Below are 144,179 nucleotides of genomic sequence, written 5' to 3'. Positions count from 1 at the left end.
ACATCAACAGAGGCATCTGTCTGTCCTTGCAGCTGTAGGGCCTGTGTGCCAGACTCTGCTCTCAGAGCAAAAGTAGGACAGGGGGCAGAGAGCACGCTCCTCCCTTCCTCGTGAAACTGGCACTCAAAGAAGACTGTGTTCTTACCACTGCCACAAAAGCTGACTCGTGATATGAACCTTTACCCAGCCCGATGCCATGTCTAGGATTGCTGTGGAGCTCACCATGGTAATTTATAAAGCTTTCACTGGCTAACTTTTGAAAGTGGATCTCTAGGCCTTTCTTCCACTGAAAAGTCTTTCCCTTTATAAGAACACACAAGCCTCTTCGCTACACATGAGGCACACTGGCCAGGAGTCAAATACGAGTCTCCCCCATGGAAACTGCACCGAATTGGGTGCAGACAAGTAAACTCGTCCAACAGGATAATTTGTTGCCAATACAGTTTGGCCGGGTTTATAAAAAAATATCAAAGACTGTCAGTGGTTACTAGAGGGAGGTGGGTGGGAATAAGGAGATGTGTTCATTAGGGGCATGGAGTTTCTCATTAAGATACTGAAAAAGAGTGGAACTGCAGAGTGACGATTATGGCACGATGTGATGAATACAATTATTTGTCGTTGAGTTATACAGGTAAAAAATGTTTTAGGAAAATTCATTAGCTTTTCATTTCACTTTTTGAAGTTGATACAATACTTTTTGAGAGAGATGTGTATATGTGTGTGTATAAATACCCATATAGTCACTGTATGTATGCATATACGTACGCATATATAGTCACCGCCATTGAGTTGATGCTGACTCATAGCTCCCCTATGGGACAGGGTAGAACTGCCCCCATGAACTTCTGAGACTGTAGCATTTGATGGGGATAGAAAAGTTCTATTTCTCCCGCTGACCTGCTGGTAGTTTCAAACTGCTGACTTTGAGGATCTTAGCCCAAGACCTAACCGCTCCATCATCAGGGTGTGTATGTGTGTGTGTTTATATTTGTTTGTCAATATCTATTTTATGTGTTATATTCATAAATACATTATACTGTCATTATGATCTATTGTATTTATATACTTTGTCATATGTTTGCATTGAACACGGGGTATCAAAGGCATGCTATCGCAGCCCCTAGTGATTATCAGTGTTGGAGTGCCCGTCGTACCCCTCAGCCACGGCACCCTAGGAGTAACAAGGCCTCGGTGGCATGGCAGTGGCAGTGGAGCGCCTTTGGGGACAGATGTCACAGCCCAGGCAATGAACAACGAAAGGACTGCTGTCACAGTCATACATAGACCCCCATGGAGCAGTAACCAGCAGCCACACTGCCTCAGTGTGCTGTTCACAGAAAGACTATAGAAGGAACAGCTTCAAAAAAAAAAAAAGAAGAAACAGCTTCCTGCGTCATGTGACTCTCAGGTTGTTCCAAGAGCAGCTAGCTGACTGGCTCCTTAATGAGTTGTAGACTCCTAAGAAAAAATAGTATATGTGTCACTTTTTGAACAAGAGCCAGGTAAGTCATTTAGCCACCTTTTATCCACCTTTCATCTACCCAGTGGCCAGATAGGGCAGCAGGTGCTGTGAGGAAGGAGCCCAAACTGACTGATAGAGACTGCTCTCACCTACTTGGGTCCTTCACCAAACTGCACCTGCTCTGCTCATCTCATGGTGCAACCTGCCAGGCCGGCTCCTCTTGGTAAGAGTTGACAATGTTACAAAGTCATTATCAGGTTCCTGGTGCCCCAAGAGAGAAACTCTGTAGCCCCTAAGAGGAGCGGGGCAGCTTTGAGCTCCAGATAAGCCAATTCCTTAGGATCATCAGTCATTCTTCTACCTTCAAACTCGCAGTAACTGTACTTCTTCTCTACCCCTGCACCAAATTTCCTTATTCTTGTGACTGGCATAGTGGGTTACAGGTTGGGCTTCTAACTGCAAGATCAGTAGTTCAAAACCACTAGCCATCTCATGGGAGAAAGACGGGGGTCTCCGTAAAGACTGGAAACTCATGGGGACTGCTCTGCTCTCCTATCGAGTTGCTAGAAGTCAGATTGACTAGATGGCAGTTAGTTTGAGTTTTGAACTTTCTTACCAAGGACAGAATTCTAAAGCTTCTGGAATAAATGCCCAGGCAATTTGCTTCAGCGGAGGCATTCCATCCCTCTCAATTTCTCCTCTTGGCAGCCAAGCCCACACCCTGATTTTTCCTGAAGTATATGGCTCGAAGAATCTTCCATTATTTATTTTATAAAAATAAAACACTATCCGTTTGTTCAGCTTAGTGGTACAGCCAATAAGTAAGAGCTGGCAGTCGGTAATGGTGCCAATAAATCACAGCTCAGTCATGAACAAAAATTCCCACGGGACATCAGTGGGAGCACTGGTTGGATTTTTTTTTTAAATAAGAAGCTAGAGATCACCTCCAGAGGTTTTGTTTTAATGAGTCTGCAGTGGGAACAGGGGTGGTTGGGAGACTCGGCATCAGGATTGTGTTTAAAATCCCCCAGGTGATGCAGAGATGTGGCCCGTGTTGATACCTGATAAAGTAGTAAACCAGCTCATCTCTGCCTTTTCCTTCAAGAGTATGTGTCTGAGAGGCCGCGATCAGGAGTGAGACAGGATGGAATCACATCTCGTTCCTTCCATGGAGTCTGTAGAGTAGGGACCAGCTTGATACTGACACAGGAGGGACTGTTCCGTCTCTAGGCAAATACGTGGTAGAGGACAAATTGTCTTCGACTTGTACACTTGTAACTAGCAAGTCTTTTAGACTCCAAGGAAGCCATTATTTTATCATACACGTCACTTCCTGGAAACCCCCAATCCAGTTGGAGAAATGAGTATGACCTCATGAGCTAACCCACCAGCAACTCACAGTAACTCTGGTTAGTGGACAGAAGTTCAGAGGACACTGTATGTTGTGGTAAGACAGGGCTTCCAAATAAGACAAGACCACCTGCGCTAATGGAGGATGGAGCATACAGAAGGCAGTGGGGTGAGTGCAGGAGGTGGGAGTGCTTCCTACCAAGAGGAAAGGTTTAAGGAAAACACAAGTAAAAGAATTATACAAGGGGCTGCCCCCCCCAAAAAAGCAGAATTTTTCTTCAAAGCTATGCATTAAAAAAATTGACAGAGGTTGTACACTGGTGTATATGGGAGCTGGAGGCACAGGGAATCCAGGGTGGATGATACCTTCAGCACCAGGGATGTGAGGGGCAATACTGGGAGAGTAGAGAGTGAGTGAGTTGGAAAGGGGGAACCGATTACTAGGATCCACATGTGACCTCCTCCCTGGAAGACGGACGGCAGAGAAGGGGGGGAAGGGAGACTCCGGATAGGGCAAGATATGACAAAATAACAATCTATAAATTATCAAGAGCTCATGAGGGAAAGGGAAGCAGGGAGGGAGAGGGGAAAAAAAGAGGACCTGATCCACAGGGCTTAAGTGGAGAGCAAATGCTTTGAAAATGATTAGGGAAAAGATTGTACGGATATGCTTTATACAATTGATGTATGTATATGTATGGATTGTGATAAGAGTTGTATGAGCCCCTAATAAAATGTAAAAAAAAATGTTTTTAAGAAAACATCCTAAATAAATAAATAAATTTTTTAATTAAAATAAAATTAAAAAAAATAAAACATCCTATCACCTTCAAAGAACTCTCCATTACACTTAATACATTTGTCAAATCCGCAATTCCATTCTTGGCAACATTTTCAAACTCATCTGTTTGGATGACTGACTGCCCCTCCTCATTTTTTTTCCCACCTCTTCTACAAAGTCAAATTGTTGTCCTTTCATGTCCCTCTTCATTAACGGAAACAAAAAGAAGTTGCATCAGATCAGGTAAGTAAGGTGTGTGGGGCAAGAGAGGCATGCTATTTTGCCCAAAACTGGCGCACTGAGAAGGTTACATGAGTAGGTGCATTGTTGTGGTGGCAAAACTTGTCCCCTGTCTGCCACAAATCAGGGTGTTTGTTTGTTTTTTGTCACACACTGTTATGCAATCGTTTCAGAACCTCTAAATAAAAAGATTGATTAACCATCTGACCTGGTGGAATAAACTCCAAATGTACTATGCCACTCACATCAAAAAATAAACAAATGAGCATCATCTTCAACTTGGATTTCACTTGACAAGCTTTTTTGGGTGAGGTGATGATGATGCCTTCCACTGGCTTGAGTAATATTTGCGTTTCAGGGTCATAAGAATAGCACCATGCTTTGTCACGAGTGATGACCTTGGGGGGAAAGTCTGGGTCTCTTCAGAGCTGTTCTTTCAAGCACAGCATGTTGCTGGTCCACGCTTTTTCCTGGTCAGTCAGAACCCAAGGTACAAATTTCAGAGATCCTTCTCATTCCTAAACTTTCTGTCAAAATCCGCTGAACCAAGCTCCAAGATAATCCAGATAACATCCCCATCTCTTCAATGGTCCTGCCGTTGGTCTTCTAGCACAAGTGCACACATTTTGTTGGCTTTTTCATCCATTCAGGAAGTTGGATGTCTAGAACGAGGTTTGTCATCAATCATCATTTCATCATTTTTGAAATGAGAAAACCACTCATACATTTGAATTTTTCCCATCGTGATATCCTTGTAAGTTGTGCTCAGCATCACAACAGTTTCTATGACATTTTTTCTGAGCAGGGAACAAAATTTCAGCCACACACTGTTCTTTTAAATTGACTCGCACAAAAAAAAAAAAACCCAATGTTTAAGTGAAACTGCTTTTATAACAAAAACTCACTGTGACCTAAGAGATCCTTCCCAGGAGATGCCACTGGGTGCACTAACTCAGAGCAAGGTTCTTGATGCTTGTCTCATAGGACCCAGCAGAGCTTTTTCTCCAGTTTTTTTTTTTGGGGGGGTACCCCTTTATATAACTGTATGAGGAAGAAGATTATGGAAGATATGGAAAGTAGTGCTTTTGTGATCTGATCCTGTTCTCACTAACCACTCTGCCACCCCTTTATGAGGGACTTTGTCGTTACTTCTCTGAAGTATCTTGTCTGGTCCCTCATGACCCAAGTGGACACTTGCAGTTAGGGGAATTTAACAGTAATGGGAGGATCAGTTGTTGAAAAATCATTCTAAACTATCACTACATCATATTTAACCAATTTAAGAAAGGCTCCTTGTTGCTGCCAAGTGCCATTGAGTTGGTTCTGAGACATAGTGCCCTAGCACAACTGAAGGACACATCGCCTGGTCCTGCACCATCCTCACAGTTGTTCCTATTCTTGAGCCCATTACTGCGGCTGTGACGTAAATCCATCTCCCTCTCTCTTTCACTCCCCTTCTACTTTATCAAGCAGGATATCCTTCTTCAAGGACTGGTCTCTCCTGCGCATGTCCAAAGTATGTAAAACAAAGTCTCTCCATCCTTGCTTCTAAGGAGCACTCTGGCCTTACGTCTTCCAAAACAGATGTTTGTCCATTTTGCAGTCCATGGTACTTTCAATAGTCTTCTCCAGCGCCACAATTTAAATGCATCAATTCTCCTTTGGTCTTCCTTATTCAATAGTCAACGTGCATATGCATATGAGGCAACTGAAATACCATGGCTTGAGTCAGGAGCACCTTAGCCCTCAAAAAACATCCTTGCTCTTCAATACTCTAAAGAGGTCTTGTGAAGCAGATTTACCCAATGAGGTGCAACATTTGATTTCTTGACTGCTGTTTCCATGAGCATTGATTGTGGATCCAAGTAGGACAAAATTCTTGACAACTTCAAACTTTTACTCATTTATCATGATGTTATCTCTTGGTCCAGCTGTGAAAATTTTGGTCTTCTTTCCATTGAGTTATAATCCATATTGAAGGCTGCAGTCCTTTATCTTAATCAGCAAGGGCTTCAAGTCTGCCTCACTTTCAACAAGCAAGGTATGTCGTCTGTGTCATTTATTAATAGGTCTTCCGCCAATCCTGATGCCAAGTTCTTCTTCATATAATCTAGCATCTCTAATGACCTGCTCAGCATACAGATTAAATAAGTATGGTGAGAGGACACAACCCTGAGATACACCTTTCCTTATTTTAAACCAGGCAGTATTCGTTTGTTCTGTTCTCACAACTGCCTCTGTATTTCTTTACAAGCTCCCAGGAGCACAATAAAGTGCTCTGGGATTCCCATTCTTCTTAAGGCTGTCCATACTTTGCTATGATCCACACAGTCCAATGTCTCTGCATAGTCAATGAAACACAAGCAAACTCCTTAGTGTTGATAGTTTCCAAAGCACATTAAATTGTCTTTGTGTTTTAAAATGTCTTGTATTACTGAGATTCTTCAAATCAAGATACAAACATTGCACTTAATTGACCTGCCATTTAAGTGTCTTCTTTTCATCTAAAAATTACGCCCTACACTAACCCCCTTTTTTCTGTGTCATCTCTCTCTTTTTAAGACATCATCTCACTCTTCTCATTGAGTTTTCCACATTCTGAATTTATCGGATTACATCCTCATGTTAGGTCTAATATATAAAAGATTACAGACAAGGAGGCTTACCTGAGTAATATTCACAAAAGGGATAATGTGGCCATTCGTTTCATTAATCTCTCCGTTTCTGGTTTGAGGAGAGTAGCAAAAGAAGAGGCAACTAATTCCATTTCAAGCTGGCTCGGATTTCCAGACTTTTGAAGTGCAAAGAGTGAGGAAGAAGGGGCGACATCTGATTGGCCAAAAAGGAAGGAGAGAAACAAGTGATCAATGATTCTGAGTTAAACTGGCCAGAAGAGGTGGAGAAAAATGAAAACTGAAGAAGAAGAAGAAAAAGTGTTTGCAGTTGACTCTCTCCCTGGTCAACAAGTCATTGCCTGGAAAAGTCAAAGACTTGCTCAACCTCCAGCGGCCTTCCGTTACAAGTAGAAACCACCAGCAGCCACAGTGGAACCCAGCCCTGTTTGGTCCACAGCTTTTAAGAAAGCAAGAGTGTCGGAAGGGTTTATAGGGATACAAGTGTGCTCCTGGCCCAACACACTCACCTGACTTCCTCTTGTGAACATACAAGACCAACGGTGCCATCACACTGTGAACTGAGGGCCTACTGTCCAGTGCAGACTCATGGAAACAAGACATCAGGAGGTGGGATCCCTGACTTCTCATTAAAAAAATCAAACCAATGCGTCCGGAGCCATGAGGCCTGGCCATTACTTGGAATTTATTAGGACCTGCCTGGAGCCATGAGGCCCAGCCATTACTTGGAATTTATTAGCCTGAGCTCTGGGTAATCTTCTACCACAGCCTAAGTGACACAGCACTGCAGCTCTAAGCTTGAACAAACAGGTGTGATGCTCTTTAGATAAGCACCTGTGTCCTGCATCCCCTTGATTGGGTAAAAGACTGTCCTCCCCTGTGCTTGATTTGCATAAACATGTCACTCCTCAGCGTACTGAATTGAAGACTGTAAGCCCTTACTGACTCACGGGCAGGGCGCGCTCCCCTGAACTCCCTGATTGGCCTGTTGCCAAAGTAGCCTAATTTGCATGTGCAGCGGATGCTTCCCCCCTTGCTGGCTGATATAAGCTGTAACTCTTTGTTCATTAAAACAGGACTTGATCAGGATACTGTCTTGTCCTCATTCTCCATGCCTCTTGTACCCCACCAATTCCCACTCTCTCCTCCAGGATCCATGTTGAATGTCCCGCGGGACGGGACACCAATGCTTCCACCCATGCAGCCACTGGACCTGGCACAGAAGTAAATTAGCAACGGATGAGAAACTTGTCTTAAAATGTGTGCAGCCCAATGGCAATCTGTGAACTACTCCCCAATCATTAAATGCAGTCTGGGTGGGGATCATTGACTTTCAGTCCAAAAGGAAGTTCTCCCTTCTCAAGAACACCTTCAACTATACAACGCGCAACATTGTAAATTCACTGTGTTTTCCTCTGTGACTGAGAATTGATGAAATCTGACTTTTCAAATTCCCCTAGGTGGTACAAAAAGTTCTTCCGTGTAATCACCTGCTAACCAAAAAGGTCAAAGGTTCAAGGCCACCCCGAGGCACTGCTAAAGAAATCCCTGAAGGTTAGCTTCCTAAAGGACATTCATTGAAAAGCCCTTGGAGCATAGTTCTCAATTGCAATTGATTGATTAACAACACTATTGGGGGGGGGGGGAGCCGCCTCCCGCACCCTCCCCAGGTTACTCGACCCTCTAATTGCTTGACCTTCAGGATGGTGTGCTGTGGTACAAAGGTGTGTGGGGGGGGTGGGCTTTTTTCAATGTTGTGTCATCAGATAAAATGACAAAATTAATCACTAGGAAAGGTCTTGCCCTTCTCCACAGCCTGCACCGTGTTCACAGAGGTAGGAGTTATGGAAAGGAAGAGGGGGCAGGGGAGGAAGGGTGTCTGTGCTCAATTCTAGCCTTCCCCCTAACTCAAGTCCCTCCGATCTTGGTTCCATGCACTCTCTAAAGAATGAGGTACTTAAAATCATCACTAAGGTCATCTCAAGCTGTAGTATTCTACAGTCATAATTAAAATGTCCCGAGAAAACACTCTGTCTAAAAGATTTTGTTGTTGTTGTTAAATTAAACTGCAAAGCTAATGATCACTTCTTAATTCGTGTCTTTTGTAACCTTTATGTTGTTTTCCCCCCTAGGAGCCTGGTGGTGCTGTGGGATAATCATTGGGCTGCCAGCCTCAAAGTCAACAGACAAACCCACCAGCCAATCGGCTAGAAAAAGGCCAGTCTGTCCGCTCCTGGAAGGACTTAGCCTTGGAAATCCTAAGGAGCAGTCTTACTCTGTCATAAAAGGTTCCTATCCAAAAAAGGAAAAAAAGAAAAACTTTTTAAAAGGTCTCTGTGAGTTGGAATGGAGTGGATGATGGTGGATTTGGTTCTGGTTTTGATGTTTTTCCTTTTTTTTAGAAACCAAAGTGAGTATATATTTTAAATATAAAAAGAAATCACAATAAACCAGAATCCTTTCATAAACAGAAATTTAAATTTTAACAAATACTACAAACATCCCGAAATCCAGAAAGATGGCATAGTATTTTTGCGAAATAACTGCCTGACACAGCTATTTTCTTTATTGACTTGTTTGTTTTGCTTCTTCTTTCTATTAAATTTGCCGCCGAGATAAACCGAGGCCAGGCCAGAGAGAAGGAAAAGGAGACGTTTATTCTGCGCTTCCAGGGAGATTCAAGGACTCCAGCAGGGAGTCAGAGAATCCCTGTTTATCTGTATTGGAGAGCCTGGTTTTTTAAAGCCGATTTGGGGGATGAGGGTAAAACAATAAAGGGAGTGGTTAGAAACCGCAGGTGGGCAAACAGGGAGGGAGAGGGATGCGCTGCAGCTGCCCCCATCCATAAAAATTCCGAGGTAGTGTGGTGTTTTGATCTTTCCGTTTGGCGAGGCAGATGGTTCCTTGATCTGGGGCTCTTGGGAGTTAGCTGTCTTGGTTTGATTGGCTTCTTCTAATGTCCTCCGACCAGTACCTGACTCAACGCTTTCTTCAATTGCCCATTCTGGAGAGGAAAGAATTTTTTTGTGTTTATGCTCAATTGAGGGTATGGCAACCAGAATTCTGTTCCCAGAATTCTAAACACATGAAACCCCAAACAATGCCTTGAAACTTAAGTATAAACATCTGAGTCATCTGGGGATCTTGTGGAAATGCAGATTTTTATTAGCTAAGTCTGGATGGAGCTTGGGATCCTTTAAGCCACCAGATGCTGCTCACCCTGCTGATCTAAAAATCACAATTTCTCTGTTGCAAGATTCTAGAAGAAAGGGCATGGATGGCCAAAATGAATGGATCTGAACCCAATATGGCCACTTACTAGCTATGATCTCAGGCAAATACTTAACCATCTTGAACCTTGAATTCTGTTTCCATAAAATGGAAATATCCATACCTACCTCCTTGCTCTGTTGTGTGAATTACTTAGATCCTATCTGAGGTATCTAGTGTTACTCTCACAGAAATATGACATATAGGTAGCTTTAATAAACAAAATGTATTTTCTCAGTTTAGGCAGTTAAGGTTCTAACCCACAGCACCACCTGTCGGGGAAGGCTTTCTCTCTGTGCTGACTAGAAGATCCTTATCGCTTAGGACTGCTCTGCTTGGACTACCTGCAGGTGGCAAGACTTCTCTTCCTCCAAGTCTGCTTCTTGATTACTTGTTTAATCTCTTTTAAATCTCAAAAGAAATGGACTCAATCCTGGGACTGAGAACTCAGGACCCTAGTCTCAGAGGACACCAACATTAATTGGCATTCAGAAAATATCCTACATCCTACATTGGTGAGTAGTAACTTAAAAGTAGGATCTTAGAAGCTCATGAGCAGGTCAATTAGGAGGAGTATGAGGTGACGGGTGAGAGTAATAAGAATCAAAGGCACATGGAAATAATTAGTCTCGCTGACTAATGGCTCACATTAACTTCAGTCTCCATGACCTTCAGACCAGAAGAATAGATGGTGCCCTACGACCAGCACCAACTGCTCTGAAAGGGGACACATTAGAAAGTCGTGGATAGATTAGAGGAAAAAATATGGAACAAACTCAAAATCATATAAAAGGCCAGGATTACTGGATGTATAAATATTTATGGAATCCCCAAGATGATGGCCCCTTAGTTCTCCCTTCAGGTTTGGGAATAAGCTCACACTTATGGCTCAATTTTCAACCAAAATAAAAATAAAAACACCACACAATTCTATAATGGAAAATAACACTAAGGAGATTCCATGTCTTAGAATAATCAACTATTTAAGATCAAAATGACAGCATTGACCCAAGGTCAAAATTCAGAAGTGTTGGGAAAGTAGGGAAGTGGAAACAGGAAACAGAAAGAAAGTGGGAGGAGATGTTTCATTGTGTTTCATTTCTTTCAATGAGATGAAACAAAATGGGTATGAGTTGATTAGAAAACAGGTCTGCTCTGTAAACCTTCACCCAAATTCACACACACAAAAAAAGATTTAAAAAACAATATAAGAGAATATCAAACACCTGGCTGTTTTGGATTTATGAGTTGGAAGGATTAGGGTCATAGTTTCCTGGGATATTCTGATGAACTGGCATAATATTGTTCATAACGTTATGTCCTACATGCTAGTTTTGGTGAGTAATCTTAAAAAGCTTGTGAGCAGTCATCTAATATACATTTGGGGGGAGTAAGAAAGGAAGAAAAAAATCCAAGACTCAAAGAATAAATTAATATCGAGGGCAAATAGTCTACTTTAACGATGGCTTTAGCTACTTTGAGACTGGAAGATGTAGATGGTGCCCAGTTACCATGACCTACTATTCTAATCAGGATCACAATAAATGGGTCCCGATGGAATTGGAGAAAAATGTGGAACAGAGCATTAAATTACACACACTCATACATATATACATACATACGTACATTTAGACAAACATGCATATATACATATGTACATACATATATACCCTAGATCATCTGGACTAATTGAAACTGCAGGACTCCTGGAGCTATTTCCTGTGTTACTCTTTAAACCTTTAACCCAAACTAACTTTGTAGCTAAATAACAGATCGCTTCAAAGAAGACTGAATATTGTGCTCATTTAAAAAAATCAATCATAAGAGAGTATCAGACCAATTAAAAATTAATTTAAAACAAACATGAGGGGCAAGGAAGCTAGATGGGCAAAAATGGGACAACCAGAATGTAAATAATCAGAATGTTGATCATTGTTAAAACGTAACCAGTGTCACTCAACAAATGGTTGAATGTAAGTCTAAATTTATCTTTAAACTTACACCAAAATCACAATAAAATGTTATTTTTTTTAAACTATCGACTCAAAATATACCCCACAATAATCCTGCTTCATTAACATATCAAGGCAACAACATTCCCAGTGGAATTATAATCACAGTCACAGAGGTTAGGATTTACAATACACGTATTTGGGAAGCACAAATCAATGCTTAACAGAGACCTTGGATAATCAGTGTGGTGGTTGACCGATGTGTAGGGGTAGCACAAATGGTCTGGGCTCAACTACTGTCTAAAGTAGCGGTTCTCAACTGGTGGGTCGTGACCCCTTTGGGGATCAAATGACCTTTTCACAGGGGTCGTCCAATTCATAACAGTAGCAAAATTACAGTGATGAAGTAGCAATGAAAATATTCTTATAGTTGGGGGTCACCACACTCTGAGGAACTGTATTAAAGGGTCACGGCATTAGGATGGTGGAGAACCATCCTGAAGAAGAGAAACCTGAAGATTAGTACTCTTAAAGTCCATGGAAGAGCTCCACCTGCTAACACATATGCCAGCTATAATTAGAATCAACTTGACAAAGCGGAGTTTTTTGGTTTGGGGTTTTTTCATTATGAATTAGGTGAAGGTTTGCAAATTAGCAGTTTTACATTCAACAATTCCCATGCATTTTGTTCTAATTCCGTGATTGCAATCCTTTTAATGTATCATAACTTAGCCTACTTCTTCCCTGTGCTTCCAGAGCTCCCCTTTCCTAACCTGCAGAACTTTGTCCTCCAGTAAATGCTGCCCTTCTGATCTTAAATGTCCCGTTATTCTAAAACAAGGATGAATTCAGTTCCAGACCTCAAGGATGACTAATGACCATAATTTGGAAGGTTCTACCCATTTCTATGTGACCAGTAAACCTTGTCTCTGACGATTTCATGAGTTCGGTTCCACATTTTTCATCCATTCTGTCCAGGAGCTTCTAATGTGATCCTCTTTCAGAGCACTTGGCAGTGGTAGCCGGGCACCATCTACCTTCTGGATCAAGGTTGTAAAGACTGATGCTTGCATGGTCCATTAATCCATTGAACTAATTGTTTCCATGTATCTTGCAATTTTCCTCACTCTTCTTTCTCCAAGATGGAAAGATAAAAATAGTTGTACTTTAGATGGCTGCTCATAAGATTTTAAGTTCCCAGTTGCTACTCATTAAGGTAGAATGCAGAGCATCATCGCTGTAAACTATGTTATTACGATTGACTTTGGTATCCCCTGAGACCATGGCCCTTACCCCTGGGCCCGTGACTCATTTGCTCGAGGTGTTTGGTTATGTATAAGAAGTTTTCATAACTTTGCCTCCTGAATGTTCCACTCATTCATGGATATGTTTGTAGCAAATGTAAATCCCCATATATAAGTATCCATATATAAGTATCAATTTGGGGTGGTTACATAATCTTGTGTCAACCTGATAGAGTGAAGGGGTAGATTCTCGCCTATCAATTGGGTCACAGCCTTATGGTACCTCCTTGTTGGCAAAGCCTGCTCACAAGGGTCTTGTGGGAACCTACCCTCTCTCTCTGCTTCACCTTCATGTTGATGAGCCACTTCGAGCCATGCTGGTGGGAGCCAGAGCCCTGGAGATGTGTCCACCGCCATTGGACACAAAATGCACCCACTGGCCTGTAATCTTCCTGAAATTCTGCATCACTGAGTGTGGCCATGTGAGTCTGAAGAGGAATTTATTGACCGACATCAGATTGATGGACTAATATTGGACTTATGAAGTAGTATTGGACTTATGGACTTGATCTGGCCTGGGCTGGGATGTTTTCTTAATAATAAAGCTTATATATATATATATGCTTTATTATATATATACATACATATATGCATACGCATACGCATACGCATACACATACACATACACATACACATACACATATACATATACATATGAGTGTTCCTTGATTTGTTTCTCTAGTCAACCTGATTTAACACACAAATATATATATTCCTATTATCCCCAAAACTTGTTCCACCTGCATGTCTACCTAAGCACCTATTCATATATCACCACTATTGCAGGATTGTGTGTATGACATTATTTTCCTCTTGTGCCTTTAACTCTGGCAGAACTCTCACTGTCTTTCCCTACTTCCATTATTTTTTGCCAGGCTCCCTTTCACAGTATGGCTCTTTCCCCTTCACCTAAGTAAGCACTTGTCAACCCTGTAACACACTACTTTCCCTCTTTCTTTACCCTCCTGTTGCTGGAGTCCATCCAAGAATGCTTCTTGTAGTATGAAAACTTTTCTTGACTTTTTACAATTGTAGTGTCATACAATATTTTGTCCTTTTGGGATAGATTACTTTCACTCAACATGATGTCCTCCAGGTGTATGCATTTTATGTTTTTCAGATTCATCATTATTCTTTAATATCTTGTCGTATTCCACTGTATATGATTACCAAAGTTTATTTATCCACTCTTCCATTTGGGGTCATTTAGATTGTTTCCATTCTTTTGCTAGTGTGACTAGTACTGCGATGGACATGGGTGTGCACATATCTATTTCTTCCGTGGCCCTTATTTGTCTAAGACATATACCAAGTGGAAGGATTGAGGGTCATGTGGTAGTCTATTCCCAGCTTTTGAGGAAGTACTATACGACTGTCCACAAGGTTATGCCATTTTACGGTCCCACCTGCAGTGTGCGAGGGCTCCGTTCTCTAGACGCTTGCCAGCATTTGTTGGTTTTGTTTGTTTGCTTTTCAAACTTTACTAACAATGTTGGGCCGAGATGATAGCTCATTATTGTTTTGTATCTCTCAAATGGTCAGTGATGGTGAGCACATCTTCCAGTTTGTTGGCCGCTTAAATATCTCCTTTGGTGACATGTCTGGATTTTCTTAAAGTAGACTCCTTGTCATTTTCTTATTGAAGTTTTGAAGTTTATTATACATTTTAGACATTTTTCCCTTTTCTGATATGTCCTTGACAAAAAAAAAATTCCAGTCTGTGAGTTCTCTTTTTAATCTTTTGGTGAAATTTTTTTATGCATATAAGTGACTAATTTTAGGAAGTCATTTGGTTTGTCTTTTGATATTTGTGTGCTTTTGTTATGTTTGATAGTATATTTGTCATGTGTCAGGATCCCTAAGAATGTCCTCATTTTTTCATTGAGGGTATTTGTAGTTATAGGGTTACATTTGGGTCTCTGTTCAATCTTGCGTATGTTTCTAATTGTGGTGTGAGATAGGTGTCTGTATCTACAAATGAATATCCAGTCTTGCCATCACCACTAGCTCAGAAGAATTTCTCTTCCACATTTAATGTGTCAGTCCTTAGTCAAAGGTCAGGTATTTGTAAGTGACTGGATTCATTTCTGGGTCCTTAATTCTGTTCCACGGGTATGTGTATGAATCACCTTCCCAGTACCAGGTTGGTTGGTTTTTAACGGCTGTAGCTGTGTCGTTGATTCTGAGATAGAGAAGTGAGATGCCTCCTACATTGTGGTTCTTCTTTAAGAGTGTTTTATGTATCCACCGTCTCTTTCCTTTGCACATAAAGTTGCTATCATCTATACTCGTGTATAGGCCAAGTTTTTCAACACATTTTTAAATGCAGTTTTTGTGGTAAAATTAGTTGCCTCGACTGATATTCGGGTTGACTTGTACACGAGCACATACGGTAGTTTTTCCATCTCTTTAAAGAATGATGCTGAAATCTGGATTAGGGTAGAGTTATATCTGTAGCTTGGTTTGCCGAATATTCACATTTTCACAATGTTAACTTCCATGGTATACGCTTCCATTTGTCTAGGTCTCTTTGGGTTGGTTCCTTATAGTTGTGTTTTGTAGTTTTCTTTGCACAGATATTTTGTGTCTGTGGTTATATTTTTTTCTAAAAATTTCATCTTTTGGGTGGCTATTGTAAATGATAATATTTTCCTGATTTCTTGACAAGCTGGCCCAGACTGAAGTAGAAAATCTAAACAGACCCGTAACAAGAGAAAAACTGATCAGGTTATTAAAAAAAAACTCCTAACAACATACCAAGTTAGCAAGGATAGGTAAACATCATAAAACAATGTTATCTATCACATAGATAAAACATAGGAAAAGAGTCACATGAGCCTATTAATTGATACAGAAAAGGCATCAATTTCAAAGCTTCTTTGTTAATATAACAGATTTCTGTAGATTGTTTTTATACCTGGCCACATTGCAGACTCCTTCTATTAGGTCCAGCAATTTTTGTATGTATGAAATCATTATCTGAAAATAAAGATAATTTTACTACTTCTATGCCAATTTTGATGTCTTTAATTGCCCTTCCTTCCCTTATAGATCGCACAAAGACTTCAAGCATAATTTTGAATAGGTATGATGATCAAGGACACCCTCATCGGGTTCCTGTTTGCAAGGGGACTGTCCCCAGCTTCTCTCTGTTAAGAGCAATTTTGACCATTGATTTAATATATATGACCTTTATTATGTTGAGTATTTCCTTTATATCCCGATTTTGTTGAGTGCTTTTATGAGGAATGGGGGTTACAGTGAGTCTAATGCCAGCAGTGTTCCTCCTAGACACCCAGAGTTTTTTAGAGATCACGTCCAACAAGGAGGTCACTGGCCTGTCTCTGTCTGGTGTGGATATGAATCCCACCTTCCACAGCTGAGACAAGCCCACGGATCATAGAAAATGCAGGATGGGAGAGTAGGCAAGACATGTAAGGGGGCAAAGAAACGGTCAGAACAAAGAACACCAGGGCCAAGGAGGGACAATGGTAGGAATATTTCCGGCAGAGGTCAAAATCAGGGATCTAAGGGACAGCAAGGGAACATACACACTCACTCACCTCCCTTCACCCTTTACTCATCCTGAAAGCTGGACGTGAAGCACACAGTAGGATTGTTTTTTAAAAGAAACCAGATCATCTGTGTCAAAACCCTGCCTTTTAGAAAATATTTCCCAACCTGTTTTATTATATAAAATTCTGAACATATACAGAAGTATAAATAATACTATAATTAGCCCCCAACTTCCCACCACCCAGCATAGCAATTATCATATACAATTTAGTTTCAAGTTCAAAGGCAGTAGCTCAAATGTGAGTTAAATGTTCAGAAGACCGCAGCCAGCTCAGCTTGACTACTATGACCGTTGGACTACATTGATATCTGGAAAGTTGACAAGATAATAATGTTCACCAAGGAGCCCACGTCTGAAGCCCTCTGAATGGAGTCAGGGGAGGTGTGGCATGCCCAGTGTGCCAGGGTCTCAGAACTGAGGGTGCTTTGAACCCAGGGAAGGGCATCCATCAAAGTGACAGGATTGACTTTTTTCTTCTTGATCTTGCTACTCCTCCTTCCTTTGCACGTTGGGTCCAAGCGGTGCCTCTACGCCCTGGGTCGCTGCATAGCCCATCATGATTCCTCTCAACACTTACCGCGAAGAAAGCAGCCGTTGCTGTCAAGTCAACTCTGATTCGTGGGACTCCCGTGTGTGCCAGTGTAGAATCATGTTCCACGGGTTTCTGTTTGTTTTTATTGATGGGGTTGAGAATATACACAACAACATATATACTGAGTCAACAGTTTCTACATGTACCAGTTGGCGGCACTGATTACATTCTTCAACTTCTGCCACTTTCACCCTACTTTTCTAAGTTGCCCCCCCATTAACATAGATTCCCCACCCTCTAAGATTTTTATCTAATCTTTTAAGTTTCTGTAGTCAATTTGATCTCATATAGATAGTTCTTTAAAGAGCATAATGCTCAAGACAAACATTGAACTCTTACTTTGTTTTAAAAAGACTTTAAGGGATATTCTTGGTTTAAGGATTATCTCTGGGCAACGGTTTCAAGGGTTCGTACAACTTTCATGGCTCCAGGAAGTCAGAAGGTCATGACAATGTAAAATTCTGTTTTACATTTCCCCCCTTTGATCAGGATTCTTCTGTAGAATCTGTTATTTAAATGTTCAGTAATGATAACCAGGCATGATCCAGCTCCGGTTTTATAGCAAGGGAGTCAATTAGTTACACGTCCTGAGTATCCTTTCTATTTGTGATTCTCCTTTGTTTATTGCTGCAGGCAAATAGAAAATAATGAGTGTGCCCTTATAAGCTTTTAAGATCTCATGGACTAGCCAACCAACTAGGGGATAGAATGGACGCATTCAACATGTGATTAGATCAATTAACTGGTAAGTCCCATAAACCTAAACCCAAAATGCAAATCCCATGAGCAACCTCAGAAACTCATCTTTTTGTTGCTGTTATAAACGTATCCATCATGCAACTTTGGCTGATTCAACATTTTATACGTGAAAAACTTATTGATGCAGCTACGTTCTCGGCTATACAGCCCTATCCTAATGAATATAAAACCTCCATTATCATTAACCCCTCTCTTTCTCTTCCTTCCCACCTCTGATAAGGACGACTAAACTTTGTTCCCTATGCAATTGCCTTTTCTTTTCTCTTAATGTAAGCTCATATAACATTTGTCCTTTTTGTGATTCATTTCTTTCACTCAGCATAAATGTCTTTAAATGCCATATTGTAGCAGATAGCAAGATTTCTCTTCTAATACTGAGCAGTATTCCATTACGTACATGTACCTCAGCTTCCTCCCTTTCCCTGTCGATGGACATTTGGACTATTTCCACCTGTTAACTATTGTGAATAATACTGCAATGAGTTTAATGTACTCTTCTCCCATTGAGTCTCTGTTTTAAGTCTTTTGGGCCTACACCAAGGAATGAAATTACAGGGTCATGTGGTAGTTTTAGTGATTTGAGGACCACCACTCTGTTTTCCACCATGGAGCTGCCATCTTGCATACCCTCCAATCAAGAGTGAGCATTTTGAGTTCACCACACCTTTGCCAATATTTGGTATCTGCTATTTTGTTTTGGTTTTGATCTTACTCTTCCTGGTAGGAATGAAACAGTATCTCATTGTGATTTAATTTGCAGCTTTCTGATGAGTAATGATGCTGAGCATTTTTTAAGTTTTTTGGGGGAAGGGGCATTTGGCGATATTTGTAGGTGAAATGTATATCCAAATCCTTTGCTTTTTTAAAAATCTTTTTGTTGTTAAATTGTCCAATGTTGAATATTAGATTCTTATCAGAGATGTGGTTTCCAACGATGTTCTTCAAGTAACTATCTTGTCTTTTCACACTTTTGGTGAAGTCTTTTGGTTTTTAATTTTGATAAAATCCCATTTACTTATTTTGTCTTCTGCTGTTTGTTCATGGTTATCATAATATATACTCCATTGTGAAAGGCTGTGGCTGACAACTCAGCCCTGCATTTTTCCCTAATAGTGTCACGGTTTAGTCTACACATTGGTTTCCTAATTCCACCACCTGTCTGTCCATCTGTTGCACTATGGTGGCCTGTGTGCTTTTGTGATGCTGGAAGCTATGTCACTGATATTTCAAATGACAGCAGGGTTGCCCAGTGTGAATACGTCTCAGTGAAGCTTCCAGACTAAGAAAAAACAATGAAGAAGGACTCAGTTCCACACTGCAGAGGAAGTGGCCACAGGAAACCTTACACATAGCTTTGAAACATTGTCAGACACTGAAGACCTAGTAAATGGAAGCAGAGCATTGTCAGAAATAGTGGCAAAGGACGGGCACTCCAAATGTGGCTAAAAAGGTGTCGCTTTCTTGGAGTGGAGTTGATCATGGTGACATGAATGGAGTAAAGCCTGTGGGAGTGGAGCCATGGAGGAATCTTTATTGGCTGATGGGGTACAACTGAAGGTAAGAAAAAACAGCTGCAAAAATCTGACAATTATCGGAACTTGAAATGTGCAAGTATGAATCTAGGAAAATTGGTGGCTGTCAGAAATGAAGGGGAACACATAAGAACCAATACCTTAGACATTAGTAAGCTGAAAATAACTGGTATAGGCCATTTTGAATCAGAAATTCATATGATTTAATATGCTTGGAATAACACAATCAAAAGGAATGTTGTTGCATTCTTTATCCAAAAGAACATTTCAAAATCAATCTTGGAGTCTAATTCTGCCTGTGATAGGATTAACTCTATCTGCCTTCAAGGTAATCCAATCAATACATCTATTATTCAAATTCATCCATCAACCATTAAAGCTAAAGATGAAAAGTTGGAGAATACTACCAATGACTTTAGTCTGAAATTGATCATATATGCAATCAAGATGTATTGATAATTATGGCAATTTGAATGCAAAGTTGGAAATGAAGAAGAAACTATAGTTGGAAAATATGGTCTTAGTGATAGAAATGAGGCTGGGAATTGCATGATAGAATTTTGCATGACCAATGACTTGTTCATAACAATTCTTTTTTTTCAATAACACAAGATGACTGTACACATGAACTTCTGCAGATAGAATACAGAGATATCAAATTTATTACAATTATGGGAAGAGACCATGGAAAAGCTCGATATCAGCAGCCAAAACCAGGCCAGGGGCCAACTGTGGAACAGGCCATCAATTGTTCATATGTAAGTCCATGTTGAAGCTTAAGACAATTAAAACAAAACCTTGAGAGCTAAAATATGAGCTGAAGTCTATCCCACCAGAGATTTGAGAACATCTCAAGAACAGATTTGACACATTGAACATTAATGATAGAAGACCTGCTGAGTTATGTGAAAACATCAAGAACATTATCCATGAAGAAAGCAAAAGGTCATTAAAGAGACAGGAAAGAAAGAAAAGATCAAAGTGGACGTCAGAAGAGACTCTCTAACTTGCTCTTAATCATTCAGTCGCTAAAGCAAACGAAAGAAATGATGAAGTCAAAGGGAGGAATAGAAAATTTCAAAGGGCAGAACAAAAAGCAAAGCCAAATATTATAATGAAATGTGCAAAGGCCTAGACATTTTTTTAAAAAACTAAAAAGGAAGAGCACTCAGCACATCTTTAAACAAATAACTCAAGAAAACACCCATTCCTACAGTTGCAATGTTGAAAGATTCCACGGGCAAATAATCGAGTGATTGGAGAAGCGCCAGAAGGAGAAGGAAAGAACATGCAGAGCAGTACCCAAACAGCTAGCTGACATTCTAGCGTTTCAGGGGGCGGCACATGAGCAAGAAGGATGGTGCTGAAGGAGTAGGTTCAAACTACACTGAAGCATTAGCCTGAAACAAGACCCCAAGAATTGATGGACTACTAATTGAAATGGTTCCACAAGCTGATGAAACACTGGAAACATTTATTGCCCTACACCAGGAAATTTGGAAGACAGATACTTGGCCAACTGACGGGAAGACATCCATATTTGTACCCATTCCAAAGCAAGGTGACAAAGAATGCTTAAACTATAGAACAACAGCACTGATAGGACATGCCAGTTAAATTGTGCTGACGATGATCCAACAACGGTTGCAGCACTACCTTGACAGAGATCTGCTAGGGAGATTCAGGCTGGATTCAGAAGGTCAGAAGCAAAGGATATCAGTGCTGATGTCTGATGGGTCTTGGTTCTAAGCAGCAAATAACAGAAGGGTGTTTACTTGTGTTTTATTGACTATTTCAAGGAATTCGACTGTATAGATCATAACAAACTTTGGATAACCTTACAGAGAATGGAAATTCCAGAAAACTTTATTGTGCTCATGAGGAACTTGTACATGGATCAAGAGACAGTTGTGACAACAGGACAAGAGAATACTGATGGTTTAAAATCAGGAAAGTTGTGTGGCAGAGTTGCATCCTGTCACAGTACTATTCAACCTGTATACTGAGCAAACCATCAGAGAAGCTGGAGTTTATGAAGAGCTCGGAATCAGGATTGGAGAAAGGATTGTCTTAATTGCCTTTAGAGTCTACAACCTGAGATATGCAGATGACACACTTAGCTTGCTGAACGAGAGGAGGAACTAAAGCACTTATTGATAAAGATCAAGGATTGAAGCCTTCAGTATAGATTGGGACTCACTATAAGAAAAAATCCTCACCACTAGACCAATAGGTGACATTATGGTAAATGGAGAAAAGATTGAAGTTGTCAAGGATTTTGTCTTGCGTGGGATACACAAGCAATGCTCATGGAAATGACACTCGAGAGATCAAAAGATGTATTGCATTAGGTAAATCTGTTACATAAGACTTCTTTTTAAAAAAAAGAAAATGATTAGGGCAAAGAATGTACAGATGTGCTTTATACAATTTATGTATTTATATGCATGGATTGTGATAAGAGTTTTATGAGCCCCTAATAAAATATTAAAAAAAAGAAACCCAAAAAAAGACTTCTTTAGAGTACTGAAAAGCATGGATGTGACTTTGGGGGCTAGGATGTGCTTGACCCAAGCCATGGATTTTCAATTGCTTCACCTGCATGTGAAAGTTGGACATTGACTAAGGAAGATAAAAGAAGAATTGATATTTTTGAATTGTGCTAGAGAAGAATATTAAAAGTACCACAATCTGCTTGAAAAACAAACTGATTCATCTTGCAGTAAGTTTGACCAGAGTGCTCCTTAGAGACAAGAATGGCAAGACTTCTTCTTATGTACTTTGGACCTGTTGTCAGAGGAGACCAGCCCCTGGAGCACGACACCAGGCTTGGTAAAGTGGAGGGCATCGGGAAAGAGGAAGGCCCTCAACAAGATGGATTGACACAGTGGCTGCAACAATGGTCTCGGGCAAAGGAACAATTGAGATGTCTCAGCATTGGGCAGTGTTTAGTTCCATTGTGCAGAGGACCCTGTGGGTTGAGACTGACTCAATAGCATCTAACAACAACAATGCAATTTTAATTAACTTTCGAGCATGGGATGAGTAATGGAAATTGGTTCATTTTTCTGCAGTGTCATTTATTGAAAAGACTCCTTTTTTCCCCATCAAATGGATTTAGTACCCTTGTAAAAAAATCAGTTACTAGAAATTGATTAGATTTATTTCTCTCTACTTTTATTGGCCTATGAGTCCATTATTATAACAGAACTAAGCTGTTTTGGTTAATGAAGCTGTATACGACTCTTGACAGTTTACAGTGGAAGATTTTTTAAAAGTAGATCGCCAAGCCTTTCTTTGGAGTTATATTTGGATGGATTTGAACCTCCTATCTATCAGTTCATTGCCAAGTATGTTCTGTTAACTGTTTGTACTACCCAATGACGCCATGCTTTGGAAACACTTGAGACCACCTTGCATGATCTTCTCCTCTTCCAACGGGGCCCTGACTGATGCAGACCCCAACCATTCCCAGATCTCCCCTTCCCCGGCACATCTCAGGTGCCTCTGAAAAAAGACCTATTCCCTATTCAATGAGCTCAAGGAATAATTCCATAATCCTATTAAAAGACGAAATCGAGATGAGAGACAGAGCTTGTAAGGGTTTCGGTAACACTCCTGAAATTTATCTCCTGCTTGCAGTCGTTGTACTTTTGAGTACCATTGGTTAAAATTTGCGTTGAGGAGATTTTAACGTTGGTGGGAGGAATTTTAAGCCAATAATTGAAATGCTTAAATTAAAACATGAAATTCTATTTCTAGTGTTGACATTTTCTCTGTATGGACTACATGTATGGCTATGACCAGCCTGGGCTGTGTTGTTTTGTATAAGTGGCAGGTAAATGCTTTTAGCCACCTCCCTTGGTGTATAGTTAGTAATAAAAGTTGTTCCTAAAATGATGTTGTGGTTTTGTTTCAACTATGGGACCATATTGGCTTAATATTGGGTTAATATTGGCTACTTTCTCGAGGTTAAAAGTGTTACTAATGCAGAGTGTCATGAATTCGTTTTCCCCAGGCTGTTTGTTTAGGGATTCCATGTCTCTTGAACAAATCGCTCAGCTGTTAATGAAAATACAATATTTCATTAGGCGGGCTTGGGAAGGTATGTGATGTTCTGAAACAAAGTACTGGACTCTGGACTACTAACTCACAGATGTTTTGATCAATTTAGTTGTATGTTAGAATACTGATTTTTATATGGCAACTTACTATTTTCATTGTTCTGTTTGCTTGCTTTCTTATTTTTTCTTATGAGCTATTAAGTATTCCTTACTTTTTAATAAATCTGTCAGAACTGAAAAATAAGAGAGATTTAACAAGGAGCTTTTCATCTTGTCAACAACCAGCTACCCTGACCAACAGGAATGGGCAGGAGCGCTGGTCCCATAATGGTCACGAGGTAGCTGCAAGAAAAACCATCAGCAGCTCCTCAGGGGAAGATGGGACTTTCTACTCCGGTGGACAATTACAGTCTCAGAAACACTCAGGGGCAGTTCTACCCTGTACTATAGCATCACTATAGGTCAGTATTGACTTGATGGCAGTGAGTTTGCTTTTTGTTTTTAAAGTTTGCAGACAAATGTCATGGAAAGATAATGGAATTTTTCCACGAATTTTTTGAAGTACCTTGGTATGAGATTTAAAAAAACATAGATGCTTCATATTAGGAAGTGGGGTGCACCCCCACCTCCACTTACAAAAATACCCATCAGCTCACCAGGATGCAAAGAACCAGTGGATAAAGAAAAGTAAGATGAAAAGCAATAGCTTCCTGAAGAGCTGGCCCCATTACCAAGTGGACAGCACCTTGTTCCCCCACCAGAAGAATTCACTTCAGAGGATAGCACTGAGGCTATAGCTCAAGGAGAGAGACTTTCTGATCAGAGCACACAGGAGCCAACGAGGGGGGAAGGAGAGGAAAAAAAAAAAAAAGAAAAAGTGAAGCACATTCTGGCTTACCAAGCCCCGAAGACAATGTTTCTGCTCAGAGCAGCAATGCACAGAGATGACCACAGAGCCGGCCTCACCATGAGACACAGTGTTCCTCATTGACCCATAGCACCACTGGGGACAACACTAGAGACACAGTGGAAATTGTGCCCGCCCTGAGGCCACTATGCTGAAGCCAGCCACTGAAGGCGTGCAGCAGAGCAGCAAGGGGAGCAGAGCAGTGAAGTCCCTAGGGATAGATGTGGGGCCACGGCATGGCACCCCATCAGACTCAACTGGAAAGCACTCGTAAAGGACAACAAATAGACCTTGAACTATTTATAGGGTTTTTGTTGTTGTTGTTGTTGTTGCTATTGTTTTATTTTCTATTGTTGCTTCATTGTACTTGGTTTTGTGTTGGTGCATATTGTTGTCGCTGCATGTCTATCTGGAAGGGAGAGGTGAGATAAACAAGGCGGAAGAGAGAACAAAGGGATGACAGTTCCAGGGGGACATGGTAAAGGGGAAGACAGATGAAAGAAGTGGGTGTTAACAAATCCAGGGACAAGGGAACAACAAGGGATCCTAAATCAGTGGCAAGGAGAGTGTAGGAGGTCTGGCAGGGCTGGATCAAGGACAATGTAACTGAGAGGAATTCCTGAAACCCAAATGAAGGCTGAACATGATAATGGGACAAAAGGAAAGTACAGAGAAATAGAGAAAAGAACTAGGAGGCAAAGGGCATTTATAGAGATCTAAATGCAGGCATATACAGATGTAAATATATTTATATACAATGAGGGGGAAATAGATCTATGTACATATATGTATAGGTTTAGTATTAAGGAAACAATGGTGAGTGGGCCCCTACTCAAGTACTCCATCAACACAAGAACACTTTGTTCTAACAATTCAGTAATCTGAGATGCTCACCTGCCTGGCACAGTCACCAAAGACAATGGGTGCACAAGCAAATGTGGTGAAGAAAGCTGATGGTGCCCCGCTATCAAAAGATATAGAGTCTGGGGTCCTATAGACTTGAAGATAAACAAGCGACCATTTAACTGAGAAACAACAAATCCCACATGGAAGAAGCACACCAGCCTGTGACATCACAAGGCATCAAAGGGAGCAGATATCAGACATCAAAGACCAAAAAAAATCATATCATTGTGAATGAGGGGGAGTGCAGAGTAGGGGCCCAGGGCCCATCTGTGGGCAATTGGACATCCCCTTGCAAAAGGGTTGTGGGGAGGAGACGAATCAGCCAGGGTGCAGTGTAGCAATGATGACGCATACAATTTTCCTCTCATTTTTGAATGCTTCCTCCTTCCCACTATCATGATCCCAATGCTACCTTACAAATCCTGCTGGACCAGAGGATGTCCACTGATTCAGATAGGAATCCAGGACAGATGAACCCCTCAGGACCAGTAGTGAGAGTGGCAATACCGGGAGAGTGGAGGGAAGGTGAGGGATAAAGGGGGAACAGATTACAAGGATCTACACATAACTTCCTCCCTGGGGGTGGGGGGGGTTGACAGTGAGGACGTGGGTGAAAGGAGACAATTGATGGTGTAAAATATGACAAAATAATAATAATTTATAAATTTTCAAGGGTTCCTGGGGGAGTGGGGAACAGGAAGGGAGGGGAAAAAATAAGGAGTTGATACCAAGGGCTCAAGTAGAAAGCAAATGTTCTGAGAATTATGAGGGAAACAAATGTACAAAAGTGCTTGACACAATGGATGCCTGTGTGGATTGATAAGATTTGTACAAGCCTCCAATAAAATGATTTAATTATGTTTTTAAAAGAAGAAAAGCAATAGCCTCAACTAATCAAAACAAGCCCAAAGTAACCACCTATTCGAAGCCCACAAAAGTATGAAGCCAAAAGGAAAATTAATGTGCCAGGGTAGGGATACAAAAGTAAAGTAGCAGTATGCAGCACTGATGAAAAAAGGTTAGGAAAAGATATTCAAAATGAAAACATGGGTGTGGAAGGCCTAGGCTACATTTTTGGTCTTCGCCAAAGGTATAAGTACAAATTTGTGTTGCTCTACAAGCTTCACGGGTATCCAAGGCCTTTGGCTGATGCCAAAGAATTTAGTTGGAGTTTCCCCCTGGTGATGTATCTGGGTGTGCAGAGGCTTAGTTTGTATGAAAAAGGAGCAGTGGAGTATTATGATGTCAAGACCACTCAAGAAAGTCCCATCAAACCCACCAAATAGAGAAAATCAGTTCAGGGGATGGGGATCATCTCTCCCATCAACTGTGGTAGATAATGACTCCCACCCCACATGCCAGCCGTGTCTTTTGTAAATTTTAACTTCCCTCCCCTGGTCAGTCCAGACCCCCAGCTTCCAGTGCAGCCCTTTCTCTGGCAGCTGCATTCACCGGGGATTAGGTACTGGCCCCTACTGTCTTATTACCATTCACCCAGAGCTAGGTCAGCAGGTCCATTCCCTGGGCCAAATAATTCACAAATTGTAGGCAAAGAGCTATGTTTAATCTTGCTGGGAAAAATACAAAGACATAGGGTAAGATCCAAGCTTCTGTACCCTCAGCAACATACCAGCATGAAGCAGAGAATGAACACAGAGATCTGCGGGGCTGGCCCCAATCCTAGCGATGCTGACCCCTCCCCAGAAGATTGCACTACAGAGAACAGCTTTGAAGATACAGCCCAGGGAGAGGGACAGGTCTGCGCAGACCACACAGGAGCAAATTGAGAGAGAGAGAGAGAACAGCATCTTGACCCACCAAGCCCCAAGGACAACACTCTTGCTTGGAGCACACCACAAGACACTGACCCACGGCCCTGCAGGGGACAGAACTGGAGAGAGTGTGCAGGAATTGTGCCAGATCTGACCCCCTCCACACCACCCTTCCCCCTCTCCCCCCTCCACACCACACACCCCCAAGTGAGAAGGGAGCACAACAGACAGGCAAGGATAGCAAAGCAAACAAGGAATTTGCTTTGAGGAATCCTGAAAATTCCCCAAGGAATTTGAGGACTCCTGAAAATAGACTTCAGACTGGGAGGGCAGGGCTTGGCAGCTCATCACACTGCATCAGAAAACATACATAAGGGTCCGCACACAGACCTGGAACTATTTATAAACTACTCTTCTTCTTCCACTTCTTCTCCGTGTCTATCTATATAAGATAGGCAAGATAAACAATCCCGAGGAGAAAACAATGGAACTGATGGTTCATGGGATGCGGGGGGCAGGAGAGGAATGTGGGGGAAAGGGGAAAGGAGAGGGGGAGGCAGGGGAAAGGGAGTGGGGACCCAAGAAACCCAGGGACAAGGGAACAACAAGAGATCTAAAATCGATTCAAGGAGGGTGTAGAATGCCTGGTGGGTTTGACCAAGTGCAATGTAGGTGAGAGGAATTACTGAGAGCTGAATGAAGGCTAAGCATGATAGTGGGACAGTAGGAAAGTAAAAGGGAATAGAGGAAAGACCTAGAATACAAAAGCCATTTATAGAAGCATAATATAGGCATGTATATATTGATATATAATGAGAGAGATATAGGTCTATGTACATATATTTATAGGTTAAGTATGAAGGTAGCAGACAGACATTGGGCCTCTACTCAAGTCTTCTTTCAACACAAGAACACTTTGTCCTAATAACCTGGCATTCTGTGATGCTCACCTTCCTGAAATGATCCTTCTAGTCAAAATGTGTGCATAAGTAAATGTGGTGAAGAAAGCTGATGGTGCCCAGCTATTAGAACTTATAGCACCTGGGGTCTTGAATGCTTGAAGTTAAAAAGCAACCACCTAGCAGGGAAGTAACAAAGCTCAAATGGAGAAAGCATACCAGCCTGTGTGATCATGAGTGGTTGAAAGGATCAGGTATCAGAAGACCCAAATCAAATCATACCGATGTGAACAAGACAAATCAGAGTGGAGACCCAAAGCCCATCTGTAGACAATTGGACATTCCCTCACAGAAGGATCACAAGAAAGGGACAAGCCAGCCAGGGTACAGTATAGCACCAACAAAACATACAACATTCCTATAGTTCTTTAATGCTTCCTTCCCCCACCCCCCATCATGACCCCAGTTCTTTTTTTTTTTATCATTTTATTGGGAGCTCATACAACTCTTATCACAATCCATACATATATCCATTTGTGTCAAGAACATTTGTACATTTGTTGCCATCATCACTCTCAAAACATTTGCTTTCTGCTTGAGCCCTTGGTATCAGTTCCTCAGTTTTCCTCCCTCCCATCCCATTTCCCCCTCCTTCATGAAACCTTGATAATTTATAAATTATTATTATTATTTTGTCATATCTTACACTGTCTGATATCTCCCTTCACCCATTCTTCTGTTGTCCATCCCCCAGGGAGGAGGTTATATGGAGATCCTTGTAATCTGTTCCCCCTTCCTACCCGACCTTCCCTCCACCCTCCCAGTATCGCCACTCTCAGCACTTGTCCTAAAAGAATCATCTGTCCTGGATTCCCTGTGTTTCCAGTTCCTATCTGTACCAGTGTCCATCCTCTGGTCTAGCCAGATTTGTAAGGTAAAATTGGGATCATGATAGTGGGGGAAGGAAGCAGTTAGGAACTAAAGGAAAGTTGTGTGCTTCATCGTTGCTACACTGCACCCTGACTGGCTCATCTCCTCCGTGAGACCCTTCTGTAAGGGGATGTCCAGTTGCCTACAGATGGGTCTTGGGTCCCCACTCTGCACTCACCCTCCCTAACTCATCACAATGATTTGGTTTTCATGACCCTAGTTCTACCTTAAAAATTCAGCTAGACCGGAACATGCACATGGTTCAGATAAGAGTTCTTGACACACGGAATCCAGGAAAGATAAACCCCTTAGGAAAAATAATGGGAGGAGCAATACCATAAGGGTAGAGGGATGGTGGGGGGAGAAGAAGGAGAAAGGGGGAACTGATCTCAATGATTGACGTCTAACACACACACCCCCACCACCCAGGGGGACGAACAACAGAAACATAGGTGACGGGAGACAGCGGATGGTGTAATATATGAAAATAATAACAATTCATAGTTTATCAAGGGGTCACAAGGGTGGGGTGGTGGGCGAAGGAGAGGAAAAAGAAGAACTGATACCAAGGGCTCAAGTGGAAAGAAAATATTTTGAAAGGGCCGTTATCAGCCTCACCGCATGCACATAATAAGTGACATTATGCCTGCTTAGGCTTCATCATATTAGGTCCCCAGGTGACCCTTCTTTGTCCAGGCGCCCCACGCATGGCCCCTACGTGGTCTGGCGCTCTTTCACAGGGGGTGGGATGGGAATTGTTTACCACAGGGCAGTACTTTAGCTTACAATTATACCATACTAAGGAGCACATTTTCCAAGAGCCTTCACCCAAGCTGTGATATTTTCCACTGCCTCATATTCCTGTAAAAGTGGGACACTGAATACGGAAGACCGGAGAAGAATCAATTCATTTGAATTGTGGTGCTGGAGAAGAATATTGAAAGTACCTTGGACTGCTAAAAAGACAACAAATCTCTCTTGGAAGAAATATGGCCAAAGTGCTCCTTAGAGGCAAGGATAGCGAGACTTTGTCTTACATCTTTTGGACATGTTGTCAGGAGAGACCCATTCCTGAAGAAGGACACCATGCTTCGTAAAGTAGAGGGGCAGCAAAACAGAGGACGGCCCTTGACAAAATGGATGGACCCAGTAGTTGCCACAATGGACTCAAGCACAGGAACAATAATGGGCATGGCGCAGGACCCGACAGCGTTTCATTGACTGCTCTGGGTCGGAACCGACTTGATGACACCTAACACCAACAAAGAGCCCCTTTCAGGTACACGCACACATATGTATACCCACACACATACTTACATATATATGCATGCCCCTATTCAAGCACACACTTATACATTTCATACCACCATACCATTGCTTATGATGACTGTTTCCTGTCCCTAAAGACCTATTCTCTTCTGCCATTTAAATTTAGATTTACATTGATGATCGCCAAAGCTGTACTTACCATTCCCTCCGTACCCAGCTGCCTACCCATCTGGGGTAGGGGAGTGAAAAAGAATGCTTGTAGACAGAGGCCCTGGCAAGTGGGCCAAGGATCCCCCCCATAGACAAGCTCTGTACAGAAATGTTCTATCAGCCTCCTCTCCTGCAGCATCCCTCCCCGATGTCCCTGGGATTGCTGGTTCTCTGACACTAGATGACTCTGGAGTGCATTAGGACTTAAATTCTGAACAGTGGGCATGCAAAAGGCTCCATTTACAGGGAAATCCCTAACTCTATTTTTGAGTCTCCACAGAGATTCAACCTCCTATGAATTCTTTCTGAAACAGGAAAAGCTTGGCCCTCAGGCAGAGTATAATTGAAAGTGGACGGCTACCGCAGCCCAGGGAAGGGCAGTCTCACCCTCAGGGACTTGCCTGGTGTGCCCTTGATGGACATTGAGGTACTAAGATCACATCGTGGTGAGTCATACCCTGAGTGCCTTGGTCAGAGGGTCCTGAATCAATCCTGTAAGTTTCTCCAATATGTAACCATGTGCGTATCCCAATCGTGGTCCCCGTCCTGCTTCCGTCATCCCATGACAACTATGATGACTTCACCAGCCCCGGTTTTGATGTCGTGAAGTTTCCACTCTTATCTCATGCTGATGGTCTCCCTCGGCTACATGATTTGTCTTGTTTTTGTTGTCTTGTCTTTGTCTGGTTTAAGAATTAATGTATATGTTTCTATAATGTTTATTTCTATTAAGACTCTCTTTTCACCCCTAAAGGAATCCTGGTGACAAACGTAGTGTGTTCTATATTGAGCTGCTAACCAAAATGTTAATGGTTTGAACCCACCAGCTGCTCTGCAGGAGAAAGATGAGGCTCCTGAAAGATTTAAAATCTCAAAAACCCAAAGGGACAGTTCTACTCTGTTTGATAGGGTTGTTGTGAGTCAAATGACAGTAGGTTTGATAGATATAGATAGATGATATAGATGTAGATGTAGATATAGATATACACACATATGTGTGTGCATATATATGTGTGTGTGTATGTATATATATGTATATACGTGTGTATATATAACAGGGATAAAAAGGTTCCTTCAGAATAACAACTGGCACAGGCATTTGGAGGGCTGTCTCTGGCTCTGAGGATGGCCTCACCATCATCCATGTTAAACAGTCTCTTGGAGACAAGCTCCCTAATAGCAAGGTCCTTGACCTGCACCTCTGAGAAGGGCGATCAGTGGACACACAGAAACCGCTCTCAGACCCAACAGGAAGTTTGCCTCCTGACCCTTAGCATCGTCAGGAGAGGGAAGACAATCAGTCTGCATTGAGTCTATAATCCAGACACCACGCTGCACAGAGATCTGCCAGCTCAAGTCCACCAGGAGCACACATGTACCCAAACCCAGTTGGACTGACTTATTTGTTGCCGCAAGGAAGAGTACACACCAGGGGTGGCACAACTCAAAATGTGGGAGTTGGGAGAAAGTGACCTAACGAGTCTCATCTGACTCACAGGACAGAGTCAAATGGCCCCCATACAGTTTCTGAGAGCAGAAAGCCGCATCTTCCTCTCTCTGAACAGCTGGTGGCTTTGAACTACTGACTATGTGGTTAGCCATCCCATGCTTAACCCACCAGGGTGCCTCCACTTACAGAACCAAGGAACTAGAACCCATCACAGAATTGGTCAGAATATTTAAACAAAGTTGCTGCTGGAAGTCACTGGTTTGAGCCTAAGAGCACACAAGTCCTTGTAGACATAGTATTATGTAAGTTCATCTGCTGACATGTCTAGAACATGCGGGCCTCCATGAGCTGATGTTGAGAGACTGTGAATGTGGATCGTTTCTTTTGCATGCCATGGCTTGGTTCAAAATGTTTTCTTTGAAAGTCAGAGGATATTTTTTGCAAGACGTGGTTTCTGTTTTCATTTTCAGTCCCTCCATCTTGGCCTACCTGTTAGCAGAAGGTGTTTGTTGTTGTTGTTGTTTACTTTATCTACCTCATTTATTCCTTTTCATAAGTGTAAGTAGTGAGTTTGGGGTTGACCCCGAAGCAACCTGGGCTTTTTCCCAACACGTTCTTAAAGGTTAAGACAGATCTTTGAAAATGTGCCCAATCGATTTCCCACAATTTCATGACAAATGTAATTCAACATTGCAGGGCCTCAACTGTCTTCCAAGCATTGTGAAATACACAGATAAATACAGACCTACAGAATGAATGAAATGTGTATAATAGAGTCTACAAAGTAAACCATTTTGCTGATGATGTAATAGATATTCGTTGGGCTGCTAACTGTGAGATCAGCAGTTTGAGACCACCAGTGTATTCTTGGGAGAAAGATGGGGTTTTCTACTCCTGTAAACAGTTAAAGTCTTGGGGACTCGTGGGGGCAGTTCTACCCTGTCCTATAGGGTCACTATGAGACAGCATGAACTTGATTGATGTCAGGGAGTGTGGTTTGGGTTTTGGGGAAAGTAAATAATCATGATACTAATTGCTTAAAATTCATTGACAAGGAAAAGTACCTTTTCATTGTTATTATTATTATCAAAATTAAAATAGGAACATTACTAGAAAAATTAACTCATTGACTTAGATTTATCTGATATATAAATGATAAGGTTGCTCTTCCCTAAAAGTCTATTTAGATAAAGCAGAAAATGCAGAAAGCAAAAAACTCTTCATATATGTGTGTCATACTTTGGAGCCAGAGTGAAGAGAATTTTTCTGTATAGGACCAGAAAGTAGGTATCTTAGGGTTTGTGGACCTGACACGGCCGTAGACAGTACACAAAGGCCAAGGCCGTGTTCCAATACAACTGTATTTATGAACCTTCAATGTTGAATTGAACATACTCTTCACAGGTTATGAAACATTTTTCTGGTTCTAACCTCTCAAGCGATTTATTTCTGTAAGCACCATTCTTGGCTCATAGTTCAAGAAACTGCAGGCCAGAGAACTTGGATAACTTTCCAAGGTCACAAAAGAAAGGTCATTCTGTCTGCAAATTAGTCCCAAGGCCAATGAAAGGCTCAAGGGCACAAAAGAAAGATACCCCCCCCCCCCCCCCGCTTTCCGTATTCACACCAAATTTCCTTTCTAAAGGTTTGCTTCATACTTCAAGGGCTCCTTTTGCCCAAGTTCCTTAGCAAGCCCCTTCCTGCAAATATGCACTTATCTCCCGAGCATCACCTGCGAAGGCCATCCCTGAGTCTGTACCTCAAGTTGCCCTCCCAGTCCTTGAAATTTATATTCCATTAAGTTGCATGCGTCTGTGTTGTTTTGTTTTTCACAATCGTCCTTTCTAGTTACAGGCTGTGAATTTTCCCTCTGCTGAGTCTTATAGTTGACTGTTTTTCAATATATTTGTAGGGCTCAAGGAGGGGGGGGGGAGAAAAAGCAATTTCTTCATTTGAAAATCCTGACATTTATTAGCATAATAAAGCCCTCAAGATGAAATTGCAGTTTTCCAGACAGTAATTTCATTTGCAGGACAACGTATGTGGAATTTGTTTTAAAGCCAGGTAAAACTTAGAATATATGAGACATGTAGAAAGTGCAGGTCCCAAATAAAATAAAATAAAATTGTTAGAAATGGGACACTTGGCTGTTGTCTCCCACATGTTAATTAGGAGTGACAAGAACAACAGCTCAGAGCACCAGGCACTCAACCCATCTTGGTCTGCTTTTAAAGATGCTGCTAGTTCTTGAAGTTTCTTCTAATACCTTGAGAATCATCATGACCCAGTGCCCTGACATGTCACTGCTAAGTGTGAGGTGGTTGCTGCTATTGTGAGTGTTGTAGGCAATGCCTTTCATTTACACTGAGCTTTTCCATGTATCATCTAACTGGCCTGCCAGGGTACCTACTGAGGCAAACAGAAGATTCCTCTACTCCCTTGGCACTTCAAGGACTGAAGGTCCACTCTGAGCAGTCCTGTAAGTGCCATTTCTCAAGGTTCAATGGCTTAAATAAAGCCACTAAAGCTTGGTTACTCTGAGCCTTAGTGTAAAAAATAAGGTAATTTTAATAAGAATTGATGCATTTGAATCATGCATCATGCTTGTGAAAAATATGGAACGCACCCTAGGTTGTCAGGAGAACAAACACATCTGTCTTCGAAGAAATAAAACCAGAAGCGAGAATGGCAAGACTTCACCCCACACACTTTTGACATGTTATCAAGAAGGATCAGGCCCTGGAAAAGGGCATGATGCTCGGTGAAGTAAAGGGTGAGAGCGAAGGAAGACCTCAGCAACTGACACAGGGGAGGCAACAATGGCCTCAAACACTGCAAGGATCGTGAGGACGGCACACGGCCACGCAGTTGTCCTGTGTACCTAGTGTTGCTATGAGCAGAACCAACCCAACAGCATCTAACAACAGCAACAATAGAGCTTTAAAGCTCTTTAGAATCCAGAAAACAAGCACCCTCCTTGACCTCGTGGCATCCACTCATGTCCGCGAAAAACAATAAGGCATGAAGGAAGTTGCAGAGCCAAGTGAGGTAGTTAGTGTATTGTGCCAACCTGGCCGATAAACACATGGGCTTAATTGAAGGGTGGAGGGATAAATGGCTCAGTGAGCCTCGCCTTTCAAGTTCTCAGCTCCCTTGCTTTGTGATGGTCGGACCAGGGTGCAGCTGTCTTAGCAGTTGCCAGCTTCAGCTTGCACGGCTGACTTCCTGCAAAACATCCCCCAGGAGAAGCCACATGGACCTACCCCGATGCAGCCCTGGGTGCTGGAGCAGCCGTGTGGAGAACCCTGCCAGCGCTGAGATGCTTAAACATTTACTGACTCGGCTTTCCTCCTGCAGTCAGCATCATTGTGTCTGCTTTGTGAGATGGAGGAGATGGAGGAGACTGGTGTTGGACATATGGGTTAATGTTGGGCTTGTGGGCTTGGGCAGCACTGGGTTGGGTTGTTTTCTTGACGCTCACTTAACCTTTACATAAAACTCTCTCTTACACCTGAGTCTCTGTGGATTTGTTTCTCTAAAGTACCTAGACTAGTACACAAGTTATAAAATTGCTATCATTAAACACATGTGAATGGTGGGGTCCCCACAAGGCAGAGCTTAAGGTAAGCGTGTATGTGCTGCTACTTTCTCGGAGATGCAACCCCAGGGAGGCAGGAGATAAAGCAGGGGTAAGTCAGGGAAGAAGCAAGAGCAAACGTGAAAGCTGGTCTCCAGCTGGCCACTGCTCGATTTTCTCAGTAGTGCTGTTGCTATCTCGGGACTGAATGAAGAAGTCCGTCAGGACAGTCTCTCCAGAAGGAGGAAGGGAGACGAGATCGGTCAACTTCTGCCTCCCATTGACCCCAGGTTTACCCCATGGGGAGTTAGCATCCTGGCTCTTCTTGGCTCTACAGTGACTCGGCAGCAGTAGGAGATAAGAGGCAGACAGCATATGACATTGGTAGACACAGTGAGGACTGACCAGGGCTCATGCAAAACTATTGGCATGGTGGTGCAGGTGGTCACAGATTCAAGGAAGAGGTGAAGTAAAAGGTGACATGGGCATAGGAAAAGCTTGATAGAACCAGAGTAAGGTAGTTAAGTGAGTTGAAATCTACAGAGTCCATTCATCTTTTATTTCTCATCAAAAGCAATACAGCAAGCATGGTCCCACTCAGGAAGTTCCAAAACGCGGATTTTTAAATCAAGTCCTCTTGGCTGTCGAGCCTACAATCATCCAGAACATCATGCTGCCCCGATGTGTGTTAGGCAGGTACACACAAAGATGGAATACGAAGATGTGCACGGATAGGCATCATCTTTGGGGGTTATTGGAACAATTATCCTGTTGTTAATATGAGTAACTGACGCACATAAAGTGGACGGTAGAATCAACATCCAAAGGACAATGAAAGCAGAGGTGATCACTTGAATCACCGGCATAAGGAGGGCCGCACCCTAGTGCACGAAGGCTGTATCAAATGGCTGTACCCTTAGCTGCTTAGCAAAGAATTTTCCATTTGAAGGCACCAGAACTTCCATGGAGGAAAAGAAACAAACACACTAGCAGAGTTCCACCCTGGGAAGCCCTATCGCACAGTTCTACTCTAGCCTCAAGGGGCCCGCTGAGTCAGAATTGACTGCCCAGCACACAGCAACAGGGAAACTCTGGGGGGACAGTGATGATTCGGTTATAGAATTTCAGCCTGTGGTGCAGAAGACCCAGATGTGGTGCCTAGCTAACACAGCTCAGTGACAGCCACGTGCACTGTCAACGGAGGCTTGCGCATTGCTGTGATGCTGAACAGATGTCAACAGAGCTCCAAGACTAAGACCAGAAAGAAAGACCCGGTGATCTAGTCCTCCAAATAGACCAATAAGAACCCTCTGGAGCGGGGAGGTCAGAGCCCCAGCTGATTGTGGGGCTGGTGCAGGGCTCGGCAGCATTTTGTTGTGCTGTGTCCCATGAGAGTTGGAGGCTGACTTGATCTTAGCTAGCCACAAAAGCCATTCTTGGCTTTGTAATTCAACCCAAGTGTAGACACGTCTGTCAGTGTACATGAATCCACTCCCTCGATACTGTAAAACCGGGGTCAAGATATGATTCCAAGACATAGGATGGCAGTAAGAGATGAGGAAGGAAGATAGGACAGTCACAGCCGCCTCTCCTGTGAGGAAGGCTCAGCAGACTTGGGTATTGCCAATGGGATAATATTAATGTGGAGGATAATGAACATACATTAAAGATGCATCTTTTGTTATCTGATAATCTCTTTAAAATACATACACAAAATTGTACTATGTATCCAAGTATCTCTTTATAAATGATTTATAAACAATTACATGCCGCCATCATTTTATTAGGAACCACGGTTGATTGGTATCAGAAAACATACAGAAGCAAATTCATTCAATATTTATTGAATGCCATATGTTAAATTTAGGGTTCGGCACTGAGTTGTTTGGGATTATAAAAATATGATCCATGTACTCTAAGAGTTCAGCTTAGAGATAATTATGCTTTACCTTCTGAGACCACATCTGTGCTCTACATGAATGCAATGCTCAGCATCAATTAGCAATCTTTGTCCTGGGAACTGGATGGGAACAGGTTTCAGTGGAATTTGTACACAGAAGAGACTAGAAAGAAAAGCACTGGCTGTATATGTCACATCCCTTGAGACGTACTCTTCTATTTGTTTCTCTGGATGATGGTGGTTCTTCAAAAAAGCCACAAGATTTGAACTGGGATGTTCTTGAGTTAAAATTTTTAAAGCCCAAGGGAGTCTAGTTGATAACAAGAAAACAGTCATTCAAACAGCAGACGGTAGTCTGGCGGGTTTTCCCTCTGCCCACAGGGTTCCTGTAGCAATTCTCCCCCGGAAAGCGTGATCATCTCCTCCTGTCAAAGAAAAGGAAAGAAAGAGTCATGACAACCAAGGAAAACGTGACCCTGAGATACAAAAACTGAGGCCATTCGTCTATCTTCAGCTCACCCAAATTACTATTAGTGACCATAAAGATCTTTCAAAAATAGTTAGCTAAATGAAAGTGCTACAAAATTAAAAAAGAAAGCTATCAACAGAGCAAAGAAGAAGAGAAACAGTAAAACAGGCTTAAGTGCTTGTTTCCAGCAAATCAAGGTGGCCCACTGCTCCCTAGGAGGCAAAAAAAGACCCCAAAGTTTAGCAGGTACAGACATCCACCAGATGAGCTGTGTCCCTGTAAACTCCACCCCCTAGCTACAGCAGGCAGAGTGAATTTGAGAGGCTGAGACTATGTCCATTGATGGGAAAGTTACAGTTTAAAAGGGATCTTCAATCTCAAAGTTTATAAACATTTAAGGAAAACTATCACCATAAAAGAAAGAAGGCAAATTCAAGAAGTAGAACTGACCCGCAGAGCTTATCAATTTATGAAATGCTTTGAAAAGGCCTTTGAGAGACATGGCTTCATCTCCTCCACAGGGGAAAGCATTTTCATCCATGAAACAACAACAAATGGCTTATTAGGAGAAAAAGATGAAGAAGAATCAATGAAGGGACCTGGGGATGGAAAGCAAGACCACTTAAATTAAAATTTTTAAATTTCAATAGAAAAGCTACACAGCTCTTATGGAATGGACCTAACAGAGAAAGTAAGTTGAAAGAATGGACACATCCTAGGAAAGAGAAAACTGAACAAAAGGACGAACGTGAGCAGAAAAAGATATCCACGTGACAATTAACCATGTGCAAAGATCAGCATCCATAGCAGTAGGATATAATGCGGGGGGACTAAATGGTACTCCCTCGTGTTGGCAGAAGGACAGGGAAACAGCCTCAGACAGCCTGAATTGGAAACATATCTTGGAGGGCAATCTGGCAGGTCTTTTCAAATTAAAGAACACATATGCTTCTATCCAGCCATTCCAAGTCAAGAGATCCATCCTAGCGAAATACTTGTGCAGTGTGTGCAAAGCAGGCTCCACAGCACTATTTGTGACTGTCAAACACAGGAAGCTACATCAAAATCAAAGCCATTGCCATCAAGTCCATTTCAACTGACAACAGCCCGGCTATCCCCAAAAGGAGACTGATTGGCTGGACAGCAGTGGGCAGCCCCACCAGGAAGGCCATTGACAAGGAAGGATGTGGTCCACATGCTGACATGGAAAGATTTTCTAGTCATATTGTAATAAGAGCTAGCATTTTCTGATAATGAACAAGTACTGGGAATATTGTTTCAGCACTTTACACAGTGATATGTCAGGTAAACCTCTCAGTGACCCCAAGAGGGGAATACCATTATTATGCTCAACTTACTGATGCACTAAATAAGTTTGAAGGGTTGTAAATGTCTCAGGGGTCATGAAATTGGGCTTTCAAATGAGGCGGCCCGATTCCAGGGATTCTGTGTATTATTACTGTAACTATGGTCCAATGATTTCTTAATTGTTTTTATAATTCTAGTTGTTGGTTTGCATGTAAAGAATTATCCGATATAGGTGAAAAATACCAAAATTATGTATGCATTTCCTGGCATAAGCTCCCATGTAAAAGCTCAGGAAAATATGTAAGTAGGGACATGGCAAACCTAACATTTGAGGTGGCAGAAATGAGAGTTAAAGTGAATAGGGCTTTCACTTGATATTATTTTATTTTTCTTGGACTATAGTCATGGCTCAGACATGTGGTTACAATCTTAATTTATGAAAACTCTCCACCAGATGTCCACGTGGGCATTCATGACATCTCTCTAAACAGGCACTCTTGAAAGTTTCGATTTTCCGGGAAATAAAGATCTTCAAAGCTGCCTGGAATCCTGTCCACGGTAATCTTGAATGATGGACAATGTTTCTTTGCTGGCATACATTCAGCTTCTCTGGGACAGGAAAGGCCAACAACACAGTTAAGAACGAAAAACGTAGTTTAGAGAAAGGGGAAGAAAAACACATTTGATTTAGTAACTAAATAATAGGAGGCTTGAGTCCACTCCAAAGTCCCTCAGAAAATTATCTTGACAATCTATTCAAAAAAAACAGCTATTGTAAATTATGTGGATCACAATTCTACCTTGACACATAATGTCGTATTTAGTAGAAAGTGATTTAATGGCAACTGGTTTGAATCAGAGTCAGATAGCCTGAGGCGTCACTCCTGTTTCTCACCATTCTGAGCCGTGAAAACTTCAAGTGCCTCGGGATCCCTGGGTTTGGTTTCCTGGACTGTGGAATGGCATGGATGCGCAGATGCCCCTGGCCCCACATAGCTACGAGGAAGATTCAGACCATGGATGACTTGAGCATCTAGCCCAGTGATAGGCACCGAGAACATGGCGGCAGCTGCAAAATCCCTCTTTGCTCCTTACTCTGGTTGTGAGAGGCTCTTTCCAACACAGCTATTAATTTGCCTTGTGACTGGCTAGTTCGGTCTTCTGGATAGTACTCTAAATCACTGTCCGGATGGGTGGTGTTCCATGTACTTCCCTTAGAGGGTCAGGTCAAGTGCTATCCCCAGGGCTTTGGGGACATCCATTGAGTACTACGAGCCCAAGAGTTTCCATTATAGCAAAGTCCAGTGAGACAGCCAGGTCATTCACCAACATTTCTACACCTGTAAAGGTTGGAGACCAGTAGACCTTGGACCTCTGAGGTATCTCCCCTCTCTCTCTTAGAGTCGCTGGGTCACTCTGGGTTCCATCATTGGCTTCTCCCAGTTACGACTGAGAACAACAACTACAGTAACGCCAAGGTTCCTCTTTACAACACTGTTTGGAAGACAACATTATCCCCCATGGGAGTCCATGGCAGGACAACGAATAACCAAAAGAGCACACTGCCAGTGTAGAGTGCTGTTACATACATGCGTTACTTCACTTGGTTCGCACAGGCGATGAGCTAGCTAGGTGTTATTCAGATATCGTTCCTGACTAGGACACTGACGTTCAGAGACACTATGTAGTCCGGCCATGCCTACACATATTAAGCCGTCCAGCTGGAGTTCCAACAAGAGATGGGGTAGCTTAGAAACGTTTCGCGACAAGAGGCTGCCTCCTCTACTTTGCCTGGCTCCCTGCAGCTGCCAAGCTGAGTCAAAGGCCCTCAGAGGAGGCATCCGGAGAATGGGTTGAAGAGGAGACAATGGGCTGGGGTGGAGCTGGAACAATTAGATCCCAAATGTGGACAGTAAAGCGCACTCAGAAACTCAAGGTAGAAGCAGGTCTTGGGAACAAGGTATTCCGGGGGCCTACGGGAAGCAGAAGGTGAGTCAGAAAGGACAGTGAGTCCTAGAACCTGGAACACATGAGCCCTCGCCTCTGCTGCCCCAGGTTCTGCAGCTTGGTGACCCTCCACATCCTTCCAAGGCAGCTTCCTTCCTTTCCGTCTCCATTTGTAGAAATCTCTAGCCTCCTTCTCCGGTTTGAGAGCTCTTCAGCTCAAGTGGTTTCCAGTTTCATTCCAACCTAGCATGCCCCCCCCCCCCCAAAAGAAAGGGTACCTTGTGAAAATCAATGAGATCAGTGAGCGTGGCATGGCGGTTGGGGTCCACTCCCAGGAAGCTGTAAAAGTCGCCAGAAGCATCCACGAGAAAGTGCTTGAAGCCTTGCTGCAGGCGGTAGGAGAGGGTGTACCCCCAGATTTTCTCACTGACCCGGACCAGAAATGCTCCCTCGGTCATGTCCTCAAGCAGATCTTCTGCATCTTCTCGGGTAATGATCCCTGGTGTACATATATACATAGAGAGAGAGAAATAGAAAAGTCAGGAGGTTCTGTTGTCCCTTCCACCGTCCCCCCTGCTCATCCCTGAGCCACTTCCTGTAGGGTCCATGGCCTCAGAAGCTGGCGAGCCAATTCCTCAGTCCCCAGAAGGGACATCGTGGCCCAGAGCAGCCAGTTTCAGGCCCAGTGGTTGAGTTTCCATGAAAAATAAATTTAGAAGCTTCTCCACATTAGACCACCTGATTTTGAATCGATTAGCTAAGCAGGGATTAGTCATGAGCTAAATTTATAGCATTTATTGATGACGAGTATGAGTCCATAGCACTACCTTGTGGAGGGTCTCAAGAGTACAATTTTAGTGGTTGTGCCATTGAACTTCCGACATTTGCCTCCATCAAGAGAGAGAGAGCAGCAGACGCTGACACTGTTGGGGGTAGCGGGTGGGGTGGAGAAGCCTTAGCCACTGATGGTGGCAACATGACATGGTACAACCACCGTGAGAAATGGTAATGTGCTCCCTCAAAGAGCTAGACATATGAATACCTTATGATCCAGCAGCCCTTCTCCTAGGTACCAATCCAAGAGATCTAACAGCCATAATATGAACATGCACACCTATGTCTATTGTACCATTATTTACAACAGCAAAAAGTTGGAGACGACTTAAGGGCTCATTGACCATTGAATGAATATTAACAATATAAAACAAAATGTGGTATGTCCATTCAATGTAACACAGCTATAATGATGAGATTAATCATAATGAACATTGAATTATGATGAGAAGCATCTTGTAGCATAAATGAATCTGATGGAGAGTAGGCTGAGTAGAATAAGTCATGCGCCAAAGCAAATATTACATGATCCCACTTTTATGCGAACAAAAGAAAAAGAGTTACACATATAGAAATCAATATTCAAAAAAAAAGAAATCAATATTCTTTGCTGGTGACCAGAGACAGGGTGGGGAGAAAAGAGAATCCGTTTCTAAAAAGCAGATGATGATGGAAAAGGCAACACAGACCACTGTGAAATGAGCACAACATAGAGCGTGCACAAGGAAATGCACAAATAAAGGACAGGGTTGCTACATGCTACAATGTATACAATTTGACAACAATACCAGTAACAACAAAAATACCTGCGCGGTTACATCGATATGTATACACATTTCAGAAGGCATCCCAAGTTTGTAGGAAAAAATTCATTATCTAAAAATCTTTTTCCAGGGAATGTATGGATGTGCTTTATACAATTGATGTATGTATATGTATGGATTGTGATAAGAGTTGTATGAGTCCCTAATAAAATGTAAAAAAAGAAAAGAGGAGAAAAAATGATTAGGGCAAAGACTGTACAGATGTGCTTTATACAATTGATGTATGTATATGTATGAACTGTGATAAGAGTTGTATGAGCCCCAATAAATTGTTAAAATAAATAAATAAAAAAGAATTAACAGCTGAAAAAAAAATCTTTTTCCACAAACTCTATGAAGCCCCCTATGTGTACAAGAAGGGATATGTGCATATATATGTACATAAACACACATACATGCATGAGCATAATTAATTATATCTTTAGATATATTGATATGGTGAGTATTGCACATATATTCTTACATATAATAAAGCACATATAGGGTACAGTCATGGCCATCTCCCCGCCATAATTAAACACCTCACAAGAATGGTCTGAAGACTGGGTTTGAAGGTTTAAGGCCATAGTTTCGTGGGACAGCTCAGCCAACAGGCACAATGTAGTCTATAAAGTCTTTGTTTTCATCCCAGTTTGGTGTGTGGTATCTGTGGTCTTAAAAGCTTGCAAGCACCCGTCTAAGATACAACTATTAGTCTCTACTCTTCCAAAGCAAAAGAGAGAGCAGAGCAGCCAAGATGCAGAAAGGAAGCTAGTCTATAGAACTAGCTGCCCTCACAAATGATGGCCTCACCTAGCCTGACATGAGCGCAATAGGTGGTGTCCGGCCCACACTACTGACCACTCTGGTTGGAACCACAATGCATGGTCCCAGGTGGAAATGAGAGAGAAAAGTATAGGAAAAACAAACAAATGACAACAAAAACATCAAAATCTGAAGAAAAAGGAAAAAGCAAGACTAACTGCCAGGGCAGGGACTTTGAGGATGGATAAGACTATTGCCCTGAGACACCCTTTACATTTTCAACTGGGACCAAATGGTTGGCATTTACCCTGAAGCACAGAGGAGAAAGCGAAGGAGCAGGGGATGAAGGGAAAACAGAATAATGGAAACAGAACCAACCGCCAGAATGAAACTTGATGCAAAGCGGAAAATGTAAGCAATACCACTGAGCAATGTTTTAAAAAGACTCTAGCCTCAGTTCTCTCTCTCTCTCTCTCTCTCTCTCTCTCTCTCTCTCTCTCTCTCTCTCTCTCTCTCTCTCTCTCTCTCTCCTCCCTCCTTCCCTCCCTCTTTAACCAAAAGCAATGGGCATTCACTCTCCGATTTTTGTGCAAAAATGTAAAGATGCATTCGAAAGAAACTCATGGCTGAAGGGCATCAGCCATGATCTCCAGGCTGGCTTGGTTTAAGAGTAGAAGAAGAAAGTAACTTGCCTAGTTCACACGAGCAATGTTTCTAGCAAACAGCTGTTGACAAGTTTCAAACTACATCTTTTGAGAGTCAGGGAAGACTTCAAAAAAGCCACACAGAGTAACATTTAAAATTGGAAGAACATGCTACCAATGTCAGTCCAAAGTAAGGACGCCGTTCTCCAACACAAGAGTGAGCTCCTGATTCCCAAGCATGGTAGTGTTGCTCTTTTCTGATTAGAATCCCAGGAGCTGAACTCACCACATAGCAAGGCCATTGTGTCCTACATCAGAATCTCAAGGACACGTGACAAGGTTTCGGTGAAAGGCAGTTTAGCTTCATTAACAAAGCAAATTCCTAATTTCACTTCAGAGTCGTGTTCCCGAAAAGTCGTACATCTACGTTTTATGGAAAGGCTTATAAGCTGTAACCTCTTCTTGGCTTTCAAGAGAGCCTTTCTGAAATTGTCTCATGGTTTTAAATGCAATCCATATAAATGAAAACATTCAGGGGTGGGGAAAACCCACCACTAGTCTCAGCTGGATGAAGTCCTTAAAATCAAAACGTCTACTTTTTGATTACATACAAAGTGCATGTAATGCGAGTAGCAGTTCGTCGATTCCCCATATTAATCATTCTTGAACAAACAAGCTGCAGAAGAGCAACGGAGTCTTTAAATATCCGCACAAATCCCCGTCACACGTATTGTCACTCTTATATCCAGATAATTTTAAATAAGGCGTTGGGAACGGATATTGAAAGTACCATGGACTACCAAAAAGGCAAACATCTCTTTGGAAGAAGTACAGCCAGAATGCTCCTTAGAGGCAAGGATGATGAGACTTCGTCTCACATACTTTGTCAGGAAAATCTACTCTCTGGGAAAGGACCTCATATTGGTAAAGTAGAGGGGCAGCAAAAATGGGGAAGATCCTCAACAAGATGGATTGGTCCGTCTTGTGCAATACTAGATTCAAACATAAGAACAATGACGAGGGTGACGCAGGACTGGGCCGTGTTTCGTTCTGTTGTGCACAGGGTCGCTATGAGCCGGAGCCCGTTGGACGGAATCTAGTAGCAACAACATCCAGGCAGACCTACGCAGTGAACACATGAAAGGAAATGCTCTTAGCGGTGTTAACTGGGAAACCACACACAAACCTAGGAGAAGAAGAGAGGCTTAACAATGACGGTGGAAGGAGTGGGACGCGCACTAATAGCTCCAATCATTGCGTGTTGACCAGGGAACCTTAGCCCTCCAAAGACAGCGCGTGGGGAGAGTTTAATGTGTGTCATAGGTAGGGCTTTCAGAATAAATGAACACAAAAATAGCTTCAGCTTCTTCACCTTGCTTTTCATGACTGCTTAACGTTTAAGGGATTCCACTTAAAAAGATTCTCCTAAAGGTCAGTGAAATGGTTTTCCCCATCCAAGCACACAATACCCACCACCCTTCACCTTGCCGTCACCCCCAAACACAGTCAGTAAAGAAAGCTTGTTGTCTCACACGCAGGTTATGCCTGGATAACTGGCCTGTCACACACCTCCTTCTCCGACGGTTGGCGATGTCGGGAGAGAAGAACGGTATTTCTAGTTTGTTGTTCCAGGTATGGACACTACGCAGTCCTGCTGCATCAGGTAAACATGCACAGGGAAGGACGAGGCGCGCATTCATAGAAAGCAGTCAAATGGAAACCAAAAGGACCTTCTCTCTCAAGCTTCCCCTATCTTTATTGGTGGAATTTTTCCAATGATTTCTTTAATGGTAAATTGAAGTCACTTTTAATGAAATCTTATTGTGTAGCTAGATATTTGTAGCTAGATATTTGATGAATACGTATGCATGTGTATGTGCGTCTATATTTAATTTGTTAAATATTGAGATACTAATCACCCCCTTAAAACAAACAAGTCTTCAAATCAACTGACATCTAGTCAATTCTTACTCAAAGGAGAACAGAGTAGAATTACTCACATCGGATTTTTCAGACCTTAATTTTTTTTCCAGAACTATTTTCTTAGAAGCTAACACAGATATCGGATGATTCCATAGTTCAATCACATCAAGCAGTATTGTGCTATTGCTGCCACAATCAGTTTTAAAACGTTCTTTTCTTCTTGAACTCCTTGACATCAGCTCCCAATAATTCCTGTAATAACATCACCCACTTCTGAGTCCCTTCCCGAGCTATGCTGTTGTACTTTTCTCTGGCTGGTTATAAAGATCCGAGCCATCTCAGGCACGAAGGGATCATCCGGTTGGGGTGACACAATAGAGAACAGATGGATGAAGGCATTTTTGGAAAAGTTAGTGCTGGAGGCCTCTGCGACCATAGAATGTGAAGACAATTGCTTCCATTATGGTTAATATTTGGATCGTAAATGCTTGTAGTAAGGGCAATCTAAGGAGGTTTGAAGGGGTACTCTGTCAGGAAATGAATTGTCAAGAAAAACACTTCGCCCTGATAGGGACTGACCCCTGCCCATTTTCCTAGCTTGCCGATGGAACGTATTCTCCACCAGGACCTGGTGAACCTGTGCTGCGGAGGCGGGTGTGTGTGTGTGTGTGTGTGTGTGTGTGTGTGTGTGTGTGTGTGTGTGTGTGTGTGTGTGTCCCATGCCAGGTCATTCAATCCTTTGTAGATTCTCTTTGGCATCATAGTGGGATGCAGATGACAGCAGAGCCTGGGACAAGGACAGGGAGGGGAAAGGGGCAAAGGGATGGGAAGCTGGCCTCTGAAACCCTGGGCCAACCAGAGAAGACGAGGAGTTTGGGAGCACAGGCCCAGCGGCATCAGCTGAAGGCCAAGGCCCACATAGCTCCTGATCCTGATGCCACCAACACAGCAGCAGACAGCGGGTCCTTGATACCTTAGTTGTCACTTCCTTACCCAAATAAGAGTGTTTGGAAATGATTTTGCCCCTTAAGTAGAAGGACAAATGCTCCTCGCAGGCCTGTAGATGCTAGGTGCATGTTCTCTTTACAAGACTCCGTAAATAAAGCTTCAGTTCAACTCAGAACAAACGTATCTAATATCCTACAATCCCATTCAGTGTGGCTTCTCCACAGTGTAGGATCGTGGCCTGGAGTAGTGTGCTTGCCAAGGGCATCCCTGCACAGACTTTGCAGGATGACTTTGTCCTCCTCTATGGGCGGGGGCCTGGGCTTCGGTAGACGTGAAGAGGGAGACCAGAAGGAAAGAATGACAAGACTGATTGGACCCCCCAGAGCGCTCTCACCTAGCTATGTGATCTCCACTCACATTCTCACCTCCTCCAGTGGTCTTCCGACCTTTCAATGACAGTCTCCCTCGCCTCCTTCATGCTCTCACTATTGTGTCAGATAAAGACTTGTAAATCCGTTTCTGGACTGAGAATAGCTATGGAAATGGTGGAGACTGTCACCAGTTACACTGAAGAGGTGAATTATAATGCGTGACCCCTCCACATGCCCTGTGTATTCATTCAGAGGTGTAGCTTGGATACGCCAGGTAGAGTAAATTCTCTGAACACATTGTAGGGTAAGGAACACCAGTGAGCAATTTTTATTCACCATCTCAGGTTCTATCAGCAGCCATTTAAAACTGATCGCTGCAGGTGCCGTTTTCCATAGATACGACTCTGCTGACATTTGGTGTTTACCCAACACATACATTTGCTAAGGTTGTTTGCTATCAATAACATAGCCAAGGGGTACAGAACAGGGGTGAGCTCACCTCCATGACCTTGCCCCTACAGACCTGTGACTTCACCCCTGGCTGAATGCCCAGGGCTACTCACCAGACCCCATTTGCCTTTCTTCTAGCTGGCAGGAGATATCAGGCAGGATTTTCTTATGCCTAAAATAGAGCATGCAGATCCAGCCACATGGCCCCCTACCCATTAAATGCAGAAACTCAATTTGGGAAGACTAGGGTCCTTCTTGTCCGCGACTTATCAGGATGCAAGCACATTAGCCATACTCTTCTGCATGTGTCTCCTGGGCAAAAGACAACTGGCATCTGTGACAGGCTCTCAGAACTGCCCAGTAGCATCTCCCAAACCAACAACAGGTGGCTGACGCAGAGAGAGATAAGAGGAGAAAGAGACAGAAAGAGTGAGGGGAAGATAGACCAGAGACATCACTTCCATCCCCACTCTAAGCAGAAGCAGCTGAATTTCAGAGTGGCTGGGAGCTAAAGAGGAGAGGAGTATTTCATTTGGTGGGAAACTTCAATGTCTGCCAAATTTAAATCGGACTTGTTCATGCAAGGGCCCATTTACATCAAACATCCATGCCAGATGGCTTCCCCCTGACACCAAATGGCTTCCCCCTGACACCAGCCATGTCTAGGTTCAGGAACAATTTCCACCTGGCTCCACAGACTTACCCCACCTCCATCTCCAGGTTCTCAGTCACTTTCTCCATATAGCAGGAGGTTCACCCCTTGTGCTAAAGCCCCATCATTAGTCCCAGCCCTTTGCCCCTGCCAACCATGACCCCACCCTTAAGACTCATTCCCCTTCTCCCGGGACTCCGGGGCTGCTGCTAGCACATGTTGCCTTTGTGCAAGTTAGAACATGGTGCCCTGTGAGGCATCTGGATCTCAGTGCCCATGATTGAGCTCTTGTTGTTAGTCAGTATGCAATGGTCTCAACTCCTGGCAATACCAGGCACTAGAGGAAGCATTGCCAGCCCAGCACCATCTTCACAATCATTGGTATGTGCCAATCCCTTGTGAGGGCTACTGTGTCTGGTGAGTGTCTTTCAACCCACTGGGTTTATATCAGACAATATTCTGTCGTGATGTCACAGGGCTTTTGTGTTAGACTGGATAAACTAGAGAAACAAATCCAGAGACATTCATATGTCTATAAAAGAGAGCTTTATATCAAAGAGTAATTGTATATTAAGAAAATATCCCAGCCCAGTCCAGATCAACTCCATAAGTCCGATAGTAGCCCATATGCCTGATCCCAGTTTCTAAATTCCTCTTCAGAGTCACGCCATACATGTGATGATGTTGAATGCAGGAGGATCATGGGCCTGTTGGTGGAAAGTCTTGTGGAAGCATCTCAGTGCAGATGTGGCTCTCCATGTGGCTCCTCCAGCTCCAGGGCACTGGCTGCCATCAACATAACCTCATGTGGCTTGTCAATGGAATGTGAAGCAGAGAGCGTGTGTCTCCTGCCTCTGGGGAGGAAGACAGGAGTTCCCAGAGTCCTGAGGAGAAAGCCATGCCCACACCGAGGCATCATTGACTTGATGGACAGGCTAAACTCCACCCCTTCATTCAAGTTGACAGGAGATCATGTAACTCCCACAGCTTTCATTAGCTAATTTTCACAAGTAGATTGACCAGCCTTTCTTCCCAGTCTGTCTTAGTCTCAGTGCTCCACAGAAACCTGTCCACCCTGGTGACTCTCCTAACATTTGAAATACCAGTGTCCAGTGGCATGAATGCCACCACAGTTCAACAATCTGACACCTGGATGGTACAGCCCCACTGGCAGGGTCCTTTATTACATGTACAACCTTCTGAAACCTATTAGAAATCGTTTCCCAGCCAGGAGTCTGCACTTGATGTCCTCTCTTTGCATGTTCTTGCCTTCTTGCCCAAACTCATAAAGTACATTCTCAAACTAGGCTGTGACCAACCCAAGTCTATAGACATGTGCTGCTCAGCACGTCCCCTCCCCAGGAGAGACCTTGCTCTGAGGATCTTGGCAGACAGCCGGCAGCAGTCATACCTCTGGGACCCACCGTTGAAGAGGGTTGCGAAGATGTGGTGGAGTCTGTGCGAAATTGTTCATTGTCACTGTGCTTATCTTGTTTATTGGCTAATCTCTCCCTGGCCTGACCCAATGCACATAGCCCATTGGCCAGCCTGCTCTCATGTCAAAGATATCAGACCTGCATCACATTCTCAAGACCACACACACACACACACACACACACACACACACACACACACACTTTCTTCTGTTTCTCTTTTCTTCATTCTTCTCCGGTACTTTCTCAAGTAATGTTTTTGCATTTCTAAGGATGTCTTTGCATCTGCTTCCCCAAAGACCCAGAGTCACATAAAGAAAAGGCACTATGCTGGGGACTTCATCTAATCCAATCTGTATAACAACCTTATCATCCCCAGTTAGCAACTAAGGGTACTAGGAGGAATCACAGTAAGTACTACTTGAGAGAGACACCAGATGGAAGAGATAAATGAAGCCCCTAGCAATGAGGGCAGGCTTTGTGGAGGCAGTGAAGGGGATTGTGAGGACACCGGAGAAGGCTAGGGAGATTCTGGGAGCAGGGAGGAGTGGTGCTGTGACATGAGAGGAGAAGGGATACAGTTAGTAAAGGGTCTGCGGGAAGACTAGGGATGACAAACCCATAGGCGCTTATACAGTGTTACATTTGCTGCAACATAAAAGAAGCTTAATCTAAATCTCAAGAATATGGAGAGTGGAATGAAAAGGTAGAAGGTAGAATCTGACCCTCGAAGAAGAGAAGACAAAGCGGGGGAGGAAAAAAGAGTGGGAGGAGGCAACGTTTAAAGAAGGAATCCTTGATGATCAAGCAAGATGCTTAATAGAAAAACAGCACATAGGTGCCAAGTGGCTGGTTTTGTCAACCGAAGGGCAAAGGCAAGCTACCTGCAAAGAATCATCAGACAGATAGCTGACTTCTCTGTTGCTTCTATACAAGTCAGAAGACAATAGAATGATGCTTTCAGTGTGCTGATGAAACTAGCTTTCAAGTACAAGGGTAAAATAAAGGGCTTTCCACAAAACTTTTGAGAAGGCTAAAGGGAATTCTAAGATGTGTATTTCAGGAAAAAAAATTCTCTTGGATAGAGAATCTGAAATACTAAATAGAGTGGCATGCAAAGATACAGAAGGTCAAGCTAAACAAATATTGACACAAAATAGTAATAATTTGATTTTTAAAGGATCCAATGATAATGCTGGACAACATGATGTTCGTTAGGAGCAAGATGATTGGAATAACACAAACTCTTGTTTGTTTGGAAATAATGAAAGTACATTAACTTTCGAATGTGTTAATCGTGCACGTTAAATATTAAGCACAGAAAGAAAGGTGTTGAGAGTGCTATAATGGTATGAATTGAATTGTGGACCCCAAAAATACATGTTGTAAGTCCTAACCTCTCTAATGGGTTGTAGTTCTTGTGTTAATGCACCAGGATCAGTAAAGAAGGTGTCGTCAAGGGGGAGGGGAAAAAGGAAAATGGGGAGCTGATCCCAGGAACCCAAACAGAAAGAGAACTTTGAGACTGATGAGGTCAACGAATGTATAAGTGTGCTTTACACAATTGTTGTGTGTATGGATTGTGATAAGAGTTGTATGAGCCCCAATAAAATGTTTTTTTTTAAGAAGAAGAAGGTATCATCGGTCAATTTCTTGTGCGATAGAAAAGCGATAAAACAAGCAATCAAGAGATGTAGAGATGGGTGAGGAGAGATGCCATGCCCCCTGCCAATAGCCCAGCAGCCCCTTCTGGGCGGACAGCTGAGTGAAACAAGAGATAGAGGTGAGTTCTGGAAGGGTGGCTAAGGGTCATAGTCTCAAGGGTTCCGCCAGTCTCTATCAGATCAGTGAGTCTTGTTATTTTTTGTTATTTTTATTTTGGTGACATATTTTTCTCTCTTTCTATCCAGGACCTACTATTGTGCTCCACTTCAGAGCAGTCAGCAGTATTGGCCAGGCACTAATAAGTTCTTGTGGTTGCAGGGTTATGGGTGCTGAGGTTTACGTGGTCCATAGTTCTTAAGACTAATTGCTTTCACGCATCCTCTCCGGAATTGGGCCAAAAATGTGGGCCAATAGTTTCACCTTAGATGGTCACTCACGAGCTGACTCCAGTCTGAATTTCTGGCAGCTCCCTGGTGCTACACTGCTGCAACCATGACTGAATGATCATCAATGTATATTAAATCGATTACATGTACAGAAATAACCGCTTAGTTAACTAACATAGTCATGAGTTCTTTTAAAATCCAGATATAAAATTAAAACTTGGCATTGGCACTATCCAATTCAAGCTATCCAGGTCCCCCTGGCCTGCCCTTCCCCACATGTTTTAGTCACACACAAGTGTGGGTCAGAGAAAATAAAGAAGCCTTTGTCCGACAACACAGACAGCCTGAAAGAGCTGGGCAGGCAGAGACCCAGGGCCTGAGCTCAAGGCCATAAACCAGACACAACTGAGAGGAAACTGGACGACCCCTGCCGTCCACGCTTTCCTCTGGCAAAAATACCTCCACCCTTCTTTTCATCCTTTGTTGGAACGATGTGGGCAGTGTACGCATTCAAAAGAAGAAGGGGGGAAACTATTCCTTATTTTCTTACTGGAAACAGCTTCAACAAGAATTTAAGAGGAAAAAAAGTAGGTCAGAAATTGTGCCTTTGGGATCAGAGTTGGTGGGAACGTTCTGCTCCAGATTCTGCTCTGGAGATGAAATTAGCGGTCAGATTTGGCATGAGACATCATGACATGTTCACCGCCTTCCGAGTGACCTGCGCGCTATCCCGGGCAACTTTGTGAAACAATTCAAGATGGCGATCCTCCTCAGAGTGAAAGGCGACGCGGACTGCGCTCTTTTTTTACTTTTACTCTTTAGGCTAAAGAACTGTCATCTTGCACACGGTTTCTGGGTGTTTTCGTGTTTTTCTTCCAAGTGATGGCTGTGGTTAAGTGGGGTTCCAGGGGGTCCCTAAGGTAACTGTGCTGGCCTGGAGTTTGCAATCTGCCCAAGAGGCTTGGTGGAGCCACAGTCCGCCGTGTCCAGCCGCATGCCACTTAAAACGTTGGGCAGGCTGCAATCCTGATGACAAAGCCCCACCTTGTAACTGCCACGGAGTTGTCCGATGTGCACAGCCAGTGTCACAAAGGTCTGGGGCCTTCAAAGCAACACGATCCTGGAGAAGAGTGTATCTCTGGGGCACAGAGTGCCTCACTGGGAACTTTCTAGAACGAGAGAGGGGCACCTGAGTAAATAGGCGATCACTGAGCTAGTACCACTGAAGACCAAGAGAAGCCCAGAACAACTCTGCGGCAGAGCGGCCGAGAGCAAGCCGGAAGAGACCCCGCGGCAGAATAGAGCAGAGCAGCAGGGTGAGACCCGCAGAGACCCTGAGGGATCGATCCCATGCAGGTGTCTACTCAAGGAGGACGGAGCCAGCACACGGCATGTGGGCTCTGCGCAGGGCAAGAGGCCCAGGGGCCGCAAAAGCATAAATCCAACACTTAAACTGTGGTACACCTGACTGCCAGTAGTTCTACTCAAGGACATAAAAATGATGGGGGAAGGGCAACGGGATACTTTGGAGAGCTCAGTAACTCCCCTTAGAGATGTATGCAGGTGGCTCTCCTAGAGAGTCACGTGTAGGCGGGCAACCCCAACGGACTATGGGTCAGTTCACTATTTACTTTCTATCCTTCATACTAATGACTTTATTTGCCAACACCAGGTAAGGGTCTCTTCCGTGTGTCTGGCTCAGTCATTCTGGATGAGCAGAGCTCCCAAAAGAGCAGCGGGTACTATTGGGTGCAATCCTCACTCTAGCAGTTTTCTTGCTTTTTGAAATTTCGAGAAAACCCACCTCGCTTTGTAGATGTATGTGACTTAAGGAAATGAAGCCGCCACTGCGGATGCCTCACTTCCTGGTATGCTGCCCCCAAGGCTACCCTGGGTCTTGATCCTATTGAACCGTGTTCCAAGCGCTTTGAAGAGTCATTCATTTGGTTCTCCTAATAACACCACGGAGTGGGTATCGTTCCTACGCCCATTTGACAATGCGATCACCGAGGCAGGGAAAGTGAATGCACAAGATGCCACTGGACTACGGAGTGGTACAGCCAGTCCTTCACGTTAGGCAGCTGCAGTTTGAGTGTCTCACCAGCACACTGTCTACCTACCACAAGTCAGTGACAGTTCGAGGGCATAGTGAAAAAGGCGAAGGGTCCTGAAAAGACTCGGACGCCCTCCAGTGAAAGTACCCATGGATTCTTTCACACCTGCCTACCTGACACCTGGCTTACCTGCCTCGGTCCATATCTCCTGGTCTCCTAGCACCCCATCGAGCAGCCATCTCCAGGTGTCCCAGGATTCAGATGGTTTCCTGCCCTCCACCTGATCTGGAAGAATGCCCTGGGCCAGCTCATCTCAGCTTCAGTCTTAAGCCTAAGATTGAACTCCAAAACCAAACTGAGAACTAGATTTCCCTAAAGCCAGCCGCAGCCTAGGGCCAGCTTAGTTTGTCAAGGGCGCAGGAGTAGTAAGAGCAGACATTTCAAATAAAGGGCTCAAGTTGTCCTTTACTTAAAATTCTATGGATATACATTTAGTAAAGGATTATTAATCCAGGAAGAACATCTTCTGGCCCGATTTTCTTCCTTGGAGACACTGACCAAGATTAAGAGTCAGAAGCTCTTCCGCTTAAAAACCTGTTGCTTAAAAACCTGTTGCCGCTGAGCCGACTCCAACTCCCTCACGGCAACCCTGCGTGTGTCAGTGTAGAACTGTTCTCTGTAGGTTTTTCAGTGGCAGAGTCCGTGGTCCGGACACAAAGCCAACAGAACATACTGTCAGCAACACGCTGCATCACAGACACCAGAGGCTGGGAATTTAAATGCTTCCCACTCCCCCACAATTCACTGGCTAACAAGCATGTCCAAGAGCAAGTTGCCACCATCAGAGAGTTCACTCTTGATTTAAGTGAAATGTCTCTCGTTAGGACTCCCAGGCATGGGCCCAGGTTCGGTTCTGCCTTCTTTCTCCAGAGAGAGAAGTGAGAGCTCTATGATTCCAGTGGAATTCTTCTCCCCTGGGGCTGCTCCTTTAAGGATGCTGGGATGAAAAGGCATCGGGTTGAGGGGAGGAAGCAGGGCCCAGGACCTTTGTAACTGTTTCTTCACGTGGAAGAAGTCACCCAAATGGTTGGCTCTTTGCGGACTGCACTCCCTCCATCATGGAGACCACCTCCTCCTCATGGGCTCAGGAAGAGGCTGCCAATAACAGCCCACACAAATGTAGCTGACTTCACTTCAGCCCCACGAGGTTCAGTACCGACACAGACCCAGGTATAATCGCCGCCAATGCCAACTACATCATTCGCTGCATGCCCCCGTCAGTGCCAAGCCCCGAAGGCAAGCTGTAAGACAGCCGCTGGGTTGTTGCCAAGACAACAGACCGAGGACCTCATTGTGACTATTTTCCAGAAGTAAAATGCAAAAGAAAGATGAGTTCCAATAAGCCAATGTTTAGACAAAGGAGATTCTTAATAGAATGCGGGACCTTAAAAATAAAATTTCCCTTAAAGGCACGGCTATATGTATTAACGTTTCCTGGAACATTGGTTTATATCTAGAAGGATACTTTATCACCCCTGGAAACAGGCAAACAAAGGGAAAACCAGGAGTTACTTTACCACCATTCTTTCTCATAGAGGAGAAGTTATCAGGAATCCCAACTGGAAGCCCCTAGCCTACCCCCACCCCTGTGCTCTGGACCCATTTCACCCAACTGGTTCTCCAATGAGGCACAACTTCTGTTGTTGCCCTTTGACCCCAGGAGACAGCAGCCCTCACCCTGAGAGGACTCTGTATAACAGCCCGCTTTTCCTGCCTGGTTCTTCAGCAGAATCCTGTAGGTAAGCGTTATCATCTTCGTTTCACAGAGGCATTTCAAGGACATGCCCAAGGACACTGAGCTGCTAGATTCTAAAGGGAGCCTGTATATTCAGACTCCTGTTCACCTGGCTTTTTGGACCACACCAGTGTATACCCCAACGGGTGAGAGGGAAAAGAAAGAGAATTCATGCTAATCACATTTAATCTGCTTCTAAGGTCCCAGGAAATCAACTGGGAATAATGTTTTTACCCAAAAAAGAAAAGATGTACGTTAAGACTGACGCAAATCCTTCTTCCTCCCTTCTCACGTTTCACAGGGAAGCGCTGCTGTTATTCCCACCAAGGGGACAGAAGGTAGTCTTTATCCCCCCACACCTCAACTCTGTGACATGCTGTGGTCAAAATCATGAGGGGGAAATGATAGTCATGGCAGCTGGAGAGCCAGTCTTGAGGCGCCTACATCTCCCCTGTCCCGTGGGCCTGGCCCAGGAAGAAGAAAGTCGCCCAATTCAGATGCCCAGGCAAGTCCAGCCTAGAGCAGAGCTTCCTCCCACCTGCAGCAAAAGCTCCCCAACAATTAGATGGGCACAGACTCTCTGTGGTCAGGGAATTTCCAACCCTGTAACCATTCGTGTCAGGGAGTTCTACCAGGGATTCCCTCATGGACTCCCTTCCTGGGAGAGAATTGGAGCATACCAATTGGGGTATTGGGAATGAAGAACGCTATTCAAAACGATCACAGGAGTCAAGATAAGGCTGTAAACATTGTATTTTTCCATTCGAGGGCCATCAATCCAGAGAATCACCACCTATGACCATCATCACTTACTGAAAGAGGACGTTTTCCCACTGAAGCTAGGGAAAGGACATCACGTGAGCATACAACACAGTCTTTGCCAGACAAAAACAGTTGGTCACCCTCCATATGTGAGCCTTTTTTGCTTTCATCTTATCGCAGAATAGTGATGATTTTGTCACTAAGTGGCTCCAGTCTGTGTTTTAACAACTTTCCCGGATGTGTTATGGTATTATGTCAAAAGAACATGAAATCAGCTGCCTAAATTGTGAGACTTAAAGTATCACCCTGCTTGTTCTACAAGAATATACATTTACAAGTTTTCATTCATTGAGACCGAAAATAAGGCTCAAGGTCAACCTACGCACCTCCACTGAGCTGTCTCCATTACCCTTCTCAAGCACTGCCCACTAACTGGTGCCCCTACCTTACATCAACCCACAAAACTATAGAGTTATTCTGCAGAAGAGCCCAAGATACTGGGACGATGGTTCCATGATGATAATAACATTGATACATATGTTGATGTATGTTATATATATGAGATATATGTTGATAATAAATGGGAAGGTGTAAGATGAGAGGCAGGGCATCACAGAAACCACGCAGGGATGCCTGGCTCCTTCACAGTGAACACTGTCTCCTCTCTGGGTCATAAAGAACCATCCCATCTCCTGTTGGATGGGAGAAGCCAGGGCAAAGGAAGGTGGCTTAACAACAGGAGTGCATCTCACTGGGAAAGGGGGCTGTCATTACAACGGACTATATGGCATTCCATCGTTCTTTGGTGATCTTCACACAATTCACCCCTCCCTGGAGATGGAAGTGACTGTGCACAGAAGCTGGCCAGGAAGCAGGGTACACAGCTCACATCACCAGGGCAAATGTAGAGTCTGACCAAAGTCCCAGGAGGTCAGCAAATGGAAAACACGGTCAGGTGAGGGTCACTTAAACGCTAACCAGGGCTGTTGCCGTGGTTGTTATTGTGAGGTGCGTTTACGCCGATTCCGGTTCATCAAGACCCTGCATACAACGGAACAAAACACTGCCCAGTCCTGTGCCAGCCTCACAATGGTGGCCATGTCTGAGCCCATCGTCGTGGTTACTGTCAAGGGCCTTCCTCTTCTTCACTGACCTCCTCCTTTCCCAAGCACGAGGTTCCTCTCCAGGGACTGGTCTCTCCCGATCACATGTCTAAAGTGTATGAAATAAAGTCCTTCATCCTCACTTCTAAGGAGCCTTTTGGCTGTGTTTCCTGTTAGTTCTTTTGGCAGTCTGTGGTCCCTTCAATCGTCTTCGCCAGCACCGTAACTCAAATGCATCAGATGCATCAATTCCTCCTTGGTGTTCCCTATTGAATATCCAACCTTCCCAAGCACGGGAGGCAATTGACCACAGCATGGTTGCAACCAGCACACCTGAGTCTCCACAGTAACACCCTTGCTGTTCAGCACTTTAAAGAGGTCTTGTGGCATCATATTTACATAACACAAAAGTCACATGTGATCTCTTGACTGCTGTATCCATGAACATTGATAGCGCATGCACGCAAGACAAAATCCTTGACAACTTCAATCTTTTCTCCACTTGCCGTGATGTTACCTCTTGGTCTCATTGTGAGGTTTGGGTCTAATTGCAACTCTTTACGTTGAGTTATACTCCATACTGAAGCCGGCAATCCTTGATCTTCATCAGCAAGTGCTTCAATTCCTCCTCACTTTCAGCAAGCAAGATGGTGTCATCTGCATATCATGGGTTGTTAATAAGCCTTCCTTCGATCCTGATGTCACGTCCTTTTTCATATAATCTAGCTTCTCTGATGATCTGCTCAGCACGCAGCTTAAATAAGCATGATCAAAAGACACAACCCTGACATACACCTTCCCTTATTTGAAACTATGTAGCATTCCCTTGTTCTGTTCACACAACTGCCTTGATCCATGTATAGCAGTAGTTTTCAATCTGTGGGCCATGACCCCTTTGGGGGGGGGGGTCAAACGACCCTTTCACAAGGGTCGCTCAATTCATAACAGTAGCAAAATTACAGTTCTGAAGTAGCAACAAAATAATTTTATGATTAAGGGGTCACCACAACATGAGGAATGCTATTAAAGGGTCGTGGCATTAGGAAGGTTGAGAACCACTGTTGTATAGGCTCCTCATGAGCACAAGGACATGTTCTGAAATTCCCATTCGTTTTTAGTCTATCCATAGTTTGTTATGACACCCCCCTCCCCAGTCAAATGCCTTTGCGCAGTCAATGAAACATTAGTAAACATCTTTCTGGTACTCTCTCTTTCACTCAAGATCCAGCTGAAGTCAGCAATGATCTCCCTGGTTCCATGTGCTCTTCTGAATCCAGCCTTGGCAGCTCCCTGTCAATGTACGGCAGCAGCCATTGTTGGATGGTCTTCAGCAAAATTTTACTTGCATATGATATCAATGGTACAGCTCTATCATTGATGCTCCTTCAAGATTTCAAGGGCTGATGTTTCTAGAGCAGATTAACATCACCAATATCATAGTCCTACAAGACCTCCATCCCAACCTCCAAGCAAGTCAATAAGATGGAGCCATCTTCCCCCAATCCAACCATGGAATAAATATTCAATGCTTATTTGCTTTAACACTCGGAGTTCACGGATGATGTGTTATGTAGGAATAGCTAATGGATATGGAGAGTTGGGGTGGTCTGCAGCCACTCTTATCTCCCTCTCTCTGTTGAAAGAGAAAGCTATTCCCTGGGTGAGGTTCCTGTATATTCAAATCACTGCTCTTGGAGCATGGGCATGAGGCCACATTATTAATCTCGACTACGCAACTCTCTGGAGACTTTGTGAAATCATCCTCCCTCTCATCGAGCTTTGTTTCTCATCTACAAAATAAAGAAAGTGGGCCAAGAGCCTCCCAGATCCAGGGTTCTGTGACTCAATGACTCTAGTCCCTTCATTCAGCCATTCTGTCATCAATTCGCAATCACTGATTCAGAGCCTGTGGGCCAAGCTGTCACTGGGTTCAGAAAGACTCACCCACCTGTGTGCTACAGAGCAAAGCAAGCTCAGAATCTAGAGTGTTCTAACCAGTTGCAATCAAATAAATCAAATGCCACTGATGGGGAGCCCATCTGTATCAGAAAACAGTAGGCTCCACAGGGGTTTTCAATGACTGATTTTTCGAAAGGCCTACAAGACCTCTACCCCAGCTTCAGAGCAAGGCAACAGCCATCTTTCCTAGGGCCCAGCACACAGTCCCACCATGAAACCAGGGTGCGATGGATGTGGTGTTCCTCTCAAAGCCAGCTCTGCGAGGCAGCTGCTCCTCCTGAAACCAGCGGACAATGACTTCTCTGGAGATGGGCCGCCAGGGACGCTCCCAGGCCCTGCTGGGGAGAGAAGGAGGGAGGGAGGGAGAGGCCATGTGAGCCGGATGTCTGCCATTCTCAAGGCCAGGCCTGCAGAGAGGATTAAATGAGATCAGGCACTTTGCAGATTATAATGCACCAGCTGTTATCATTTTTCCCCAAAGAAAACTGTTGCCACTTGTTTGGGGGAGAGAAAAAAGACAACTCCACAGGTGGAAGTGAGCAGGCGGCTCCCAGGGAATGGCTGGGGAAGAAGGGGGGGCTTTCTTCTAGAATGGCCAGCGCATGACTGAGCCTGCGGGTTTGCAGAGGGCGTCCCATGACACGGGGACACAACTACTAACGTGTGAGCCTTCCGCATCTCCTCCATTCTCCCACTTTGCCCTTGCCCGTTCCTCTACAGGAAGCCTGCCAAGGCCAACTAGCTCCAGGCTGCTGTGAGCAGAAACGTGACATTGCACAGAAGCTGGAGAGCCTCGGAGTTTGATGAGATTTGAAAAGAAGTAGGCCAGAAGAGTGGGAGGGAGAGAAGGAAGACCTGTCTGTTGACTTGACAGAGGATTCCAGGGAGAGTTGGAAGACACGGAAAATGATGAATTTAGAGGTAATGGGTTGGATACATTTTTGATGTTTTGTGCCTGGGAACATGTGTTTATTGCCCTACATTTTTTTCCTCTCACAAAGGTTTTGTGTTTGTATCTGAACTGTGCTTCTTGAATGCACACAGAGATGGGGCCAAGGAAGACCATGTTAGGTTCCAGCTAAAGCAAAATGAAGTACTAAGATTTCAGACTAAGCACAGACTAGGAAAAAGGAAGAAGCAGTCCATTTTTGAAAAATGAGCCACTGAAATCTTGTGACTAGTGGCAGACCACTGTCTGATCAGAGCTCCAGAAGGTGCTTCCCAGGGGCTGGGAGGCACGCAGTTTTCTGACTGCGGATGAGCTGCCCTCTCTACGCAGAGTGAACTGCAAGGGCCTGGATGGAGCAAAGCTTTCGGGACCTTCAGTTGCGGATGGGGCATGCCTCAGAATGAGAAGCATCCATTAATAATCAGAATCTTGAACCGATGGAACATAAATCTAGGACAACTGGAGATTGTGAGAATGCAATGGAAAACATAAAAATTAACCCTCGAAGTATTGTTGAGCCGAAATGGGCTGGCAATGGATAACCACGGGGTTTACTGTACCAGGAAAGACAAATCCAAGAGGAACGGAGTTACATGTAATTCGTTATTTTAATTAGTGTTCTCTGTTTTATGCCTCTGGGTTCTAATATCCATGGCAATGGCTACACAGAACCCAGGCAAAATTCATCACGAAAGGGTTGATTTAGGAAGTTCACTAGTAGCAATGCCAGGGAGAAATTCTCAGGGTTGAGTTGTTTCCCAGGACATACTACAAAGTTCTTTCAGATCTGCTAATAAATGCCCAAAGGAGCATACCACTTCACCAGAAGCCTCGACCCTAAAGCATTCGGCTCAAACCTCCATGGGTCAGCAAGCCCAGCTCCCTGAAAGATGTACCCTAAGGCACCCCACTGCATAAAGGTTCAGCCCCAAAGCACTCAGCTCCATTTCTGTGGGTGAGCAAGGCCCGCTCCCCCAATTAAGTGCCCAGTGGCACCTCATTCCACAAGCCGGCCCCAAGCACGATAACCCTCAGCTTCATTGCTCCGTAGGTTGGGAAGCCCCTTCCGCTATCGGACAGTCCATCTGAAGAACAAATCGGACATACTGGACTGTGATGAGGGAGGACCTGAGAGGTGTGGCATGCCATCAAGAACAGCACACATAACAAAATCAGAAGGTCTCCAGAAAGACGGAGCGGGGTGGTCAAAATGGACATAGGAGCAACTCTGAAACTTGCCCTTGAACAAGAAGAGTAGTTAAAGCAAAGGACAGACTGATGGACTAAAAGAGTGGAGCATAAAATTGCAAAAGCAGCTTAAGAAGACAAAGTGGATCATCACAATGAATGAAATGTACAAAGATCTGGTGTTGGAAAACCAATAGGAAAGAAGATGCCAAGCAATCTGGCATGGAAAAACTAAAGGGAAAAAAATCAAAGGCTCAATGTATAGTATTGACGGAATCCATGAGCAAAATATTGGATGGTGCGGGAAGGAGCAACACAGGATGAAAAGAATGTACAACCACTGTACCAAAAAGAATTGGTCAATCGTGAACCATTTCAAGAGGTAGCAAATGATAAAGAACTAATTATGCTGAAAGAAGGCGATGCACAGATGACAATAGTAAAAAGCCAGGCGTATAGGCTATCTTTCCACCACAGTGGGAAAATTATAAAGAAAGGAGTTGGGGTGTTGGGGGTATAGAGTCTATCGGAAACTCAGCAGAGTGGGTACCTGTGGGGAGAGGGAGTTCAGGAGATGGAGGGCAAGGGTAGAAGTCAGACCTTTCTCTGGGTACCATTTCATGTTTTGGGGGTCTCTTAAGTGAGGAAGGTAGAAGGACGGGAATGGGGGTGCAGGCAGCTCTCTCAGGACTCCAGGGAGGGAGTAGAGAACATGAATAATCCCACTTTCGGCAACACTCAGACTAGCTTCAAAAAGAGCAGGAGAAGCACTCACCCTCCCACCGTGGGTCCTCATCGGGTGCAGTGGCTGCCCAGCACAGATGGCCAGGGCAGAAGGAGATAAAACTCTGGGATTCCACACAAGGTAGAGGGGAGCCAGGTGACTGTCCTCTCAGCCGTGTGACCCTCCAGCTCCGCTGGGCAGACAAATGCATGTCCAGACCCTCCTACACTCAACCCCGAGGCTCATCTGCCAACCTGCTACGAGATCAGCATCGCCAGCGGTTGCACCGAGCAGTCAGTCAGCCCTGCTCCGCAGGCCGGATTGAACATATTTAAAGTCCTGTATGACAAGCTCTGGAGTACACGGACATTAAAGAAGCTGTCATTGCATGCAAACATGTGGGATATGTATATGGGGGGGGGGGGGCTGTTTACAGCTTTCTTCGGATTCTCCAAAAAGTTTGTGACTTCAACTAAACCAAGTTCTGTCCCCAAACGCCAGCGTTATAAGAAACCCTGGGCTCCTGGGCCCTTCTCCCCACCTCCCACCCCTATGACACAGGCTGGGAAATTGAGACTCACAGAAGGGGAAAGGCTAGCCCAGACGTTCACAGCTAGTCCGGGCCAGAGCCGAAGCTGCACCGTCCCCTTGACCTGGCCCACTCCAGTCCAAAGCCTTTCCCCCAGCCGCACCCCAAGGAGCCCCTACCCACCTGACAGGCCCCTGGAGGGACAGAGGCGGGACAGAGTCTGAGAGATGGTGGTGGAGTCTTGCATCCTGCTGGTGGCTCTGACCAAGCTCTTGGAACATGGAGCTGAGGCCCGCGACGGTGCCCTTCTGGATGGCGCGCAGCGAGTGGCGCTGGTATTCATCGCGGGCGCGCTGGGCACGGTGGCTCCTCTCCGCATCTGCTGCCTTAATGCGTCGCACTGCAAAAGGAGAGGCAGGGCTTCCACCCAGACTCCCGGACACGGAGGACAGGCCCAGGCCAGCAACCCAGGTCCACTGAGGGCCTTGAGGGTCCAAACTGAACAGGGCAGGCCAGGCCCCAGCCAGCAGCCCTGGGGAGCCATTCCCGGGGAGGGACCGTAATCTCACTGTTTCTGTTATGCCAATCCAGGGTGACCAAGAAACTTTTGGGTGGAAATATGGACATATATTTCAATATACACATACATATGTTTATATGTATATATTATATTACTATTGTATACACACAATTATATATAATATATTATATATAATTATAACATATATTATATAATATAAATAAGTAATATATATATTACTATCCAGGCAACCCCTCATACTCAGCTTCACCCTCAATTATCACCCCACCCCCAGCTCAAGGGCATCTGTCAAAATGCTCAGCCACACTCATCCCTGCCTACTTTGTGCCAAGCTCAGAACTCTACTTTTCCACGTTTTAATATGATTGCAGACACTGTCCCCAGACACCTTGGGCACACATCGTGATTCCCACATTAGAGAAACAAAAGCCAGCCTCTGAGAGAGCCAATAGCCACTAAGAGACAAAGCGGAGGGTGGGGACAGGGCGCCTGCCCCCAAGGCCCTGCAGCTCTTTGTGTCACAGATTCGCCTCCCAAGGCTCCTTGGCTTAAAAGCTAGGTGTACCTGACACCAGAGGCCCTGCTTCTTTCTACAGGAAACCTCCACAAACCAAGGCCTAAGGAAGGGCGGCGACTCGCCTGCTGCGCCAACAGCTAGGCCGGGCCAGGCACCCTTGGTTCTACAGCCGCAGGGGCACTAGGACCGCTACCCTGGTGTCCTGTCCTTTTGGTTTCCTGTGACTCTGGAACCGGGAGGGTATATGTGATTTGGAGGCAGAGGGAGGGGAACCTTAGCTTCACAACTCCAGGGTCTAACATTCTAGTCAGCAGCTGATACATCTTTTTGGATGACAGAATGTACCCAGAAGAGGGTAACTCCCTGCAAGGCCCTGAACTGGATAAAGATCAACGCGAAACAGACCTGCCTGCAAAGTTCTTGGAGCCAAACTGGGAAATAAGGCCAAGCAGCACCTCTAACACGGAGCGGGGCATTATCAGTGTCCAGGGAGGCAAAACTGCCCCCTGCCAGGAACAGCACGTCAGGGGTCTCTGAAGAAAGAGCAGGGCGAACTTACAACTGGGAACGAATCGGGGGTCTGTGCCCAGTTGCATTTCTGAGTATTCTAGGCACTACGAGCACCCCAGTGCTGCCTTCCAAACAGGGCCACGCAGCAAGAGAAGGGCTCTCCTCAAAAACAAACCAAGACGCTGGTGGCCTATTCCAACCAATGACCTTGGAGGGTTGCTAGCCCTAGAGAAGCCATCACTCACCAACACACAACACAGCTTGCAGAAGGGAGTATGACAGAGTTAGAAAGATGCTCTCGAAACTCAGTTGGATGGAGCCCCTGGGCCCATCTCACAAAGAGATTAGCATCACTAAGCTCTCATTTCTCTAGACCAGATGTCCTCAAACTGCGGCCCGCGGGCCACATGCGGCCCGCCAAGGACATTTATCCAACCCGTCAGGTGTTTTGCCCCATTTGTTTTTTTACTTCAAAATAAAATATGTGCAGTGTGCATGGGAATTTGTTCATAGTTTAAAAAAACAACAACAACTATAGTCCGGTCCTCCAACAGGTCTAAGGGACAGTGAACTGGCCCCTGTTTAAAAAGTTTGAGGACCCCTGCTCTATACTCTTCACCAAAAACCAGTCAAGAGCAGAAATACAGCCCTGCTAACCCCAGTCTGTTCACTTGGGTGGCTCAGCTGGTATTTGAAATCCTGCCAACAAAACTTCCAGTAGCATACAAGCCCACACAGGATGGCAAGCTGACAGACAAGTGGTGGACAGAAGGACAAGTTGTGGGTAGCCTTGACATACAATTAAGAGGAGTGGGAATCCCAGAACCCTTCACGGTGCTCATGTGGAACCTATGTCTGGACCAAGAAGCGGACATTCAAACAGACTAAGACCGTGTGGTAGAGAACCAGGAAAGGTGCACTTCTGGGTTGTATCCTTGCAACAGATTTATTCACTCTGGACACTGAGCAAATGATCTGGGAATCTGGAATACAGATAGCAGGATGCGGCATCAAGATTAGAAAAAGACATAGACAGTCGGCAATATGCAGGTGACCCAGCCTTGCCTGCGGAAGGAGAAGACAACTTGAAGGGCTTGCTGATGAAGATCATTGACTGCAGCCTTCAGCATGGATTACAACTTAATATAAAGAAAACAAGGGTCCTCTCACTGGGCCAATCGATAACATCATGAGAAACAGAAAAAGAAGTTATCAAAGAGTTTGGCTTGCTTGGATCCACAATCACTGCTCATGGAACCAGCAGCCAAAAGGTCAAAAGATGTGTTGCACTGGGCAAATGTGCTGCACAAAACCAACACTCCAAATTCACTGCCATCTAGTCGATGCCGACTGATAGACCCTATAGGACAGTGGAGAGCTACCTTTGTGAGTGTCTGAAACTGTAATTCTTTAGGGGAGTAGAAAGCCCAGTCTTTCTCCCATGAAGTGGCTGGTGATTTTGAACTACTGACACAATAGATTGCAGCCCAATGAGTAACCACTAGGGTACCAGGGCTCCTTCTCTTTAAGATGTTAAAGAGCCAAGATGTCACTTTGAGGACATCTGACCCAAGCTGTGGTACTTAGTATGCTCTCTACTCCCGTAAAGAGTTACAATCTCAGAACCCCACAGGGGCATTCTGCCCAGTCCTATATGTCACTGTGAATTGGCACAGACTCAATGCAGTCAGTTTGTTTTTGCTTGGTTTTTTTTCATTTGCTTGTTTAGTTTTTGGAATATGCAGGTGAAAGTTGAATTAAAAAAGACCAAATAAAAATCAATGTCTTTGAATTATGGTGGTGGGGAAGAATACTGAAAGTACCTTGGACTGCCAAAAGAACAAACTAATCTATCTTAGAAAAAGTACAGCCAATGCTCTTTTTCATTTTTTTAATTGGGGAGCACGAATGCAGGACCTCTGCTACCACAAATCATGCAGTCAAGCTGCCCATATTTGGGGAGACCACAGGGGCAGCGCATCTGGAACGCAATGGATAAGCCACACCCTGGGAAAACCACCATGATCATCATGGCATCTCCCCTGCCAGGTAAGGATAGGCAGATGCCCTTCAGAAACAAGAATGGCAAGACTTCATCTCACATACGTGGACATGTTATCAGAAGAGACCAGTCCTTGGGAAAGGACATCATGCTTGGTAGAATAGAGGAGCAGGGGAAGAGATAGGCCCTAGACGAGATGGGTGGACAAGGCCGCAACAGTGGGTGCAAGCATAAGAGTTATGGGGTTGGCACAGAACCAACTGGCCAGAGCTTTGTTCCATGAACATAGGATTCCTATGAGTTGACACTGCCTCAAGGCCACCTAACAACAATCACAATAACAACAATCACAATAAGTCCAGTCTAAATTGCCGGCATGTAAAATCATGATCACTGATACATGGTTGTTGCTTTAAAGCATTAAGTTTGGAGCTGTTTGGTTAAGCAGCAATTTTTTAAAAAACACTTTTATTGGGGGCTCTTACATCTCTTATCACAATTCATACATTCATCCAGGGTGTCAAGCACATTTGCATATAGGCTGCCACCATCATTCTCAAAGCATCCTCTTCCCACTTGAGTCCCCAATATCAGCTCCCCATTTCTGCCCCCTCTATCCCCCGCTCTCCCTCATGAACACTTGACAAGTTATAGATTATTATTTCTATACCTTACATCATCCTCTATCATCCCTTACCCATTTTTCCATTATTCGTCCCCCTGGGAGGGGGTTCTAGTTGATCCTTGTCATCAATTCCTCCTTTCTCCTCCCACCCTCCCCTAACCCTCCTGGTGTCTCAGTTCTCATTGTTGGCCTTGAGGGGTTTATCCATCCTGGATTCCCTGGGTTGCGGGCTCTTTTCTGTGGCAGTGTGCATGTTCTGGTCTAATCAGATTTGTAAGGAAAATATTGAGGCCAAGATAGTGAGGTGACGGAAGCATCAAAGAACTAGAGGAAAGTTGTGTATTTCATTGGTGCTATACTGCACCCTGACTGGCTCATCTCTTCCCTGTGACCCCTCTGTGAGAGAATGTCTAATTGTCTACAGATGGGCATTGGGTCTCCACTCCATGCCCCACCTCATTCACCTTGGCTATGGCTTTATTCTGGGTCTTAGGTGCCTGATGCCTGATGCCATCAACACCTCATGATCACACAGGGTGGTGTGCTTCTTCCATGCTTTCTTGCTTCTGAGCTAGATGACCGCGCATTTATCTTCAAGCTTTTAAGACCCCAGATGCTGTATCTTTTGATAAGCAGGCTCCATCAGCTTTCTTCACTACATTTGCTTATGCACCCATTTTGTCTTCAGCGATTGTGTCCGGAAGGTGAGCATCACAGAATGCCGGATTGTTAGAACAAAGTGTTGTTGTGTTGAGGGAGAATTTGAGTCAAGGTCCAATGTCCATCTGAAACCTTAATTCTTAACATATAGAAATGAGTACATAGTTCTATTCCCCTCTCATTTTATATACACACACACACACGCCAGTATTTAGGCCTCTCAAAATGCCCTTTGCCTCCTGGTTCTTTCCTCTGTTTCCTTTTACTTTCCTCTTGTCCCACCATCATGTTCGGCCTTCATTTGTGTTTAGTAATTCCTCAATGCTACATTGCCCTTGATGAAGCCCCACTTGGCATCCTATGACCTTATTTCCATTGATTTTAGTTCACTTGTTGTTCCCTTGTTGCTCAGTTGGTTCCACACACACCCCTTCCTTTCTCCCACTCCCCTTCTCCCGTATCCCCCGGAACCATTGGTCCCGTTCTTTTCATCTCTGAATTATTTATCCTGCCTATCTTATCTAGATACACATGCAGATACATTAATAAGTGCAAAAACCAGGCAAAGCCAAATAAAACAACAAAGGAAGTCATGACCGACAAATCAATAACAACAACCAAAAGTAACAAGAACAAAAAGAAAGCCACTGACAAAAAATGGAAAAGCCTATAAATAGTTCAAGGTCTGTTTGTTGGCCTTTATGAGTGTTTTCCAGTCGAGTCTGATGGGTGCCACACTCTCTGTTGTCAATGTCTGTCTTTGGTATTCCCCACAATTTTTAAGTGGTGCAAGTTTCATTAAATAAACTTTTTCCCATTTGGAGTTGATAAATATGGTGTTCTATGTTATCAAAGTTTCTCAATTTTTCTCTTTATATTGATGCACTATAATCAATCTGAGAATAAATTAATATATGTACGAGGTGGCTGTCCCGGGGTGGGGGTGCAAAACTGAAAAATGGTACAAAGCTAAAGCTATATAGAGGTGCTGTGGAGGAAAGGCCTGGTGATTGATTTCTGTAAAGATTGTAGCCCAAAATTTCTGAACGCCCTGTTTGCAGAAGGCTAAAGTCCCAAATTCTACCATATGATTTCTATTCCCAAAGCCACACTCTCCAGCTGCCAGCTCTTTTTCCCCACTTTCTAGTTTCAATCTCCAATACTTATAATGCATCTTGATTGCATACTTGATCAACTTCAGGCTGAAGAAGTTGGTTTAAATTTCCAATGTGTTCATCTTTACTAGAGGTTAATGTATAAATGTGAGTAATACTTTTATGAACTCATTTTCCCTGTAGATATATGGTTATTGCCCTGGCAGTGTTGTACTTCAAGAGAGCTCCTGAGTTTTCCTTTTTTGACAATGAACGTGATGGCATTCTCCTTCGATTGCTATGTCTTGGATAGCAGACCATAGGTGTGATCCCACTTCATTTTTGACACCTTCCAATTGTCCCAGATTCATATTTCACACACTCATGATCATTATCAACGGATGCTTGCAGCTGTGTCTGCTCATTGTTGAGTCACGCCACGTCTGCAAGTAAAGGTCCTGAAAGCTCTGCTCCATCCACGTCATGAAGGTCTACTCTACTAGGACGCAGCTGCTCTTCCTCAGTTCACACTGAGGGTCTCATCTTCCGGCACTGTATGAAATAATGGTCTGCCTCTAGTCAGAAGGTTTTCACTGGCCAATTTTCTTCATAAGGACATCCCCAGGTCCTCCTTTCTGGTCTATCCGAAATGAGTGATCCTGCTGGTATTTGAAATACCAGTAGAATCACTTCCAGCCTCACAGCGACATGGAACCACATCAATAGGACAAACCGACAACTGCGTGGTGGAGGAGATCAGTACAAACCGGCTAATGCGCCTTATGTTGGTTCAGGTGTAGGATTCTCACCTTCCATGCCAAAGACCATGTACAATCCCTGACCAATGCCCTTCAAGCACAGCCACCAATCATCTGTCCGTGCTGAACAGTTTTAGTGGAGCTTCCAGACTAAAACGGGCTAGGAAGAAAGACATGGAGCTTTACTTTATAAATCTGCCAATCAGAACCTCTGATGCATCACAACCGTCCAATCCCCCCGCTGCTCATGGCCATGGTACAGGAGCAGGCAGCTTTTTGCTCAGTTGTACAATGGGTGGCCCTGAGTCAAAGGCCAACGTGGTGGCAAATAACAACAGTGAGTCTAAACATCCCACCACGGGGTGATGGGGAGCCGTCGAACACTTTTAAGCAGGAGGAGTGGAGTTATTGTTATTTTTTAAAGATCAGTTTGGCTATCGTGTTGGTAAGGAATCTGATGGGAACAAGCATCAAGATGGGAAAACCAAAATCTAGACAAAGAGCGATGAGAATGGGGGCTCGTTGCAGTGGACACATTCAAGGAATATCTACAAAGTGGAATTTTCATCTCCTTTCTTTCTTTTTTAATTTCTTATCCCTTGGCAAGTTGTTGATTGATCGGGAGCAGAAGAGAAAGACCAGGTTAGGAGAAGCAGAGAAATGCGTTTAGGATATGTGGGGTCACGGTGCCTGTGAGATTCCAAGGGAAAGGTCCAGTAAGCAAGCAGTCGGTTCTGGAAAAAGTTCATCGCGGCTACTTTGTGAAAGTGTTCTCTGAGGGAGACCTTGCAGGGCCCTGACCTCCGTCCCTTCCTTTCCATCGCCCAAGAGGGGCAGTACTGCGTGGCGCTCACATGAGCGCGAGGATGCCGACGCTTCAGATTCCCCTGAGCATTCAAAAGCTTCAGAGCAATATCTGTGTGTATTTTAGTCCCTTTGGTGAATAATATAATATCCCTGGAAAATCTGTGAATCATCCTATAAATAGAAGAGTCCCCAATAAAGATATAAGCTGTGTATACGTGTAGCGTGTTTCAATTCTGCTCTGTATCTTGCTCCACCTAACCGCGGACCACTTTAATGGCCATGGCTACACTTTAATTCTTTTTCTATAAAACGTGGCCCTGTGGAGCTGCCTCAAGACCAAAATGAGAATATACACTGAAGTGCCTGGGACAGTCCCTAGCACGTCTCCGGGGGCCAATAATTCCACTATTAATGCGCTGTGTTTCCTGTGAGATAAAAGAACCGGAGCACCACCTAAGGGCTCATTCCTTCAGACAGATGGGGAGGCAGGACGTGGGCAGGGGTGGGATAGGGCAGGGCCCTTGGGAGGCAGTCAGGGTTCTAGTTAAGGAAACAGGAAGATGAAACTTTCTACAAGGGGAGGTTTCTTGACCTCTGAGTAGGGAAGCAGACCTTCAGGCTTATAGGGGACACAAGGATCTAAGGTCCCAGAAGATCTAAGGTCCAACCCACTGGGCAGCACTCACCCTATGAATGGAGTGGGGTAGGGTGGGGGGTGGAAGGGAGGGATTGTCAGTCAAGACAGTGAAAAAGAGAGAAAGAAATATGTTTACTAGTTTAAAAATTTTGGAGGGAAGGCGGGGTGGAAAGGAGAGACCGATTACAAGGATCTACATATAACCTCCTCCCTGGGGGACGGACAACAGAAATGTGGGTGAAGGGGGAGACATCAGATAAGGTAAGATATGACAAAATAATAATTTATAAATTATCAAGGGTTCATGGGGGAGGGGAGAGCGGGGACTGAGGGGGGGGAGAAGGAGGAGCTGATGCCAGGGGCTTAAGTGGGGAGCAAATGTTTTGAGAATGATGAGGGCTATGAATGTACAGATGTGCTTTACACAATTGATGCAGGGATGGATTGTGATCAGAGTTGTATGAGCCCCTAATAAAATGATTTTTTAAAATTAAGACAGTGAACGCTGAATGACGAGAACCTTAGGGAAAGAGCGTGTGAGTCGCCACAGTTAAACTTTGGATACGAAAAGGTCGTCCCAATGGGATGCTCAGGTCTGCAGCCAGCAACTGCAAGTTCCCGATGGCTGCCAAGAGTGACCCCGTGTGGCCGCTAGGAGCAACGGCAGGAGCGCCTGACCGGTGGGAATGCATGGGCCTGCAGGGACTCGTGACTGGGAGAGAAAACCAGGCCTGTGGGAGCCCACTCTCAAATTGCAAATCAAATATATGCGGCCTCACTTGGCTCCGAAATTCGGAAGCCGTAAAATTCGGGGAGCCGTTCACACTGGTTATTCCCCATCTCATTGGAAAAAAATTCTTCTTCTATGTTGACTTGGCTCCTGTTTCAGCTACTTCCCCTCCCCCACCGGCAAGCCAGCCTCCAAGTTGGTCGCCCGCTGCCAGCATTCAGGTCACACTCCCTTCTAAGAAGGAAGGGAACAGAAGCAAGATCATGGGGCTGTGTCGCCCTGCCCAGACAGCGAGCCGCATAGGCTGAGAAAATGAGAGCAGACTGGCTCCGAGGGCCACACCAGAACCTCCGGATTCAAAGAGACCACGGCCCTAAAACCAGGTTTACAATTGTAAAAGCAACCACAAAATTATAAGTGCAATCTTCATCAATAAGATCATTGATCGAGTTATACAAAGGAGCCATGGTGGTGTAGCGGTTCTGAGTTGGGTGGTGATCTGCAGGGTCGCCGCGAACCACCAGCAGCGCCATAGGAGAAAAACTGATCCGCTACAGTCGCAGAAACGCACAGGGGTCACTGTGAGTCAGCAGCGAGGTGAGGATCAGGTTATGCTGTGACCGTTATTAGTGTCTGTCAATGTGCTCACGGTGATCTCATGCACAGTGGAATAAAACACTGCCTGGCTGTGTTATTCTGGGTACTCTAGAGAAACAAATCCACCGAAACTCATACGTGTAAGAGTGCTGGCAGGGGTCTCCACACGGCTGCTTCAACACCCAGGGCTGCATCAGGGTAGGTCCATGTGGCGTCTTCTCAGGGATGTCTTGCAGGAAGTGAGCCTTGCCAACTAAAGCAGGAAACTGGCTAAGGTAGCTGCATCCTGATCCAACCATCATAAAGCAAGAGACCTGAGAACTAGAAAGGCAAGGCTCACAGAGCCATTTATCTCTCTGCCCTTCAATTAACCCCACATGTGTTTATCAGCCAGGTTGGCACAATAAACTACCTCACTGGCCCTGCATCTTTGGATGATTACTGACATGTGTTGGCTACAGTGGTTTAGCATGTGCTCTTCCATAATGTAATCACTTTCTGTTTTGTGGTTTAATGTAAGCAGCCAATCAAATAAAAGGGAGATTTCCTTTGGAGTGTGACCTACTTCTGATACATAAATGGACGTTCTGTCAAGGCTGGCTCCTTTTCTGGACCCTGTACTCTTCTTGTTCTGATATTAGGGGTGTAAGCCTGCTGAGGTCTTCAGTCTGCTGCCTGACCCTTAGACTTGGGACATACCAGCCCCACAGTTGCATGAGTCATTACTTGAAGTAAATCTGTGTGTGTGTGTGTGTGTGTGTGTGTGTCTGTCTGTCTGTCTCTGTCTCTCTCTCTCACACACACGTATTTAGGTAATTGATGCCACCTTGTTGGCATGCATAAAACTCACCAAATTCACTGCCACCTAGTTGATACCAACTCACAGTGTCCCTATAGGGTGAGACTATAACCCTTTATGGGAGTAGGAAGTCCCATCTTTCTCCCACAGAGGGGCTGGTGGCTCCAACTTCGGAAATTGAGGACTGCAGCTCAGCAGGTGACCACTCTGCCACCAGCGGTCCCCTGGGCGTGTGTCTGTGTACGTCTTTTTTTAACCGGGTTCGTTCCTCCAGAGAACAGAAAGTAAGACAGCATATTGGACTCCATTGCTGTGGCCACCACGTGCTGTAGGTAGGTGGCATCCAGTCGGCGCAGACCCACCGAGACCTTGTCTATACCAACAGAACAAAGCAATGTCCAGGCCCGCACCAGCCTCACAATTGTTCCTGTGCTTGAGCCCATCTTGTTGAGGGCTGCACCTGTACTTGATCAAGCATGATGTCCTTCTCCACGGACTGGTCTCTCCTTGCCCAAAGCACGTAAGATGAAGTCTCATAACGCTTGCCTCGAAGGAGCTCTCTGGGCGTCCTTCTTCCAAGACAGATCTGTTTGTCCTTTCAGCAGTCTGTGCTATTTTCAATATTCTTCTCCAGCAGCACTATTCAAGTGACCGATTCTGCTTTGGTCTTCCTTAATCGAGGTCCAACTTTCATATGCAATGATGCAATGGTGAATACCATAGCTTGATTTTTTAATGTATATTAATCATTTTATTGGGGGCTCTTACAGCTCTTATAACAATGCATACATCAATTGTATCAAGCGCATTTGTACATATTCCAGAACATATTTCTTCTACTTGAGCCCTTGGTATCAGCTCCTCTTTTCCCCTCCCTCCCATCACCCCTCCACCATGGTGAACCCTTGATAAAATATAACGTATTATTCTTATCTTACACTGTCCGCTGTCTCCCTTCACCCATGTTTTGTTGTTCATCCCCCTTGGGGAGGTGAGGAGGAGTTATATGTGGATCGTTGCAATTGCTTCCCCCTTTCTTCCCACTTCTCCCGCAACCTTTCCGCTACTCTCATGGTATCGCTACTCCCATTATTGTTCCGGGGTGTATTTATCTGTCCTGGAGTCTGTGTGTTGAGAGCTCTTACCTGTACCACTGTACATGTCTAGCCGGATTTGTAAGGTAGAACTGGGGTCATGATGGTGGGGTGGGGGAGCATTAAAGAACTAGAGGAAAGTTGTGTGTTTGTTGGTGCTATACTGCACCCTGGCTGTCTCGTCCCTTCCTTGTGGCCCTTCTGTGAGGGATGTCCAATTAGATGTCTTGTGCAGCAGATTTACCTAATGCAATGTGCCATCTGATCTTGTGACTGCTGTTTCCGTGAACCTTGATTGTGAAACCAAGCAAGACAAAATCCTTGACAACTTCAACGTTCTCTGTATTTATCATGATGCCCCCTATTTGTGCAGGTACCAGGATTTGGGTTTTCCTTACAATCCATACTGAAGGCTGCAGTCCTTGAACTTCATCAGCAAGTGCTTCAAGTCTTCCTCACTTTCCGCAAGCAAGGTTATGTCATCTGCATATCAAAATTTTTAAAGAAAACTTCCTCCAATCCTACCATACCTCATACCTCCATACCTCATCTCCATATGACCCAGCTTCTCTGATGACTTGCTCAGCATACTGATTGAACCGGAGAGAGACAGGATACAACCTGACGCACACCTTCTCTGATGTTCAACCCTGCAGTGTTCTCTCGTTCTGTTGGTCCATGTTCAAGTTCTGAATGAGCACAATGAAGTGTCCTGGAATTCTCCTTCTTCTCAAGGTGAGCCACAGCTCATTACAGCTGTCCACACAGTCAAATGCCTGGGCACAGTCAATACAACACAAGTAAACCTCCTTCCGGTACTCTCTGCTTTGAGCCAAGATCCATCTGACATCAGCAATGATATCCCTTGTTCCACAGCCTCTTCTGAGTCTGGCCTGAACTTCTGTCAATGTACTGCCGCAACCATTGTTGGATGGTCAACACCCCTACAAGCCACTGTGCAGAAGGCTCATCTGCCGGCACTACAAGCCAAGTCAAAAAGTGTTGTGACGAGGGTTCCAGTTCATACATATTACACAAAACATGCTTAAACATGGATCGGGATCAATGGATGGCTTCACACGCATTCTCTCGGTAACACATTTATCTCAATAGGGTACCTTCCACAACAAAGTCCAATCAAAACAGCAACCTGCAGGTGAATCTGCTGCCCCAGATACACTCAAGGCAGTTTTTGGTGACTGTGTTTGGGGATTCCAAAAAGGGTCATGCTGATAGATTTTCTCAAAAGGCAACAGGAGGTGCACGGAGTCTTATTATGAAAGAGTGTGAAGACAATTGAAAACTGCATTAGGGGAAAGTTGTTGGTGCCGTGGATTTTGCGTTTAATATCAGAATAATGCACCTGCCCCTTCTTCCAGGGTACCGTAAAGGGGTGTCTTATGAGACTGTCATTAGGAAACCTTAACCTATCTACCCTATAGCCCTGGCCTTTCCCCGTCAGACTTGTTTTTGTTTGTGAAACTCAAAGAATATTTTAAAGGAATACAGTCCTCCGTGTATGCCCAAACTGCCATTTTGATGTGGTGTAAATCCAAGAGGACAGAATTCTTAAAGTGATGGAAACATAGACATGTTGTTGTTCAGAAGTATATAGACATGTTGATGTTGTTGTTGTTGTTGTTGTTCTTGTGTACCATCGAGTGGGTTCCAACTCGCAGCAACTCTGTGTACAACAGAATGAAACACTACCCAGACCTGCGTCAGCAGCCACTGTGTCAACCCAGCTCGTCAAGTGTGGGGACAAAGGCAAAGGGCATGTCAAGGAACAATAACTACACATTTTAAGACTTTGGGGGATTACATAGCAATACTTTCTACTTACCCTCATCTGACATATGAGTCATATATCAGATAATATTCTTTTGCGAGCCACTGGGTACTTTCTGGAAGTCAAGCAGCAGCCCTTTCTTCTTCCAAGTCTCTCTTAGTCGGGAAGTTCTGCTGAAACCTGTCCACCGTGGGTGACCTGCTGGTATTCGAAATACCCACAGCATAGCTTCCAGCATCGCACAGCACTCCCGCCACCGTAGGACAAACTGACAGCTCCTGGCGCCAAGTCATCCTGGCTCATCCCGAAATTTGTGAGCAACCAGATGGATGCTACCTCCACACTCCTTAAGTTCACAGTTGACAAATTATTAAGTGAATTTTACTGCCTGGTATACTCAGAGCCTCTGAGAAGTCGCTGTTTGAAATGGATAACTAACTCTGTATGCAAGTGATATTAAATTGGCACAATTCTCGCGCTCTCTTTTTTTTCTACCTTGCAGAATTTAATTTGAGTGTTTTATCAAAAACTGCTGTTCCCTGGTAGATTAATGGCCCACAATATCGTTCATATTAAATTAATTGAGTGCTGAATAGCTTTGTTGGGTCTGAAATGACAGGCTCCAGAGTTGAGCTCATCATTCTTCAAGAAAGCATAAAATGAGGAGCGAAAACCATGGGACCTGAATTATCACATCTTTTCTCTGTTTTTTTGAGGTTTTTCCATCTTCTGTTGCCACACGGCACATTAATAAGCAATCAAGCAGCACCTGGCGCGGGTGATTTCCATTCTCCATCCAAATGAGACACCAGCCCAGCCCATCACTTTCCGTCTCATTGTGCAGCTACGAAAGCGGAGCACATCAGGAGCTCACAGACCTCGACAACCAACCGAGAAGACACTCTCTCTGGCGCTCTCTCTCATTTCACCCTCCCCCAAGCCCCCAGCTCGGCGTTACCATCCGCATTTTACAAATGAGGAAAGAGATTGAAAACTTGCTCAAGGACACCCTAGGGAAAGGCCGTCTGCAGGCAAGACTCCTGCAGGGTCCAGTGCTCCACACACCTCCTCTTGTAACTTTACCTGGTAACCGACAGCTATTTTATTCAGGGGAAGCCTTTGCCCTGCCTACATCCCCCCAAGTCGCTTCTTCCACTCTGAATGTACAGGTGGGCTCCTCCACTCTTGCCCCGTCTTATCTTTCTAGCTTCTTCATTATTGCCACACCCAAGCGGTGGTCCTATCAAAACATGTACCCTTGCCAATTTGCACAATGTCCTTGTCTTTGCTTAGTGGGGTTCCCTTCACTGTGAAGCCTTTCACTGCCTTCTCCCCTTCCCAGTTTTCCCAAATCAAGTCTCGAGTCAAATGTCATCTCCTCCATGGGGTCTTTCAAAATGTTTTCTCTGCTCTCTCTCTCTCTCTATGACAAAACCCATCTGGTACACAAGCTCCCCGAATCGCCATAACTGGGGCATATGTGTCTCCTCCTCTAGCCTGAGATTTGGGAGGCGAGGACACGCACATAACACAATGGTTAGCGCACAGCAATTCTTCAATCGTGTGTGCGGCTGCGCCTTGGTCTGCCCTGCATGCAGCTCATGAGCATCTCTCCGAGCTCCAAGTGGAAACTGGATTTGCTTGTCTAGAGAGCCCAGTCTAACACCGTTTGCTCCTAGTCTTTGGCATCAGGCGAGTTTGCTGCCACATAAGTCAGTTCCATGTCTCTGCAGCCTCGGCCGCCACGCACCAGGCCTGGGGATGCGGGCAGTGTGTTTCAGCAGCTCCGTAGGCAAGCATCAATGGCCTGTTGCTTGTCGAGGCTTCTTTGTGAAGCTTCCAGTACACAGACTCGGGACCTGTGAGGTTACTGACTAGAAATACACACACACACACACACACACACACACACACACACACACACACACATTGGAGTACACATAAGCCACAGCCAGAACTCAGCCAGGAGTTAGGAAAAATGAAGGCCTTCATTTGGCTAAAATCACCCAACTTGTCTCAGATTCCTGATCTGTAAAATAGACATACACCAATACCCACTCCTCTCTAAAGTGTTCTAAGCAGATGTGAACAGATGTCTGCTCCCTTTGTGAATGTTCAGGGTTTAGGGCACTCCGTTGAATTTAGTGAGCATACAAATATTAGTAATATTAGGCAAATCCTCAAATAATTCTAACCCCCGTGTGAGTGGGAAGGACACCACTAAACAGTAGTTATCAAAGAGTAGGGGGTGCGTTTTCTCTCCCCTGATAGCTGCCCCTCCAGCATCACCTCAGAGCTTGCCCTAGAGGAAAGAAAATGAGCTTCAACCCCAAAGTTAACATTTGTAATGTTACCCATGAAAGGAAGGAGCAGCTAGTACAGAGTAGAGAGCTATGCCTGCTGAATGAAAGAGGATTAACAGAGGTGACTGATTTGGGAAGAAATTGTACAGTTATATTTTCCATGACTGTACTACAAAATGATGTGACAAATGTATTCATTTCCAAATTACAGCATTTTTTTAAAAAAATCATAGATCCGGGAATGAGTTCTGGATTTGCACTAAATCCTAAGTCCAACTTAAGAGCATTTAGTTCTTAGATCATGGTCCTGCTCAATACTCACCTTCTTGAAATGATCACTGAAGATAATGGTGCTGCAGCAAAGTGTGGTAGAGAAACTATATGGTGCCCGACAGTCAATCAAACTAGTGTCTGGGGTCTTAAAGGATTGTAGTCACCCAAGCAGCCATCTAAGTGAGGAGTCAAGTCAGTCAACACAGAGGAAGCAGACCAGCTTGTGTGATCCAAAGATAACGATCACAAAATCCGTATATGGTGAAAAGTATCAGCACTAACATTATAAACACCCAATTTGAAGAAAGCTATGGAGGACAGTGGGAGCCCAAAACCCATCTGCAGAGCATCTAGTCAGACCAAACTGCTGGCAGATCCGTTCTGGCCAAGGCAAGAGTCCCGAGCAGCCTTACTATCTGGCAGAGACCATTGTAATCTTGATGCAGGATCGACCTCAGTGCCAGGCCAGTTCTCCTCCCGACAGACACGACCTGAATTTGTACTGGGTGCAAGTAGCTCTTAGTTGTCCCATGACAGAAATTTCTTCCCTGGCTTTTGGAACATGGTTTGGGGGGGGGGGTCTTCTCCTTCTTACATATCATGTGTATTTTTGCCTTCATACTAATATCATCTTATCCTTACCACCCTAGTGCGATTTGTTTTCCATTGTTTTCTGTTGGGTTTCCCAGCTGTGAAGCACGGGAGGAATGGAGGCACGATGATATTAACTGTGACTGGGTATTGTAGGGAATGCAAGGGTGGGGTGAGTAAGGGGGAGGGGAGGGGGATGTGGGGAGTGAACAGTGAGTGGGGAGGGGAGAGGGGGCTCTAGAACTAGAACTGACACTGATTGCACCGCTCAGTTTGACGGTGATGCAGCCGGGGCGGTTCTAAGATAGATGTGCTGGTGATTGTACAACTCCTCTTGATGCGATGAAATGATTGAACGGTTCTGTTTTATGACATGTGAATTAGTGTGCCAATAAAACTGTTCGGGGAAAAGGCCTCCACCCATATTCACCCTGCTCAACCCCAAGGGCACGGCGATGCCCAAGTCACAAGGAATAGAAGCTCTCAAGAAAAATCCCACCGTAATGTTGAAAACACGCACACATTCCATAAGTAATTCTGGTCTCGATCCAAATAGTGTTCAGTTCTTATCAAGGAATCATTTTTCTGTCTCCAACCCGTCCCTTCAGATGCTGAAAAATGGAATGGACTCGCTCCTCCCACGCTCCGTGAGTAGGGACTAGGGGAGCCTGCACCTTCCTCAGACTGAAGTGGTATGAGTCTAACTGGATCTCTCTAGATGGAACATTCCCTTGGGCTGTCTTTGGTTCAGAGAACTAAGTGTACAAATCCCTTGAATCAGAAATGAATTTTCCTTAGTATTAGACAGTCTCAAACGAAGGCCAGCACAGTAGAATTCAAACTAGTGCATATAACCTGAAGAGTCCCACTGAGGGGATCCCAGAAGTCATGAGAAGTGGCCAGAGAAAAGGGTAGCAGAGGCCCCACACCCCCTTCCCTGAGATACTCTGCTCACACCTGTTGTACTCAGTGGACGTCGAATAAATGTGACATCCGCGGCCACAAGGGGACTCTGAGTAGCAGAAGACAGCCTGGTTTTCAAACCCTTTTATGAATAAAGCAGAATGTCTTTGAGAAGGGTGACAGACCTGCTTCAAAGAGGAGGCTTGTGGCTTGCTGGCACTGGTGCCCTGAGACATTGCTCATAGGATAGGGTCTATCCTGGACCTGGGCACCCACCACTCAGAGTTCCACAGCCCAGGAGGCCTGTGGGACATCTGGTCCAGGGCATCGGTGTGGGAAAGTAAGAAGAGCCCTGGTATCTTGAAAATTACAATGAACTGAAAATTGAATAGAAAACATTTAGCCAGCTTTACATTTGGTCCAATGGCTGTGTGACTTCATCCTTCTCAACCACTTGACGATGTTCGAGGTCACATGGAATCAAAAGGCAATTCGGCACTAAAAATAAGTACTTCCAAATCACCTCCCTTGCCAGCAGTCCAAAGTAATTGCTCCGAACCTGCCCCTACGATGTTCTTGTGTTTTATGGCTGACACTGAATTAATAAAAGATGGGTTTAAAGGGATGACCATGAAAATGGTGCATGAGGGACCTCCAAAAATTCTCTCCTCCATAAAAACAGTGATAACACTGACAAACTTGGTCAGAAACAACTTTCTCAGAAGGCCAGAAATTAACCAAAGGCTCACAGCAGCGAGGTGAGAATTTACTAAAAAATGTAGACCAATCTCAGTAAAAACATCAGTCTTGGTCATTTTTAAAATGCTCTGTTCCAATCACCACTTTCTTGGCTCCACCAAAGCCAAACTCATTGGCACCGAGGTGAATTTGACTCTTAGCAACCCTGTATGATGGAGTACAATGTCCCCATAGGGTTTCCCAGGCAGTAAATATTTACAGAACCAGACAGCTACATCTTTCTTGCATAGACCAGCCAGAGAGTTTGAACTGCCAACCTCTAGTTAGCAGCCCAGCACTTTAACCACAACACTCTTCAGCCTCTTCCTCGACTCTCCAGCAGCTCAAAAACCGATAACACGCCATCCCAGGAAAAGCCAATTATAAGTGAGCAAAGAATCCGAGCTTCACTGAAGCCCCATTTCTACAGAATTCTCCTGATTTCACTGGCTGGGGTTTCCCTGTGTGGATCGTAACAAAGTGTAACATTGTAAAGAATGAGAATTACAGAACACTTGATTATCTTCCTGTGAAACCTGCATGCAGATCGAGAGCGAGTCATTCAAACACACAAGGGGACACTGCAAGGTTTAAAATGGGGGGGGGGGAGGTGTGTGTCAGGATTGTATCCTTTCACCATGCTTATTGAATCTGCATGCTGAACAAATAATCTGAGAAATTGGATTATAAAGGACATGGCATCAAGAGTGGAGGAAGACCTATTAATAAACTGAAATGCAGACAACACAAACTTGCAGGCCAGAAGTGAACACGATTGGAACTCGTATTGATGAAGATCAGACACTACAGCCTTCAGAACGGGTTACATTTCAACATAGAGAAAATAGGAATCGTCCTAACTGGACCAATAAACATCATGATAAATGGACATGACATTAAAGTTGCCAAGGATTTCATTTTACACGGTTCAATAATCACTGCCCATAGGATCAGCAGAGAGCGAAATGACATACTGCATTGAATTAATCTGCTACAAAATAATTCTTTAAACAGTTAAAGCAAAATGTCACTTTGAGGACTGAGCTGCAACTCACCCAAACCATTATAATTTCAATTGCTTTATATGCGTACAAAAGTCAGATGATGGAAAGAGAACATCGAATAATTGGCACTGGAAGACGTCAAACAAGGCAGATACACAACAAAGACCTTCTACAAAAAAGACACAAGACCAACTTAAAGAGCTCTCAACTACACTCCTCGCACCCTAGTTTCAGAGGAAAGACTAGAGAAGTGGGTTGAATACTGTGGTGGTTACATAATCTGGTGTCAATTTGAGGATTAAGCGTGTAGGGGGTGGAGTCTAACCTCCCAATCAGGATATAGCCAATGAGGCCTCTGTGTGGGCATAACCTTTTCCTGAGGATTCTGGGAACTCCTGCATTTCCTCCTTGGAGGCAGGAGACACACTTTCTCTACACTGACTCTATGAGAGACTCTCTACTGACAAGACACATGGGAACTATGCTAGAGCCTCACAGCTGAAGAAACCACGTGGAGACCCCTGCCAGCGCTGAGATGCTTACAATGCCACTGGATGCACAAGACATCCCACCGACTGGCCTATAAATTTCCTGCATTCGGCATCATTACATGTGTTTCTTGAGTCTGAAGAGGACTTTATAGATTGGTACCGGACATATGGGTTAATATCAGACTTATGGATGTGCTCTGAACTAGGCTGGGATGTTTTCTCAATATTCAATTGCTCTTGTATATAAAGCTCTTTCTTAGACACATATGAGTGAGTCTATGAATTTGTTTCTCTAGTCTATCCAGACTAACACAAAAACCGACTGAAAGAAATTGAGCAAAAACAGCCAGTCCACTGGTATGCTGCAACGCAGCCATCTTGAACTTTCATAAACAAGATTTGATGGGGACAGTATCCTAGCAGCACAAATACACACTCATTGCTGAAAGAGAGGCAGGTGGGATCATCCCTTGTTCTCCACACCTCCTGTGACTAAAGAAGAGGTCAACTCCCACTCTCATCTACCCAGAATCTGGTTCTAGTGCCCTAACACAGTCCCTCCTCTACCTGAAGATGGAGCTGTACCCTCTGTGATCAATGCCCCTGCATCCGGAGGCACGTGAGCTTCACATCATCAAAGCAGCAGAACAACAGTGTTGGATAAACAACCTGTCACGAGCCACCTGGGTCAGAAAGAATCCTTCCATATCACCCAACCCAGACACAGCTGCCCTCTGAGCCCCAAATAGTTACTTCTTGGGACAAGCACCCTGACCTCAGCCACCCTCTATCTCTGCATCAAGTACTTCTAAATTAGATCCCTCTCCCAAGTCAACAGTTAGGAGTTCAGGGCTTCCAATCCACTGAACTCTCCCCTCCACCCCAACATACACACCTGTGTTAGTCTGGGTACTTTAGAGAAATAAATTCACAGAAACTCATGTATAAGAGAGAGTTTTATATAAAGGTTAAGTGCGCATAAAGGAAGCATCCCATCCCGGTGCTGCCCAAGCCCACAAGTACAACATTAAGCCATATGACCGACACCAATCCACAAAGTCCTCCTCCTTCTCACAAAACACATGCAATGATGCCGACTGCAGGAGGAAAGCCGAGTCAGTGAATATGTAAGCATCTCAGCACTGGCAGGGGTCTCAACACGGCTGCTCCAGCACCCAGGGCTGCACTGGGGTAGGACCATGCTGCTTCTCCACAGAGATGTCTTGCAGGAAGTGAGTCTTGCCAGCTAAAGCAGGGTACTGGCTAAGGCAGCTGCACCCTGGTCTGACCATCACAAAGCAAGAGACCCAAGAACTAGAAAGGCGAGACTCACCAAGCCATTTATCCCTCAACCTTCAATTAACCCCACATGTGTTTACCAGCCAGGTTGGCACAATTAACTAACTAGATAGATAGATAGATAGATAGATAGATAGATAGATAGATAGATAGATAGATAGATAGAAAAATGGAAGTCCTAGGTAGAGTATGAACGAAATGTGTGTGTGTTGAGCGGGGTGGGGAATCATAGGGGAAAAATAAACAAGCTTTTTGATCTGATAGAGTCTGGTGGAATTCCTAAGACTGTGATCCTTAGATATCCATCCATTCTAGAACTGAGCCTGCCCTTTCAGTCTAACAATACACAGGCTAGTAAAGTAAACAATAACACCAGGGAGGTCTGCACGCTTCAGAAAATCAACATATAAGACTAAAGTGGAAACATCTGCTCGAGGCTGGCGGTCAGAAGCAGGCATGGGTACGAATGAAGCTGAGAATGGGAAACACAGGGAGGAAGGGGGAAAAGTGCACTGTGGGGACTGCAGCCAACCTCACAAAGCAAAATGCGTGCGACTTGTTGAATCAAAACCCAATTTGCTCTGTAAACTTCCACCAAAATCACAATTTCAGAAATAAAGTAAATAGCAATAACAATACAAAGATGTCTCCCTCCATCTTCACAGGTAGTTCCACCAGCCTTTTCTCACGGAACGTACCATTTTGACATTCTCCAACAGTGAATCACTCCAGAGCATCCAGTTTCCAAAGTCTGCCACATCTCTCTTTGCATCACACTTTTGCACGTGCTTGGCCTCCTACTAGGGCGCCTTCCTTGGCCTCCTGACCTCGGCCACTCCTCTTTCTGCACCAAGTCTCATCTTAGAACCCTCCTCAGCTATTGTGTGCCGCAACAAAACATGGTACCTCCTCTCAAAGGCTGTGTGTCCAGCTCCTCCTCTGCCAGTTACTTCCTCCACTGTGGGAGCCACGAGTCCTCATCTTTGGCTACCCAGGGCTGAGCATAGAGGCTCAGCATAATTGATGGCAAAAAATGTTGGCTTGGGGTTCTAGAATATTAAGAAATCTCTCCAGCTGGCACTTAAACGCCTTGAGGGTGGAGTCCTTACCCGTGGATCCTTGGTGCAGCCAAGCTCATGGTTGGCCCTCAGCAAAGGATAGCTAACCAACGGCGCTAACCAAGCAGCGGGTGCAGGGTGGGTGGAGAAGGCCAGCTCTACTCACGCTGCTCTGCCCACTCCAGCTCCTCCTTGTCGTCAGGGTGGCTCTGGCTCTGGGCTTGCTTCAGGGTCCAGTACAGCTCCTTGGCTCTCCGCTCCTCCTGGAGGCGGATGTGCTCCTCTCCTCGCTTCCTCTCCTCCTCCTCTTTCCTCTAAAACATCAAGGGGACAGAGTGGTAGCTGGTGACCTTGGCGCTCCATGAGAAAGGAGAAGTCACTGTGTGATTCTTCAGGTGGCCACCAATGGTGCCCCATGAGCTTCAGCCTTTCTACATGCAAAATGGCAGTGATTGCGCCTGAATGAATGACAGGGCTGCAGGAAAGGTTGAATGGGCTGAAACGGCGGGGGGGGGGGGGGGGAGGAGTGGGGAGGGGAGCGCATTCCTTAGCTGGATGTGTGATTTTGGGTGGAAGACAGGGCAGAGAGGGGTAATGTGTGTGTGTCTCTATAATTCCTGGAATCCAAATGAGTAGAAGATGATTAAAACTTAACCAGTGTCATCATATTCCCATGACAGAGCATGTTTGGAAACCTTAAGTGTCTACTTTTTGCCCCGTTTTTAAGCACCCCAAATGTGTATGTATTTATCATTATTTACTTCAGGAACTCTGGAGACACAGTGTCTTAAGTGGTTGGCTGCTAACTAAAAGGTTAGCAGTTCAAATCCCACGAGCCACCCATCAGGAGGAATGTGTGGCACTTGCCTCTGTGAAGATGCGTATCCTTGGAAATAGGACAGTTCCACTTTGTCCTTCAGGATTGTTTGACTCAGAACTGACTCAGCTCTACTCGTGGCAGTGGGCTTTATTTTGGGTTGGGTTGGTTTGGGTTTGAGTTCACTTCAAAGCAACATGCATATATTAAAATAATCATAATGCGAGTGCGTTAGAGAATTGATGTTTCACTATGTAATTCTCAGAAGCACATCACTCCAACCCAACCCCAGCCCAGTACCCAGAGACCACCTCTTTTTATGACTTTGACTGTTCCTTCACATAGTTACACCCGTGTTCTGAATAATGCTGTAAATTCTTGACTGATCGGTTCTAGTTATTGCGGATCAGCAATCTAGCTATTGCTGCCTTTTTGTTTGGGGGTACATGAGTATTTAGCACTCGTATTTCCTACACACATCTACCCATCCCTCTCTCTTGATTCTGCCGATACACGTGCATCACAATTTGTAGATAAATTGATAATCAGTGTAAATATAATTCACAGCCACACGGGATGCTATTTTCGGCATATTTTAAGAAGCATATTTTTAACTTTAATATATCTGGAGTATAGCTGTAACTCACAGCCATGGCTGGTCTTTTCCATTGGCAGATATTTTTCTTTCTTGTCAGTAGCAATAATAAAAGGAATGCATGCCCTTCACAAGGCTGGCCATATAGCCCGTCCCCATAGGGACAAATAACAGAAATATGGCTGAAGGGAGACAAAAGGACAGTATATGGATGAAATAACAACAACAATATATAATTGATCAAGGATTTACAATGAGGGGTGGGTGGGGCGGGAGGAGCAAAAAGAGAAGCTGATATCAAAGGCTCAAGTTGAAAGAAAATGTTTTGGAAATGTCGATGGCAACCTATGTACAAGTGTTCTTAATACAATTGAATGATGGGAGGTTATTAGCTTTGTAAGAACCCCCCATAAAGTTATTATTAATAATAAAGAGAATGTATCAAGGGCACCTTGGACTCAGTGATGTATGGTAGTACGACTGTTTTCCCTTTCACATTTCCCCCCCTGAAATAGCAACAGTTTTATCTTGAAGTTGAATACTGAATTTTCTCAAATCTCACTCTGATCTATAATAAATGTTTTCTGTAATTATGCAAATGCTTGTATTATAACTGGTAATACAGCAGCGAGCTCTTTCCACGGGTGCTGGCCCTCCCCACAGTCTGCACTGGTTCCTACTCAGATCGCAGGGCCTGCTCTGAAGCTTCATGAGGTGGAACTCTTGGTCCTTCGTTCCCATATCCTCTTTTTCAGCTATTCCCTCACGCTGCAGCAACACATTTTTCAATTGTTCTCATGGAACAACACAGAGAGAGAGACATTTTCTGAGTCGTAACATGTCTGAAAGTATCTATCTACGACATTTACATCTAACTGCTGGCTTAGCTTAGCATAGAATTTGAACATCCTTTCCCTGCCGAAAGTGGAAGGCATTGCTTCTTCAGCTCCCAGCATCCGGTGCTGCCACGCCAATCCTCCTCCTTCTGTGCGGGGCATTAACTCTTCTCTCTGGAAGTGTCTGTGGGCTTCTCTTTACCTCTGACTTTTAGGACTTTCCTCGGTGGTGAGCTTGGGGTGGATTTTCTCTCGTTCCTTGTGCTGGACACTTAGTGTGCCTTCAATCCGGAAGCTCACATCTTTGTGTTCCAACTCATCTTCCCTTAAGATTTCTGTGATAACTCCTTTCCATCTCACTCCTATTTGTCAAATGCTGGGCTTGCTGAGTTGGTCGTTACTGTCTTTCTCACAGGGGCAAATCTACCCTGTCCTATAGCATCACGGCAATGGTAGTAAATGCCCTTCCCTCGACTCTGGTTAAGATCTGGTTCTAGGTGATAGCTTTAAGTTGCATGACCAGAAGTCCTGTCCGAAGGTGTGAGGTGTGACCTGAGACCTGAATAAGCGGAAGTACAAACCCAGTTAATATCCAGAAGACATTTCCAGGCAGAAGGCCTCACAAATGCAGGGGCCTCGGACTCAAAACTGTGTTTGGGTTTTGAGGGGAGACTCAGTCACTTTGGGTGGAGGGGAGAAAGTCCCAATTATTTTGTGGATGTGTTTGGTGTACCTATCTGACTTCTAAAAGGTGCTGCTGTAGTCGAGGTGATGGATGCTAAGCCTGGGTGTCAAGGTTAGTTCAGGCTGAAGACCATGAGGAACAACGGCGTCTGTATATTGATCACCGGGTAGAATGATGCTGGTGTGAGAAAGAGCAAAGAACCAGAGCAACCAACAATTATGTGTTGACAAGAAGAAAGCCCAAAAGGAGGGGGTGGGGGGGAGGACACTGAAAATGAAAGTCCACGAGGGAAGGGCGAACCCAGAGTGTTCACATCTGCTGCGGGAGCCTAGAGAAGAAGCATGGTAAGCCAAGCCAGAGGCTGTGAGACACCAGAAGACCAGGACAGAGGCGCGAGAAAGGCCAGGCAGACTGCACTGAACAAGGAGATACCACTGGTGGAACAGAAGTTCACTGTGAAGGGGGCAGTGAGAGGGGACTGTGAGGTTGCCACCGAAATCGGTCTGTTGCTTTATTTGTGTTATGCATAGTTTTGTGTTATGCATAGTTTTGGCAACTCCCCCCAAAGGCTTGGGTGGAACCATGCAAATACAGTGTATGAAACTCCCAACGAGGGGATTGGTTAAGTTTGCCATGTCCCAGAGATCTTTTTTAATAGTTTTATTGCCCTATAATTCACTTATCATACAATCTAATCATTCCCTCATAGGAAGAAGGGCTGTCCAAGCATCAGCACGATCCATCTCAGGACATTTTCTTCTCATACTCATTGCAGTTGGCTCCCCGCTTCTCCCATTCTTCCCTGTCATGTCCCTAGATAATTATTAACCCCTTTACTCCCTCTATGGCGTGACCTAGCCTCGATTTCCTACAGAGAAAATCCTGCAAACTCAAATGGAGAGCAAACCACACACAACGACAAGACGACAAAACAGAAAAACATCAATCAAAGAGAAAGCAGAAAATATCAAAAACTGCCACAACTTGAATATAGGTCAAAAGGGGGAAGAAGAATAAAGTGTGACTTTTAAAAAGCTTTCTTGGCATGCAGTTCATGTGTCATTCGATGTAATAGTTTAATCGTGTTGCTCATTCATGCCCACAATCCATCTGAGAACATTTGCTTCCTTCTCCTACTCATTGTTGCTGGCTCCCCATCCCCCCCCCCCAAGCTCCCCTGCCAGGTCCCTAGGTAACTATTAATCTGGTTGCTGCCTCTAGATTGACCCATGCTGGATTTCATATGCCAAGGACACGTCCAAAACAAAGCCATCTCAGAAGCAGGAGGAGGCTCTCCTAACCAGCAGAAAGGAGAAGCCAAGAGCTGAGAGACTCCTGTGCAGAGAAGCAGTCTGGCCGGGGCAGAAGACAAACGGACGGGCTTCCCAGCTCACGCAGCAAGTAAAGCTTCAGGCAGGAAGATGGTTTACAGAGCGGGGTGAACTTTGGCCATTCCGTGGCGGGACTAAAGGAGTTTTGTAACACTTGCCTGAGCTGGGCAGGGAGCCACGTGACGGAGAGAGAGGTCAAGGACCAGAGAGAAGCATTCCTGAAGCCACGGCTGAGAAAAGGTGCTGCAGATCCGAGAACTGAGACAAGCGAGCCATGGTGACTCCATTTTGTTGACTACTAGGTGACCTGCCCACCTTCCCCTCCCTTCTCGGAAAACTTCGCTGGCAAGTTCCTAAAATGTACCTGCATCCCTGGGACCAGGATGCTACTCAGAATGGTAAAATTAATTATGCTATTCTTGCTTTTTTAACGCTTGCTTGCTTTGAATGTATATTTTTTTAAAAACATGCTGTTCTTATTTCTATAATGCTTGCTTGCTTCCTGGGAAAGTCCCGAAGTGGGTCTTAGCTTTAACTGCTGCAACTTAGAAGAACTCACTGGTTCCCTCTGCAGATGGTTAGCTTGCAGACCCCTCACTCCCGTTGGACATTATAGTGGCCATCGTTTATTTGAACCCTCAACAGAACCATATCCTCAGTATATCTGATCTTGAATTGTAGCCTGCGGACATCCCTAATAACCCTATTATCGAAAGGATTGTCTGGGAGTTCTGGGTGCCCATAGCAATGACTTTTCAATCCTGGCAGAGAAATAATGAGTGCCTTAGAAGGACACTTCATGTCAGAATTGACCGATGGAATGGAATTGGAGGCATGTCTGACCTCTGCTTCATGGGAATTAGCCAAAGGCTGCTGCTGCTGCTGCTGACTACCCTCCTCTGCCTTGTGAAGTCAGATGAGGGCAATGTTGTTTGCGTGTTTGTTAGTTCGTGTCGAATTGGAAAACACCAGAGCAAAGGGTTAATTAATGATTATCCCAGAATTGGAACTCCAAATGTGTCTGACTCCAAAGCAGAATAAGCTAAATTTTACCTCAAATGCATACGCCACCTTCATCCAGGCAGCACAGAACCCACTGGTCACACACACTGGCCCAACTTGGGCAATAGGCTTCTTGTTCTTCCTCCTCCTGCGAAGGCTCCCTCGTGTCTGACAGCAATTCACAGAACCCAGCTCTCAGGGCACTAGTCAAAGACAGCCCTGACCCAGGCCCCTCAGATCTGCCCCCTGCCCACTGGGGCCTTAAAATACAGAGTTGACGGTCAAAGTCAGAGTGAGCATCAGCACAACCCTCCCCCCATACAATCTTTATCAGATAAGAAAACTGCACCCCACAGGAGGGCCATGGCTGGCATACTGTTGGCAAGTGGCACTTGGCCTCTTCAAAGGACAATACTCTACTCCTGCCACAACCACCTAGGACTAGCACAACTTTGTGTCACTGTGTACTTGGTGTTCTCACCCAAGGGTGAGGCATCACTGGACAGCCCAAAGGCCAGCAGCATCCCCACCAAATATCTCACCGAGGTAGTTTATTGTGCCAACCTGGCTGATAAACACATGTGGGGTTAATTGAAGGGATAAATGGTTCTGTGAGCCTCGCCTTTCGAGTTCTCGGGTCTCTTGCTTTCTGATGGTCGGACCAGGGTGCAGCTGCCTTACCAGTTCCCTGCTTCAGCTGACAAGGCTCACTTCCTGCAGGACATCCCTGAGAAGCCGCATGGACCTACCCTGATTGCAGCCCTGGGTGCTGGAGCACCTGTGTGGAGACCCCTGCCAGCGCTGAGATGCTTACACACTCACTGACTCAGCTTTCCTCCTGCAGTCGGCATCATGGCGCCTGTTTTGTGAGATGGAAGAGGACTTTGTGGATGGGTGTTGGACATACGGGTTAATGTTGGACTTGTGGGCTTGGGCAGCACTGGGTTGGGATGTTTTCTTGATGTGCACTTACCCTTTATATAAAACTCTCTCTTATACCTGAGTTTCTGTGGATTCGTTTCTCTAAAGTACCCAGACTCTCACACCCATCTCACAGAAAATGCCCCGTGATTTCCTATGCAGAGGCAGTCTCTTCTAGAGGATGGAGATGCCAAAAGAGAGCATTTGGCAACTGAAAATAAGGGCGTTATATGCTGTTTAAACTACCTAACATCTATTATTAATGTTGTTGCTATCAGTATATTTGGACCCAGCTGAAATCGTGAAGAAAAGTCCTTTTCTCCCCACCCACCCCCTCCACCCCCACATTTATCAACCAAAGGCTGAGGCAACCAGGAGTCAGAAATGAAAGCCGCTTCTCTCCCTGAAGAATCAATCGCCTTTTGCGGGCAAGCCTGAAGCCCAAGGCGCAGAGCAGCTGGTCCCATCCCCTTCTCCTGATACCTCACTGGGCCCAGCACACCACAGGAGTGCGCACAGGCCCAGGCTACTGCGCACCCATGGAAAATGTCACAAAGACAGGTGGCTGTTCCTATGGCCCCAGGCGCAGATGGCCGTATCTCCGCAAAGCCATGTTCCAAAGGCGGCCCCGAGATGTACTTCATTTCTCCACCAGTGGCCAGGCCAGGGCCTCCTGGAGAGTGGTTCTGGTTGGTAATGCCCTTGACTTGGCTCAGATTCAGTCACAGTGACCTCGTGTACAACAGAGCGAAGCATCGCCTCGTCCTGTGCCATCTTCGTGATGTGGTCCAATACAGGGGTAGACACCTCATCTGCCCACACAAGTTCAGAAAGTGTTGTGAGCCATAGGATTTTGAAGGTGTTTGTTTGTTTGCCCCTGGAGTTTCTATTGGCTGACTGTAAGCAGTGGGTCTCTTGGGGGCCTTTCTTTCTCGTCTGTCTATTGAAGCTCTGCTGCATACGGTGGCAGGTCGTCAGTGCTCAGGAAATGCTGCCCAGGGGGATGAGTTAAGGAATGAACAGGTGGAGATGGCCCTGGAGAGGATAAAAGCCGCTGAATCATGCTCTCTTGTTGATGACCCCTCCCCCTTGTCTGAGGATAACTCAGAAAAAAAGTGTATCATCTTCCAGAGGCACTGGGCAATGGCCAGCTTTCCCACAACTCCGAGCCGTGAATGAGAAGGTGGCCATGATGGGTACCGTTTTAGAGAGTGTCACGAAGCAGGCACAACGCGTTCCAGCCTTTAAGGAATGCAAACAAAATGAGAATGGCTTGGATAAAAATCGGAGGGAAACCAAAGACCATAACTGTATCAAGTGCTTGAATTCCTTACGTGGGACATTGAGAAAAGCGGCTGCTCGTGGGGTGGGGCGGCACCTCGAGGTGGGGCTGGATGGTCAGGGGACCGGAGGCAGGGGGAGAGCGCATGATGCCGAACTGGTGACACCAGTTGGAGGGACTGTGCAGAGAAGCATCCAAAAGCACTTTTAGGAGCTTAAAAAAAAAAGGAAGAAAAATTGCAAATTTCATCTGGCCTCATCATCTCCTTTCTAAAGGAACACTTTCACGTGCATGTAAATTGCTTCCAAAGGATGCCCGCCGTAAGAGCAGTAAAGCAGCCAGGCTTCCATCTGCCTGTCTACTTCTATTTTGGCGTTCTCCCTTTAATCCTTCACAAAGATTCTGGAAACCCATTTTTCTTGTTTCTCAAGGGGGGGCGGGGGTTAAAGATGATCTTTTCTACACCTTCACATAGAAATCCACTGATGCCCTCAACATGAACGGCCAGAAGTGGGACTGCTAAGTGCCCCCACCTTCATGCTCTGCTCTCTCTAGTCTCCATCTCATGGCTCCCTTCTCGGTGTTAAACCAGCCATAGCGTGCCCATGCCAGAGCATTCTCTGTCCCCAGGTCTGTGCCTCCTCCATAGCAACCGGTGGCAGGCAGGTGGACCATCTATTCATCCTGTCCTCAGGCACATGGCTCTTTCTACTCCTTCATTCCTACATCTGACTGTGGCCAAGTAGCATTCACCACACCATCACCCTATCTATATGTCCACCTACAGAATACTTAGTATATGCAATGCTATCTAGTTACGTCATAGGATTTCTTGATTATGTGCCCAGACCCTGTGTGAAAATTATGTTTGCACCTTAACATAATTTACTGTCTTCTTTTGTAAATAGTACGATTATCACTACTTAATGGTTGAGGACACCTAGACTAACTCGTACGGAGATTTGAGGAAGCTGCCCCAGTTCCTGCACTGGGATTTGAATCTATGATCTTGATCACTGCGTCAACATGCTCCCCAGAATCCCAGGTGCTTGGCATACCAAATTAAGAGAAAGTCAACCTCTGTGTCAGTTCGGATCTTTGAAAGGCAGATGCAAAGATAGAATAAGAATCGCAAGAGATCTATCGGAGGAAGGACCCACGATGAAGAATTATTTTAAAAATCATAACACCGAGCTCACTGCCATTGAGTTAGTTTCGACCCTATTGGACAGGGTAGAACTGCCCCTGTGGGATTTCAAGACTGAAACTCCTTGTGAGGGTAGAAAGCCTCATCTTTTCCCTCGGGAAGGGGAAAGGTAAGAGGAAACAGAAGATTGTGGGGAGGGTCTCCAACATATGAGGCAGGTCATGAGAGAGGGTAGAAGAAATTTGCTAGTGGAACTTGATCAGGCTAGGGGCAGATTACCCAATAAATAAAGGAAGCAAGGGCTTACTTGTGCTTACTTACTGATCTAAGGGTAACAATTGCACATGTGATGAAAAAACCTTACTGATCAATAAATAAGCACAAATTAGCATGTGCTTACCTTGCTTACTTGGTACTCCATCAGGGATTATAAATTTAAAAAGACTGATTCATTGGGGAGATGCAGTGAGGTTGGAAAATAGAAGCCTGCTGTATTTATCTTTAATATGATGAAAAATGTCAAATTATTCACTTATAGCAAGTCAGTATAAGTAAACCTGTGCTTGTCTAGCCCATTGGATAATCCACTCCTGACCAGCCCAGGTGCATTGGTTTGCTGTCAGCTATGAACCAAAAAATGCATGGTTGGAATTCACCAGCAATGCTTAAGGAGAAGAATCTGGCATTCTGCTCCCATAAAGATTAGTCATTGAAAATGATATAGAACAATTCTACTTTCTGTAAAGGGGCAATTTATAGAGCCTTTTGATCAAAACTACCTGATTAAATTGAACTCTGTTCTGGCTGGATTAGACGTTTCTTGTGTTAGTTTGTGTATTTTCCTGATAGACCTGCCTGAGAATCCTATTTCTCTCCCTGACAAATTCCTGATACCTGGGTATGTTAATTGCTAGAAGCCATAAAACTATAAGCAATTTCTTTCTCTTACTAAGTCAAGATGTGAAGAAAATACACGCAAGCCAGGGACTCCTGACCCAGCTTCCTTTTGTATCAAGTAGCCCACATGAATATTTATTCATAGCAAAGATGCCATGAAAGAATTATTTAAAAGGGTCTTGAAGCTAATCTTATCTGAACTTTCCCAGACCACTTTGCAATGTTTCGATTAACAAGCTGTTCGGCTGAAATGAGAGCCTGGTGCTAAAGTGAATCTTCACACACTCCTGAGCTATCTGGCTAAAGCTGTGTACACTTCCACCAAGGATGTTTTATAATCGCATCTGCAAGCTATAAAACTGTGATCGTGAACCCTTATCGTTAGCTCCTGATATCCATAACTGTAACTCTTTATATCCATCCATCCAATAGAAGCCCATTCCCTATTGCTATTTCCTACCTGTGACCTACCTCAGCTAAATGTTAAACAGACTATATTATAATATTTCATTGCACAAATTACATAAATTCGCGTGAGGAAACTGTAGTTGAAGTCGTCAGTCTTTGCTTACGTGGGCCGGTGTCTCCATCTATCCATGCGAGGTAAGTTCTCTTAAAGTCTATTTTATGGACTAATTAGCTCGATTCCTATGACATCTGTAACGCATCGGGGCACCGCCAGTCAGAACCTAGTCTACCTCAAAAGGGTTACTTTTCAGTGTTTCTTGTCTTTCTGTTTTTGCGTGTGTTGGGTTTCTCAAAGATGGGGGTAGGACAACAAAGATTTTACCACCAACCACATTGACTCTGCCACAGAAACCCTGTCAGACAGTGTCCCACCCACTGCTCAAATAGGAGGGGGCTTCAAAATGTTTGCAAGAAAATGCCATTATCTGCTCATTAAACTTTTCCACTAACTTTTTGGAAGCCTCCTCTTATTTCCACTGGTGAAGAACTCATCAAGGGAAGCCTGGGGGTGCAGTGGTTACACACTGGGTTGCTAACCTCAAGGTCAGCTGTTCGAAACTACCAACTGCTCCCGGGAGAAAGCCAGGGTTTTCTACTCCCATAGAAAGCAGTGAGCGAATGAGTGAAGAGCTTATCAGAACACAAGGATGATTCCTGCATAGGCAATCCCGGTAGAAATAATCCCAACTCAAACATGTGGACCATCCAGCTTCAAGGTCAAAGAGCCACTATTGCTGACAGGCACTGCCCTAATCAGACTGGGTGTCTGAGGCTTCACACAGTGAAGATATACCAAATCACAACCGCTGTTGTTCTGAGGCTTAACCTTTGACATTCAGAAAATTTATTCTTTTTCCCCAGCAAATTTATTCTTAAAACAGAAATAAAACTTACAGTAACTACAAGCTTATTTGGAAATAACACCAAAAGCCTGCATTGGAGATCCCTAGTGACGATGAGGGCCTAGCCAAATGGCCTTACTGAAACCTGCATGATCCCTGGCACAAAGCATCCTCCATTTATCACCCCCTCTATCACAGAGGTTCCCAAGGAGACCATCAGCCAGAGCATCTCCACTGGTAACTACATCCCTCCATGATCTTGGGAACTGAGCCCACTGAGCTAACCTCTCTCCCCTGGAAACTTTTCCAGTACCTAGGGTCAAGATGATTCTCTTAGTTGTGTTATATAAATTGGTTTTCTTCTGCAGCATGCTTAAACAATGTTATGCCAAATGAATCAATATAATGTGAATATGTCTTCACTTATGGACTGCATTTTAGATGTATTATGGAATTATTGATCATTTTAATAGGTGTGGTAATAATATTCATCATCTATGAAAACAAAAAAAATCATTCTTCCTAGGACATGCAGAATTCCTTGGAGTTAAAGCTGGAGTCAGAAAAATAAGGGCTCCTAAGCCATATCCATTTCCACGTCATTTGTAAATAGAGTCTCATTGGACCAAAGACACACCCATTTGTTTATATATTGTCTGTGGGTGCTTTTGTGCTACACTGGTAGAGAGAAGTGGTTGTAAGGGAGACCATATAGCCTGAAAAGCCAAAGATATTTACTACCTTTCCCTTTACAAAAGAAGCTGTCTAACCCCTGGGTTAGCATGTTAATGTATGAACCTTCTTTTCAAATGGCTTCTCAAGACAAACAAAAAAGTGTGTGTGTGTGTGCGCGTTTATACACACGGGTATAGAAAATGCAAGTGTGGCATCATGTTAATAACTGGTGGGTTTAAATGAAGACCATATGAGTATGCATTCACTTTATTTTCCTTTCCACTTACTCACACGTTTGAATTATTTTCAAAATAAAAAGTTTTGTGGTTTTTTAAATAAAAAGTTTTGGAAATAACTATTGCCTCGGCTAAAAAATTCAAGAATGTCTCCTACAAAAGTATTACTTATGAGAATGTTAAATAAGAAGCTCAGTTGCTAAGTGAACATAAAACTATCAATAATAAAACAAAAATAATGGGAACCATCTCATTCATGATAACAACAAAATATACTAAATCTAAGATTTAATTTAGAAAGAAATATGGAATGCTTAAAGAAAACTAGGAACGTTGCTAAGGTCCCAAAAGAGAAACGCACATTTAAAAACTATTGATAATGTTTGGGATTGGGTCGGCAGTAGCCTCACAGGTATTGGGGGGGGGGGGAGGGCCAAGGGCGCTTAGCGAAGCAGCGGAGCAGCGGGGTGGAAGGACCAAAAGAAAGAACGAAGAAACCTCTGAATCGTGGAAGCGATGCACCGCATTCCTAAACATGATTATTCAATATTGTAAAAGGTTCTTTCTCCAGAATGCAACTTTAACATTGATAAAATTAAAGTTAACATTCCATAATTTGGGGGACAAGAGTGGGGTTGTGAGAACTAGGAGGTGGTAGTGACAAAATGTTTGAATATTTTCCCTTGCAAAAATCAAGAATGAAATTAGTCAAGGATATGTTGTAAATAAAGAGTAATGACAGGAAGAAGGAAAGAAGAGTAATAACAGATTTCTTAACTTAACAAATGTTAACTTTTATTTTAAAGACATTTTCTCAGGAATAATCAATCAAAGTAGAAAATCCATATGAGGTGCAGGGTGCATATAAAAATGAAACTATGAGCACAAGCAAGGCAGCAGGTCCAGAAGAGGGCAGATGATTTAATAAATGATGTTTAAGCAACTGGTTACTTCGAGCTTGTTACATAAACATGCTGTAAAAAATACATGCAATGTAAAAAAAAAATCTCAATACTTGTGAATGCAATCCCATTTGACAACAGGATTTTCTTTATTACATTAAAGTGGCCATATCGGTGCCCAGCTATCAAAAGATATAGCGTCTGGGGTCTTAAAAGTTTGAAGGTAAACAAACGGCCATCTAGCTGAGAAGCAACAAAGCCCACATGGAAGAAGTACACCAGCCTGTGCGATCACGATGTATCGATGGGATCAGGTATCGGGCATCAAGAATACAAAATCATATCACTGTCAATGAGGGGGAGTCAAGAGTGGGGACCCAAAGCCCATCTGTAGGCAGCTGGACATCCCCTTACAGAAGGATCACGGGGAGGAGACAAGCCAGTCAGGGTGCAGTGCAGCAACAATGAAACATACAACTTTCCTCTAGCTCCTAAATGCTTCCTCCCTTCCCACCTCCACTATCATGATCCCAATTCCACCTTACAAATCTGGCTGGACCAGAGGATGTACACTGGAACAGATAGGAATTGGAAACACAGGGAATTCAGGACAAATGATCCCTTCAGGAGCAGTGGTGAGAGTGGCAATACCGGGACGGTGGAGGGAGGGTGGGGTAGAAAGGGGGAACCAATCACAAGGATCTACATATAACCTCCTCCCTGGGGAACGGACAGCAGAGAGGTGGGTGAGGGGAGATGTCGGACAGTGTAAGATATGACAAAATACTAAGTTACAGATTATCAAGGGTTCATGAGGGAGGTGGGAGTAGCGAGGGAGGAGGCAAAATGAGGAGCTGATGCCAGGGACTTACATGGAGAGCAGATGTTTTGAGCGTGATGAAGTTAACAAATGTACAAATGTGCTTTATACAATTGATGTATATATAGATTATGATAAAAGTTGTATGAACCCCCAATAAAATGATTTAAATAAATAAATGAGTGGATAAAGAGGCCATCTCAGTGTAACACCCCACTCTTCAGGACTAAATCCTTTCCCTGTTGCTAGGGCACCTATACCAGAAATACAGGTGGGCGACTTTAACAAACAGATATTATTTCCTCACCATCGTGGGAGTCTTCAGCCAATCACTTTTAAGATATAAGCCAAATTGATTAAGGTCAGAGAAGAAAGCACAGATGCGGGGAGATAGAGGTTCCACCAAAACAAAACTGTTTTGTGTGTGAGAAGGGCATAGGCTGAGGGGGCAGGCAAAGTTTTTAATGTTATGGATTACATTGTGCCCCAAAAGTATGTGTTGTCATTCCTAACCCTATCCTTGTGGAAGGATTCCTTGTTACTCAGGGGATTAAGCGTATGGCTGTGAACAGAAATGCGAGTGGTTCAAACCCCATAGCCCTTCCATAGAAGAAAGATGGGGCAGTCTGTTTCTGTAAAGATTTACAGCCTCGTAATGATGTGTAACATTGGCAAATCTGTTGCACAAAAAGTCATTCAAGTTTTGAAGCTCAAGGATGTCATTTTGAGGACTAAAGGACACCCAAATTGACATATTTTCCATCCCTTTATATGCATATGAAAGTTGAACAATGAATAAGGAAGACCAGAGAAGAAGCTATGCCTTTTAATTATGGTGTTGGGGAAGGATATTAAAAGTACCATGAACTGCCAGAAAACAAACCAAGCTGCTTGGAGGACAGCCAGAATGCTCCTTAGGAAGGAGGATGGCAAAGCTTCATCTCACTTACTGTGGACCTGTTATCAGGAAAAAACCAGTCCCTGAAAAGGACATCATACTTGGCAAAGCCAAGGGTCAGGTAAAAAGAGGAAGAACCCCAATAAGATGAGTTGACCCAGTGGCTGCCACCATGGGCTCAGCTATCACAACAGTTGTGAGGATAGTGCAGGACTGGGCAGCGTTTTCATTCTACTGTGGTTTGGTCCCTATGAGTCAGACTCAAAGACACCAATCAAGTCCTGTGTTGGAGTTGAACTCTGTCCTACAGGGTCGCTATGAACAGGACAGCAGTTGGGTTGAGTTTATAAATGTAGATGTAATCCCATTTGGGATCCGGGTTTTCTTCATTATGTTAAGAAGGTCATATCCATAAAGGATGAACCAACTCCAGTCCCCTTTGAGATATAAACCAAGCTACTTAAGCACAAAGAACCAAGGAGAGATGGGGAAAGATAGATGCCGTACCACGAGAGCTCCATGGAACCGAGAAACCGAAAAGAAGTCAGGAAATTCTCGTAGAACCAGCAGAGAAAGAATGCCCTCCCCCTAGAGCTGGACCTGGAATTTGGAACAAAGTACATTGGAACTCTAATAGACTTGTGGCACGGACCTTTCTAAGTATGGAACAAATAAATCACAAAGACTGAGCTATTGAGCTGATGAACATTTTCATTGTACTTCCTCTTGCAATATAATAAGAAAGTGTGTAGGACCCCCACCTCGAGAAACATATTTGCAGCATATATCATAGTAAAAGACCAATGTCCTCAATATCTAATTATTGTATAAAAAATGTTTCAGCTAACTTAAGGAAGGGTCAATGCTGTGATTGTACAAGTCATAATATAATATGCTATTAGGGTTGATCATCATTTTTATTTTTGCCTTTTTAAGGATTTGTATTTTTAGAATGTTCTAACTATAAAAACAAAAACACATGATTTATATTGCAAAAAAAATATTTCAAACAGGGTAACACAATTTTTTAGGTTACGTATGCTTCTTAGGATCAGCCTCTTACCTTTTCTGGCCAACAAATTCTCTATTCAAGGCCAGAAAATGTGCACATTTCCTCTCTTGGAGTCCTCAGATAAATCTAATTTTATCTAATAAATATGACAAATCCACTACTTTCCTGTCAGTTTGTCATCCTACGGTGGCATGCATTTTTCTTGTGATACTAGAAGTTACGCCACTGGTATTTCAAATACCATCAGAGGCAGCCATGGTGGACAGGTTTCAACTGAGATTCCAGACTGACAGAAGGAAGAGGTGGACCGCTTCTGAAAAATTAGCTACTGAAAGCCTTATGAATAGCAGCTGAACTGTGGCTAATCTCGTCCCAGAAGCTAAGCCTCTCAGTTTGGAAGGCACTAAAGACATGATGGGGCAAGAGCAGCTTCTCAAAGTAGAGTTGGCCATAATGATCTGGGTGAACAAAACTTGCAAGCCTTTCGTGTGCTAGCAAAACCGGGTCTCCATCTACAGAAAAATGAAGTCGAACCCACACCTCAATCCGTACATAAAAACAAATTCAAAATGGATCAAAAAAACTAAATGTAAGCCCAGAGCTCTGAAGCTCATCAACCAGAAAACCAGGACAAATCTAAGGGCCCTCTTGCAAAGCACAGATATACTATCAAATATAACAAAGGAAGTACATACAGTAGAAGATGAAATAGATGAGTGGAGCCTAATAAAAATAAGACACCTATGCTCATCACAAGAGGAAAAAGAGAAACCACAGACAGAAAGGTTTTTTGGCAATGACTCAACAGACTAGAGACAAATCTCTAAAATTGATAGAAAACTGCAACCTCTCAATAAGAAAAAGGTTAATTAGCCAATTAAAATGTGGACAAAGGACATGAACAGACAGTTCACCAAAGAAGACCTCCAAATAGCCAACAAACATAAATAAATGCTCACGATCACTAGCCATCCAGGAGATGGGAGTCAAGACAAGGATAAAACCCATAATTACAGCTAAGTCATATTTTAAAAAAGCAACAAATGCTGGTGTAGAGAGATTGAAGGACTCACATACTGCTGGTTGGACTGTAAATATGTACAATATGTAAGCAATATGTCTCTCCCTTAAACACATGTGAATAGAAATTCCATACAATCCAGCAATACCTCCGCTGGGTATATATCCTTAAAAAATAAGTTATAACACAAACAGATATGCACATACCCATGTTCACTCAACGAAGCACTATTCACAATAGCAAGAAGATGGAAACAACCCAAATGCCCATCAGTAGACGAATGGATAAGGAAGCTACTCCCCCCACTATCATGATCCCAATTCTACCTTAAAAATCTGGCTAGACCAGAGCATGTACACTGTTACAGCTAGGAAGTGGAAACACAGGGAATCCAGGACAGATGATCCCTTCAGGGCCAGTGCCAAGAGTGGCAATACCAGGAGGGTAGAGGGAAGGTGGGGTGGAAAGGGGGAACTGATTACAAGGATATACATATAACCTCCTCCCTGGGGGATGGACAGCAGTAAAGGGGGTGAAGGGAAATGCCAGACAGTGTAAGATATGACAAAATAATGATAATTTGTAAATTATCAAGAGTTCATGAGGGAGGGGGGAGCAGGAAAATGAGGAGCTGATATCAAAGGCTCAAGCAGAAAGCAAATGTTTTGAGAATGATGAGGGCAACACATGTACAAATGTGCTTGACACAATGGATGTATGTATGGATTGTGATAAGAGTTGTATGAGCCCCCAATAAAATAATTTTTAATAGGGGTGAAGACGGTGTAGTATGGAAGAGACCAGACCAAAACCAGGGATGTACATGGTAGACAATGGTGGAGGAGGTGGGGAAAGGAAAACAAAAGGATGAATACAAGGAAGAAAAGGGTAGAGGGGTCATGGGGCATTAATCCACCCAAGGGGAGGGTATGGTTTATATCTCCACAGGGAAGGTGGGACCAGACTTCAACCCAATGTCGCAAGGTGTGAATGCAATATCCCGGCGTGGAGGAGGGAACCGGTGGAGAGGTCTGGGAGGCTGGCCCCAGCACCATAAATTAAGTGGATTCTTGCCCCTCCCCCGAAAAGAATTTGTTCCAAAGGACGACATTGACTCTGCAGCTATGGGAGATGGACATATTTGATCAGAGCACACGGGAGCAGATGAAGGGGCAGGAGGAGAGAGTGGAGCACAGCCTGGCCCACCAGGCCGTGATGATGATGTTCCTGAGTAGAGCAGCCAGTCCACAGAGAGAACAACATGGCTGGCCCTACTATGAGACATGATGCCCCTCAGTGACTAAGGGTGATACAGGGGACAACACCGGAGACACAGTGTGGGAATTGCACCTGACCTGATCCCACCACACCGAGGCATATCACTGGGGGAGTGCAGCAGAACAGCAAGGGAATGGAGTGGCAAGGTCCCCAGGGAATGCTGAAAGTGGACTTTGGGGCCAGGGCGTGGTGCCCCAACAGACTGGACTGGAAAACGCTCCTAAGGGCCAGCAAACGATCCCTGAACTAACTACAAGCTTTTCTCTTGTGAAAAATAATAATAATAATAATAATTTTTAAAAGAGAGAAAAAAACAGCACAAATGGACAAAAACCAGCATCTTGATAAAAGAATAAAATACTGAAGTTGTCTAGGATTTCAACTTACTTGAATCCATAATCCGAGAGCAGACAAGTAATCAGAAGACATATTTCATAGGGCAAATGTGCCACAAAAGACCCCTTAAAGAAAAGGGGGAAAAAAGAACCCTTAAAGTATTCCAGAGCAAAGACGTCACTTTGAGGTCTAAAGCTTGTGATCCAAGGCTTGATGTTTCCAGTCACCTCATGCATTAGTCTGGGTGCTTTAGAGGAACAAATCCACAGATGCTCATGTATAAGAGAGAGTTTTATATAAAGGTTAAGTGCGCATCAAGAAAATATCCCAACCCAGTGCTGCCCAAGCCCACAAGTCCAACATTAACCCATTAACCCATATGTCCAACATCAATCCACAAAGTCCTCCTCCATCTCACAAAACACACTCAATGATGCTGACAGCAGGAGGAAAGCCGAATCAGTGAATATGTAAACATCTCAGCGCTGGCAGGGGTCTCCAAGCAGCTGCTCCAGCACCCAGGGCTGCATCGGGGTAGGTCCATGCTGCTCAGGGAGGTCTTGCAGGAAGTGATCCTTGTCAGCTGAAAAAGGGAATGGCTAAGGCAGCTGCACCCTGGTCTGACCATCACAAAGCAAGAGACCCAAGAACTAGAAAGACGAGGCTCACCGAGTCATTTATCCCTCTGCCCTTCAATTAGCCCCACATGTGTTTATCAGGTAGGTTGGCACAATAAACTAACTACCTCACCTCATGTGTGTTCAAAAGCTGTACAATGAATAAGGAACCCCGGAGAATAACTGATGGATTTTAAATGATGGAATTGGTGAAGAATGTTGCCTATATCGTGGGCTGCCAGAAGAATGAACACATCTTTCTTGGAAGAAGTACAGCCAGAGGGGTCCTTAGAAACATGGATGGTGAGGCTTTGGACACATTATCAAGAGAGGCCGGTCCCTGAAGAAAGACGCCGTGCTTGATAAAGTGGAGTGTCCGAAAAAAGAGGACCCTCAAAGAAACAGATGGCACTGTGGCTGCAACCCTGGGCTCAGATCTAAGGAAGACTGTGTGGATAACACATGAGCAGGCAGCCTTTGTTGTTGGCAACAGCAACAGTATGACAAATCAAAAAGCTAAGGGGCTGAGGCGATCATCAAGTTTCCCAAGACACACAGCATTAAGCAATAGAGCTCCAAATCATCCCAAAAGCCAGCTCTTTCCAAGCCTTGCTTCCTAACTGTTGATTTGAGATGCAGAAAGCCTGAGTTCTACTGAAAAGGGGAACCAGACAAGCATACCCCTTGTCCCCACTCCTATTTAACATCGTACTGGAGGTCCTAGCTAACAAGATAAGACAAAGAAAAGACATCAAAGGTATTCCTCTGGGGAAGGAAGAGGTGAAACTATCATTCACAGATGATATGATTTTATGCATCGAAAATCTCTGGAACTCCACAAGTAGAGTGTTGGAAGCAATAGAGGAATATGGTAGAGTGGCAAGATATATAACAACAAACAGAAGTCTATCAGACTGATATACACATCAGACAAGATCACAGAAGAGGCCATGAAAAGGCAGCACCCTTTACAATAACCAAGCACAAATTGAAATATCCAGGGATATACATGACTAAAAAAAAAAAACCAAAAGATCTGCATGAAGAAAACTATAGAACACTATTATAAGAAACCAAGAGTGACCTCAACAAATGGAAGAATAAACCATGCTCGTGGAATGGAAGACACAATATAGTAAAGATGTCAATTCTGCCCAAGGCACTATATAAGTTTAATACTATCCCGATATAACATCATCCTTCTCCAAAGGATGGAGAAACTGATTACCAACTTCATATGGAGAGGAAAGAAGCCCAGAATTAGCAGAGAACTCCTCAAGAAGAAGGACAAAGTGGGATGGCTTGCTCTACCTGACTTTAGCACATATTATATGACCACAGTTGTCAAAACAGTGTGGTAATGGCATAACGACAGATATTCAGACCAATGGAAAAGAGCTGAAGACCCAAAAATAAACACATCAGCACACAGGCAACTGATCTTTGATAAGGGCCCAAAAATATTAAATGGGAAGCAGATGCCTTCTTCAATAAGTGGTGCTGGAAAGGATGGATGTCTACCTGCAAGCAAGACCCTTGCCTCACTCCATGCACCTAGAATAAACTCCAGGTGGATCACAGACCTTAAGGTAAAACCCCAAACAATTAGGGCCATTAATGAGGGAATTAGGACAAACCTGAGAACCCTGGCACAGGGAATACATAGGCTATCAGAAATAGGGAAGGATACAAATACAGAGGAGGCACAAATTGACAAGTGGGATACACTGAAGATAACTCACCTTTGTACATTGAAAGAATTCACCAGGAGAGTAATAAGAGAGCCCACGGACTGGGAAAACATCTTTAGCAATGACACATCAGACAAAGGCCTTATTACTAAAATCTACAATACCTTGCAAGCTTTCAATAATAAAAAAAACTAATTGCCCACTGAGGAGGTGGGCAAAGGACCTGAACAGAAGTTTCACAGGGACAGAAATCCAAATGGCCAATAAACACATGAGAAAATGTTTCCAAACTATTTATAGCTTTTCATTTTTGTCAGAGGCTTTCTTTTGGTTATTGTTATTTTGTTCTTGCTTTCCTACTGCTGTTGTTATTGTTTTGTTGGTTTTGACTTCTTTGTTATTTTATTTGGCTTTGCTGGTTTTTCACTTATTAATGTATCTGCATGTACATCTAGATAAGACAGGTAGGATAAATAATTCAGAGATGAAAAGAATGGGACCAATGGCTCTGGGGGGTGAAAGGAGGGGGCGTCCAATCCAGGGACAAGGGAACAACAAGTGAACTAAAATCAATGGAAGGAAGGTCGTAGGATGCCTGATGGGGCTCAATCAAGGGCAATTTAGCCACGAGGAATTACTAAACCCGATTGAAACCCGAACATGATGGTGGGACAAGAAGAAAGTAAAAAGAAAATAGAAGAAACAGGAGGCAAAGGACATTTATAGAGGCCTAAATACAGGCATGTACATATGTAAATATATATAATGAGAAGGAAATAGAACTATGTACTCATATCTATATGTTAAGAATTAAGGATGCAGATGGACACTGGGTCTTGACTCAAGTACTCCCTCAATGCAAGAACACTTTGTTCTAATAATCCAGCATTCTGTGATGCTCACCTTCTCGACACAATCGCTGAAGACAAAATGGGTGCATAAGCAAATGTGGTGAAGAAAGCTCATGGTGCCCAGCTTTGATGGGGTCTTAAAGGCTTGAAGATAAACAAGCGGCCACCTAGCTCAGAAGCAACAAAGTACACACGGAAGAAGCAGGCACACTAGCTTGTGTGAGCATGAGGTGTCGATGGGATCAGGTATCAGGCATCTTAGACCCAGAATAAAACCATACCCAAGGTGAATGGGGGGAGGGCATGGAGTGGAGACCCAATGCCCATCTGTAGACAATTGGACATCCCCTCACAAAGGGGTCACAGGGAAGGGCTGAGCCAGTCAGGGTGCAGTATAGAATTGATGCAACACACAACTTTTCTCTAGCTCTTTGGTGCTTCCTTCCCCCACTATCATGACCTCAATTCTACTATACAAATTGGATTAGACCAGAACATGCACACTGCTACAGATAAGAGCCCACAACACAGGGAATTCAGGATAGATAAACCCCTCAGGGCCAAAAAGGAGAGTAGAGATACCAGGAGGATTGGGGGAGGGCGGGGGAGAAAGGGGAAATCTATCACAAGGATCAACCTAGAACCCCCTCTCAGGGGGACAAATAATGGAAAAGTGGGTGAGGAGCAATGGAGGACGATGTAAGATATGGAAAAAAATAATCTATAACTTATTCATGAGGGAGGGAGAGTAGTAAAGGGAGGGGGGTAATGGGAAGCTATCAGGGTCTCAAGTGGGAAGAGAATGCTTTGAAAATGATGATGACGGCATATGTGCAAATGTGCTTGACACATTGGAGGAATGTATGGATTTGGATAAGAGATGTAAGGCCCCCCAATAACAGTATTTTTTTAAGGGAGAAAGCCTGAGTTCTGATGCTGGTTTTGACCCCAATCACTGCTGGATGTGACCCTAGCAAGCCCCTTGTGATGCCAACCCCCAGTTCCCTCCTCTGTACAATGAGGAGTGGACTGGCTTCAGTGGTGTGTCTGTCACCTCCCATCCTGCTCACAGGCGCCAGAGTTCATTTCTCATGAAAGGGCCTCTCAAGGAGGCCTCTGTGTTGACCTATATGCACAACTAGAGGTCAGCCTCAGTGATCGTGAGAGCCAGAGCAGGAAGGCAGCTGTACTCAGGGTCCCACCTTGAACTCTTCATGAATCCGCTCCTCCAGGACTTTGGCAGCCTTGCGGTCCTCCATCTCCACTTTCCACTTCTCAGCCAAGATGCGGGCTTTCTCATTGGCTAGTGCCTCTCGGAACTTCTTAGTGATCTCTGCCTCCTTCAGTCTCCTGCCAAGAGTGCAACCGCAGATGCATCAAGTTCGTGTGAACAGCTGAAGGACCGGGTGCACAGAGCTGCACATCAAAACCATGAGCAGGGTTTTTCTGGACTGTCAAGACAGCCAATATCTAAGGTCAGCAAAACAACGTTGGCAAAGGTCTGGAGAAACGGATGACACTCGTGTATAGGAGTGCCAGTTAGCATAATAAGTCTTGAAGTTAGGAAAACAAGATCCAGGAATTCCACTTTTTGCTCATTTCAATGACATATATAAAAAGATTTTCAGAGGATGTTTGTAATAGGAAAATAGTCAACAACCCAAGCATTCAGTAATAGTTTATGGAAAGTAAGTTTATTGTGTAACGGGGCACTACATTGTAGTCCTAAATAATACTATGGATCTAAATGAATCAATTGGTTAAGGTGTGATTAAAGCAGGTAACAAAACATGTGTCCTCTAAGTGTTCTCTGTGGTTTCTGGAAGGTTGCTGGTGGTGTAGTGGTTTCAAAATGGGCAGCTAACCACAGGAGGAAGACCGGGCTTTCTCCTCCCATCAAGTGTTACAGTCTGCAAACCCACAGGGACAGCTCTGCCCTATTCTGTAGGATCGTCAAGAGTTGGAATCGCCTTGATGACAGTGAGAATGTGTGTGTGTGTGTGTGTGTGTGTGTGTGTGTGTGTGGTTTTCTTGGGGGGGAGGTGTTCACCTGTTATCCTTCTATAGGTTACAGTATTGTTAACATGTATAATAATTTTAATGAAAACACTCATTAAAAATGGAGAAGAAAATGTTGAAGCCAACTGTAAATGGATTTTCAAGTTTAGTTTAAAAAAAGAATGAAAAATTAAGGTGTGTATGAAAAAGATCGGAATCCAAACTTCATTAAAAAGTCAGCTGTCCATCTTGTCTGCAAAATGGGAGTGGCAGAGAGGAGCAGGTAGATAAGAGTGAATTCAAGCTACTGTAACATATCGTACATGTGTGGGAACCGCTCAGGAAGGGGGAAGGCATGTCAGTGTCATCTAGATAAATCAAAACAGCTGTGAGAGGGCTATGCCCACCATAGAAATGTGAATGATCGGGCCCCAGGAGCCGAGATTTGAACCCACAAAGTCTACCTGATACAAGGCTGTGATGCTTTCCTCAGAGCTCAAAATAGGCCACTACCTCCTCGGCACATCCTCTCTCCTACCCACAAGTTTAGGAGGCCCTCATCCCAGAGCTCTGGGTTCAGTCCCCACCCAGCACACCCACTACCCGTCCGACCCTCTCACCAGAGCTCCTCGGCTTCCCTCTGGGCCTGTAGCCTTGCCCGCTCAGTGATCAGCTCCTCGGAGATTTCCTCGTACGGCTTGTCACCAGGACCTTCTCCCATGATCCAGACCCAGACTTCGCCATCTGCCCCGAGGAGCCACCGGATGTGCTTGTCACTCACTGACTCAGAAAAAACAGAGGGGAGAGGTGGGGGAGGAATAAGAAATAGGTCTGATTTTTCATTAGCAAGGACTGGCCTAAGGTACACAATCAACTCATTCCTCTACAGAATGATTTTCCCTCAAAAAGAATTCCAGAGATATCAGCCTGAGAGCTAGGCCGCAATCCCACCTGCTCCCACCCTCTCTAAAACCAGATATGTGGGACCCAGCGAGCTCTGCTGAGACCTTCTGCAGAGAGAACAGCGGCCAGAGCCCCACACTCCCTGAACGGAGTGGGGCTCACTCCCAGGCGAAGGCAGTCACAAGTTGTGTGCCTACTCCGAACCCTCACCCTCAGGAGTTACCCACCGGAGCTGCCAGACCTGGCCACCTGGAACCCAGTGTCTCCTTTTACCCCACCCTCACCTGACAGTGAGATCCGGAAATACACTGAGGTTAACGAAGCCACTGAAGTTTTCCAGTGTGCCCATCACAACCGCTCCCATCAATGAATGCTTTGAAGTGAATTGTGCACCCCCAAATAAGTATTGCAAACCGAACCCCTGTAGCTATGGCCTTATTTGGAGCTAACATTTTCTTTACTATGAGGGATCTTTGGTTGAACTGTTGGATAAACCTTGGATTGGTACCAGTAAGTTCAACAGTTCAAACCCAGCAGCCACTCCTCAGGAGAATAATGAGGCCACCAGCTCCCATAAAGATTTACAGCCTCCTATCCAGTCATCTGGTGGGCATATAAAGACTTTGGCTAGAAGAAACCTGCTAAGTTTCTATGTGGTGTAGATTCATTACACCACAGTCTTAAATTCTCTATGTCCTTACTGAGCCTCTTTGTCAGATGTTCTGTCAAAAATTGAAAGGGGTATATTGAAAACCAAAAGAAAACCTTACTGCCACCACGTCAATTCTGGCTCATGGTGACCATATAAAACAGAGTAGAACTGCGCCCTGTGAGTTTCCGAGACTGTAAATCTTTACAAAGGCACTAGGCCTCCTCTTTCGCCCATGGAAAAGCTGGTGGGGTTGAACCCCCAACCACGTGGGTAGCAGACCGCTACATAGCCCACTACACCATCAGAGCTCCTTGATGTCCCCACATATTATTTTAGTCATTTGTTTACTTCTTCCATGTAGGCCAGTATTTGTTTAATATATTTTGGAGTACTTGGGTACAAGGAAATCTGGTGGCATAGTGAGTAACATGCTGAGCTGCTAACCATTAAGATCAGTGGTTCACACCCATCAGTCACTGAGGGAGAAAAATGAAGCTGTCAACTCCTGGAAAGATCTGAAGTCTCAGAAACCCAAAGAGGCAATTCAACTCTGTCCTCTGGGGTTGCTCTGAGTTGGTATTGGCTGAAGGGCACTAAGTTTGATTTGGATGTTAGGTGCATATGTATTTATAATTGTTATATCCTTTTGATAGATTCACCATTTCCTTAATATGTACAGGCATCATGAGTGAGTTCCATTCCTAAGTCTATCTTTAAGTTGAAATTTTTTGGGAACACTTTTATTTCAGTCATTTTGCTGGGGGCTCTCACAACTCCCATCACAATCCACATACCCATGCACTGTGCGAAGCACACCCGTACATTCGTTGTCATCATCATTCTCAAGAGATTTGCTTTTTTAAAAAATTTAATCATTTATTATGGGCTCATACAACTCCTACCACACATACATCAACTGTGCAAACCACACTTGTACATTCATTGCCCTCATCATTCTTCAAACATCCGCTCTCCACCCAAGTCCCCGGCGTCAGCTCATTTTCCCCTCCCCCCTCTCTCATGAACCCTTGATAATTTACAAATTATTACTTTGTCATATCTTTCACTGTCCGACATCTCCCTTCACCCACTTTTCTGTTGTCTGTCCCCCAGGGAGAAGGCTATATGTAGTTCCTTGTAATTGGTTCCCCCTTTCCAACCTACCCTCCCTCCACTCTCCCAGTATAGCCACTCTCAGCACTGGTCCTGAAGGGATCATCTGCCCTGGATTCCCTGTGTTTCCAGTTCCTATCTATACCAGTGGACATCTCTTTAAGTTTAATTTATACATAAATAAAAAGTTCAATATGGTTTGTATCTAATATCAGTAGTCAAACGTTTGTCGTATTATATAGTATATATCTTTCTCTGCATAAAACACTTAAAGAAATGCTTCCACATACACTAAGATACCTTAACAGTACAATGATATTTGGATGTGTGTCACAAGTAACATCTATTTATTATTGTGAACTACTGGATGTACCTTGAGCTTTTCATAGAATAGATTTTACAGAAGCTGGGTTGTAACTGAGAGTTGTGCGTAACGTGAATGTCCATAATCCAGGGACTCGTTCTTTATCGCTTATTCTCCATATCTCCATATAGCAGATATTTATTTAAAATCCATGTAATCATTTTTTAACATTTTATTAGGGGCTCATCCGACTCTTATCACAATGCATACATATACATACATCAACTGTATAAAGCACATCTGTACATTCTTTGCTCTAATCATTTTCAAAGCATTTGCTCTCCACTTAAGCCCTTTGCATCAAGTCCTCTTTTTCCCCCTTCCTCCCTGCTCCCCGCTCCCTCATGAGCCCTTTATAATTTATAAATTATTATTTTGTCATATTTTGCCTTATCCGGCATCTCCCATCACCCCCTTTTCTGTTGTCCGTCCCCCAGGGAGGAGGTCACATGTAGATCTTTGTAATCGGTTCCCCCTTTCCAACCCACTCAGCCTCTACTCTCTCAGCATCGCCCCTCACACCCCTGGTCCTGAAGGTATCATCCACCCTGGATTCCCTGTGCCTTCAGCCCCCATATGCACCAGTGTACAACCTCTGCCCTATCCAGGCTTGCAAGGTATCATGGTAGTGGGAGAACTGGAGGAAAGCTGTATTCTTCATCGGTGCTACATCACACCCTGACTGACTCATCTCCTCCCCTACACCCCTCTGTGCGGGGATCTCCAGTGGCTGATAAATGGGCTTTGGGCCTCCGCTCTGCACTCCCTTCATTCACTTCCATCTTACCTTACGTCCATATGTCCACCCCTGCTTTTCTTGGTTACTAATTGCATGAAATAGTCTTTCCCAGCCTTTCTCTTTCAGTCTGCTGGTATCTGCTGATCTATGGTGTCTTCTATAGACAGCATAAGGAAGGATCATGGATTGTTTTGTTTTGTGTTTTTATTCATTCTATCACTCTCTCCCTTTATAATTGAGAGCTTAAACCATTTATATTTAAGGTAATAGCTGAAAAAATCAAGAATCTACTTCATTTTGCTAATTATTTTAGTGTATCCTGTACTATGAAACTACAGTGCTTTTCCGGGCCTGGTAAATTTTCCACCTCTGACAGGTAAGCATTTTTCTATTGCTCTCCAGTAACGGAAAATATTCTGAGTTCTCCTTTTCTGAGGAGGTTCCATCCTCCATGGGCGCTAGCTTTCACAGGTCTGTCTGTGTGTCTCATTAGTCCCATACTTCTGTCATCTGTTGTTGCTGAGTCGTTTTTATTTCTTCTTCCCTTCTATATATTGTACTGAGTACTTTCTCAGTGCTTACTCCAAAGGGTAGATTGAATAATTTACAATTACAGCAACTTATTTCAGCTTGATGCCAAGATTTAACATACAAATAACTAGCATGCAACATGAACGTGCTCAAAGTCTCTTCATTTTGACCTCCTCCCTGCCCTGTATCTGTCGTTGAATCTCATGTCACATCATTTTACATCCTAGATGCCATGTTGCACTTGCATTTATTTTTTATGCACTTGGTATTGTCTTGCTTGTGGAGCATAAGTACTAGGTTTACTTCCCAAAATGCTTTCTAATTAGTCCTTATATCTGCCTTGCCATCGCCTTTATAAGTGACCTCTCTCTTCACCGCTCCCCCCCTCTCTGTCTGTACCTCCATGGCCTGTGCAGATTCAAGTATTTAATGCTATTTCCTTGACATCTGAAAAACTCACGTAAGGAATACTTGAAAAACTGGTAGTGTAGGAGCAAATTCCCACAGCTTCTGTTTATTTGGGAATGGCTTGATGTCCACCTCATGTTTGAAAGACAACTTCAGTGAGTAGAGAGTAATTTTTTGGCAATCGTTTTCCTTCAATACTTTATATATGTGCCTCTCATGTCTTCTGGCAACCAGGTGTCTGAAGAGAAATCCACACTAATTCTTAGGAAGGATTCTTGATATGTTTGACTGGACTTTTCCCCTGTGTTTCTTTCAGAATTCTCTCCTTGTCGCTGGTCTTCAAGAACTGTGCTGCAATATGCATGGGTGTCACATCTAGTTTGCATTCCTCCGACCTGGAATTCATCTAGCTTCTTGGATTTTCAGGCTCGGTCCCTTTTTTAGTTCTGGAAAATTATCATTATCTCTTGGAAAACTCCTACTATATATTTTTACTAGTCCATTTGTGTTAGTCCAGGTTGACTAGAGAAACAAATCCAGGGACACTTGTATATGAGAGATTAACCCCCCCAAAAAATGGAATTATTTCTTTTCAAATGCTATGGTTTTAAACTTTTTTTAAAAACAACCTTATCACCTTCAAAGTACTCTCCATTACACTCAATACATCAAATCTGCAGCTCCATTCTTGGAAACATTTTTCAAACTCATCTGTTTGGACAGCTGACAGCACCTCCCTCATTCTTTTCTTCACCTCTTCTACGTCATCATGTTGTTGTCCTTTCACATCCCTCTTCATTCGTAGAAACAAAAAGCAGTGGCCCGGAGCCAGATGTGCGTGGGGCAAGAAGGGCATGCTGTTTTTTGCCAAAAACTGGCACACTGAGATGGCTACGTGAGCAGGTGCCTTGTCATGGTAGCAAAACCAGTCCCCCGTCTGCCGCAAATCAGGCCTTTTTTGGTTGCACACTGTACTGCAATCTTTTAAGAACCTCTAAATAGAAAATTCCAAATTCACTATCCCCCTCACATAAAAAAACACAAATGAGCATCAGTTTTTTGGGTACCCCAAAAAAATGTAAGAGAGAACTTTCGTGTATGTGTAAGAGAGAGCTCTATATAAAAGAGTAATTTTAAATTAGGAAAACATTCCAGCCCAGGTCAAATCAAGTCCATAAGTCCGATACTACCCCATATATCAGATACCAGTCTATAAATTCCTCTTCAGACTCATGCAACACATGCAATGATGCAGAATGCAGGAAGATCGCAGGTTGTTGGGTGGGAAGTCTTGTGGATCAAGTGGTGGTGGAGTAGCTCAAGGTCTCTGACTGCCATCAGTGTGGCTCCATGTGGTTTGTCAACAGGAAGGTGAAGCACAGAGAGGGTGGCCCACCTCCAGGGAGAAAGATAGTAAGTTCCCAGAATCCTCGTGAGAAGGCCACGCTCACCAGAAGACATCATCAGTCTGTGATTTGATTGACAAGCTAGATTCCACCCCTTCACTATTAACATCCTCAAATTGGCAGGAGGTTTATGTAACTATCACACTATTGTTCTGGAATTCCAATAATCCTGATGTTGCATTTCTAATTTAGTTCACCTCCCAAACATCAGCCTGCATTAATGAGTTTCTATTTATGTAATAGGAACTTTGACTATTATTGGTTATGGTTATATAACATGATTAATTAAACTGATATAACTAAAATTTATCCATGCAAAATGTTGAATTGGCTTAAAAAAGATACCAACCTGATAATCTACAGAAATTTCAGAGTTTATCATTGATAAATGGTGGCATAAAGATCCCTGGATATAGGAGACCATTGTTATTTATTCACTATATTAAAAACAATCAAGAAATAGAGAAACTCAGGTTTAATTATGATTGGTAAAAACAGGGAGATAATCACCACAAAAATTATGAACTATCAAATTTAATTATGAGGAAAAGTAAATAAAATTCTTATCAATTCTATAAATACAAGAACATTAATTTATACAAAATCAATGGAGCTATTGCCAGCAGGTTTGTCAGTTATAGACCCAACTTCCAGCCCAGCCTCTTTTCCTCCCTGACCACAGAGCCCCAATATTTCTGGGAGCAATAGAGATCCTTCAGGTTGATGAAAATCACGTTTGAATTGAATTATGTCTACATTAAATATGTGTCAACTTGGCCTCTGATTCTCCATATCATGTGGTTACCTTTCATGTGGTGACCTGATGTAACTGTTCTCTGTGCTGCAAATCCTAACCTCTGCGATGATGAGGAGGCAGGATTCCAGGCGGATATGTTAATGATGCAGGATATAATCGATTGGATTAGATTGCATCTTGAGTCGATCTCTTTTGAGATACAAAATAGATTCAATAGGTGAGCACAGATCAGAGGGACCTGGCTGCACCCAGAGAGAAGAGCAGGAGCACAGGACCAGGGTTCACACCTTGAGAGCCTCCAAGATCAAGGGGGAGATTAGGCCAATGCGCACAGCTCTTCCGAGGAAGCCAGCCGAGGACCAGCCCTCAGAACCGTCAGAGAGGGAAAGCCTTCCCTTTGAGCTGACACCCTAAATTCATACCTCGAACACCCCACAATGTATAAGAATCCGCTTCAGTTTGCTAACTGTGGAGTTTCTTTTAGAGCAGCACTGGGTAACTAAGACAGCATGTTTCTCCCAGCCTCAAAGGACAGATAATAATTGTCCAAACCCATCCTGTAATATGATTCTCTCTGGCAAGATTATTTGTCTCCGAGTAGCAAGAGATCTGCATTTCGTATAAAGCAGGTGGGCAGAGGGCCCAATGGAAAGATTTTCATCAATAAAAAGGCAATCTCCTTGGGGGCAAGGGCTCCAATGTCTGCTCTTTTCCCTTCTCTTCTGCTAGTGAGCTGCCCAGAGTTGCAACCACGATGATCTACAGCGATGGATGAAGGAACAAAGAGACAAAGACTGAGTCCTTGATCCCAATGAGCCACTAACCAACGCCACTTCTGTATTCGACTTCCAATTTCTTGTCACTTAAGAAAAATAAGGCACATCAAAGAAATTTTTTTATTATTAAGTAAAATATAATAACACAAATAAGTGAAGGTTATTAATTAAGCTATTATTAGTTATATATTCTACTACTCTCAGTAAGGACATCTTTAAGTGTTACAGAACATAAATGCAAACTAAAATAGAAGCAATAAATTCTAAATATATTTGTGAATTTAATAAATGAGAACAGAATGGATACTCTGAAACTAAAAAATAAAAAATAATAACCTGTATGTCAGATTTGATTTAAAAATAACTTCTAGCTCTGCATTATTGAAGGAAAATACAAATAATCTTTTTGAATATTGGGGGCTGGGTGGGGGAGAGACTAAGCAACGGTAGACCATGCAACGACAACCAGGAAGAACACAGAAGCAGTAACGTCAGACAAGGAAAAACTCAAGGACAAACATGTTAAACAACACAAAGAATAGCAGTATTATGTGATAATAAAAGATACGAACCACAAAGAAGATATATAGCACTCATAAAACGGTGTACAACAAACAGCATAGGAGCCAACCGCATAAAATAACAACTCCCAATAATATTAAGAGATGAAAATACATATAAACATATAGTGGAGGATTTTACTACAGTTATTTCAGAATTTAATGGATCAAATAGATTTTTAAAGAACAAATATAGCGGGTTTGAATAATATAACCAGCAAATTTCATTTAACAATCACAAAATTCTGTTTCCTAAAACTGAGAATATACTTTCTTTATTCTGATCTTGGAATTACAGTGTGGAAGTAGGGATAGGAATTATTTCTTAATAAGAATTCAAGATTTAAAAATCAATGAGGAAAAATAGTCTCAAAATAGCTTACTGGCTCTATAGCCTAGAAAATGACTCCTAAATATCACCTGTATCTTCAGGGAAATAATAATTGGAAATACACAGTATATGGGTAGAGGGAGCATGTAGCAAAATGTAGAGCACAGCTTTAAAAATTTGGAGCTTAGAAAAAAAGTATTGTCTCAACATTTGCCTTTTTAAGGCACAGGTCTGTGCTTCTCTCCTTCCAACACACAGATACACAATAACAAGACAAAACGTGAGCTCTCTTCATGGAGCTGATACTACACAGAAATGTGACCGGGGGGCGGGGGCAGAGTGAAGCCTCACACCAGCCGGACCCCCAGCTGGATCCCTGTGCAGATATATATATATACGCATATGCATATATTAACCATTTTATCGGGGGCTCATACAACTCTTACCACAATCTATACATCAATCCATTGTGCCAAGCACATTTTTACATTTGTTGCCATCATCATTCTCAAGACATTTTCATTCTACTTGAGTCCTTGGTATCCGATCCTCATTTTTCCTCTCCCTTCCTGTTTCCCCCTCCCTCATGAATCCCTGATAATTTATAAATTATTATTATTTTGGCATGTCTTACACTATCCAACGTCTCCCTTCATCCACTTTTCTGTTGTCTGTCCCCCAGAGAGGAGGTAATATATAGATCCTTGTAATCGGTTTCCCCTTTCCACCCCACCTTCCCTCCACCCTCCCAGTATCACCACTCTCACCACTGGTCCTGAGGGTTTCATCTGTCTTGGATTCCCTGTGTCTCCAGTTCCTATCTGTACCAGTGTAGGAACGTGAGGATGCCAAGTTCTGTTGATGCGTGGTCCAATAAACGAAATCACTGCTATCAAGTGGATGCCAACTCAAAGGGACCCTATACCACAGGGGATTTGCAGTGAGGTTTTGAGGCTGTAGCTTTTAGGGGGGGCGGGGGCAGGTAGGAAGCCCAATCTTTCTCCCAAAGGTGCAGTGGATGGGGCTTTCAAACTTTGACCTTACCCAATGTATGACCACTGTGCATGGTTACCTTGCATGTTCTTGGTCATCCTCCTGATGGGTTTCTAATCAGACCACTGTGATCCATACGGGGTTCTTGGACTGGTTTTCAAATAGATACCCAGGCATTTCTTTCTACTCTCTTCCTAGTCTAGAAGCTCTGCTAAAACCTGTTCAGGAAGTGCATTGGTCAGGATCATGGGTCTCTATGTGAAAGACGCAGGTTATACTACTGAACCATCCATATTGCTTACAAGAGAAAGGTGTCTAAAAGCCTTGCTGGTGATAGAGGAGCCTCAACAAGAGCATAGCTTGAATCCAGAGGCTGGTAATGAACTTAGAAACTTGAGGAAAAATGAAGAGGTTGTTGTGGCCGAAGTCGAGTAGGCAGTTGGAAACGAAGCTGGAGAGATCCGATCATGTTGCTGACCCCTAGGAAGAGCCCAGGCTTTCCCCAGAATTTGATGAACTGTCTGGAGGTGGGAAAGTGATGTTTCACTTACATTCCAAATTCTCACTTTGTTGCTTGATGGGGGAACGATAAATCCTGGAGATGGATTCGTATTTTTAGTACTCCAGCTGACAGACAATAACACTTGGACTAAGGTGGTAGCAGTGGGGGAGGTATGAAGTGGTAAGATTTAAAATATGTTCTGCAGGGTGGGGGGGGAACAAAAGAAGCTATGCTTACATTTTCTGTATGAACTGTGAAAAGGAGAAAAAGAACAAGATAATTCCTATTTTCACTCGTTTGGAAAACAAGTTGGAAAAATCAACTTTTCTGTTTTGATCAAAGAAAGTTTGAGATGCTTATTAGAAATCTAATAGTTGTCTAACAAAGAGTTTAGGGGAGAAGTTCGAACTAAGAGTAAAACTTTTGTCATCTTCATTGTATCCCAGATGCACCATCATTGAGTGGATGATGATTCACAGTCGCCGCACAGGACAGAGTAGAACTGCTCCGTAGGCTTTCCCAAGCTTTACAGAAGCAGACACATCTTTCTCGCCAGGAGTGTGAACATTTCTCACAACGTGCTCGAGTACATTAACCACTGCATCGCCAGCACTCCTTCAACAGGGAGTAGATGATATTCAAAGTCAAAGGACCGAATGCAGTCAACTAGAGAGTGAGTACTGACAGAAAAGAGAAGGGGCCAAGGACAGGACGCCAGGACCCCCAACACTCAGAGAGAAGACAAGCAAAGGGAGTAGAGTTTGGAGAACAGCAAAGAAAGAGAGGCGCCCCGCAGCCAAGTGGAGGAAATGTCTCGGGAAACAGTAGGATATATCAGAGCCAAATGCTGCTGACACGGGTAATGAGACAAGGAGGTGCGGCCCATTGTACTCAGCCACCTGGAGAGGGTTCGTCAGTTTGTGAAACAGAAAACACAGTGGCCTTATGACTTGAGGAAAGCAAGAGGAGACTTTGTCTATAAGGCATAAGGATGACCTACAGAATGCTGGTAAATGTGAATACAGAGCAAAGCGGAAAATTCTACACAAGAAGATACATCAGAAGCACTTGCCCTCGGGATGGGAACCCATAAGACGTGGGTGGTCTCGCAAAATGTGGTGAAGAAACTAGATGGTGCCCGGCTATCAGATACAATAGCATCCGCGGTCTGAAAGGCTTGTCTCCAACAAGCAGCCATCGAAGTGTAATATCAACTAAGTCCACATGGAAGAAGCACACCAACATTAGTGACTGAAGGCTTACAGATCATATACTGTAATCAGAAGCCGACGAAGGGATAGTATCAGAGCATAATTGTGAGAATCCAGTTTGCAGAAGGCTGTGGATGACAGCAGGAGCCCGAGATACATTTGTGGGAACTACACAGGAAATAAGCATCCGGTGATTTCCCTCTATGCCTAACAGAGGCATGGGAAGAAACTGGTTACCAAACAGAGTGCATGGGAGAGACGACTACCGAAGATCAAAAGGTTAAACCTGACTTGAATGGTGAAATCCCCTCTTTGAAGCGTGTTAGGCCCGATCTGGTTTTCAACATTTCTCTATTTTGTTTTTTGTTTGTTCATATTGGGGGTTATCTCAGATGTGTTTTGGCATTGGGGTTGACCCTCTTGAATTTTTGTCATATGTCTTTCAGTATATGAAAATACAGGATTGATGAGCATATGGGGACAGCAAGTAGAGTAAGAGTTTCTGGGAGGTAGAGTGGTGATAGGGGGTAAGAGGGGTGAAAAGGGAGATCAGGTCAAGGAGTTCAAGAAGAATATTTTGAAACTGATTTTGTTAGCAATTGTAAAACATTGCCTGATGTGATTGAACTATGGGATATATTTGTATTAACTTCCAATAAAATGGTTTTAAGGAAAATACATCATAAAGACAATTGAAACTCAAACCACCAAGGGATAATATTCCTCAGATGACTTCCACTATTCATAAAGCAATAAATAATAAAAGCTAATATATGCAGAGGTTTTATTATCTATAAAAATATTCAACATATTCTATGTGTGTTAACTTATTAATCAGTAATAGGTAAGACAGTTTTTCTCAACCAGGCCTCCATGAGAAAAACAAGTTCTACAAAATGTAATTGGAAACATTACTTTCTCTCAATTTCTCCCAAGTAGGGTATATAGACAGTAGTAATCTATATGCATAAAAGACCATTTAACTAATTGAACATAATGGATGCTGAGGACAGCAGTTCTCAAATATTTCGGCCTCAGGACCAAATAGTCTTACATTCTTATAAAATATTGAATATTCCAAAGAGTATTTGCTTATGTGAACTACATCTATCAATATTTATCATATTCAAAATTAAGAGAAAATTATTGATTTATTCATTTAAAATAATCATGCATTCTTTTTAACAATAGCAATAGATCATAAGGGAAATGAATGTGAATCAGGCCTCTGGTGAATTCCCTCTGACTAGGAAGACCCTGGGTGAGATGGGCTGCCACAGGGGCTGCGACCATGGGCTCAGACATCACAGCTGTGAGCGTGGTGCAGGACTGGCCAGCATTTGTTCTGCTGAGCGCAGGATTTCTCTGAGTCAGAGCTGACTCAGTGACACCTCCCAAAAAAAGTGGGTTTTCCTATAACAAAATATAATATTTTCATTGATATGGTTTCCGATACCATATAGCAACTAACCTTTAAGAAATGACTTCTTGTTTGAGTTTTTGTGTAGTATCAAAGAAGGCTCTAAATTATCCAAAAATGTTATTAAAATATTCTTCCCTTTTAACAACTACATATTTGTGTCAAGATAAATTTTTAATGTATGTCGACCAAAGTTACATATTTCAGAAGACTGAATGGAGAAGCAGATAAGACAGGCCAGCTGCTTTCTATTAATCCAGACATTAAATAGATTAGCAAAAATATAAACCAAGTTTTGTTTAAAAAAATATAGTGGAAAGGGGGAACTGATTACAAGGATCTACATATAACCTCCTCCCTGGGAGATGGACAACAGAAAAGAGGGTGAAGGGAGACATTGGACAGTGTAAGAAATGACAAAATAATAATTTATAAATTATCAAGGGTTCATGAGGGAGGAGCGAGCGGGGAGGGAGGGGACAATGAGGAGCTGATGCCAGGGGCTTAGGTGGAGAGCAAATGTTTTGAGAAGGATGAGGGCAATGAATGTGCAAATGTACTTTACACAATGGATGTATGTATGGATTGTGATAAGAGTTGTATGAGCCCCTAATAAAATGATTAAAGAAATATATATAGTTACTTTGCATAAACCATATCAATGAAAATATTATATTTTGTTATAGGAAAACCCACTTTTGTTGGGAGGTGTCACTGAGTCAGCTCTGACTCAGAGAAATCCTGCGCTCAGCAGAACAAATGCTGGCCAGTCCTGCACCACGCTCACAGCTGCGATGTCTGAGCCCATGGTCGCAGCCCCTGTGGCAGCCCATCTCACCCAGGGTCTTCCTAGTCAGAGGGAATTAATTCACCAGAGGCCTGATTCACATTCATTTCCCTTATGGTCTATTTTAACTTTGTTGTACTTTTTAATGGTTTGTGCTTTATTTGTGATTGATGTTTTTTCTGCTTTACTTTGTTATTGGTGGTTTTTAAAAAAACATTTATTTCCCCTTTGCTTTCTTTTGAAAACTAGAACAACTTTAAAATGGGCCAAAAGGGAGATCAAATGATAAGACATTTCATTTTAGCCTAATTATGTCTGCCACAATAAGCTTCACGATGCCCTCTACCTGATGTCTTAAGTGAGTTATCCCTCAACTATGATTGGAGGGAACTCACTGGAGGCTTAATCCCCATCGGGACCATGCCCAGGGGGATGACTGACAATGTTCCTTTACATAAAATGACATGATTTCTGTCATGTGAACCAAAGACATATATGAACCATAGATGCATGAATGGATTTGGTCTTCCCACTTAATTCTCGCCCCAATCTAAGAACAACTAGTTCTTATGACCCGGCCCTGCTTGATGCCTGCCTTTATGAAAATCACAGAAGATACAGGTGCTGGAGCAAAGTGTGCTGAAGAAATTAGGTGGTGCCTGGCTATCAGAAGGACTAGCATCGAATGTCCTAAAGCCTTGTCTTCAAACAAGCAAGTGTGGTGTCAACTAACTCCACATGGAAGAAGCACATGAGCCTGTGTGATACAAAGATTGTACATAATAAAATCCAAATCTGGAAGAAGGAATAGTATCAGAGCTTAAATTGTGAATACCTGGCTTGCAGAAGGCTCTGGATAATAGCGGAAGATCAAAATCCATTTTTAGAGTCCATCCACAGATTAAGCCTCTTTTTTACTTTCCTTATACTTTACCACGCACGATGTCCTTTTCCACAGACTGGTCTTTTTGACATGCTCAAAGTACTTGAGATAAAGCCTTTCCATCTTTGCTTCTAAGGAACATTCTGGCTGTGTTTTTTCTAAGACATATTTGTGGGCTCTTTGTCAGTCAATATGTTTCACCGGTACCGTCATTCAACTGCATCCACTATTCGTTTTATCAGTGTCGCGTGGTGATGTTACCACTAGGGAAAGCTTAGATGGCAGGTGTTGTTGTCTAAACTACTGGGAACTACTGGGTAACTCTTCTATAAGTCTCAAGATATTTCAAAATAAAAGGTTTTAATTTTATAAAGCAAACTAAAATTAAAATCGATAGGTTTATTTAAATTGATCTTTTACCTATACATGACTCTTCAGCCCCATTCATGGGTCATTTGGAAAATACTGGTTAACATATCTTCTACATGGAAATGCTTTATTATACAATATCAGAAGATCACCTTTGTTGATATCACCATGCATATCATTAGAAAAATCTTTATGTGTTATAAAACTAATCCATTCACACTGAAAAATACAAGTTTTTCAAAATGTTTGCTTCAAAGTAGGAATTGAATCATTGGCATAAATTCCATCAGTGTTGACCTTGAAATGACAGGTGTAACCACCCAAGTCTAAGGAAAAGACATAGTTTCCCCATCAGTCTTCTTTCAAATAAAAGTGATGTTCCGTGAATGAAGAGGCCGCTTATACATAAACCAAACAATTGCACAAGATTTCACAAGTACTGCTTTCAAGAAACTCGTTCCACTTTAGTACACTGCAGAAATGCTTTCTGCCTCCTTCTCATCTCGTCACAAAATTCACATGGAGTATTGAAAAGAAGCGCACTCAAGAACTGGTTTAATAAAATGAATATGTATTACTACTTCATGACCACCACTTGACTGTGGGTGCATGGCAGTAAAATACACAGCCACTAAGACTGCCTCGAAGATGCTAGCAGATTTACCCACGATTGATTCTGTATATTAGTTCAAATGTAAACTTGATAACCTGAAAACGAAGCCGATTCTATCTTACTAATATTGTTAAAATGAGGGCATTGGTGGTTCACTGATGGAACACTCATCTTCCTTGAAGGACACTCAAGTCTGAACCCTAGCCACTGACCTAATTAATATACAGCCTAATTAATATAGAGGTTAGTAGAGGTTTCTACCCCTCTGCTGCTTTCAAGGACGCCTGTAGTGTAGTGTAGTGTAGTGTAGGGTAGTGAAGTGTAGTGTAGTGTAGTATAGTGGTAGTGTAGTATGGTGCAGTGGTAGTGTAGTGTAGTGTAGTATAGCGGTAGTGTAGTGTAGTATAGCGGTAGTGTAGTGCAGTGGTAGTGTAGTGTAGGGTAGTGTAGTGGTAGTGTAGTATAGTGTTAGTGTAGAGTAGTGTAGTGTTGTGCAGTGGTAGTGGTAGTGTAGTGTTAGTGTAGAGTAGTGTAGTGGTAGTGTAGTATAGAGTTAGTGTAGTGTAGTGGAAGTGTAGTATAGTGTTAGTGTAGTGTAGTATTGTGCAGTGGTAGTGATAGTGTAGTGTAGTGTTAGTGTAGAGTAGTGTAGTGTAGTGGTAGTGTAGTATAGTGGTAGTGTAGAGTAGTGTAGTGCAGTGGTAGTGTAGAGTAGTGTAGTGCAGTGGTAGTGTAGTGTAGTGTAGAGTAGTGTAGTGTTAGTGTAGTGCAGTGCAGTGGTAGTGCAGTGGTAGTGTAGTGCAATGTGGTGCAGTGGTAGTGTAGTGTAGTGCAGTGGTAGTGTAGTGTAGGGGTGTAGGGTAGTGTAGAGTAGTATAGTGTTAGTGTAGTGTAGTGCAGTGGTAGTGTCGTGTAGTGTAGGGTAGTGAAGTGTAGTGTAGTGTAGTATAGTGGTAGTGTAGTGTAGTGCAGTGGTAGTGTAGTGTAGTGCAGTGGTAGTGTAGTGTAGGGTAGTGTAGTGTAGGGTAGTGTAGTGTAGTGTAAGTGTAGTATAGTGTTAGTGTAGAGTAGTGTAGTGTAGTGTTAGTGTAGTGTAGTGTAAGTGTAGTATAGTGTTAGTGTAGAGTAGTGTAGTGTTGTGCAGTGGTAGTGGTAGTGTAGTGTTAGTGTAGAGTAGTGTAGTGCAGTGTGGTGCAGTGGTAGTGTAGTGTAGTGTAGAGTAGTGTAGTGTTAGTGTAGTGCAGTGCAGTGGTAGTGCAGTGGTAGTGTAGTGCAATGTGGTGCAGTGGTAGTGTAGTGAAGTGTAGTGCAATGTGGTGCAGTGGTAGTGTAGTGTAGTGCAGTGGTAGTGTAGTGTAGGGTAGTGTAGAGTAGTGTAGTGTTAGTGTTAGTGCAGTGTAGTGCAGTGGTAGTGTAGTGCAGTGTGGTGCAGTGGTAGTGTAATGTGGTGCAGTGGTAGTGTAGTGTGGTGCAGTGGTAGTGTAGTGTGGTGCTGTGGTGTGTAGTGTAGTGTAGTGCAGTGGTAGTGTAGTGTAGGGTAGGGTAGTGTAGTGGTAGTGTAGTGTAGTGTAGTGGTAGTGTAGTTTAGTGCAGTGGTAGTGCAGTGGTAGTGTAGTGCAGTGTGGTGCAGTGGTAGTGTAGTGTAGTGTAGTGCAGTGGTAGTGTAGTGTAGTGTAGAGTAGTGTAGTGTAGTGCAGTGGTAGTGTAGTGCACTGTGGTGCAGTGGTAGTGTAGTGTGGTGCAGTGGTAGTGTAGTGTGGTGCAGTAGTAGTGTAGTGTAGTATAGTGGTAGTGCAGTGTAGTGCAGTGGTAGTGTAGTGTAGTGGTAGTGTAGTGTAGTGCAGTGTAGTGCAGTGGTAGTATAGTATAGTGTTAGTGTAGAGTAGTGTAGTGTAGTGTAGAGTAGTGCAGTGGTAGTGTAGTGTAGTGCAGTGGTAGTGTAGTGTAGTGGTAGTGTATTTTAGTGGTAGTGTAGTGTAGTGGTAGTGTAGTGTTAGTGTAGTGTAGTGTTAGTGTAGTGTAGTGTAGTGTAGTTTAGTGTTTACATGTTAGGTTGCTAACCACAGGTGAACAGTTTGAAACCACCAACAACTCTACTGGAGAAAATGGAGGCTTTCTATTCCTGTAAAGAACTAGGGTCTCAGAAGTCTACAGGGTCAATGCTACCCTGTCCTACAGGGTCATTATGAGTCAGAAAAACGACTCGGTGGCACTGTGATATTGTCAGTAGTTTCTAGACTAAGATGAAGTAGAAAGAGAACCCTGGTAATCTACTGATGAAAAACAGCTGATAAAAACAATAAGTTTCACAATATTCCAGTCCACCATTGATCACGGGAAATGCAAGACCAGGCAGCATTGAATTCTCTTGTGCAGGGCGCCCCCAAGAGTTGAAGAACAACTTCGCGACAGCTAACATCGTTGGCGAAAATAGTTTGGGCATTGCAGACCCTGGAGAAAGGGTCTCACTGACACCCAGGAATCCATGGGCCAAACATCAAGAACCATGGCCAGGGCATCAAGCGTTAATAACTTCAAAAATTCCTGATTAGAAGGGCTAGCTTAGAATATACCAAAAAAATTATTATAAGTCAATACAAAATCAATAAACATATTGTATAAAAACAAGCAGCATCGCCTATGTGACCCAAAGTTGGCAATAACAAAATCCAAATATGATGAAGGGAAAAGTGTCAGAGCTGAAATTGTGAACCCTCAATTTGTAGAAAGCTATTGAGGGCAGTGGGAGCCCAAAATCCATCTGCAAACTATCTAGTCAGATTATGCCTCTGGCAGATCTCCTCTGAACACAGTCACAGGACTCACAGAGCTTTACTCTCAGGGATGATTGCAAACTTGATTATGGTGGATCGAACCCAGAATATGATACTTGTTCAGTTGGTCTCCCTTCTTCACCCAACGTGAATTTGCCCGAGGCTTAATATTTCTCGTTTGTTCCACAACAGAATTTGCTTCTCTGGCTTTTTAAATATTGTTGACAGTCTCTTTTATTTTCCCTTATGCCTTATTTTTATTTTACCTTTACATTATTATTTCTTCTTTCTGTTTTGTCTTGTTTGTGTTGCATACCGTTTCTGTTAGGTTTCCAAGCTTGTGGAGCACAGAGACAACACCTGATGCAGTGTCTGTTGGGGACAGGACGGTGGGGAAGGGGAGGGGAGTTGCGGATCAAACGATGACTATTTGGAGAGAGGGAGCACTAGAACTGGCCGTGGCGATGGAGATACCACTCTTGTCAAAAGGGAATTAACTATGGAAGTGTATGTGTGAATCTTATAGCAAGAAAACGAATATTTTTTTAAAAAGCCAAAAGTGGACCAGTGGTTACCATGGGTGAAAGAAAACGGGTTTCTGCCTAACGGGCACTGAGCTTACGTTAATGGTGCTCGTCTGGGACAACTTGGAAAGTATATCAAGGATGGCCCACAACACAGAGCATCGCCGGGGCACTGCGCTCGCGCAATTCCTGTAGAACTTGTTCAACTGGAGAATTTTTTGTGGTGTGTATTTTTGCCACAATTTAAAAAATCAGTTACACTCATAACACTGCGTACAAGGAAGAAGATAATGTGCTAAAATTGATTGTGGTCATGATTGAGCTATGGAATTGTATGAGATGTGGAATAAGTGACAATAAAATTGTTTAAATAAATATTTAAATGGGCAACAGATTGTGTGGCCAGGAGATTAGTTACCTGCTCACTCTCTACCTTCTTTCCATTGTTTCCTCGCAATTAGTATTCTGTTTCATCAGGGCCGATAGGCCTGCTTAATCCTTTTATGACCCATGAAACATACAATGCCCAAACAAGTTTTCTACCTCTAAGGTTTAGTGGGAAAGTACTAGCCCATACTGAGTGCATACTGCCATTTAGCAGGGTGTGTGGACTTCATAATGGTGTAAGTCTGAAAACAAACAAACGGGCCTCATCCTACCAATCACAGCACCAGAGATACCTCAGAAGTATGTTTCCCCACTAAATATGACAAAATTTATAATACTTAATTTTTAAAATTTTAATCAAAATGCCTTCCATTATTGAAAACACATGGTTTCCACCAAAAAAACCCTCAAAGTAGATAATAATCTGGTCTTAAAAATGTTAAAATATGCTTTCCCCCACCAGGCTCTTTTCCAGTCTTGTCATTCTTGCCTCTAAGGAACATTCTGGCTGTGCTTTTTTAAAAATCATTTTATTAGGGGCTCACACAACTCTTATCACAATCCATACAAATATCAATTGTGTAAAGCACATCTGTACATTCATTGCCCTCATCATTTTCAAAACATTTGCTCTCCACTTAAGCCCCTGGCATCAGCTCCTCATTTTCCCCCTCCCTCCCGCTCCCCACTCCCTCATGAACCCTTCATAACTTATAAATTATTTTGTCATATCTTTCCCTGTCCGAAGTCTCCCTTCACCCACTTTTCTGTTGCCCGTCCCCCGGGGAGGAGGTCACATGTAGATCCTTGTAATTGGTTCCCTCTTTCCAACCCACTCTCCCTCTACCCTCCCTGTACCACCACTCACACAGCTGGTACTGAAGGGATCATCCACCCTGGATTCCCTGTGTTCCAGTTCCTATCTGTACCAGTGGACATCCTTTGGTCTAGCCAGACTTGCAAGGGAGAATTGGGATAATAGCAGGGGATGGGGGCTGGGAGGAGAGGAAGCATTTAGGAACTAGAGGAAAGTGGTATGTTTCATCGTTGCTACATCGCACCCTGACTGGCCCTTCTGTAAAGGGATCTCCAGTGGCCTACAAATGGGCTTTGGGTCTCCACTTTGCACTCCCTCTCTCATTCACAATAAGATTTTTTGTTCTGATAATGCCTGATACCTGCTCCCTTCGACATCTCGTGACTGCAGAGGGTGGTGTGCCTGGCTGTACTTCTTACAAAACAGATTTGTTTATTCCTTTGGCAGTCGATGTTCTTCACCAGCACAATAATACAAATGTGTCCATTCTTCAGTCTTCCTTATTCAATGTCCAACTTTCTCAGGCACATGAGGTAATTGGGTCCCGGCACACGCAAAGGAGCATCCGTACACATTAAACCCTTTAAAGAGGTCTTGTGTAGCAGATTTACTTAATGTAACATGTCTTTAATTTTTTGGTGGCTGCTTCCATGAACACTGATTGCTGATACAATCAAGGCAAAATCCTTGACAACATCCATCTTTTCTCCTTTTATCATGATGTTACCTACTGGACCAGTGGCAAGGATTTGGGTTTTCTTGACATTGCGTTGTAACTCACACTGAAGGCTGCAGTCCTTGATCTTCATCAGCAAATGCTCCAAGTCCTCCTCTTTTTCAACAAGCAAGGTTGTGTCATCCACATAGCAAAAATTGCTAATAAACCTTCTTCCAGTCCTGATACCATATTCTTCTTCATCTAATCCAGCTTCTCGGATGATCTGCTCAGCACACAGATTGAAAAGATGTGGCAAAGGGATGCAACACTGGCACTCAGTCTTCCTGATTTAAAAACATTCCCTGTTCTCCAAAGGTTAAAAACCTAAAGAGAATCATGTAACTGCTCATTCTTATCTGTAGCATTTTTTTTATTTCTGTTACAAATGTTTATTCAGAATATTTATGCATACATAAATGAGATATTTCATTGAAAAGTTTTAATGTAGATAAACAAGCGGCCATCTAGCTCAGAAGCAACAAAGTCCACATGGAAGAACACACCAGCCTGTGTGATCCAGTGGTCCCAAAGGGATCAGTTATCGGGCATCAAAGAACAAAAAATCATATCATTGGCTGCACACCTCCATGATAGGATAGCTGAAGACAAATGGGTGCATAAACAAATGTGGTGAAGAAAGCTGATGGTGTCCGGCTATCAAAAGAGATCATGTCTGGGGTCTTATAGGCTTGAAGGTGAACAAGTGGCCATCTAGCTCAGAAGCAAAAAGCCCACATGGAAGAAGCACACCAGCCAGTGCGATCACGAGGTGTCAAAGGGACCAGGTATAAGGCATCATGCAAAAAAAAAAGATATATGCATGTATGTATATATATGTGTGTGTGTGTATACCATATTGAATGAAGGGGGAAGTGCAGAGTGGAGACCCAAGGCCCAAGTGTCGGCCAATGGAGATCCCCTCACAGAGGGGTTTAGGAGAGGAGATGGGTCAGTCAGGGTGCGATGTAATACCAATGAAGAACACAGCTTTCCTCCAGATCCTGGATGCTTCCTCCCCCCAACTACCATGATCCGAATTCTACCTCGCAGGGCTGGATAGGGCAGAGGTTGTACACTGGTACATATGGGGGCTGGAGGCACAGGGAATCCAGGGTGGATGATACCTTCAGGACTAAGGGTGTGAGGGGCGATGCTGGGAGAGTGGAGGGTGAGTGGGTTGGAAAGGAGGAACTGATTACAAGGATCCACATGTGACCTCCTCCCTGGGAGATGGACGGCAGAGAAGGGGGGAAAGGGAGACTCCGGATAGGGCAAGATATGACAAAATAACAATGTATAAATTACCAAAGGCACATGAGGGAGGGGAGAAAGGGGAGGGAGGGGAAAAAAAAGAGAACCTGATGCAAAGGGCTTAAGTGGAGAGCAAATACTTTGAGAATAATTGGGGCAGGGAATGTGCAGATGTGCTTTATGCAATTGATGTATGTATATGTATGGATTGTGATAAGAGTTGAATGAGCCCCTAATAAAATGTAAAAAAAGAAAAGAGGAGGAAAAAAAAGAAAATGATTAGGGAAAAGAATGTACAGATGTGCTTTATACAATTGATGTATGTATGGATTGTGCTAAGAGTTGTATGAACCCCTAATAAAATGTTTTTAAAAAATACGAAAAGTTTTAATGTGATAAATGACTTTTAAAAAGAAGAACCTAGTGAAATAAATTACCCCTGAAGTCTAAAGTCAGGTAATTTTGAAAAGGCAAAGAACATGGGACAGATATGTGAAAATGAACCCCCAAAGTCTGTCTCCAGTGGGAAATGATAAGAAAGCTTCCTAAGTCTTAAAACAATAATAGTAATAAAGTTTTAACCCTGGAAAGCTGGCCGCTCCAGGAAGTAGCAGAAGGCCAGACAGCACATGTAACCTGCTGCTTCAATCCAGCCACTCGGAGCAGGAATGAAAACTAGAGAACCAGATTAGACAGTCCGACTTAATCTATTTGTGGTCTCTCTCAAAAAATATGCTGCTAACTTCCAGGATGGACTAGAGAGGGAAGAAGGAGGTGGGGAAGCAGAAAGGTGGCAGGTATGGCCAAGGTCAAGCACAGAGAGATGGAACCTGGGTAGCTCTGTCTAGCATACTCTGGCGGGAGGAGCCTGGCTGCCAGGGTGGGAGTAGTGCTTTCTTCCACAAAGAGCTGAGCAAATGTCCGCCCTGTCCAGTCCTGGGCCATTTGAGAAAGGGGAGAACGGGTGAAGGAGGAGGAGCTACCCTTAAGCCTTTAGCAGGGTGATTCTCAGCAAGAACTCTGTTCTCTATGTCAGCCCTTCCACTCCATCTCCAAGTGCTTGGGAACTTACATTACAAAGGAGCAAGCGTTCGGTCCTATCTCCTTGAGCAGTGGATGGCTGTATCCATTTCCCAAGGCCACCATGGACCTTACTACTGTCACAGATTTGTGTTGTATGTTTGTTTTAAATTAAGGTGATTTACATGACATTCTAAGTGAGAAGTTCAGTAGTATTGGTGCGCTCACAGTGCTGCGTAGCCAGTATCTGGTTTGAAAAATGTTTTCATCACCCTCAAAAGGAAGCTGTGTTCGGCTGCGTTGACTAGAGAAACAAATCCACTGACACTCATATCGGTGCAAGAGGGCGCTTTATATTAAGAACTACTTATATCAAGAACACATCCCAGCACACTCCAGATCTAGTCCATAGATTCAGTGCTAGTCCACAAGCCCGATACTAGGCCAGAAGTCCCTCTTCAGACTCATGCAGCCACAAAGGATCCCGAATGCAGCAACATCACCGGTTGCAAAGTCTTGTGGATCCAATGGCAGTGGTGGCATCACAGGGCTCTCGAAGCTCCCAGCATGGCTCTTCACCAGGAAGGTGAAGGCAGAGAGAGGGGGCACGATCCGCAGGACCCTCCTTATGAGGACGTCCTGCCCACAAGGAGGCACCATCGGGCTGTGGCCTGATTGACAGGCTAGACTCCACCCCTACACTTCAAGTTGACACGAAATGATGTCGCTGTCACAGAAACCCATCCCCATTACAGTTGCTTTGCAGTCCTCTTTCCCTCCGCCCAGGGCATCCACCAATCTACTTTCTCTCTGGACATACGCATTCTGAGTTACTTATTTAAATATAGACTTGTACATGTGAACTTCGGTGTCTGACTTCTTTCACTAAGCATGTTTTGGAGGTTCATCTAAAATGTCGCATCTATCAATACTTCATTCCAATAATTTCCCATTGTATGGATGAGCCACACTATTTTTTAATCCAGTAATCTGTTGGTGAACACTTGGATTGCTTCCACCTGGAGCCTATTGCGAGGCCTACGATGGGCATCGGAGACACGTAGATCCATTTGAGTCATTGCTCCCAAAGTTTTGCACTCTCTGCCTAGGAGCACAATTACTACGCTGTGGCAGTTCCACCTCCAACGATTTGGGGGACTACCAAGCTGTTTTGCCCAGTGGCTGCATCCTTTCGTATTCTAGCATTGCAGAAGGGGTTCAATTCCTCCACATCCTCCCCAATACACCTTAAATTTCTGGGGGTTTGCTTTTATTAGAGCCATTGAAATGTGTGTGAAGTGCTACCTCATTGTGGGTTGGGTTATTCATTCCTTCCCGGGGACGCTGACCGTCTTTTCAGGTACTTTTGAACATCTGTGTATCTTCTTTGGACAAATGTTTATTCAAGTCCTTTGCTAATATCAAACTTTTAAAACTCTTTTTTTTTTTCCTGGTTTAATAAGATTTATTTTGAGGAAAAAAAAAAAAGGTCCCAAACATCAGGCCGTTCACAAAAATAATCCACAGTATCTATCAACTTTAGAAAACAAATCTTAAGACTAATACACTATTTTCTAGAGGATGCATGACATGCCAACTCTCATTCACAAAAAATACATTGTTACATTATGCTGAACAGCCCCACACAGCACTCTCATGTGGGGCACACACCTAAAACTTAAAACTCTTCTCATATGCTACTCAACTAGACGCGAATGCCTTTGCAGTTAGGGAAGCAAGTACTGAACTCAGAATATGGAGAAAACTGTACTCCCTGCATAACAAGAGATTATTTTGGAGACAGTTGATAAAAACCATACATCCTTTTTATTGTTAAGTCAAAGAGGTATCAAAATGAAAAGCAAAAAATTACAAGGAAAGACTTAATGTAACTACTAGGAGCATCAAAAGAAGCAAAAGTGGGACTAGGCGCAGGGCAATGTGAATTAATGGACAAGGAAGGACAAGGATGGGAGAACAGTGAACATGTGCCGAAGATAATACTAGGGGAGAGGATCTGGTGGAAAAATCTGATCTTAGACACGCGCCTCGGTAAAGAAATAATGGGATACGATTTCTAAACCCCAACCACTATGTGCTTAAGAGTCATCCTCGCCATTGGCGCTGTCTCTGTCATCCTCTCCTTCCTCAGCCTCTTTTTCGTCATCCTTGATCAACTCCAGCTGGTCATCCCCCCGATCTTCATTCTCATCATCATCCAGTAGGTCCCCCTCCTCAGCAGAGTCATCTGCACCCCCCTCGGACTCCATCTTCACATTAGTCTCATCTTTCTTCAGGGAGCTGCTGCTCTGCTCCTCTTCTGACTTATCATTCTTCATCTCAACTCCTTGTTTGCTCTGTTCCTTTTCAATTTTTTCCAGGCTTTCCAGTAGCGAATCCACTTTTTGTTTAATCTGTGTCAACTCCTTTTTAATGGTCTGAAGGTCATCTCCTTTCAATTTTCCTGACTTGGAAGAAGATCCCCGCTGTCCACTCTTGGAATTGAAACCACTTTTGCCCCTTCGTGAGGTGTTTCCTGATACACGCTGGCGTTTTGAGGGCACTACAGCCCGAGCAATAGGAGGAGGAGGAGGAACTCTTGCTGGGTAGCTGTACATCCTGTCATAATAATCCCGTTGAAAGTCATAGTCCAAATCAAAAGAAGAGCCGTACATCTCCGCTGCAGATCGTTTCACACCTGCTTTTCCTCGGTTCACTTTTGGCTCTGCAGCCAGATTAATATCTAAAACCTGGCCAGCAATCATTCTGCCATCCTCTCCTGCTACAGCAGCTCGGGCATTTCTCTCGTTAACATACTGAACAAAGGCAAAGCCTTTATGAACAGAGCAGCCCACGATTTTGCCATACTTCGAGAAGATCGCCTCTACATCAGACTTCTTGACCACAAGAGTGTTGAGATTTCCAATAAATACACGGGAGTTCATGGAGCGAGGGTCCGTTTTGTTGGTAACATTGCTGGCCATGGTGTTTGACAAGGTTGGTCACAGCTGAAAAATGTAGCTGAAGATCAAAAAAATCTCACAGGAAGGAAAAAGGAGAAGAAATTCAACTGTGAATCTCCTGCTCCCAGTTTCCACACGAAGAAGCCGACTGCGGCTGGAGGTCAGCAAGGCGGTCTCAACCGCTCAGTCTCCGTCTCTTCACAAAATCACTTTTAAAACTCTTATCAGTCTTATTGTTTTCATTTGCGCCGATACGAGTGGCTAGTGAGGTTAAACATCTTTTCGTGGATTTTTAATTTCACTTTTTTATAAATTGTTTAATATCTTTCTCCCATGTTTAATTAGTTGTTTGCCTTTTGTTAAATGATGTGCATAAATTCTTTGTGATTTCTGGATGCTAATCTTTTGCCTATTAAATATGTTGCAAATATTTTCCTCCATTAATCTCCTCTTTTGTTATCTTTTAACTTTTGTACCAGGTATCAAGAAAAAATAAGCATGAGGTCCCCTGGAGAGGGAGGTGAATCTGTCAGAGGGATAAGGCCTGATGACGGGAGGGGCCGCACAGGAGAGGGGAGAGGGAATGGTTAGGTCAGGGCAAACATAGGTGCATGTCTGGTGTGAGGAGGGGAGGGAGGGCTGACCGCCAGGTGGGAAAAGGAGAGTCTGAGGATGCCCTTGGGATCACTAGATAAGAAGGGTCTTTAGTGACATGGGCAGAATGGACCTAGGGCATCTGTGGGTACCCAGGAACCCAGCTTGGTGCTGCAGAAAACTGGAACACTGAGTCCTGGATCTTTGGGGTGCACATCCTGCTCCAGAGACTGTAACAGTGAGACCCCAACTGGGAACTTCACTGGGTGAACCAGCTATACTTGTACCCTGAGGACTTAAGCCGGAAAACACAAGGTGTCTGAGGTAGAAGAAGACAGCTGTACCAAGAGCGGTGTACTGTTGGTTGGTGAACATCAATGCCCTATATGTATTGACATGTATTATCCTGACAACCCTGTGATGGCCATTCTGTTATAGTCTGCTTATGCTCATGTATATTAGGGTGTATCTCAGAGGTGCACCCCCACTTGGGCTCACTCACCCTCTTGAAACTGTTATTTCTTGGCTTATTGTTCGGTAAATGAAACCTGGGGATGCTGAGCCTACAGGGAAATAAACTATAACAAGGGTTGGGGGGGGGGCATAGAGGAGTGGAGGAGGTAAGAGGGAGATAATGTCAAGAAGTGCAGGGAGGAAAAGTATGTTTTGGAAAACATGTTTGATTATGGAAGAATTCCACAATGATGTTTGACATGATTGAATTATGGAAGGATATGACATATATGCCAATGCTCCCAAGTTACAGCAAGCACTAAATCCTAGCTCCAACTTAAGTACAATTAGTTCTTATATCATGGCCCTGCTACATACTCACCTTCATGAAATGATCGCTGAAGATAAGGGCGCTACAGCAAAGTGTGGTGAAGAACGCAGATGGTGCCCAGCTATTAATCGGAAGAGTGTCTGGGGGCTAAAAGGCTTGGATTCAAGCAAGCAGCCGTCTAAGCGAGGAGTCAATTAAGTCCACACAGAAGCACCAACACCAGGTTGTGTGATCCAAAGACGACAATTACAAAACCCGAATATGGTGAGGAGAAAAGCATCAGAGCCCCCAAAGCATGAAGAACACCCAGTTTGTGGAGGGCTCTTGGGGATGGTGAGAGCCCAAACTCACCTGCAGGGTACCTGGTCAGACTGAGCCACTGGCAGATCCGCTCTCGCCACGGGCAAGAGTCTCCATCAGCCTCACTGCCAGGTAGAGACCATTGTAATCTTGATTATGCTGGATCGAACTCAACATCTGGCCAGTTGGCCTCCCTGTAGACGTGACCTGAATTGGGTCTGGGTGCAAGTATCTCTTACCGGTCCAGGACAGAAATGTCTTCCCTGGCTTTTTGATGATTGTTGGGGGTCTTTTCCTTCTTGCACATTATCAGTATTTTCATCTGTATACTACTTGCTTCTTCCCTTACCTCCTTAGCATGGTTTGTTGTCAGTGACTTTCTGTGGGTCTCCCAGCTGTGAAGCACAGGGGCTACGAGGCATGATAAGAATAACTGACACAAGGGAATATGGGGAACATGGTGGGAGTGCAGACAGGAGGGAAAGGAAGGGGATTGGGGAGTAACTAATGAAGACAGGAGTGCGGGGAGCCCTAGAGCAGATGCTGATTGCACGAATCATCTTTGATTTGAACATGGGCCAGGGGGTGCTCTAGAATTGATATGGGGGTGATTGTACAATTCTCCATGATATGATTGAGCAACTGAACTATTGAATTATATATGTAAATTACTTGTGAATAAAACTGGAAAAAATAGAATAGAAAAAATAATTTTTAACCTAATTTGTTTTTTGTATCATTTGTCTTAATTTCTCCAATCTTCTTTCATATATAGTTTACTACCTTCATAACTTACTTTTGCTTTTTATATTACTATTCTTATATTAATCTTTAATCACCAGAAACTTGTCTTTCTTATTTTGGGAGAAAACATGAAAAAGAAAATGCCTTGTGTTAATGTGGGAAAACAGCAGCCTTCAAGTCATTAGGACTGGATTCAGAAGCAAACTTCACTGTCTACTCAGAAAAAAACAAACTCGCTGCCATCAAGTCGATTTTAACTTGCAGGGTCCTAGAAGAGGTTGCTTAACCTTCCCGGGTCCATTTGCTTCCTAAAAATGGGTACAATGCTTTCCCCCCCTCAGTTCCGAGGCACACATTTTGACTTCCGTGTGTTAGGGTTCAGTTGACAGCTCGTTGTGGTTAGATATCTTTGGGTTGGCTCTGACCCCTGGTGACCTTATGTACAACGAAGCGAAACACGACCTGGTCAGGCGCCATCCTCACGATTCTTGCTATTTGAGCCCACTGTTGCAGCCACGGTGTCAGTGCATCTCGCTCGGGGTCTTGCTCTACGTTACCAATAACAATGCCCTTGGCATTGTGAGCGAGCCGGGCTGCTAACCGCAAGCTTAGTTCGAATTCAGCATTCACTCCGAGGGAGAATGACAGGCTTTCTACCGCTGTACAGATTCGCAGTTTCAGAAATTCTCAGGAGCAGTTCGACCTTGTCCTACAGGGTCGCTGTGAGTTGACATACACTTGACAGCAGGGGGGTTGGGTTTTTTTGGGGGGAGGGGCTTCTTCAGGGACTGGTCCTTCCTCACAAAATGTCCAAAGCACGTGAGACTAAGTCTTGCCCTCTTACCTTCTAAGGAACGCTCTGGCTGTACTTCTTCCAAGACAGATCTGTTTGTTCTTTTGGAAGTCCATGGTATATTGAATGCACTCTACCAACACCATAATTCAAATGCATCAATTCTCCAGTCTTCTTTATTCATTGTCTAGCTTTTGTTTATATCTGTATGTATAAAAGGTCATGGAGACGGAAGACTATGGTTCGAGTCAAGTGCACCTTAATCCTCAAAGTGACATCTTTGCTTTAAAAAAAATAAACATTTAATTGGCATATATTTCACATATCATACAATTTAATTGTTCAAGCATATTAAGAGCTGTGCAATCACTACCACAATCAAGTTCAGAATATTTTCTTCTCATACTCATAGTTGCTAGCGCCCCATTTCCCCCAAACCTCCTGTGCCATGCACCTGTGTACTTAGTAATCCAGTTCCCGCCTCTGCAGATTTACCTCTCCTGGATAGCATATACAGAAAAATCAAACAAAACACAAAGAGGAAGTTGAAAAATAAAATCACCAACAATGACAAGACAACACAGAGGAAAACCTTAATCAAAAAGAAAGCACAAACTATTAAAAACTGAAACTGCTTTAAAACACTTTTTAACACTTTAAAGAGATCATTTGCAGCAGAGTTGCCTAATACACTATGTCATTCAATTTCTTAAAAGCTGCTTCCCTAATGTGTTGAAGAAAGCTGATGGTGCCCGGCTATCAAAAGATACAGCATCTGGGGTCTTAAAGGCTTGAAAGTACGAGGTGTCGAAGGGATCAGGTATCAGCCATCATCAGAACAAAAAAATCATATCATTGTGAATGAGGGGAAGTGCGGCATGGAGACCCAAAACCCATCTGTAGGCAATTGGACATTCCCTTATGGAAGGGTCGCGGGGAGGAGATGAGCCAGTCAGGGTGCGATGTAGCAACGATGAAACATACAACTTTCCTCTAGTTCCTAAATGCTTCTTCCCCATCCACTATCATGATCCCAATTCTCCCTTACAAATCTTGCTAGACCAAAGGATGGGCACTGGTACAGCTAGGAACTGGAAACACAGGGAATTCTGGGCGGATGATCCCTTCAGGAGCAGTGGTGTGAGTGGCGATACTGGGAGGATGGGGTGCAAAGGGGGAACCGATTACAAGGATCTAGATATAACCTCCTCCCTGGGGGACGGACAACAGAAAAGTGGGTGAAGGGAGACGTCAGAGAGTGCAAGATACGACAAAATAATAATTTATATACTATCTAGGGTTTCTTCCATGAGTGAGCATAGATCGTAGAGCAGGTGAAATGAAATCCTTCACAACGTCAGTGCGTTCTCTTTTGATCACGCTGTTGCTTGTCACGTTGTAAAGATTTTGCTTGTCTTACTGAAAGCTGCAGTCTCGGGTCTTCATCGTGGAGCATCTCCAGCCCTCTTCACCTCCGGCAGCAAGGGCTCACAGTCTGCAGACTGCAGGTTGTTCACGGGTCACCCTCCCGTCCTGAGGTCGGAATCCAGGTGCTTGGAGTATTTGCTCCGCCTTCAGACTGACTAAGCAGTGTGAGGAGATGCAATCCTGACACACACTGTCCCTGGGTGTCAACTACACTGCGTTCCCCTTGCTCTGTTCAAATGACTGCCTCTTGGTCGGTATACAGGTTTTCCACCGTGCTCCATTGAATGCTCTGCAATTCTCATTCTTCAAAAGGCCTCAACCAGCACTGGGCTGACACTACTGCTCCCAGTATATAAAAGTGCGGTGCATTTCCGGTTAAGGCCTCTCTGATTCGATGAGCTACATGGGTTCCCATCTCGTAGGTCCTCAGATGGTTTCACACTCAGATTAAAGGGCCTAGCACAGGTCCCACACCGAGAGGTGCCCCGACGACAGAGCTCGTCTTTGTCCTGAAGAATGCCACTCCTGGGCATGCTCTCTGTGTCACCTTGCCCTTCCTCTGTGGCTTCCAGAACCTCAGCCCGGAGCTCCTCCTACTCAAACGCTCAGCTGACTGAGGCTGTGCCCTCAGTTCTCTCCTTGGGGGTACAGAACCCAGATGAACCCAGAGCCAACAATGAAACGCTCCCCGTGAGGCTGGCCTTTCCCAGGCACCAAGGGACATTGCCACCAATCAGCATGCTACCTCTGCACCGTCTCACAGCACCCTGTCCCCGCTGAGTGGTGACTAGGACACCCCGCCCCCCGCCCCGCAGGTCCCAGCCCAGGCTCTCAGGGTCTCCAGTCTTCCTCCTCACTGGAGAAGGGGGCCCACTGAGCCAAGCCTTCACTCAGAGAGCATCCCAGCAGCTTGCAGGGATTGCCACAACCACCAGAACCCCACATCTTTGCTGCATCCATGGGACTTTACTAGCATCCTACGGACCAAGAGTGACTGAATTATTGGAACAATTGGAATAATACCCCCAAAATTAAGATAAATTCTCCAACCACTCACAATGCCATAATTTGACAGGCATCACAGAGGCCTCCCCTTACCACGGAAATGTGGGGCTGAAGGCTACTTGTCCGTTTTTAATGTGTTTCTTCACAGAAGTGTGTGCTGGATGTCTAAGGCCCTACTATCTTACAAGGAAGGATCAGCTTCACATATTCATGAGTGAAAGAGTCATGAGGGGACTGGACACAGCTGACTGAGATGAAAAGTCAAATTCATCACCATCAAGTCAATTCCGACTCATAGCAACCCTACAGGACAGGGTAGAACTGCCTCTGTGAGTTTCTGAGACTGTAACTCTTTGTGAGAGTAGAAAGCCTCATCTTTCTCCCTTGGAGCAGCTGGTGGTTTTGAACTGCTCACCTTGTGGCTAGGAGCCCATCACAAAAATCACTTCCTCCTGTGAGCTGCAAAAGCTGGCCCTCACGTCACCTGGAAACGTGCTTTAAGTGTGAATTAGAACCAGGGTTAAAGTTTTAATACACCCCCTTTACCAGACACCTAACGAGGAGCGGAAGAGCAGAAGGGATGCCTCTGGTGACTGCGATGCCCGCTCACCTGGGCTCATAGCCTAGGGCCAGTGGCAGAGTATTCAGGAAGGGGCTGCACCAATTCCAAAGAAACCTGCTTCAAAACCAAGGTGTGGGTGTCAGGCAAGAAGGGGAGCACGCGTGACTTAGGGTTGTGGCCCCTGTGTGGTGGTGGAATCTCCCGCACTTGTCCAGGAAGCCTCATCTCATCCTCCAAACAGCTGGGGAAAGGGCTGTCATTCACATGGCCCAAGTGAAAATTCAGAGTCACCCTAGGGAACCGGGATGAAAATTCAGGTAGCCTGACCCCATTCCTGGATCGCTGGTGATGCAATTGTTACCCATTGGACTGCAACCCAAAAGGTCAGCAGTTTGAAACCACCAGGCGTTTCTCAGAAGGAAGACAGAGCTTTCTACATCTCTCCGAAGTTGGTCTCAAAAACTCATGGGGCAGTTCTACTCTGTCCTACAGGCTCGCTATGAGTCGGCATCGACTGGATGGCCATGAGTTTCAGTTTGGTTTAGTTGGGGCCCATTGCACCATGTTGGATATCAACTAAGCCCAGATGTGGAGAAATATCTGTGACACTGTTTTCTCCAACCCAGAATCCTTCAGAAATGAGTGAATGAGCATCCCCTTGTCGTGGAAGTTTGGAGGCATAAGTATAGCCTGTCTGCACCCCAAATACCCCTTGGAATAGAGGGGTACTGGGTAAGGCACTTTTCAGTGGTCAGCCAGGCAGCCCCATCACTGTCACTGTGTGAGGGGAACTAGACAGTGGTGATGCTTGGATAATATTGTGACTGGGCTAAATGTCTCAGAACTGTGCACGGTCACGTGGTTAAAATGAGAAATGTCAGGTTTCGTAGATATTTCGCACAATAAAGAAAATGGTGCTTTCAGACATGGTGGTCAGCGCTGTGGAGAAAACCTCAGCAGGGTGCTGTAAGAAAGAAAGTGGAAGGTGGGGGGAGAAAGGGGGACCCAATCACAATGATCTACATATAACCCTCTCCCAGGGGGCCGGACAATAGAAACGTGGGTGAAGAGAGACACCGGTCACGGTAAGACATGAAAAAAATTATAAAAATGTATAAATTAGCAAGGGTTCATGAGGGAGGGATGGTGGGAGAGATGGAGGAGAAAAAATGAGGAGCTGACACCAAGGGCTCAGGTAGAAAGAAAACGTTTTGAAAATGATGACAAGAGATGTACAAATGTGCTTGACACAGTGAATGGATGGATGAATTGTGATAAGAGCTGTATGATCCCCCAATAAAATGATTTTTTAATTAATTAATTTTTTAAAATAAAGAGATTGGGATGGACCATTGGGAGCGGGTGGTCACTGAGGGCTTCACATGCACTGAGAATGCATGATGGGAAGGCATCCCCTCATGATGACTTTGGGATAGTACCTCCCACCCCAGGGCCTGTACACAGCTGGAAATAGGGCTGGAGAGGTGGGCAGAAGGCAGCGGCAAGCAATCTTGTTTAACGTGATGTGGGCAGGAGGTGTGGAGAACAGAGTGAGGCAGGGGATCCCAGAGAGCACAGTGCCTCAGGACCAGTGCGGAGCTGGCATCCAGGTCAGGTCAGGAGCGGCTGGTCCGGCAGGGAGGCAGACACAGGGCTGGGTGGGTCCTCAGGAAGCAGAGAGCAGCCGAGTGCCCATGAGAAGGAAGGCATCACAGAGCCCACTTGAGAACACAGGCCAGGTCCACCCGAGCACCAAGTCTGGGTCAGATGCATAGCAGGAGGAACGAGATGCTGAGGCCCCGCTGGGAGGCCCTGGGCTGGGCTGGAAGGCACTGGGAGGCCCTGGGCTGGGCTGGAAGGCACTGGGAGGTACTGGGCTGGGCTGGAAGGCACTGGGAGGTACTGGGTTGGGCTGGAAGGCACTGGGAGGTACTGGGCTGGGCTGGAAGCTGCGTGGCAGGGAAAGGTGCGTAGGGACAGGAGCTGCCTCTTCAGCTCACTGCAGAGGCGCAGAGGTCAGAGCCCATGGGGTTTGGGAAAAATGACAGGCCAATGAGCAGCTCAGAGGGGGCAGGGGTTGCTTACTCTGGGCTGCCTGGATTACGGTGGTGGTCGTGTGCCCCAAGTCCTGAGTACCAAGGCGACCCCCACCCCCACTCCCCAAAACTACAGCAAGCACAGAAAGGGCCCTGCCCTGAAAGGTTGCAACTCCTCAAATGGAATGTGGTTCTTCTAGGGAAGAATGGGCGCCCGGAGGAAAAGCCAAGGCCAAAGGTGGAGTCACGTTGGAGAGGCTTCTCCCACGCCTTCCCAGAGTCTCCCTGCAGAACAACTTCTCATCCAGCAGTCATTTGGGGGGGCAGACAAAATAACATGTGGTGATGGATTTTTTTTTTTAAGCTGGTACCAGATTAGGTACCTAATCTAGGCCCCCCCCCCCCCTGTCTTCACCAGCAGGGTAAACCAGCAGGAGATCCTCACCAACATGAAAACAAAGAAGCTCCCTCAGCAGGGGGGCGGGGAGATTATGGACCCCATCACAGGAGACTCTTTCCTGCATCCTAGCTTTGCTTTCTCTGACAAAACACCTTGGATCTCCTAGCTCAGTCTCCTCCATGTGAGTTCCCGTGTCCACAAAAGCCCACAGAAGAGCCCACACCGTCAGTGTTGACCGCCAGCCTCTCTGAGCACGAATGGGAGTGAAAGGCTGTGGCTGTCTGTTGGGATTTGGCACACCTCGCTCCATTCTGTCCGACAGGGCCATCGGGAACATCCCCTGAGCCCTGGGGACAGGGAAGCCAGAGCTGCTAGGAGACCTGGGTGGGAGGTCCAGAGGACAAATGGGACCAGAGAGGGTCAGGCAAACCCCAAACTAAACCCACTGCCATCAAGCTGATCCCAACTCAGAACAATCCAATATTTTGCTCCAGAGACTGTACATCTCTACAGGCACAGAAAGCTTCAACTTTCTTCCGCAGAACGTCTGGTAGGTTTGAATACCACCCCTCTTTTACGGTCAGCAGTCTCACACTCACCAACAGCACCCCAGGATTCCGTGCAAAGGTGAACAAGAATAGACAGTCATCACCACCACACACAAGCTTCCAGAGACAGACGGGTGGTGACAGACAGATGTGGGAGAGCTGGCTGTCGCAGCACAGCTACAGGGAGCATGCTGTGCAGGGCAGGGTCTTTGAAACCTTGAGGCTCACGGTTGAGGCGCAGGCTGCCAAAAAAACCATCAGGACCCGGCATTGGAAGCAGCCACTGAACTCACGCAGCATCCTGAGCCAGGGTCACCCACCCACTCACTCAGCATCCTGAGCCAGGGTCACCCACCCACCCACCCCCTACAAACTCCTTCCCCTGTGACTTGCTCTAAGATCCAAGCAAGATCCTGACTTGGGGCAGCATATTCCTCAGCACGTTTTCGCCTCTTTTCCGTTCCTTATAAATCAGAAACTTAATTACCCGGAAAAGAGTCTCCTGCAACCAAAATACAAATGCGTTTAATGTATAATTTATATGGGGGAAATGTAGATGTCAGTGCATGACAGATTGTCATATTAATATTTTTGCAGTCGCATGTCTAGGCATCTGTCTGCCCCCCCTGAGAATGGCTTCCTGCAGGTGATGGGAGGTCTGGGCACAGCCAGGTAAGCTAGAGAGGAGGCTTTGGGGCAGCATGTGATGAACTTCCCGTGTCTCCACTCTGGAAGGGCAGAGCTGGAGGCCCCAGCCCGGCATGAGCACTGCTGGTACTAAAATTCATTTTCCAAATTTTCTTTTCTTTTGGAGGAACATCTAAACAGCAAACTTCATTCCCATTCCTGAGTGTGGGTGAGTCACAGTTCTGCCTCCACCCCTCCCCGGAGGCAACTTGGCACTTGGGGCCAGCTCCCAGCCAGGCTTCCAGGGCAGAACACAGAGTGAAGTGTGGTCCCCAGATCCAGCAGTTTGAGGACACCAGAAAGGTCAGGTGAGCAGAGCTGGAGAGGATGCTCCTGCTGCCATGTGGCTCTCTGCAGAGAAGGAAGTAGTTTCCTATGACAGGAGTGTCCCCCAAAGCCTCCAGGGATGGGGTCAGTCCTGGAGGGGTTTGTATAGCAGGAGGCAGGAGGCTTTGCACAATAGCAACACCCCCCAAAAGTAGAGGTACAGATGTTCATGCTAACTAGCCATCACCAATCACCTCATGGGATTCTTTTGCTTGGTTTGGGAG

At 44.2% G+C, this 144,179-nt stretch overlaps 1 protein-coding gene, 1 non-coding gene and 1 pseudogene across 2 annotated transcripts; all 3 read right to left on the bottom strand.

Annotated features, from left to right (window-relative positions):
* Nucleotides 1-59,005: 59,005 nt before the first annotated feature.
* SH2D4B (SH2 domain containing 4B) lies at nt 59,006-109,227 on the bottom strand. The gene is made up of 7 exons (XM_075559576.1): nt 109,163-109,227; nt 108,927-108,985; nt 108,596-108,755; nt 107,180-107,327; nt 84,984-85,131; nt 63,181-63,397; nt 59,006-59,945 (listed from the first exon to the last, which is right to left on the bottom strand). Exons 1-7 carry the CDS (start codon nt 109,225-109,227, stop codon nt 59,768-59,770), a joined length of 975 nt encoding a protein of 324 aa, XP_075415691.1. The 3' UTR covers nt 59,006-59,767.
* LOC142460293 (U1 spliceosomal RNA) lies at nt 66,459-66,622 on the bottom strand. Its single transcript, XR_012786530.1, has one exon. It is a non-coding gene; the product is annotated as a U1 spliceosomal RNA (small nuclear RNA).
* A 23,365-nt stretch (nt 109,228-132,592) lies between the features above and the next one.
* On the bottom strand, nt 132,593-133,949 carry LOC142459432 (heterogeneous nuclear ribonucleoproteins C1/C2 pseudogene; annotated as a pseudogene).
* Nucleotides 133,950-144,179: the final 10,230 nt, after the last annotated feature.

The sequence above is a fragment of the Tenrec ecaudatus genome, chromosome 10, assembly GCF_050624435.1.
Source record: "Tenrec ecaudatus isolate mTenEca1 chromosome 10, mTenEca1.hap1, whole genome shotgun sequence".
Taxonomy (NCBI): Eukaryota; Metazoa; Chordata; class Mammalia; order Afrosoricida; family Tenrecidae; genus Tenrec; species Tenrec ecaudatus.
This window is presented reverse-complemented; position numbering and strand designations above follow the sequence as displayed.

Excerpts from the sequence above, each read along its gene's own strand:
- SH2D4B (XM_075559576.1), bottom strand. The coding sequence starts at position 109,227 with ATGGGCACACTGGAAAACTTCAGTGGCTTCGTTAACCTCAGTGTATTT. Across the intron at positions 107,328-108,595 it reads AGGGAAGCCGAGGAGCTCTG|GAGACTGAAGGAGGCAGAGA; the intron begins GTGAGAGGGTCG and ends CACTCTTGGCAG. Across the intron at positions 59,946-63,180 it reads TCCCTCCAGGGGCCTGTCAG|CAGGGCCTGGGAGCGTCCCT; the intron begins GTGGGTAGGGGC and ends TTCTCTCCCCAG.